We start from the raw sequence: 144,179 nt of genomic DNA, 5'->3' as shown, positions 1-144,179 counted from the left end.
CCTGGCAACGAAGATCGAATTGGAGACAGCTCAGTGTGCATGCCGGATTGGCCATCCTGAGATGGCCGGCAAACTGACATAGGCACTACAACTTCCCCTTGTGACTGACCCCACAATGACCTAACCTCTGAGACATGGTCAGGCGTTTAGAACTGAAAAATGATACAATAATAAAACGGTTTTAATTACCACGTTTTGAGGCAGGTGGGGAGCGACGCTCCTCCGCCATGATGGTTTGCAGGAGGGGAACAGGTGCTAACTGCATGCAGTAGTTGTCCACAGTACTGCAGCAGCCTGGATATGGGATTCCTGTGTTCTGTGTGTTTCCGGCTAATTGGAATGGCCAAGAGAGGCATCGCCCCATGAATATCATTCCGGGTCATTTGTAATAAGGGCATAGCTATCCTTAACTGAGCATGTGCTGTAATGATATTGTTGATGCGGGGACTTGATGACAACATGATTCGAACACAGCCCCAACAAACACTTTGTATATGTTGCCCTATTGGCACCACATTGTCTGCCTCCCAAAGCTCCTGTAAAGCATTGTGTTCATTCATTCCTTGGGTTATGATTTATGAGTTACATATACATACATGCATACATACAATGTACACTGAAGGTTATATGTTCAAATAGTTTGAAGAGAACACGGGGTCGGGCAGCATCAGAATGCTTTGGGTGCCACCATCAAGTGAAATGTTTCAGGGCCAACTAGGTATATCAGTGGACTAACAAGCCTGCGGGACTTAAAGGCAACATGCTCTGTTTCTATTGAAATAGCTTAGAGGGTAAGCTGTGATGTAAAAATGTGTTTGTAGCCTGCAGTTCTCAGGTTGGAATCCCAGGGACATAGATGCCACAGGGCTAAAGGTACAGTCTGCAGAACACATATCCCAAGCCCAGTAACATAACACAGGAGCCTATGAAGCACGGTACGGTGCTAGTAAAGTAACTCATGGCTAATCTGCCTGCTGTTGAGATTTGTGTTAGCATTCCAGGTAAAAGAACCACTCAACTATTCATCTACTTTGGGTTGGGAAAAGTAGAACTTTGAATTATGTACTATTTGCAACTTTTATAGCATGGTGATGGACACCGTTGGAATGGGGGTGTTTAACATCCTTCATATCTCATTTTCTAGCAACAAGAACATAGGAACCCCAGCATCTAAACATTGAAAATAGGGATATTTGAGGCAATAAAGTAGAAAAGATTCCAAATGCAATTGAAATGCTATGAGTAGAACACAATTTTAGGTAGTATAAGGACCTAAAGGCATGCTGATGTTCCTTTTCTAGACCAAAAACATCTAAGCTAAAGAAGGGCAATTGAGAGGTGTGAAGACGTATATAGGGACATGTGGATATGGTACCTACTTCACTTCTACAAGTCTATGTAAATCATCTCGCTTAAATATTAATAATTGTGCCCTCTTAAAACAGAAAAATACCCCAGATCTCTAATTATAATCCCCTTACTCATGATGAATGAGACCTAATGAAAGGACAGAAGAAAATACTTATATCATCACACATCCATCTTACAACCTGTAGACAGGCCAGTCACAAACTTTAGTGAGGAACACGTATAAAACTAGTGGTGAGAGCCAGACCCAAAGAACCTGGGGGCATATTTACAACAACCGGCGATAATTATCGCAAAGCGCACCTAGCGCTAGGATAATTATCGCCGGCTAGCGCGGATTTTTATCGCTGAGATAGCTTGCTATTAGCAACTCTTATCTCAATAGCGATAAAAATCCTCACGCTAACTGGCTAACGTGAGATTATCGCTGGAAACCCAGCGATAATCTCACGTTAGCTTGTTGATAGGGACTGACAAACTTAGCCATGATATCCTCCTCCCATAGGATTTCATGGCTAAGACAGTCCTGAAGCAGGTGTTAGGAAAGTAGCGATAACAGGTGTTATCGCTACTTTTCCTGACGCTATGCTTCATAGCGTGGGGCTTAGCGACACTTCTCCTATCATGTTAGGTCAGGAACGCCCACTTTGCATCTCATTTGAGATGCAAAGCTGGGCGTTAGAAATCCTGACGCTAAAGCAAGGTTTCACGCGTTAGCGTGGCCTTGCTAATTTAGCGATAAAATTATCGCCGCTTTTCGGCCTAAAACGGCCGCAAAAGCAGCGATAATTTTGTATCGCCTGCTTGTAAATATGCCCCCTGATTTCATTACTGTAGGAAAGTGGATTGGTAGTGGGGGTGTAATCACCTACAGCTAATAATAATGCCACATTCATTATAGGCAGTGGCGGCTCCTCTGCAATGGCCAAGGACCGTCACTCCGCTGCCTGGCTCAGAGCCAGCAAATGAAAAATAAATTGATGTTCTAGCATTGTTATATTTTCCATTTGCCAGCTCTGAGCCAGGGAGGAGCTGGGTGGGGCATGGGAGGAAGAGTGCTATGTGCCCTCTCTAAGTGTGCATATGTGTTTGGCCAGCAATCTCAGGCCGACCAAAACACACATGCGCACTTAGTTTTCACCAGATCAGTTGCAATGAACAGCCAGGCAGGGGAAACCCCCATAGACTCATTGGGTGAGCAGAGCATTTTTCAGCCCACTAAGACTAATCTCTGCGCTGGTCTCCTACAAGGAGAGCAGCGCAGGGATTGGATGTGAGTCTGTCCTAGGGGCTGCCGGGACCAGGAAGAGAAGAGGAAGCGCGATGCAAGAGGCGGCCGGTGGCTTCAGGTAATTCTTATATTTTTATATATTCTGCATGCTCTCCCCCCGCACTCCCCCTTCGGCATAACCCTCCACCCACCCCACCATCCTTTGTTTGTGGCGGCGGCCACTGATAATAGGTCCAGTCAAGTCTGAATAAATTAATCCTTGCTCAACCCTTGATAGCTTAGCCAACAAGCAGTTAGGCTTAACATAGAAGACAGGTATGTTTAAAGGAGTAAAGAAGCAACAGATACAACACAATAAAAATCCAACATCAACTTACAAAAATAGAGAATATTTTTATCTTTAAAAAAAATACCAAAACGACAAACATCCAATTTAGAGAACCAAAAATGAATTTTTAAAGATTTAATCAAAAATTATGTGTTCTAACACCAAAAAGCTTAATGTGCCACTTGTGGCTATCTGGTTGCACTGGACAGGGGCAAAGTTATAGTTGTAGGCTGACCGTGATGAAGGGCAAGTTGGATAGTCTGAGGGCTAAGTCCCAGTCAAAAGTTTACCTTCAGACTTTTTCTTGAAGCATTTCTTTTGTTGATGGGTTAGTCGCTGATCCTAGGGCTTTTCGGATTCAAAGTTCGATTCATCAATGGCGGCCTGCTACAGCACGATGCCTCGGTGAGTCTCTGGAAGTCTTTGTCCTCAGCGTTGATGGCGAGGAGCTCCAGAGTCTTCAGCTGGACAAACCAGCATGGTCAAGCCGATTTATGTCAAAAACGGCAGCTTGCTTCTCCAGGTCGAGTCAGTCTCCACCTGGAGCTTTTCTGCAAAACTTTTCAGACAGTTTTATTCTTTGCAGATCTTATTTTTAATTATCTTTATTGAATTTCACAGGACACAAGTGACTATGATACAAGTCAGCAAAGTTACTTTGCAGGTTAGTGCATTCATCAGGACAAAATCATAGGAAAGATCCCAAACTAACCCCCCTCCTTGCTCTTGTACATAATTGCATAGACATTTTTAATGATTCATAGATGCAAGCTGGCAAGACAGGCATTGAGACATCAAGGTACAGTGCCCAGGAGAAATGTTTATCCAACCCTACCGTCCCGTCCTTCCTAACCCCTGTGAGACAGCTGTTGGGGGTCATTTCAGATCAGATAACATGGCCAACCATGTCCTTAAACCATCATGCCATGTGTCATCCCATCGGACATGTTTCATCTGGATTTCCATACCTTGGGGCCTCCACAACCAGCCACTTTATAGCTATCCTATGTTTACGTTTAACAAATTTAGCAAGACAAACTTCTTACTGAGTTTCTTGTTGGAGGGATAGGGAATGAGGCCCAAAAACACTTGTCGTATCTCCAGTTGTATATGCCAACAAGGCGCCCTGTTATCTAACACCATCTGCCAGTAGGAGGTTAGCATTGCACAGGATCACACCACATGTAGAAAGTCTGATGTCAGGGTTCCGCAACAGGGGCAAGCTTCTGACCCGGAAGGGTATATAATGTGTAGGGTGTTTAGGGAGAGATACATTTGGTGAATAAAATAATATTGGATCAATTTGAGTCTAGCACTTGAGCTAGCAGTCAGCACCCCTCGGACAGTCACATGCAGTCCTTCACTGACACTGGTTCAGTCAAACTGCCTGTTAGATCTGGGGGTCTCTAGTTGGCAGAGGTATTCACCTTAGACCAAATAGGGACCCTTGCTTCTAGTCAGGGTACAGGGACACACACAGTAGATAACCCCTGCTCACCCTCTAGGTAGCTTGGCTCGAGCAGACAGGCTTATCCCCAAGGCAATGTGTAAGGTATTTGCACGTAGACACCACAATGATCCCCCCTCCGCACACCACAAACGTAGACCACACAGGTGAGTTATATCAAAAATAATATATCTTTATCTAGTTTCCGTAGTTGAAATCAAGCATCACAGGTTTACACAATAGTCGCTTTCTTAGTTGGTCGGGATCGTCAGACGATAGTCTCTAGTCTCTTGAGTGATTCGATACTCACTGAGAATGAATCAGTTTGTAGGCTCTCGATGTTTAGGCAGCTACGTTGCTCCGGCGGTGTCACTGCGCTCGTTATACAAGCGCTCCTCGGGCTGTTCGGTGCAAGGATTCCACAACTCCCTCGACGAGCCCCCAGTGACGATGTCAACGTCACCGGAGTCAACCACTCACAGCGCGGCTTCGTAGAGCAGGGAAATACGACTCTCGATCTGCTTCAGGCCTCCGGGTCGCGGCAAGGCACGTGCCGATGAGCACGTCGATCTTCTTGATGCGGCAACCGGTGTCGGGCCCGGCTCGGTGCGGTACTCTCTAGCAAGACAGAGAGCAGCCAGCCCACCTCACAGGCAGATGTTGAGAAGCTTGGTAGAACAGTCCACGGTCCCTGCGGCACACAGCAGCGCAGGTGGGACACAGCAGAGTCTTGAGCTCTTGGCAACCTTTCTATCCCTGGGTTGCGAAACAGGAGGCCAGCTCTCCTCAGGCCCTTGGAGATTCAGTTGAAGACACAGCACACAGCAAAGTCTTGTTTGGTCAAGTGGATAGGGTCAGCACACAGCAGGACCCCTTCTTCTCCTTAGCTTCAGTTGTACGCCAGAACAGGTCAGCCTTTAGAGCACACAGCACGGCAATCTTCCTTTAGTTCTTCAGCGGTCCGTCTTTCAGCAGAGGTTCCTCTCGATGGTCGAATCTAAAAATCTGTTGTCAGGGGTCTTGTACTTATACCCCTAGAAGTCTTTGAAGTCTTTGTGCAAGTGGGTCCTGAGCCCGGTCTGATCCAGATCTGGGTGTTGCTGGAGCACTTTGTTTTCCTGGCTCCTACATTCTTTTCAGAGCGAGGGGCAAGGTCGTCAGCCGCCCAGCAGGAGGTGGAGCCAGCGGAGTGGCAGGCAGGCACAGCCCTATTCAATCCCAGGTGCTATCTCCTCCCTCCACTCTCCTTGCGATTGTCGCCATTCAGCAGAGGGCTGACTCAGCCAACCTCCCGGGGGATCCCCAGCCCCTGTCACTCTCAAACCAGACAGTCAATCCACAAGCGCGCCCAGGCACACAGAAGGGTCAGACAAGAGAACAGCTACTCTCTAAAAAGTACTGTTCTCCAACTCAGGATTTAAAAACAATCTCTCCTAAAAGATGTGTTATTAAATGCTGAGCTCAAGGATATCAAACACTCATGTCTTATCTTGTTCGTATGAGAAGATAGGCGGATAGCCATTGGCACCCGCCTCCCTCATGTTAGCCTATGGAACAAGATAACCTTGCAGTAGTGAACACACAAAATGGCCGGTGTTCACTACCAGAACATGTTACCTGCACTAGTATATGCTCTACCTTCTACATACACTGCACCCTGCCCAGGGGGGTACCTTGGGCCTTCCATAGGGATGACTGACGTGTTATGAAAAGGGAAGGGTTAGGCCCGGCCAGTGTGGACACTGGCCAGGGGGACATGGCAGTCCGGGGACTGCAGGCAGGCCTGCGGCGGCAGGCCTGAGACACTGTTTTAGGGCTACACAGGTGGGTGGCGCAATCAGCGCTGCAGACCCACTAGTAGCATCCGTCATCACCAGCCCTGGCACACACAGTGCACTTTACTAGGGACTTCATGGTGATACAGATATGCCAATCAGGTATATCCCATCAATACTATATTTTACACAGGGAGCACTTACACTCTGGCACTGATTAGCAGCGGCAGAGTGTCCAAAGCATCTAAACCAGCAAAACGAAATCCAGCACAGCATCGAAAATCCATGTAGCAGAGGCAAAGGATAGGGGAAAAACCCACGCCAAGGATGTCAGGTCTAACACGTGTCCCCTCCAGCTGAAAGCGGGGAGAACTACCCACCCTCTTGGGAGTTCTCATCGCTAAGGCGGAAAAACCTGGACAGACCATCAGCATTGGCGTGCTCTGTACCGGGACGGTGTTCCACCGTAAAGTCCATTCCCTGTAGGGAGATGGACCACCTCAACAGTTTTGGATTCTCACCCCTCATCTGCATTAACCATCTGAGGGGCCTGTGGTCGGTCTGAACACGGAAGTGAGTCCCAAACGGGTAGGGCCTCAGCTTCTTCAGGGCCCAGACCACAGCAAATGCTTCCCTTTCAATAGCGCTCCACCTCTGTTCCCTGGGAAGTAGCCTCCTACTAATGAAAGCTACGGGTTGGTCCCCGCCCTCGTCGTCCATCTGTGAGAGTACTGCTCCCACGCCTTGCTCTGAAGCGTCTGTCTGCACTACGAACTCACTCGAAAAGTCAGGCGCCTTAAGCACCGGTGCTGTGCACATTGCAGCTTTCAGGGCATCAAAAGCAGTTTGACAGGCCTCGGTCCAATTCACTTTCCTGGGCTGATTTCTAGAGGTTAGTTCCGTCAAGGGGGCAACAATGGTGCCGTATCCCTTGATGAACCGTCTGTAATACCCGGTGAGTCCTAGAAAGGCTCTCACCTCTGTCTGCGTCTTGGGGGGTTCCCAAGCCAGAATGGTATCGATCTTCGCCTGTAGGGGCGCCACCTGGCCGCTCCCCACCTGGTGTCCCAAATACACCACTGATCCCTGCCCTATCTGGCACTTACTAGCCTTGATAGTGAGGCCTGCCTTCTGCAGCGCCCTCAACACTTCACAGAGGTGTTGCAAGTGTTCTTCCCAAGTGGAGCTGAACACAGCAATGTCATCCAGGTACGCGGCGCTGAATTGCTCCAGCCCGGTCAGTACCCGGTTGACCAGTCTCTGGAAGGTGGCAGGGGCATTTTTCAATCCAAAGGGCATGACTCGAAATTGGAAGTGCCCCTCTGGTGTTGAAAATGCCGACCTCTCCTTTGCCCCGTCAGTTAAGGCAATCTGCCAGTACCCCGAAGTCAAATCGAAGGTGCTGAGGTACCGGGCAGCTCCTAACCGATCCACGAGCTCATCAGCTCTGGGGATGGGGTGCGCGTCAGTCTTGGTGACCGCATTGAGCCCGCGTTAGTCCACGCAAAACCGAAGTTCTGACGGGCCACCGGGTGTAGCAGATTTCTTGGGAACGAGGACCACTGGGCTAGCCCAGGGACTGCTAGAGGGCTCAATTACCCCTAACGCCAAAATCTTGGAAACTTCTTCCTTGATGCTGGCACTGACCTTGTCAGCTACTCTGTAAAACTTCTGTTTCACAGGCAGGCTATCTCCACTGTCCACATCATGGACGCACCAATTGGTGACACCTGGTGTCAGGGAGAACAGGGAGGCAAACTGACCCAACACCTGGCGACAGTCTCTCTGCTGCTCGGGGGTCAGGGTGGGCGAGAGGACCACACCATCCACTGACCCGTCTTGCTCCTTGGTTGCCAGGAGGTCAGGGAGAGGATCACTATCCTCTTCCCCACCGTCGTCTGTAGCCATGAGCATCGTCACTTCAGACCTCTCGAAGTGGGGTTTGAGGCGGTTCACATGCAAGACTCTAAGGGGCTGCCTAGGAGTCTTCATGTTGATCAGGTAGGTCACCTCACTCTTGCGCTCTACCACCTCATATGGCCCGGTCCACTTGTCACGGAGCGCACAAGGCTCCACCGGCGCCTTTACCCACACTTTCTGCCCGGGATGAAACTCTACCAGAGTGGTATTCTGGTCGTACCATCTTTTCATCTCCTCCTGGCTGGCTTCTAGGTTCTCCTGAGCGAGCTTCCTGAAGCGCTGTGTTTGGTTGCGGATGGCCAGCACATAGCTGAACACATCCTGGGGGGTTTTCCCACGGGATTTCTCCCACCCCTCCTTCACCAGTGTGAGAGGTCCTCTAACAGGGTGGCCATACAGCAGTTCAAAGGGGCTGAACCCTAAGGACTTCTGAGGCACCTCCCTGTAGGCAAACAACAGGCATGGTAACAAGACGTCCCACTTCCGTCTCATGGGCTCCGCTAGACCCATAATCATACCTTTCAGGGTGCGGTTGAACCTTTCAACCAACCCATTCCCTTGAGGGTGGTAAGGAGTGGTGAACTTATAAGTTACTCCACACTCCTCCCACAGAGACTTCATATACCTAGAGATGAAGTTGGTACTCGGTCGGAGACCACCTCTCGAGGGAACCCCACGCGGGAAAAGATCCCCATCAATGCACGGCCCACCACGGGTGCTGTGATTGTCCTGAGAGGGACTGCTTCCGGGTACCGAGTGGCGTGATCCACCTAGACCAGGATAAACCTGTTGCCTAAGGCGGTCTTGGGATCCAGGGGCCCTACGATATCAATGCCCACCCGCTCGAAAGGGGTGCTCACTACAGGAAACGGCTGGAGGGGCGCCACGCACTTCCCTCCGCTCTTACCACTGGCTTGACAGGTTTGGCAAGACTTACAAAAGGTACCAACGTGCTTCTTCATCTGAGGCCAGTAGAAGTGGGTGACAAGCCGGTGATAGATCTTGTCTTGCCCCAGATGTCCTGCGAGAGGCACGTCGTGAGCCAGACCCAGTAAGAAGCTCCTGAAGCGCTCGGATACCACCAGCACACGGGCTGCACCGGGCTCAGCGAACTTAGGCTCACTATAAAGTAAGTCATCCTCCCAGTAAATCAAATGTTCCTTGGACCCTAGGCCCGCCGCCTGGTCTGCAGCCTGCTGCCGCACACCAATGAGAGAAGGGCACTCCTTCTGAGCCTGGCAGAATTCCTCCCTGGAGGGGCCCCCCTCTTGCTGCCAATGGGTCAGCTCAGGCAACTGCCCCAGTTCGGCCACCTGCTCCCCTGTAGGTTCCAGGGCATCCCCCTCAGGTTCTGCTTCCTCCTGGACCGTGGGAACAGTGGGGGCTGGTTTCCCGCGCCCTCTGCCCCTTCCTCTCCTGGCAGGTTCCTGGGCCATTGTTCCAGGCTCCAGTTCTACTAATCCACCCTTACTGGCTGTCATGGCACGTGTGGATACACAGATCCACGCTGGCAGTCCTAACATTTCCAAGTGAGTTCTGTGCTCTACGTCCTTCCATGGAGAACTCTCCAGGTCGTTACCCAACAGACAATCTACCGGCAAGGCATCACTGACACAGACTTCCAAGGTACCAGAGACTCCCCCCCATGTAAAGGGAACACGCGCCATCTTGCAGAGGCGAACTGAAGTGTCAGCTGCCACTACTGGGCGGAGCACATTGGGAATTACTTGCTCTTCAGACACCCACTGACACCTGACAGATGTCACACTAGCCCCGGTGTCTCTCAGAGCCTCTATCTCCCTCCCATTGATGGTCACCTTTTGCCCGTATTTCTTAGTGTTAGCGGGTATCAAGGTATCCTGGACCATCTCTTGGTCTCCTAACGAGACAAGGGTCATCATAGCTAATCCCTCTTCCCCACTGGAAATCAAATCCCCTCCCAAAGCTACACTAGCTAACCCTGGGACTGGAGCAGCAGCTGGTGCTGGGGGTTTCGTGGGACATTTAGGGGCGATGTGCCCCACTTCCCTACAAGCATAGCAAGTAGGCGGTGGTCTGCTGCCCTTAGGGGGCCAAGACCTCTTCGGCTTGGGGGCTTGGGACTCCTTCTCCTGGGAACTGTTTTGGGGCCCTTTAGAGAACTCCTTACTGTTGCCCTTGTCCTCCCCACCTTTCTGCTGGGGACCCTGTCCACCCTTGGCTGGCATACTTACCACCCCTTTGTTGACCCTGGTGCTAGTCCAGCGGTCTGCCTCTTTAGCAAGTTCACTGGGATCAGTTAACTTGCTGTCTAAAAGATGCTGGCGCAGCTCTGGAACACATAGACTACTCAAGTGCTCCCAACTAATCAAGTGGCACAACCCCACATAATCAGTAACTTTGCTGCCCTTTATCCAACCTTCCAGTGCACGCGTGTACATACTCACACACTCCACCCACGTACTCGAATCAAGTTTCTTGAAGTTCCTAAACTTCTGTCGGTACTGTTCTGGTGTGAGCCCATACCTGAGGCATAAGGCCTCCTTCATAGTGGGGTAGGTTAAGGTCCCTGCTGCTTCTAAGGGTGCTAAAACATCCCTCCCAGAGGCCTCAAAATGCTTCCACAAACCTGCTCCCCAACTTTTCTCAGGCACTTCATTCATCTTCAAGGCAAGCTCATAGGATCTAAACCACGCATAGATATCCTCACCCCTCTGATAATTCTGCACCAAATCTTTCGGTATGTATACTTTACCCGCCTGTACTGGTTGTGCGCTGCCACCATTCGACTGGACGCCACCTGCTTGGCTTTAATGTCCAGCTCCCTCATGCTCAACTCATGAGCCAACTGGAGTTTCTTCTCTTCCAAAGCAAGAGCATTCCTCCTCTCCTCCGCCTCTTTCTCACTGTCAAGGCGCAGTTTCCTTTCTTCCGCTTGAGCTTTGAGCTTAAAAAGTTCAATCTCATGGGCTCTAACCCTCTGGTTTTCCTCCAGCTCCTCTGGAGAGAGGCTCCTACTGGAATGGGTGCTGCCAGCCCTAGACGTTGGCCTATTCACTGGCAGATCATCGGATCCAAATCCGTGCTCCGGTGTGCCATCCCCTTCAGTAGTTTCCTCGGTTGCTCCATTCTTGGCCTCCCACCAGGCCCTTAGAGCTTTCTGTAGCTCCGTCTTGTTGGCGCTGCCCTTCGCTGGGCATCCAAGCTGCTTGCAGAATTGCTTTAGTTGCTCCTTCTTATACTCGAGCAACTTTTTCACCTCGAATTGCAATTCCGGCTCCTCGCCTACTCCGTTCAGAGACATGATGCTTCGTCGATCCTCCAAGAATAGTCTTCGCTAAAACTTTGTGCGATGCAACTGCTTACTAGATTAGTGATGTACGAAGAATCACTGCAGGTCAAGTGCAAATACTGGTTCTAATCCGCACCGCTGACCACCAATGTTAGATCTGGGGGTCTCTAGTTGGCAGAGGTATTCACCTTAGACCAAATAGGGACCCTTGCTTCTAGTCAGGGTACAGGGACACACACGGTAGATAACCCCTGCTCACCCTCTAGGTAGCTTGGCTCGAGCAGACAGGCTTATCCCCAAGGCAATGTGTAAGGTATTTGCACGTAGACACCACAATGATCCCCCCTCCGCACACCACAAACGTAGACCACACAGGTGAGTTATATCAAAAATAATATATCTTTATCTAGTTTCCGTAGTTGAAATCAAGCATCACAGGTTTACACAATAGTCGCTTTCTTAGTTGGTCGGGATCGTCAGACGATAGTCTCTAGTCTCTTGAGTGATTCGATACTCACTGAGAATGAATCAGTTTGTAGGCTCTCGATGTTTAGGCAGCTACGTTGCTCCGGCGGTGTCACTGCGCTCGTTATACAAGCGCTCCTCGGGCTGTTCGGTGCAAGGATTCCACAACTCCCTCGACGAGCCCCCAGTGACGATGTCAACGTCACCGGAGTCAACCACTCACAGCGCGGCTTCGTAGAGCAGGGAAATACGACTCTCGATCTGCTTCAGGCCTCCGGGTCACGGCAAGGCACGTGCCGATGAGCACGTCGATCTTCTTGATGCGGCAACCGGTGTCGGGCCCGGCTCGGTGCGGTACTCTCTAGCAAGACAGAGAGCAGCCAGCCCACCTCACAGGCAGATGTTGAGAAGCTTGGTAGAACAGTCCACGGTCCCTGCGGCACACAGCAGCGCAGGTGGGACACAGCAGAGTCTTGAGCTCTTGGCAACCTTTCTATCCCTGGGTTGCGAAACAGGAGGCCAGCTCTCCTCAGGCCCTTGGAGATTCAGTTGAAGACACAGCACACAGCAAAGTCTTGTTTGGTCAAGTGGATAGGGTCAGCACACAGCAGGACCCCTTCTTCTCCTTAGCTTCAGTTGTACGCCAGAACAGGTCAGCCTTTAGAGCACACAGCACAGCAATCTTCCTTTAGTTCTTCAGCGGTCCGTCTTTCAGCAGAGGTTCCTCTCGATGGTCGAATCTAAAAATCTGTTGTCAGGGGTCTTGTACTTATACCCCTAGAAGTCTTTGAAGTCTTTGTGCAAGTGGGTCCTGAGCCCGGTCTGATCCAGATATGGGTGTTGCTGGAGCACTTTGTTTTCCTGGCTCCTACATTCTTTTCAGAGCGAGGGGCAAGGTCGTCAGCCGCCCAGCAGGAGGTGGAGCCAGCGGAGTGGCAGGCAGGCACAGCCCTATTCAATCCCAGGTGCTATCTCCTCCCTCCAATCTCCTTGCGATTGTCGCCATTCAGCAGAGGGCTGACTCAGCCAACCTCCCGGGGGATCCCCAGCCCCTGTCACTCTCAAACCAGACAGTCAATCCACAAGCACGCCCAGGCACACAGAAGGGTCAGACAAGAGAACAGCTACTCTCTAAAAAGTACTGTTCTCCAACTCAGGATTTAAAAACAATCTCTCCTAAAAGATGTGTTATTAAATGCTGAGCTCAGGGATATCAAACACTCATGTCTTATCTTGTTCGTATGAGAAGATAGGCGGATAGCCATTGGCACCCGCCTCCCTCATGTTAGCCTATGGAACAAGATAACCTTGCAGTAGTGAACACACAAAATGGCCGGTGTTCACTACCAGAACATGTTACCTGCACTAGTACATGCTCTACCTTCTACATACACTGCACCCTGCCCAGGGGGGTACCTTGGGCCTTCCATAGGGATGACTGACGTGTTATGAAAAGGGAAGGGTTAGGCCCGGCCAGTGTGGACACTGGCCAGGGGGACATGGCAGTCCGGGGACTGCAGGCAGGCCTGCGGCGGCAGGCCTGAGACACTGTTTTAGGGCTACACAGGTGGGTGGCGCAATCAGCGCTGCAGACCCACTAGTAGCATCCGTCATCACCAGCCCTGGCACACACAGAGCACTTTACTAGGGACTTCATGGTGATACAGATATGCCAATCAGGTATATCCCATCAATACGATATTTTACACAGGGAGCACTTACACTCTGGCACTGATTAGCAGCGGCAGAGTGTCCAAAGCATCTAAACCAGCAAAACGAAATCCAGCACAGCATCGAAAATCCATGTAGCAGAGGCAAAGGATAGGGGAAAAACCCACGCCAAGGATGTCAGGTCTAACACTGCCCTACCATTTAGCCTGGATGGGGAGGGATGCCATCGAGAGATCACCGTGCAATGCCCGGTAGATATGGGAAGTCAACCACAACCACCTGCTAATCCCAACAATGCTACCAGAGTGCTGGAACTCAAAATGGCCTCTGGGGAGGCTGCCATAGCTCACATGCTGTAGCAGAGATCTTGTCCTAGTCTAGATATTGACCCACTCCAAAGGCAAAGGATTCTACAGCTGCGTCCCGTGTGACAAATTGTCCTTACAAGTATAGGCCACCTAAGGTATTGCAGCCACCATCTGTCCACCTCTGTAACGATTTGGACTCAGCTACCAGTAGGAATGGCTGTAGGGTCCACAACAGCATGTGTGTGTTGGATAAGGTGCCCGATGAAGGACACTCTGATCACCCCCTCCCACACCCCACACCCCAGCCACCTGACGCATGAGATAGGGCGTGTTTGATGGAACCCAATATCCATTCATCAGCAACACCTGCAACGTGTTATCTGCATGTGAGCCCTTCAGAAGGGACTTCCCCCATGTTTACTCTGGGTGAGCCAATGAACAGCATGTTGTAAGTGCGCTGCCATGAAATAGATTTCCAGACAGGGAACCTCCTGTAGTGGAGACGGGGTTCTATGTGCACACATTGCTATGTTAGCATAAGCGCTTTAGATGTAAAATGCCATCTTGCCACTTTGCTGCTTTTGCACACAACACTGCAGGTAGCTGTTATTACAAGAAAAACTGCTTGCTTGCTTTTTCTTCACATGAGAACGGTCTGTTGTTCACATCCCTAGACGTGCACCGTGACCTTAGTCTGAACACTGTGTGCAGAAGCCGTCAAGGTCAAATAACATTGTAAGCTTTTGAATTCAGGTTGATCGGCCCACGCTCTTGCCATAACACGCACACAGCTGCAAATATCTGAAACTCGGGTGCCTTTAATTTTGCATTTGCATGCATGATTCAGACACTTGGAGAAAACCTTTTCCAGACACAGAGCAGAGCTGATCCTGTGATGTGATTCACCTAAGCTGATATTTACTGTATGGGGTTCGCCATTCAAGCCTAGAGACCTTCTATTAGTTTCATAAAACTAGCTTTCTAGCGAAGGGAGGGTGGTTGCTTTCCACTATCATTTGTAATATGAATTCTCCCTTCATTTTCTTTGGTATTGTAACAATGCTGATGGTTTTGTTTTTAATCATTTGTCTGCTTATGTTAGCCAAAGTACTGCACCTTAGGGCACGTAGTTAAAAATAAACATTTTAAACTTTACCGTGTCTCTGATTACTCTTGTTGTGGACTGAAATGAGAATAATAACGAAAAGGTGTTTCTGATTCCCACCATTCCTGAGAGTACTCCAAGTCGCTTGTTCTGGGTTGTCTAATCATTGGTAGCTTCGAGATGATACGGAGAACGAATGAGACACTGATGCTAGTCGGATAGGGGTTCTGGGTTCCGAGGTGAGTTTTTGGTACACCGCAATTCACTGAGGTCCTGGTTTCCTGCACATAGTTCTGTGCAAGAGGAGAATCCCTGCAACATGGCGCACCTAACGTTTGGTCTTATGATTGAGATGCTTCAGTAATGCTTATATTAGTCCACAATACCCTCACTCTTGTTTCCGGTTGACGAGACAGACAGTTTAAACCTACCTAAATAGTTAATATATAGGTTCTCTCAAGCTTGACAATTAAAAAGGTTTTGTTTTATCTTATACCCTTTTTGTGCTACAGTTTATATAGATTGTTTTTCTTCTCTGTGTCCTTATGGCTGAAGTCGCTATTACAGCGCATAGTCGCGCACCTCTCCGGCATCATTTGACGCAGTTCGGGGTGCCTGACGATTTGATGTCTATTTTTTTTGTAGTGAGTGCCGATGCATCGCATCCCTATGAGCCTTTTTACTCTTGGGTTACTTTGCCGGAGGTGAATGTGGATGATAATAGTCCCAGCTAATTACACGCCATAGAGGATGCAGGAAATTCCTATTTCTGCTTGGCAGCATCGTATTTGGTTCAATGGCGCCCACCCCCACACGGTTACACCGGTTCGTTTAGGTCCCTTGTCCATTCCAGGGGCCCCTTGGCCAGTCTTGGCCGGGTTTACACCACATCCAAGTTATTTGCAAGCCCCAGTGGATGAGTTACGTCAACCCCATACCGCCCTAATTACGGTACATAGGGCTTTAGTGCAATACGTTTCACGCAATGTCCAGGTGGGAGCACCTGGGGTTGCGGCGCAACCAGCTGGCCCGGCCGGGATTACTATTAGTCCCGTCATGGTTAATTCGGTAATGGGCAAGCGCCCCCAAAATAAGGAAGATGTGTCTTATTGGCTTGCTGAGAAATTTGACCAGCTGGAAGCAGTTTTTCTGAATTCTACTCCCGTGGAAAAACACAGGATTCTTACCATTAGTTTGCAGAAAGACTTGGTCCCAGAGGTAGCGGATTGTGATAACTGGGGTAAAGTGTTTGCAGCAGTCTACTCGAAGTGCTTCGGCACCCCATCAATGGCTGTACTGCCCTCTATGATCTAGCGCATAGGTCTTCAAACTGTGGGGCGCGCCCCCCTGGGGGGGCGCAGCATCCCCTCAGGGGGGGCGCGCACTCCACCCCACCACTTAACCTTCCATTGTCCTTTCAGGCCCGTTAGGCTTTGCGTGTCTCAGTCCGAGCAGCTGCTGCAGCTCGGGCTGCTGGGGGCTCGTCAGGGCAGTGTCTGGAGTCTTATGTCCGACACGCCCGAGCTTTTCACAGGTCTTTAAAGACCATTTGCAAGCCATGTATATCTTGAAAACGGAGCACAAAGAGCCAAACAAGAGCTCAAAGCAAGCACAAATGAGCACAAACTAGTCCAAAAGGTAAAAGAATCATACAAATAACACAAAAGGGCACAAAAAAGCAGAACATAGCAAAAAGGAAAAAGAAAGGAGCAAAAAATGCACATCCCGAGTGCGACCCGTTTTATGCTGTCTCGATAGGGAATTTCAATATTGTTAATGGATGCTAAACTGTTCAGGTTTTTTTTTAAATATGCTTGGGGGTAGTCTGAACCGAAAACTGACCTATTGATAGCGAACCATTTAAACTTTCCTGTTACATTTGAATGGCATTCATAACTTCCTAAGCTACGGTCATAAAAGGCATGATTGTAGGCTTAACAGAAGAGAAATCCCTTTAGAGAAAAACCGAAAACAATGGAACTTTTTTTCTTTTTATGTAGTGATTTTTGTTCAGGCTTTTGTTTGCCGTTTACTAGTGTTTCGTTGTCGCAGTTAAAGGGGCAGGGCTACATGTTTAGCGCTTTACCCAGGCTCCACTACCTCAGTGAATGGACTTGACCCAGGTGAGCTTGGTGCTTACTTAAATGAACTCTGAACATTGGTGTCCATATTTCACCCATCGCTGTTCCTATGTGTAGCCAGCTATACACCTTGTGTAAACTGGCTACAGAGGCTGTTTGTTTTCTGGTTCCAGTACCTCCTGAGCCCCCACTCTGCCTATTTCTTAAATTTGGATTTTACGTTTTACTGCCTTAGTGTGAGAATGCATTTTATGAATAGGTATATAAAGTTGGGTTACCAAAAGAAAAATGCCAGCCATCTGTTGTTTAAAGAGCCTGCAAAGGCCTTGTCTTGACACTAAATAGGGTTATAAATAGAATAGTATGTGTTTATTTGTAATGTGACTTTTCAATCTTTGTTCCCTTTAATTATCAGTCATGGATCATTCAGGCAGCCCTAGAACACAATTAAAAAGGCTTTCTGTTCAAAGTATGCACAGATACGTGCTGAAAATTGTATGGTCTGGGACATCAATTTAATGAGCTGGCAACCCTAATCCCAAGACTGGAAGTTTGTTGCAGGATGAGCACATTATTTCCTCCACCCTCGATCCCTGGACCCCGAATAATGCCATAAAAGCAAAAGGTGTAACTTATATCTGAAATCCTATGCCAGCCCTCAATAACATGCCGAATAACTTCAACTGTATCTGGGAATGCAACCTGCATTAAGACAACTCACTTCTTATTCTCGCCCTTCACTTTCACACTCACCCTGCACTCACAGGGATCACAATGTACTCACACCGAACACCATGCACTCATACCACCCGCTCACCCTGCACTCAGTGACCAACCTGTACTTATGCCACTCACCATTAACCAACATTGTTCTCCTTCCACTTACCCTGCGGTCACATGAACACACCGCTCACTCTGCACTCACAGTGATCACTCAGCACTCACAAGGCTCTTGCTCTGTTCACCTTGTACCTCACCCTGCAGTCACACAAGCACACTATTCACCCTGCTCATGTGACACTTCACTCACCTGTCCCTCACTGCTCACTCTGCAATCTCACCCAAACAAGCCCATCACTAATCATACATTCATTTGTCCCACTCTGCACTTACATCTGCACCCAAATGGTCACCTCACACACCCTGCAGTCACTCCTCTTACCCTACTCTCACACTGTCGAATCGCTCGCCATGCACTCACATGGGCACTCCTGCCACCCACACAGCGCAGAGGGTTAATGTGCCTGCTACAAAGAACGTGTATCATGCATATCACAGAAATTAGTGTTAGTGAACTACGGTAGCCCTATAAAAAAGTGAAATTTTGGTCAGAAAGGGGTTATAGAGAGATGAGGTGCATTGTTGGCGATTGGTAGTGAGGGAACTCAAGGAAAACGAGGAGAGGGGCTCTCAAAAAGACTGTTGCACCGTGGGCGACAAGTGTTTGGGCCAGCCCTGGCTCGGAGTCTTAGCCCCCTCCCCCCGAAGTCCGGGTCTAGTTGCACCCCTGGTTGCTACCCATGTCAGAAGTATATTTGCTGCCTGTTTTTCATACCCCCCTCTCGAGTTAGGGCTTTCTGATTGGAGTAGTCATCCAGAACCGCCAATCAGCATGTAGTTCCTACAGCTGAGCACTGCTTTGACGTCAGCACTGACGTTCCTCCAATGAACGGGACAGCAGGAGAGATGCCAGGGAGTGCCACAAATTTTGTATACATAAAGTTGCAAAATACTTCAAACTTTGCTAATGAAACAGCACTTCTTCTGTTGCCTTTTGCCTCGTGGTTGCTGAATTTGACATCTGGTTGCTGCTTTTCGCCTCTCTTGAATCCTCCCCCCTCAAGGTTATCCTGGGTTGTACCCTGGCAGCTACTGCATTTTACTGCAAGGCATTTTCAATGGTTGTATCTTTCCTGAAGATTCCGTTCTCTGGCAGGTAACAGTGAAGAGCTTTTTGTTTTATTTTTTTAAAGCTTCGCTCCTTTCCCCTTTGTACCACTACTAGTGGGGACATTGGAGGCTTCAAGGAGGAGCGGATTTGGAGATAATGCCATGGGTGCTGACTTTGGTTCTGGGGACCCAGGTTCGAGTCCTGGCATCGGCTCAACATCATGTGATCCTGGGCAAAATCACTTAATTTACCAGTGACTTACGAAAAATGAATTTGACCTTGATTAATGTCGCTGGTGCTTGTTTGACATGTTCCAATCCCTAGAGCTGAGTACACAAGCCTAATATAACAAATATTGTGAAGTATGCCTACCATCTGTCCTCACTTCTTTCGTAGACCAAATTTAAATGCTTTCTTGAGCACTTATTTCTGAAGCTTTCTAAGGCGATCTTCTTTCTAAGCCAACTATGCTAACAAATTGACTCTTGATGCTGCTAGAGAATAAAGATGTATATATCCTCTTGAATCACTTATATCTCATGTGTATGATGTAGATTTTTGAATTGTGTCAGAAAACATGTTTTGTGGATCCCCTTTTTCTGAAATCTTGTATAGGGACAAGGATGTGGCGCAAGAGCCAGAGCTGAAGACTGTGGGGCTGTGGAACCAGGTTCCATTCTTGGTGTCTGCTCAACATCCTGTGATTCTGGGCAAATCACTTAATCTCCCTGTGCTAACAAAAAATGAATGTGTGCTTGTGTAATGTAAAAGATGCTCCTGTAAGGCGCTCCAATACCTGTGGGTCATGTTCGCACTATATAAAACAGCAAAAATATATTACAAAATGTTGTGAGCACTCCCGTTTCTGGGTACTGCTCAAGACTGGAAGTGGAGCACAACCTAGGGATGGCAGAAGCAAGAGTCCATCCACACATTGACTGTCTCTGTGGAGAAAAACAGGCACACCCCTCACCTGTGTTTTGGGAGTGTTTTTACTAATCTATCCTAAATTTTGTGTTTTATGTGAAAAATAAAGCACCAATGTAATTCTTTTGGGCTATTGTTTTCTTGGAGACTTTTCATTTGAACTTTATAATAAGCACAAGCACTACAAAAACTTCAGTTTACTAAACACTCTTACTTTATTTAATATTATTTGCCCTATATCACCAGAGCTCTGCAGGAGTGAATGGCCATCAATGACGCAGAGTACCAGCTTCCAGAATTTTTTTGTCAGTGGGTGGGGGGGCTCGACGTGTAAAAAGGTTTAGATGGGGGGGCTCAGCCGACAAAAGTTTGAAGACCTCTGATCTAGCGTGTTCAGGTTCAACACGTTGCGGAGGCGGCGGTTGAGTTAGGATAGAGGCTTGTCGGCGTAGTTGCCATGCTCATCCTTGATAACATCAAGGGAGATGCGGTTCACTTTCAAGTGTCGAATGAGCTGCGCCTCGTCCCCAACGTCGATAAACCCCGGCAGTTACCAAGGATTATTGCGGAGGCTTATAAAACCATTAGCCGCAATAGTTTAGGGGTTAAGCCTTTTGTTCAGACAACAACTACGCAACCGCAAATTAAAACAGGGACGTCTTCTAAAGACGACCGTCCAGCTTTTCCTAAACAAAATTGGAAAGCTAAAAAACAGGGGAAGCAGCAATAGAAACAGGGGTATTGTCCCGTGTCGCCGGTCCAAGCGACTACTGAACGCACATATGATTTGCGCGATCGCACTAGGATTAGGTCTCCTGATAGATTTCAGGTTCCTGAACAACGTTCTCCTCGTTCTTCACAGGAAACATCTGTCTCACAGTTCGGTGGTGGAGAACGTGGCAAGGGGCGTGGTGCCCAACAAGGACGTGAGCAGCCTTGCCAGACTGACGGTAAAGGCAAGCAGGACGAACTTGCACGACAACGACCCCCGTTTCAAAAGAAGAAAGTTACTGCACTAACAGCAAGTTATGCCACAGATAGTGAGAACGCAGTTTTGGAACCTGACATGGGCACTAACGCTGCTCGACAGCGCAGCGGAGGTTACAGTAGTGCGGCTAGCAATGCGTCCATATCTAAAGGTGACAGCAACTGACACATTCATTACTGTAGAAACTGCTGATACTAGAGTGGCTCGCCCTGACAGACTATATGACATAGTCCTTTTAATAGAAGGTGACATACAACGTACCATAAAAGGGATTTTTGGGGAAAATCTGACCTCTACATATGACATTCTGTTAGCAGAGGCAGACTGGCCCCCAGCTTTCGCTTTGGCCGCTCCTAGAGGGGAGGAGGTAATCCTCCTATCCTTCACGCACACTGTGCCAAAGGATCAGGCTCAGAACTTTGCAGAAGAGTGGGCCCAGGTACTTGCTACGTCATTGTACCGTACTCAGGTTGGGTGGGATAAGTTGTTGCCAAGCCATGAGATTCCATTACGGTCTATGCCCCAGCCCCAACCCAAATATCCCATGCGCCGCGAAGCTAGATCTCATGTCGCAGAAATCCTTGAACAATTGGAATATCAAGGTGTTATTGAAACTTGCGTGTCACCCATGAATAATCCTCTATTCACTGTAACTAAACCTGATGGGTCGTACCGCCTAGTTTTGGATTACCGGCATTTGAACTCTCATTGTCGGACCTGTGCCATACAGAATACCCACAGTTCTGCCATCGTTGATAGTCTTGTGAGAAAGAGGTTTAAAACCACACTTGACATCTCCAATGGCTTTTATAGCCATAATCTGTCCTCGATTAGTAGTCAATGGACAGCCTTTCCTTCTGGCTGCAAGAAAAAACAGTTTAAATGATTAGCCATGGGCTACAAAAACAGTCTAGGCGTCTTTGCCGCTCGTGTTGTCTCTCTGTTGGAGAGCATTGACCCTGATGCGTACTCGTATGTTGATGATATTTATCTCACTTACGACAAATTATGGCCACATCTGTGTCGTGTTGACTGCCTCATTGTCATGTTTGCGGACTTCGGTTACAAATTTAACTTCGCAAAATCACACATTGCAGAGTATACAGTGTTGTTTTTGGGCTATGAACTCAACAACGAAGGACGAGGTTTAGCGACTCACTTCCTGGAGAATTGCGCATGTTTGGGTGCTCCCACAACACTGAAGAAATTACAATCTTTGCTGGGTTTTTTTAATTTTGGGAGTACCTACATTCCCGATTATGCCCAGCGTATCAAGCCACTATATGCCTTGGTACAACCTACTTTTTCCAAATCGAGCTGGCTGCCAGAACATTCAGCTATCCTGCAATCTTTGCAGGCTGATCTTCTTGCTTCAAAATACTTACTGACGCGTGATAACCACACTAACCTGGTAATAAGAATTGTGCCTGGCGCGGTGGGTTTCACGCACTTAACGTTCAATGAGGGCGACACAGTCCCCATTGCTTACAAATGGCACTTCTACACATCGGCTGAAATGCACTTTTCCACTGTCGAAAAAGTTTTGACTGCAGTGCAGATGGCGATTCTGAAGGAGAGAGCGCTGTTGCAAGGGAAACGCATGTTGGTTGTCACACCATATCCTGCCCTAGAGGCAGTAATGAAAGCCAATGTACCTAATTCTAAAGTTTTGCATCCACGGTGGATACAATGGGCCACTTCTTTGACATCACCGAATGTCACTTGCATCTTTGATGCCTCATTGCAGACTCAGGAGTACTTGCACTATGAATTTGTTCATCCAGCTCCTCTGTCCTTGCGCCCGCTTGAGGATTACCATTGTGTCATTTACACTGACGGTTCTGCGCAACCGGCGACGGAATCTAAGCATGTTTATTCAGCGGCCTGTGCAATAGTGGCTGGTACTTTGGTGAATGGTGAATTTAAATCTGATGTCGTGCACACACAGACGTTGGGTGACTGTACGGCCCAGTTGGCAGAGCTTCATGCTCTGGTGCGTGCACTGGAGTTTGCTGATCCTCGAGTTACTACTCTTATAGTGAGTGACTCTTTTTACTGTGCTCAGTCTTTCAACGACAATTTATTCTTTTGGTCTGAAAATGAGTATCGTGATTCCAAAGTTAGCACAATCAAGCATAAAATGCTTTGGGTTAGAGTCGCAGACCTTAAACAACGTCTGCTGCTCGTGAATGTAATTCATACACTTGGGCACCAGCGAGTAGGTGTCCACGCTGTCGGAAACAGCTTAGCTGATGAAGCAGCGAAAACAGCAGTGGCAACATATCTAGTAGCAGCAGTTACAAGATCAAAAAGTAAGATTTATGATGACATATTGGCAGCTATTGCTGCGACAGTGAAGGGAAGTGCTTACCCTAGAGGTGTCCCTTCTAAATACTCGTATCATTTAAGTCCTGATAAAGTTCCCTATGTGAGAATTAACTACATTGGTGACAGATTGATACCCAACGCGGACTGCAGACTTTCCTTGATAACAGCAGCTCACGAAGGTATGGCTTCTGCCTATACCGGCGTTTCGGCCACTGTTACTCTCTTACAACAATGTTGCTGGTTGCCCAGATTGTATAAACAGACTTATGCTTATGTTCTTAATTGTGACATCTGCCAGCAGATAAAGCCTTCGACTGCTGCGCGCCCACCACAAACACAGTTGTACATATCTAATAAACCACTTGGGTGCATTGATTTAGATCACTGCGGTCCTTTCTCCTCTGATACTGTGTATAAGTACATCTTAGTTGCAGTGGATTTGTGCACACGTTTTCTTTTGGTCTGGCCACAACGGAGTGGTGATGCTCGAACTGTCATCAGGGATTTGCGTGTCTTTGTCGAAATTTTTGCATGTGGTACCCTTCATTCTGACCAAGGTCCTGCGTTCGCCTCTAAGGCGTACAAAGATGCCATGAGATCTTTAGGGGTCCAAGTCAAATTTTCATCTCCATACCGGCCTGAGGGCAATAATGTTGTGGAGCAAATGAACAGTGACTTAAACGAATACCTGACAGCAAGGGTTTTAGGTACTGGCAGGAACTGGTTGGCCCATCAGTATAGCATTCAACGTGCACTTAATAATCTCCCTAGAAGGTCTCTGGGTGGGCGGACACCATGCAAAATGCTCTTTGGCATAAAGATGTTTGTCCCGGACCATGATGGTCTAGACATTGCTGCGTCAGCCGCACCCTTTGACGTAGATGATCACTGTGCTGTATTGCAGAACCTACAAGAGACCAGAGACAGTCTTGCAAAGGAACACTTGCCCTCCACAACTGATGCTGCGCTTCAGATTCCGGTAGTTGGCTGGCTACCTCGAGTTGGTGACCTGGTCCGTGAGAAGGTGGAGAACAAGAAGGAGTTTGGCCCCTCTTATCGTGCTCCAGTACCAGTGCTTGCCATGCGGGGTACAAGAACAGTCATTTTACCTCCACTTCCTGGTCGCAAGGATAACAGGTACATCTCCATTGACAATGTCAAACTACAACGAGTGGCCGATTCTTCTTAGTATGACTCCAGCGGTCTCTTGTCCAGCAAAGCTGAGAAATTCTGTTTTGGCTCCACCAACTACCAACAGTCCTGACATTGCCATCGAGATGCATACAATTACTAATCCTTTATTGCCTCTACCAGCAGGTGGTCCAACTGAAGATACTGAGTATACTTATCCCACAGATGTGTCGTTGCCTGGTTTACATTCAAGTACAGTTGACCAGTCACATCTTTCGTTTGACACTAACTCTGTGACTTCCAATGCCCCATCGAAAATTTCTATTTTTGCTGCTTGGTTTAAAAGACATTTTTTAATTCCCTCTTGGACTTACATTTGGCTGGTGCTAATAACTATGTTTTTGTTTATGTCAATTGGATTGTATTTAGACACGGCTAATTATGGGGAGTTGTTTTGCTACCAACACTATGGCAATCATTTCCTAGATAAAACGAATACATTTCGAAATGTTGTCAATTATACGCAATGGGAACATTGCCCAGCACCCATTGAAGGCAGCTCCAAAACTCTAGTGAACAAATTTACATATTTTACTGATTTCAGTATATCTGAACATGAAGCCTTTTATTTTAAAGTGGCTACTGAGACGGCTTCGAAAGTTAGACTGACCCACACAAAATTATTGTATTCCAAGTCCTTTATGTATAAATTAGCTATAGGGGGCTATGAGCTGTGGAAAGATACTATTGATCTTAAATCAGTTTGGGGTTCAAAAGCATGGCAGGTACAAGGTACAGAAGCTCTGCATCGTGCTTGTCTTATCCCAAATCACATGTTGTTTTTGAATTCTACCATTTTTCAAACCACCTTCTTTGGATTAGCTTCTTCTAAAAAGATGAATTCCCCTACAATTCCTGATCTGGGCACTTATCCAAGACGGGATAATCACACAGATCTGTCCCTTGATGCTTTGCAGTCATCTATTACTAATACATCCTTCAACATTTCCAACTTAGATCCTGAGGGGTGGTTGATTTGGCAGAACAGCTCAGATTCCTGTCAAGATCGTTTCCTGGGTCTATACAATGGCTATACACAGGTTAGAGTGGACCCCCGATTTGAATCTTCCCATTCTGTTACTACCTATTCTGTAGGGAAGTTATGTCAGAACTTGCTGCAACATTCCACCTTGGCATCTGTTAAACTTCATTTATCAAAATTGAATGACAAAGTGGATTTGAATGATTTTGTTAATGGTTCTGTGGGTGGCAGGTCCAAAAGATGGGTGTATGCTGTTTATAACCAAGTTTGAAAATTATCTCAAATTGAAGCTGCATCCAGATTAAGGGCTATTGATCAAGCAAATTTGGAAAAAGTGCTAGCTGTCATCGATAATAGTATTAACACCCTTTCTTCCAGAATTTACACATTAGTTAATATTGTTTCATCGGTTGTGGATATTGTACAGGATGATATGTCTGTTTTATACCATGGTCAAAATCAATTACGTTCTATAATGCAGTTTGCTTGGACTTTACAAACATTGAAGGCTGGGAAAGTTCCCTGGGACTACATGAATACATCATCTTTATTCCTGCCGTTTAATCTGCCTGCAAAACAACAGTTCATGTCCATGAAAAATGTAACATACTCATTATTGCATATTGAAAAGTTGGAACCTTTACCTTTCTCTGTGGCCGAATCGAACTCAGCTGTTTGGCTTATCCACGGTTTAATCACCTTGCTGTTTCCATTGTTTAAGTTCAGTTCATGTATGAAACATTATGCCCAAGGCAGATATGAACCATTGGGTACTGCTTTCCTGCATGAAGTTTGGTCGCTCCCATTTACATACAGGTACATGAGAGAGGGTAAAGAAGTTTATTTAAAAGTAGAAGAATGCACTTCCACACCTGATCACTCAGTAGTCTGTAGGAACATCCAATTGCATGGCGCCTGCAACGTTCAGGCACTGAATTTAGCTTGCATTCTGAAGGGAAATCCTGTGCCAGCGATTACACCTACTTTTACATTGTTAGCTAACGGTAGCTATTTGCTTTTAAATAATGAGGCATGATGCTAGTGGGGATTCCGTACATTGTAACTGTCTCACAACACGTACTCTGCTGTAAAAATGTCCTTTTCCCACCCCCGCCTGAGAGACTGGATGTCTCCATCTGGCTTTCCATCCCAACCTTGAAAGCAGAGTTCAACAAGATGAGCAGAATAAGGGCTCTATTGTCTCAAAAAGAAGTCGCTCTGACTTCCTCTCATGAAACATTCGTCCTTCACGTGACTAACACCCGCACCGAGGTGCATGCGCTTTTAAATACTGATCTCCCCCCTCATTTCGGTGCTCTGAGTCATACTATATTTAATGCCTCATCAACAACTGGCTTGGTGCATTTTTTCAAAGTTGTGGGCTCCTGCCTCGTGACCTCCTTCCAAACAATATTTGGTGTGATACCGGCATTTTTTCATTCTATTTTTTCCAGCGTCTTCGGCGGGCTACCTTTGATTCTTGCCCTGACTGCTGGTGTGCTCCTGTTGTTTGTTTGCTCCGCAATGGCTGCACGATCTGTATCACACGACAGCCCGCTGCGGCTGTTGCAGCTGCGCGACTGGATGCTTAAATACTATGGAACATTATCGCTGGCCACTTGAAGCGTGGCCTATGGATTATCCTTCCGGTTCTCTTACTTTACTTGCGTGCAACCTATTTCCATTGCCTAGATTGTCCATTCGAATGGGCTCTGGATTTGTGCCTCTCGAACACGGTGTCTCCTGCCCCGGATTATGATCGACTAATGAGTCCCTTGGAGGCTCATGAGTTGGACTGTTCTGGCATCTGGATTATGGCCTGTGGAGCGGCACATGGAGTCCTAGAGAATTGGGATACAAATGCAGCAGCATATGACTTCTTGGCGAGAAGTTATCTTGAAGAACACGTAAGTTGTCCTCTGATTGTGCTAGAGGCTCCAGTTATCGAAGAACATGTATGTTCATTTACTTTACTTGATTGGATTGCTGAATCTTTTACAGAACATTATAATGACTTCCTCTTAGAGGCAGTTGCTACCTATTGTGCCTACACGTTTATGGATTCACTTGGAAGTTGTCCATCTTCCGTGAGTCCAAACCCAGATTTAAAAAAAAATCTTTTTACTCCACATTAGGCTTGTTCACGCCTCTTCGAGATGTTTTAACTTTTTACTTTTTATAACAAATTTTACGACTGTCACTACCAATTATATGGATTGGCAATACATGAACTTGGTTTTGTCTCAATCGAACTTTAACTCTGCGTTCCTACTTTGCTTCCCTATTTTGTTCGTGGTCTGATCAAGGGAGGGTGTAGTGTAGACGGGGTTCTATGTGCACAAATTGCTATGATAGCATAAGCGCTTTAGATGTAAAACGCCATCTTGCCACTTTGCTGCTTTTGCACACAACACTGCTTGCTTACTTTTTCTTCACATGAGAACGGTCTGTTGTTCACATCCCTAGACGTGCACCGCAACCTTAGTCTGAACACTGTGTGCAGAAGCCGTCAAGGTAAAATAACAATGTATGCTTTTGAATTCAGGTTGATCGGCCCACGCTCCAGCCATAACACGCACACAGCTGCAAATATCTGAAACTCGGGTGCTTTTAATATTGCATTTGCATGCATGATTCAGACACTTGGAGAAAACCTTTTCCAGACACAGAGCAGAGCTGATCCTGTGATGTGATTCATCTAAGCTGATATTTACTGTATGGGGTTCCCCATTCAAGCCTAGAGACCTTCTATTAGTTTCATTAAACCAGCTTACTAGCGAAGGGAGGGTGGTTGCTTTCCACTATCATTTGTAATATAATTTCTCCCTTCATTTTCTATGGTATTGTAACAATGCTGATGGTTTTGTTTTTAATCATTTGTCTGCTTATGTTAGCCAAAGTACTGCACCTTAGGGCACGTATTTAAAAATAAACATTTTAAACTTTACTGTGTCTCTGATTACTCTTGTTGTGAACTGATATGAGAATAATAACGAAAAGGTGTTTCTGATTCCCACCATTCCTGAGAGTACTCAAAGTCGCTTGTTCTGAGTTGTCTAATCATTGGTAGCTTCGAGATAATACAGAGAACGAATGAGACACTGATGCTAGTCGGATAGGGGTTCTGGGTACTGAGGTGAGTTTTTGCTACACCGCAATTCACTGAGGTCCTGAGGTCCTGGTTTCCTGCGCATAGTTCTGTGCATGAGCAGAATCCCTGCAACACTCAAATGGCTCCAGAATCATTTAAAAGTGGATAACTTTATGCATTTTCATTTATTGACTCACAGGAGATGTACTATGAGGCTACCAAGAGATATAAAATAGTGTTTAGAGGATCGATTAGAGAGTGCATTGGAGCACATAAAGACATCTAGGAAGCATTATCATTTTTTTGATGGCGATTCTACCCATAAGAGACAGAGGGAGTTTCCCTCAAACACCAAACGTAAGTGCCTGTCTCTCCACCACCCTGCTAATATTAAGCTCTAAGAATTATTGTTTTGTGTGTTCTAAATGAAAACCTAGGTAACAGACAACATTGAATTCCCGAGTAGGGGTGGGCGTAGTTGACAGAGTACCACTACATGGAATTCTGCGAAGTTCTGTCTCATGTCAATTAATAAAACATAAACCTCACATACCTTTGATAAGATAGTCATCTCACAAAAGTGAACATGAAAATACAGCAAGCAGTGAGAGAGGTGATGATTTTGGGGTCCTCCCTAACCTAGGGAGAGAACCAAGCAGATGCCTCGGACACAAAGAGCACATCATGCTGAACGATTCGGTGGTGGTCCCATCCTCCAAGGACCACCCCAAGCACAGTTATGGGCACAAATGTAATCCCAACCAAAGGCCCTGCAAAGCAGTATGGGACGAGATTCTAGAGTGCAGTGAATATTATAGTATCCAATATCAAAACATTCCTCAAGGGGTAGGCTCTCCCATCTCAGCTGAGAGCTACTACTATAATATTCACTGCACTCTAGACTCTCGCCCCATGATGCTTTGCTGGGCCTTTGGTTGGCATTGTATTTTTGCCCAATAACTTTGCTCGGGGTCAGTGGCATAACGAAACTTGAGGGGGCCCCCCTGCAAGGTACATGGAGGGGCCCCCTCCAAACTCAATCAGGAGCTCTCCAGCGAGGGCTGCGGGCTCCTATCTTACGCCACTAGACGGGACTTTCAAGGGTTTGGGGCCCCCCTGTGCCGCAGGGGCTGCATTAAGTCCCTGGTCGGGGGCGTGAATTCCAGTGCTTTATAATCTTGATTCCAACCCCATGCCTCTTTAATTCACCCCCAGAAACTCCCTGCACATGTATCTCACTCTATCAGGTTCTTTTTCGTATCTGCTTTCTTTTTTGTCACTGTTTTTTTGGCTTTTTCCTTTCTACTTCTTTCCCCCTTTTGTGTTTTTCTCTCTTTTGCTCTGGATCAAAGTCAGATGGAGAAAAATAAGTGCTGGTCCCCAAAAATTAATACCTGTGGGCCCCATCGGTTCATATTAAAAACTAGAAATACACTTCTATTTTTCTGTCCCTTTTAGGTGACATTTAGGCACTGATATGTCTTATATTTGTACCTAAAATTAGCATTTAGTACTTGTACACTCGCATTGATTTCTTCTATGTATCTTGGAAAATACTTTTATAGGCTTTTCTTCTTCAGGGTCGATTTTTATCTCAGGCTGCGAGAATATAGCAAAATTGCTATCCAGAATAAGTACCTCTTTCAAATTAGATTTCGTTTTTAATATAATTTAGAGAGATCTGATGATTTGTAATGAGAGATATTACATTTATCTTAAAATGTATGTGATGGCTTTATGGACATTTTATTGTTAATATCCAAAATAAAACTTTCTGAACAAACCTCTGTTGCCTTTCAGCTAGGTTAGTAATATACAAACAGCAAATACATACATATATAAATACCAGGTCATCCATAAGGGGGCTGTAGGGATCCTCATCCATTAGGCCACAATTTAGGGGCCCATGATCTTTTGCAACAATTAATTATAAAGTTTAAAGCTAGTCTGCCCTATTTAATGTTGAGGGCGCTAGCATGTGTAACACAACAGGATGGCACCATGTCTATCACCACACGACGGCACCATGTCTATCACCTCAGGATGGAGCCATGTGTAACACCACAGGATGGCACCATATAACACCACAGGATGGCACCCGGTGCTAGATCTGTTGTACTTTATCTTTCCCTGCAGAACATTTTGTTTTAAAGATTGAAACAGATCTTCATACCACTGGGGCCCCATTCCAAGGAGAGGAATGGCACAGCGGCCAGAGCGGCAGACTCCAGAGCAAGGAGATCGCCGGCGCCAGCTCAGCTTATTATCATGTGACTCTGGGCAATAGCTCATTTAATCTCCCCGATGACCCCCATTGCCTTAAAACCCTTAAGGAGATGATAGGTTTGCGCTTTACAAATATGGATTATTTTTATTGTTTTTATTATCCCAGGTCCCGCAGTAGCTCCTGACATGCCTGATATATACATGCAAGAGATTACCATTAAAGCGCACTGTACCAAAAAGGTACCATTAAGGTGCATTGCATTTGATGCCATGGAGGAGTATTTTATTTACATGTGAGCATAACAGGCCAACATGCTGCCAAGATCCACCTGAGTGAAAGGGAGGAACCCGCCCCAACAGAACCTAGGCAAGTTTAAATATTCCTCTCTCTAGTTTTAGAACTCTTTCACGTTATTTCTGTGATGCGACCAGGCAGGCACACATTATAGCTTTGGAAGGCATCACTATATCATTGACAGGAGGAGATTATCTGCTTGAGCTATCTGCTAGTGCTGGCAGAATAAATTGGCTTTTCGGGCGTTCAGTTAAAACCTTCCACTTTTAATCTCACTTGCTTCAGCCAATTGTGGTGAGGTGCACGTGGAAGGTTAGTTTAGCGCTTTCAGGTGTCAAAGGATGAAGCTGGTGAGCAGGGCCAGCCCTAGGACCTTTGCTGCACTAAATGACGTACTGCTTTTAGTCGTTACCCACAGTGGTGGTCCTTTTGGCTGATAGCTCTTTACTGAGGGTGACCTGGTCTGTTACCTTGTCATAGTTTATCAGTGGACCAACCCTGGCTTTCGAGTGCCTTGAAATGTACCCGCAGATCAGGGGCTGCAGTCTAGATCACTCACTGATTGTGACCCGGAGAAAACGAAAATGCAAACAATTTAAAAAAATGTAAACTGTTATTGGACCCTTACTGGCCCTACCGGGTGTTTTCCAGAGAGGGTGGAAAGGTGGGGGCTCGTTTTGATGCTGGGGAGCAGGGCAGCTTCTGCTATGACTACAGCAAGCCCCCCACCCTCTCAGCATCCCCCAGGTGCATGTGTCGACTGGGAACTGGGGTGGCCTGGTGGTGTTGCGTCCCCTGCTTACAGAAGCCCGCATGCTACAGTTAAGCCAGCTGGGAGAGTAAGGCGCTCTGAAGCCTGTCGGCGCTGCGCTACATCACCAGGCAGAGTTCTCGCTGAAGATGCTTTCGGGTGGTGGCTGGGGTGGGGCCTGCCCGTGCTGCAAAGGACGGTGCAGCAGTGATCGGCGCCACCTGCTACTACTGCATTTCTTGCCTGCTGTATGGTCAAACACATGTTTTTAAAGCGAGCACAGTCAGATGGCCAACGCTTTAAACAACATTTGTTTCTTACATTTTGCTTTAAAGTCCCGCAGGAGGAGGGATGACTACCACCCGACTCCCTCAGCGCCCCAGTGTGGCCACGAGAAGTGCAGGCCTCAGTGCATGGATGCCTTCATGAGACAAGCTTGGCACTTGCCAGAGTCCAGCAAACTTTCTCATGTCCTAACCTGGGGCCTGCAGGATACAGACACCCAGATGAAACTTACAGCTTTATTCACAAACCTTGTGAAATAATATTTTTCGTACACACTTTGAAACTGTTGCCCCCACCGTGCAAGTCCCCGTCGGTCCCTATCAGCCACCTCCTCACCTCACACACGCACTTTTAATTGCGCAAAGTGGCATGCGCATGAGAATGACCAGCTCAACCCTAAGGGTGAAGATCACGCATTTATGACGAGGCTGCGCGTGCAACTTCGGCGAGCCAAGGTGTGAGTGCTAGTTATCTAAGAAAAGAAGGCCCCCCCCTTAACTTTACTAAAGGTCCAAGAGGAGGGGGGAAAACACAGGAAAACCAGTAGAAACCTCTATCAAGGCCTATATTGCTTTTAAAGAGACCTCTTCAGGTTTTGTCCTACCAACAAAGAATCTGTAGTTGAAAACACATTAAATACAAAATAATTTTTACAGTCATTTTATTTTTTCAATTCATGAATTCTTCTTCAGTAGTAAACTCAATTACTTTATACACAATAAACATGTATTCCAAAAAATCCACAATTCACAGATATATTATTCAAAATTATAAATAATCCCACCAATCTAAACAGAAGAAAAAAATCTCATCATACTCACTACTCCAAACATGCATCAATCATCCTCATACTCTTAAAATCAAAACAATTCCAAAAAACTATACAAGATCCAACATAATCAAATGGAGAAAAAACAAGCATTAAATGATTGTTTCTGATGGTACTGAGTCTCCTGGGACCACTCCTCTACGGTGATGGTAATTTTAAAGTCTTGGCCTACGCGCGTATCGGTGGAGGACCACCTTCTTCAGGACCAAAGATAGAGGGAATTTGAAACCCATAAAATGAAGGGGGGTTATCTGTAGCAAATTAGATACAATAATATAATTTAGAAATTGGCAGGAAAAAATGATAATACATTTGGTAATACGTTTGACTTCATGTGACCCAGATAAATCACCAGTTCGCATTAATCGATTAGCCAGTGAGATGTAACACACCCAACGTGTTTTTGAAAATTGAAGCAAGTGTGTTTAGAATGTAAAAGAAGAAACCTACACCTTGTGTACAGAAATAGAGTTAGGTCATACTAGATCTCAGAGTTAGTAAAGAACTACTCTTTTGTAATTAGATATAGGCTACCTGGGACAGAACAACAAGTTGTCTCAAATATGGATTTTAGTTGTCTTCTTATTAATAATAACAGGAACACTCTCGTCTATCAGGTTCCCGATTTTCCAATCTGTTACTAAATATGAAGGCATTGTATTAGTGAGAGGAATCTAATTTAGAATCATAATATGATTATAAGCTAAGAATCACAGGGACATGCTTACCCTATTTGTATAGATTGTAGTTATAATTCCAAATCTACAATTAACAGAAATGGCATTTTGTATCAATTTCCAATAGAGAAACCTGATGGACTGTGTGTGGAGCGATTCTTTCACATACAACTATTTGAAAGGAAGAAAAAACAAATGAGGAATACACCTAATATTTATAATGAGAGCTCTACAACAAATTAAGTGTTTGAAAAAAAAAGTACCAAAGTATGGACCTCTAATATGCATACATATATAATAACAACATCAGACTTGAATATGCAGAGTTGAGAAAGTTCCAACCAAGCCTGTTCCGATCACAGCCAAAGTCGGGCAAGGATAAAACCACCTAACATGGCCGGAAAACGCTACCATAACGTTATCTAAAGATAGCAATACAAACACTACGTGCACTATTGTGTGTACTGTGTGTACCCCTGGTTGTCCCCCCGCCCCGCTCCCGCTTCCCGCCGCCGTTCACGCGGCCACGCCCTCTTCCTTTCTGTGCCCTCCCCGCTCCCGCCTACCAGCTGCCCTCCCGCGCTCCGCCCCCCCCACTCTCCACACATGGCAGAGGGGCCAACGCGCAGCGTGCACGCGCAGTGGGCGCGCCGATTGCGCGCCGAAAGTGCGCCAAAGGTAAGCCCGTCTGCGCCCGTCCGCGCCTGGACCGCGCCCAGTGCCAGGACCCCTGGCCCCCGCAGACCCCAGTCCACCCGCCGGACGTACGACGCCGCCACCCTCAACGCACTCAACACCGGCCGAATCCCGGGATGCCACGAGCCACCCCGAGACGGACCCACGGACCCTTCAGCTGCCACGCCTGCAAGTTCACCTGCATCCGGACCTGCCCCGCACCAGCACCCGCCAATCCGAACACCAGCAGCAACCACCTCAAGTGCATCCTACTCAACACCCGCTCCGTCCACAGACACGCCATCGAGCTCTGGAACCTCCTCCACACCACAGCTCCTGACGTCGCCTTCCTCACGGAAACCTGGATGAACGACTCCTCAGCGCCTGACATCGCCATCGCCATCCCAGAGGGCTACAAGATCACCCGAAGAGACCGCGGCAACCAGACTGGAGGAGGGATCGCCATCATCTACAGGGACACCATCCGCATCACGACCAACACCGACGACACCCTGACAACCGCCAAACACCTGCACTTCCAGATCCACACGGACCCCAAAACCAACCTCAGAGGCACCCTCATCTACCGACCCCCGGGACCACGCACACAATTCAGCGAAGACATCGCCGGCTTCATCAGCCCGCACGCCCTCCCCTCCGCTGACTACATCCTCCTGTGGGACATCAACTTCCACCTGGAGAACAACAACGACCGCAACACCACCACCCTGCTCGACAACCTCGGACTCAAGCAGCTGGTGACCACCCCCACCCACCTCGCCGGACACACACTTGACGCTGTCTTCTCATCCAGCAAGGACATCGTCTTCAGCCACGCCACCGGACTCCACTGGACGGACCACAGCTGCGTCCACTTCACCTTCAGAAAATCCACGATCCACCACCACCAGCAACAGGTTGCTCGAAGAAACTGGAACAAGTTCACAGCAGACCAGCTCGCCGCTTCCCTGAGCCAGCACCCTCCCGCCAGCTCAGCGAACCCCAGCCAGGCCGCCGACAACCTCACGAAGTGGATCAGCGACTGCGCAGACGACCTCGCCCCACTGAGGACCCCGCCTAGCAGACCCGGCAGCAAGAAGGCCCCATGGTTCACCGACGAACTCAAGAGCTCCAAGAAGAACTGCCGAGCCCTCGAGAAAGCCTGGAGAAGGGAGCCAACACCGGACAACATGACCACCCTCAAGCTCGCCACCCGGAAGCACCATCAACTGATCCACGCCACCAAGAAAACAGCATTCAAGGACCGGCTGGACAACAACGCGCACAACAGCAAGGAACTCTTCAACATCATGAAAGAGCTCTCCAACCCCAACGCCGGAAACAACGACATCACCCCTTCGCAAGACCTCTGCAACTCCCTCGCCTCCTATTTCCACAACAAGATCGCTGACATACACAACAGCTTCAGCCCACAAAAAACGCTCCCCACGACCGCACCAACGCCCCCCACCACCACCCTCAGCGCCTGGACCCAGATCAACACAGAAGACACCATCTGCACGATGAACTCTATCCACTCCGGATTTCCGACCGACCCCTGCCCCCACCACGTCTTCAACAAGGCCGACGCTGTCATCGCACCCCATCTGCGGGACATCATCAACACCTCCTTCAACACCGCCACCTTCCCGGAGAGCTGGAAGCACGCCGAACTCAGCGCTCTACTAAACAAACCAACAGCGGACCCCACCGAACTCAAGAATTACCGCCCCATCTCGCTCCTCCCGTTTCCAGCCAAAGTCATCGAGAAGACCGTCAACAAGCAGCTGGCCGCCTTCCTCGAGACGAATGGATCCCTCGACCCCTCACAGTCTGGCTTCCGAGCCAACCACAGCACCGAGACCGCCCTCATCGCTGCCACCGATGACATCCGAGCCCTGCTGGACAACGGTGACACAGCGGCTCTCATCCTCCTAGACCTCTCCGCGGCGTTCGACACTGTTTGCCACCGCACCCTAGTGCAGCGCCTCAGCAACATCGGAATCCAGGAGAAGGCACTGGAGTGGATCATCTCCTTCCTCGCTGGAAGGACACAGAGAGTCCGCCTACCACCGTTCAGATCTGCAGCCACGGAAATCTTCTGCGGCGTTCCCCAGGGCTCCTCGCTCAGCCCCACTCTTTTCAACGTCTACATGAGCCCCCTTGCGGCCATCGCACGCCAACACAACCTCAACATCATCTCCTACAACCGACGACACCCAGCTGATCCTCTCCCTAACCAACGACCCTGCCGCCGCCAGAACCAACCTCCACGAAGGGATGAAAGACGTAGCCGAGTGGATGACGACCAGCCGCCTGAAACTGAACTCAGACAAGACGGAAGTCCTCATCCTGGGCTCCTCGCCCTCCGCCTGGGACGACTCCTGGTGGCCCCCCGCCCTGGGCACCGCACCGAAACCGACAGACCACGCACCCAACCTGGGCTTCATCCTGGACTCCTCCCTCTCCATGACCAGACAAGTCAACGCCGTCTCCGCGTCCTGTTTCAACATCCTGCGCATGCTACGGAAGATCTTCCAGTGGATCCCCACCGAGACCAGGAAGACGGTCACCCAGGCACTCGTCACCAGCCGACTGGACTACGGCAACGCCCTTTATGCTGAAACCACCGCCAAGCTCCAGAAGAGACTCCAGCGGATCCAGAACGCCTCAGCCAGACTCATCCTCGACATCCCCCGACGCAGCCACATCTCCCGACATCTGAGAGAACTGCACTGGCTCCCCGTCAACAAGAGAATCACCTTCTGTCTCCTCACCCACGCACACAAAGCCCTACACGACCAAGGCCCGAGCTACCTCATCAACCGCCTCAACTTCTACGCTCCCAAACGCCACCTCCGATCGACCAACCACGCCCTCGCCGCCATCCCCCGCATCCGAAGAGCGACAACAGGAGGAAGGTCCTTCTCCTACCTGGCCGCCAAGACCTGGAACACCCTCCCGACCGACCTTCGTCTGACCCAAGACCACCTCTCCTTCAGGAAGAAGCTCAAGACCTGGCTGTTCGAGCAGTAGCGGCACCCCACCCCTCCCCCCCCCGCGCCTTGAGACCCTCCGGGTGAGTAGTGCGCTGTATAAATGCCTTGATTGATTGATTGATTTAAAGATAAGCCAAGGAAAATAAATCCGCCAAAGGCAGTATCTGTAATTGTAGGTGCAACGTAGTGGCTGAAGATATTGTGTCTGTGCAATTACGATAAGAAGAATATGAAATTTACAATTCAAAGGGTCACAACTACGTCGGTGTGTCAAAAAGCCGGCTTAGCCGGGAACTAGATAAATGGCTACTTCTTATTGTAAGACTCTATCTCTATGGAAACTGATAAAGAGTTAGGAAAGAGCTGCTACCAAAAGGTTACTGCCTAGAGTCTTACCTAATTCCAGCAGTATATCGTCAAAGTCAACACATCGCAGTCGGGAACTTCAGCAAAAGAAGATAGTAAAAGGCGAGCGAACATTGGTTCTTAAGTCCAGAGATGTGTATTGATTGGCCAAAGAGGACTCGCTGGATTTCTGAAGGAGATCGTATATGCGGACACTGTCAGATACTAAATAATTGATGAAAACGTGAGCGCCATGTTGCAATATACATCACTACCTAGATGCTTGATTGAAAAAAGCAAGGTATAAGGGTCTCATGTTAGTTTAGAGACTCTCAAAGGTAAAGAGAAATAAAAGAAATGGCCCGCCTTAAAAAATGGTACAATTGTTCACATAAGTGATTCTCTTCTTTAATTTTGAATAAAAATACTAGTATTTCACGCTTGGTTTTAGATAGGTAACAACTAATTACGTTATAAGGTAATTCCGCAGCATCTCCAAAATATTGCACCGTGAGGCGTGTTGTATCTAAATACAACAGTGCTACGAAATCTCGTGAGACTCATATGTTCAGAGTTAGTTTTGAGGTCCAAACATGAAAATAGAACCGCCATGTTGAAATAGATGGCAGTAAGCTTAAAGTACCTAAGGAGTGGTGTTGACAATAAGGAAAGCCTACTATATATCTCGTACTGTAGACAAACAAACTATCAAGGAAAGCGACAGCTAATTATTCCATTTAATGAGAAATCTGTATGATAACCAATTCCATGCTTGATGCAGTGATTAGCTAGGCATGTGATACATTAAGATAAACGATGTATCTCAAACTGCAGACAGACAAATTATCGAAACAAGCGTAGATTAGTGATCATGTTTTATCAGAGATCTATTAGGTGGATCATTCCATGCCTGCTGAAGAAATTAACCAGGCATAAAATCCATTTAGATAATCAGTGCGTCTGCACACCCATTATAAACAAAGGAGATCCTCTCATAATTACAGGTAATGGATACATCCATAGTCCCCTTTTAAATAAGGGAAAGGAACTGTAATGAATATGTGTGTTGAAGACAACATACAAAAAGCTGTAACAATACTAAAGATATATATTCTACCCAAGGATTAAGTGACTAGCCATACAATTTCTTCGTTGAGACCTCTCCGGACAGTATCACAATGGAAAATCCAAAAGGATTCTCTATCTTTTCTAACTTTGTCTGTATCACGTCCTGCTTTGGGGATGATTTTCTCTAATAGGAGCCATTTAAGCTCTATTTCGCTGTGATGGAAGTCCAAAAAGTGTCCTACCATGGGTGCTTGTCTCTTGCCAGTTCTGATGGCTGATTTATGTTGAGATAATCTAGTTCTGAACTCTCTCCCTGTCTCTCCTATATATCCTAATCCACAAGGACAAAGTATGAGATAAACTATATTGCTGTGTCTACAGTTGGTGTGGCTTTTCAGTTTTCCTGTTTTGGTACCATAGGTCCATGTCTGAGTGTTGATAGCTGTAGAACAAGCATGGCAATTTCCACATCTATGATTACCTAAGATGGGAGGGAGTCCATCGATAGTCATTTGATCTTCTTTCTTATGTACAACTGGTCTACTGTGTACCAATTTGTCTCTCAAATTGGGATTTCTCCTAAATGCTACAATGGGTTGAGTCAGACTATCATCTTCTCCATTAACATTAAGGATTTTCCAATTTCTATGTAGTACTTTCTGAATTTTGTTGTTAAGGCTTGAATGGTTGACTACACAGACAATTTTGTCAAGTGGTTGGTTTTCTCGCCCAGAGATCAGCGCTTCTCTGTTATAATATTTGGCGCGTTTCATGGATTGTCTCACTAATCGTCTGGGATATCCTCTGAGAAGCAGTCTCTTTTTAAGTTCTTCTGCATGAAAGGTGAACTCTTTTAAGTTGGTACAATTACGCCTGATTCTCAGAAATTCCCCAAAGGGAATAGGATCCTTTTGACAACTTGGATGAAAACTGCTATGCTGTAGGATGGTATTTTTAGCCGTAGGTTTTCTAAAAAGACTTACTTCGATATTGCCTTTGCCATTTTTAATCCAAATATCTAGGAACTCTACTTTCTCTGCTGAATATTTGGCAGTGAACTTGAGATTCTCGTCGCTCAAATTGAGCCACTCAATAAATTGCAGAAAATCTTGTTCTTCACCTGACCAAATGAAAAAGATGTCATCTATGCCATACATGTATGTTTTCATAGAAGGGGGCAACTTTATTGAAAATATGTTTTAATTCAAACTCCCCCATATAGATGTTCGCTACACTAGGAGCACATGAAGCGCCCATACTGGTACCTTTAATCTGATCGAAAAGATAATTTCTGAATTCAAAGTAGTTGTTATTTAGCACAATATCAAGGCATTCAAGAATGAATTCATTAGGTCTGTCACCCGGGATTCTAGCTAATAGGGTTGCCACTGCCTCTACTGCTTGATCTTGGGGGATGTTAGTATATAATGATTCTATATCAAGAGTGACCAGATATTGTGTCTCATTATTAAAAGGTAAATCTTCTACAGTCGCTATCATGTGTCCAGTGTCTTTAATGTAAGAGGCATAGAGTTTGGTAAGTGGACAAAGGAAAGAGTCCACATATTGAGAAAGAGGTTCGGTACAGGAGTTGATGGATGAGACAATAGGTCTCATGGGAGGATCTATGGTGTTTTTGTGTGTTTTTGGGACTCCATACAAAGCAGGAACAACTGTATAGTTTTTATTGAGAAAGTCCAACTCTTTCTGACAAATATATCCGTCGCTAAAGGCTTTAGCTGTGCTGTTGTTGATAAGCATTTTTAAGTCTAACAAAGCCGATCTATGCGTACTTTGATAATGTTCTGGTATCGATAGCATGGATTTCATTTTCTCTGTATAGATGTCACTATCCATAATGACTATCCCTCCTGCCTTATCACAGGGTTTGATGGTAATAGAAGAATTGTTTTGTAAATCATTAAGGGCAGTCTTCTCAGAGATTGTCAAGTTCGAGTTGGTTAAAGGAACATGTTTAGTAATTCTTTCAATTTCCTTTAGAACTGATTTCTCAAAGATTGCCACTTCTGGTCCTACCATATCCAAAGATGGAGTAAATTTGGAAGGCGGCTTGCAACCAGAGTATTTAGTCTCTTGTTCTAATGAATTAATGTCAGACATATATTTTTTTTAACTTATTTTCCGGAAGAAAGAAAAAAGATCTTTGTGAAGTTTAAAGATATCAGGCTGTGTACTAGGCACAAATGATAGCCCTTTACTCAAGATATTTATTTCTGCTGAGGAAAGTAAGTGGCTGGACAAGTTAAAGATAGGGATGTTGTCATATTTGGAATTATTCCTATCTAGGATTTCCAATACTGATGGTTTCGTGTTCTCATGTACTGCTGTGGATGTACTGGCTCTGTTTGAGCGTAGTGGTTCCTTTCTTGTCTCTGAAATCTTACTCGTCCTCTGCCCCTCCCTGCCCATAAAAAAGGAGACTGTCCCTGTGGGTGTTGGTTATAGGATTGGCCTGTATGTTGTCTATTATTGTATGGAGTACCATCGCTAGTATTGGGGCCTTCATATTCCGAATCTGACGAATTAGTGTCAGAAAAGTTCACATTTTTTTGTCTTCTATTAATGTATAAATTATATGTCCCATAATCAGAATGCTCTCCCTGATAGAACGAACTTTGCAGATAGGGGTATACTTTTTTTTGAGTAAACCAGCAAATATCTTTCTTCAATTTATCTGTTTTTTTCTTTATCAGGTATTCTTCAAATTCCTGAATCTCTTGATTAATACTGTGTAATTTGTCTTTAGATTCTTCTACACTAGTATTCATTTTCAATCTTTCTTCTAGATCCAAGATTTCTTGGTTAAGAGTCTGTATCATTTCTTTAACTTTCTCAATAATGAGGATCATCCAATCCCTGGAGCAGCGGTTCGAGATCTGCGACTACCGCTCCAGGAACTGGCGTACCCCTCCCGCCGTCTCCCCCTCATTTTTCCTGTTTTTCTGCGCCTTTTTCATTTCTCTACGCCTCCTCGCCTTTGGAGCCTTTTCCCGCCGCCGCTTTTTTGCCGCTTTTTTCCCCTACCCGCCCTCCTCCCGCCTCCCAGCTGACCCCGCCTCCTTGGCTACCCCTTAAATGGCGGCCGCGCCACTGGCGCGCCAAAGGCGCACCTAAGGCAAGCCCGTCTGCGCCCGTCCGCGCCTGGCCCGCGCTCAGCGCCCGAACCCCTGGCCCCCGCGCCCCCCGCCTGACCTACGACTCCGCCACCCTCGTCAACCTCAACCCCGGCCGCACTCCGGGCTGCTACCGCGCCCACCCTAAATGGACCCACGGACCCTTCACCTGCAACAACTGTCACTTCACCTGCCCACGGACCAACACCGCTCCCGTCAAGAACAACTTCCCCGGAAGCAATCTCCACTGCATCCTGGTCAACACCCGATCCATCCACAGGCACGCCATCGAACAGTGGAACCTCATCAACTCTACGAACCCGGACATCGCCTTCCTCACCGAGACCTGGATGAATCCCTCCTCGGCACCCGACATCGCCATAGCCATCCCCGACGGCTACAAAATCATCCGGAAAGACTGCACCAACTGCATCGGAGGAGGCATCGCCATCGCACACAAAAACTCCATCCGCATCTCAACCAACACCGACAACTCACTCCCCGACGCCGAACATCTCCACTTCACGATCCACAGCGACCCCAAGACCACCCTCAGAGGCACCCTCATGTACAGACCACCAGGACCCTGCACCAAGTTCAGCGAAGACATCGCAGACTTCGTCACCCCTCACGCACTCTCGTCCACCGACTACATCCTCTTAGGAGACCTCAACTTTCACCTGGAGAACCTCACCGACAACAACACCACCGCCTTACTGGACAACCTCACCAACCTGGGACTGAATCAGCTAGTCAACACACCCACCCACTACGCCGGACACACGCTCGACCCCATCTTCTCCTCCAGCAAACACATCACCTTCAGCCACACCACCGAACTCACCTGGTCGGACCACAGCTGCGTCCACTTCATCTTCAAGAAGACCACTGTGCACCACCACACCCAGCAACCACCAAGAAGACACTGGACTCGTATCACCACGGATCAGCTCGCATCAACCCTCTCCCAGAACCGACCCACCAGCACCACCGACCCACACGAAGCCGCCAACAACCTCACCAACTGGATCTCCGACTGCGCCGACCTCCTGGCCCCCCTGAAAACTCAAGCCAGCACCAACAACCACAAGAAAAACTCCTGGTTCACCCCCGACCTCAAGGACTCCAAGAAAGAATGCCGTGCCCGCGAGAAGACGTGGCGCCTCAACCAGACCTAAGAGAACATGTCAGTTCTCAAGGACGCCACCCGCCAACACCACCAACACCTCCGCGCCGCACGAAAAACAGCCTACCGGAACAGACTTGACAAAAACGCCCACAACAGCAAGGAACTATTTGGCATCGTCAAAGAGCTCTCCAACCTGGACGCAGAAAACAACTCCATCCCCCCATCACAGGACCTCTGCGACTCCCTCGCGACCTTCTTCCACCACAAGATCACCGACATATACAACAGCTTCGCGACCACCGACACGAACCCCCCCCCCCGGAACCCGATACCGACATCACCACCATCCTCACCTGGAGCCCAACCACCACCGAGGAGACCACCCGCGTCATGAACTCGATCCACTCCGGATCCCCATCGGACCCCTGCCCGCACCACATCTACAACAAAGCCGACGACATCATCGCACCGCACCTCCGAGATGTCATCAACGCCTCCCTCACCACCGCCACCTTCCCGGAGAGCTGGAAACACGCAGAGCTCAACGCCCTCTTAAAGAAACCCACAGCAGACCCCACCGAACCCAAAAACTTCCGGCCCATCTCTCTCCTGCCGTTCCCCGCCAAAGTGATTGAGAAAATTGTCAACACTCAACTCTCCAACGCCCTGGAAACCAACGACTCCCTCGACCCCACACAGTTCGGTTTCAGGACCAACCACAGCACCGAAACCGCCCTCATCGCAGCCACGGACGACATCAGAGCGCTGACCGACAAGGGTGAGACCGTGGCCCTCATACTCCTGGACCTCTCCGCAGCCTTCGACACGGTCTGCCACCGCACCCTGATACGACGCCTCAGCAACGCCGGCATCAGAGGCAAGGCCCTCGAATGGATCATCTCCTTCCTCTCCGGAAGGACTCAGAGAGTCCGCCTGCCCCCCTTCAGATCCACAGCCACGGAGATCATCTGCGGCGTACCTGAAGGATCCTCCCTCAGCCCCACTCTCTTCAACATCTACATGACCCCCCTGGCAAACATCGCACGCAAAGTCGCAAACACGGACTGGACCTTATATCATACGCCGACGACACCCAGCTCATCTTATCACTCACAAACAACCCCACCTCAGCCAGGACCAGACTTCATGAAGGAATGAAGGAAGTGGCGAACTGGATGACAGACAGCCGCCTGAAACTGAACGCTGACAAGACGGAGGTCCTCATCCTCGGCCCCACCCCCACCGCATGGGATGACTGCTGGTGGCCCCCCGCCCTAGGCAGCACTCCCCAACCCACCGACCACGCACGCAACCTCGGCTTCATCCTGGACTCATCCCTCACCATGACCAGACAGGTGAACTCGGTGACCTCAGCATGCTTCAACACCCTCCGCATGCTCCGCAAGATCTTCCGCTGGATCCCCACCGACACCAGAAAGACCGTCACCCACGCCCTCGTCACCAGTCGCTTGGACTACGGGAACACCTTGTAAGCGGGCATCACCACCAAGCTGCTGAGGAAACTCCAACGGATCCAGAACGCTGCCGCAAGACTCATCCTGGACATCCCTCGCCACCACCACATCTCAGGACACCTGAAAAAACTCCATTGGCTCCCCGTCAACAAGAGGATCACCTTCCGACTCCTCACCCACGCACACAAAGCCCTTCACAACCTCGGACCCAAACTCATCAACAACCGCGTCTCCTTCTACACTCCTCCGCGCCCTCTACGATCCGCCGGACAGGCCCTGGCAGCCGTACCCCGCATCCGCAAAGCCACCGCCGGAGGAAGATCCTTCTCTTTCCTGGCAGCGAAGACCTGGAACTCTCTGCCCAGCCACCTTCGCGCCATACCTGAACACCTCTCCTTCAGAAGGCAGCTCAAGACCTGGCTCTTCGAGCACTGACCCCCCCCCCCCTCCCCAGCGCCTTGAGACCCTTTATGGGTGAGTAGCGCGCTTTATAAATGCGAATGATTGATTGATTGAAATAGGGCTGGAATATTTCTAACCCTCAGACCAGAAGGTATAGCCCCAGCTTTCAAATACTCCAACATAAAGTGAGCATGGGATTCCATTCTCTTTGCCTTTTTTCTTAAATTCTGCAGTTTCATCCATTCGCTGTTGTCACTTATTTTCTCTGGTATCTCCATTAGTGCCAGATATGTCCAATAAGAGTGGAAAAGAGTTCATCTGAAAACCCGAAAGTTTTGAAACCTTCCGTATTGATAGTAGTGTAAACGCAGAAGAACTTAAAAAGAGACTGCTTCTCAGAGGATATCCCTGACGATTAGTGAGACAATCCATGAAACGCGCCAAATATAATAACAGAGAAGCGCTGATCTCTGGGCGAGAAAAACAACCACTTGACAAAATTGTCTGTGTAGTCAACCATTCAAGCCTTAACAACAAAATTCAGAAAGTACTACATAGAAATTGGAAAATCCTTAATGTTAATGGAGAAGATGATAGTCTGACTCAACCCATTGTAACATTTAGGAGAAATCCCAATTTTTGAGACAAGTTGGTACACAGTAGACCAGTTGTACATAAGAAAGAAGATCAAATGACTATCGATGGACTCCCTCCCATCTTAGGTAATCATAGATGTGGAAATTGCCATGCTTGTTCTACAGCTATTAACACTCAGACATGGACCTATGGTACCAAAACAGGAAAACTGAAAAGCCACACCAACTGTAGAAGCAGCAATATAGTTTATCTCATACTTTGTCCTTGTGGATTAGGATATATAGGAGAGACAGGGAGAGAGTTCAGAACTAGATTATCTCAACATAAATCAGCCATCAGAACTGGCAAGAGACAAGCACCCATGGTAGGACACTTTTTGGACTTCCATCACAGCGAAATAGAGCTTAAATGGCTCCTATTAGAGAAAATCATCCCCAAAGCAGGACGTGATACAGACAAAGTTAGAAAAGATAGAGAATCCTTTTGGATTTTCCATTGTGATACTGTCCGGAGAGGTCTCAACGAAGAAATTGTATGGCTAGTCACTTAATCCTTGGGTAGAATATATATCTTTAGTATTGTTACAGCTTTTTGTATGTTGTCTTCAACACACACATTCATTACAGTTCCTTTCCCTTATTTAAAAGGGGACTATGGATATATCCCTTACCTGTAATTATGAGAGGATCTCCTTTGTTTATAATGGGTGTGCAGACGCACTGATTATCTAAATGGATTTTATGCCTGGTTAATTTCTTCAGCAGGCATGGAATGATCCACCTAATAGATCTCTGATAAAACATGATCACTAATCTACGCTTGTTTCGATAATTTGTCTGTCTGCAGTTTGAGATACATCGTTTATCTTAATGTATCTCATGCCTAGCTAATCTCTGCATCAAGCATGGAATTGGTTATCATACAGATTTCTCATTAAATGGAATTATTAGCTGTCGCTTTCCTTGAGACTTTGTTTGTCTACAGTACGAGATATATAGTAGGCTTTCCTTATTGTCAACACCACTCCTTAGGTACTTTAAGCTTACTGCCATCTATTTCAACATGGCGGTTCTATTTTCATGTTTGGACCTCAAAACCAACTCTGAACATATGAGTCTCGCGAGATTTCATAGCACTGTTGTATTTAGATACAACACGCCTCACGGTGCAATATTTTGGAGATGCTGCGGAATTACCTTATAACGTAATTAGTTGTTACCTATCTAAAACCAAGCATGAAATACTAGTATTTTTATTCAAAATTAAACAAGAGAATCACTTATGTGAACAATTGTACCATTTTTTAAGGCGGGCCATTTCTTTTATTTATCTTTACCTTTGAGAGTCTCTAAACTAACATGAGACCCTTATACCTTGCGTTTTTTCAATCAAGCACCTAGGTAGTGATGTATATTGCAACATGGCGCTCACGTTTTCATCAATTATTTAGTATCCTACAGCGTCCGCATATACGATCTCCTTCAGAAATCCCGCGAGTCCTCTTTGGCCAATCAATACACATCTCTGGACTTACGAACCAACGTTTGCTCGCCTTTTACAATCTTCTTTTGCTGAAGTTCCCTACTGCGATGTGTTGACTTTGCCGATATACTGCTGGAATTAGGTAAGACTCTAGGCAGTAATCTTGTGGAAGCAGCTCTTTCCTAACTCTTTATCAGTTTCCATAGAGATAGAGTCTTACAATAAGAAGTAGCCATTTATCTAGTTCCCGGCTAAGCCGGCTTTTTGACACACCAACGTAGTTGTGACCCTTTGAATTGTAAATTTCATATTCTTCTTATCGTAATTGCACAGACACAATATCTTCAGCCACTACGTTGCACCTACAATTACAGATACTCCCTTTGGCGGATTTATTTTCCTTTGCTTATCTTTAGTTGTAATTGCACGTAGTGTTTGTATTGCTATCTTTAGATAACGTTATGGTAGCGTTTTTCGGCCATGTTAGGTGGTTTTATCCTTGCCCCACTTTGGCTGTGATCAGAACAGGCTTGGTTGGAACTTTCTCAACTCGGCATATTCAAGTCTGATGTTGTTGTTATATGTGTAGGCATATTAGAGGTCCATACTTCGGTACTTTTTTTCTCAAACACTTAATTTGTTGTAGAGCTCTCATTATAAATATTAGGTGTATTCCTCATTTGATTTTTCTTCCTTTCAAATAGTTGTATGTGAAAGAATCGCTCCACACACAGTCCATCAGGTTACTCTATTGGAAATTGATACAAGATGCCATTTCTGTTAATTGTAGATTTGGAATTATAACTACAACCTATACAAATAGGGTAAGCATGTCCCTGTGAGTCTTAGCTTATAATCATATTATGATTCTAAATTGGATTCCTCTCACTAATACAATGCCTTCATATTTAGTAACAGATTGGAAAATCTGGAACCTGATAGACGAGAGTGTTCCTGTTATTATTAATATGAAGACGACTAAAATCCATATTTGAGACAACTTGTTGTTCTGTCCCAGGTAGCCTATATCTAATTACAAAAGAGTAGTTCTTTACTAACTCTGAGATCTAGTATGACCTAACTCTATTTCTATACACAAGGTGTAGGTTTCTTCTTTTACATTCTAAACACACTTGCTTCAATTTTCAAAAACACGTTGGGTGTGTTACGTCTCACTGGCTAATCGATTAATGCGAACTGGTGATTTATCTGGGTCACATGAAGTCAAACGTATTACCAAATGTATTATCATTTTTTCCTGCCAATTTCTAAATTATATTATTGTATCTAATTTTCTTCAGATAACCCCCCTTCATTTTATGGGTTTCCAATTCCCTCTATCTTTGGTCCTGAAGAAGGTGGTCCTCCACCGAAACGCGCGTAGGCCAAAACTTTAAAATTACCATCACCATAGAGGAGTGGTCCCAGGAGACTCAGAACCATCAGAAACAATCATTTAATGCTTGTTTTTCTCCATTTGGTTATGTTGGATCTTGTATAGTTTTCTGGAATTGTTTTGATTTTAAGAGTATGAGGATGATTGATGTATGTTTGGAGTAGTGAGTATGATGAGAATTTTTTCCTGTGTTTAGAGTGGTGGGGTTATTTATAATTTTGAATAATATATCTGTGAATTGTGGATTTTTTGGAATATATGTTTATTGTGTATAAAGTAATTGAGTTTACTACTGAAGAAGAATTCAAGAATTGAAAAAATAAAATGACTGTAAAAATTATTTTGTATTTAATGTGTTTTCAACTACAGATTCTTTGTTGGTAGGACAGAACCTGAAGAGGTCTCTTTAAAAGCAATATAGGTCTTGATAGAGGTTTCTACTGGATTTCGTGAGTGTTAGTTATCTGCAAACTATGAATGAAGAATTAGAGAAGCTTTAGAAAATTTGAGACCTAACACCTTTGATGATAGCAAGAATGAATCTTTTCCTGGTACTGTCTTTTTTGTGTGAAAACGGTCACCCAAGACCAGTATGCCTCCCGTCTGTCCCCGGGCCGACGTGTTGATTAAAAGGGATATTTTTCAGTTAGCAAGGAGCATCGGGTGACACGCATGAGAAGAGCTGCCTCGACACAAGCGTCTCCTGTAATACGAGGTAGCAAGTGAGTGTTTCACTCTCATTCAGGCCTATATGCTTGAAAGCAACTGGTTTGGCTTCATTGCTGGAGGTACATTCATTATTATTGAAATGTCCCTTTGTGGAGCATACTGAAGTGCCCGTAGACGTCATCCGCCTCTATTTACACTTTAATGGGTTGGCTGGTTCAATCATACTAAAATGGAGCAAACGTTTTTGACACAACAGAAAACACAAAACTTTCACAGCTAACGTAAAATAATATATATATATATTTTCGCAAACCATAAAACCTTTTGAATGTTTAAAACCCCTTTCGTTGGTATGACAAGAGCACAAGGCAAATAAATCATGGCAGCCCCCAAAGTATTGTTTAGACAAATCACGCATTCAAAAAAAAATTGAAAATTGTTAATTAGCATCAAACGCATGCGCGACGTATTAAAGAATTTGGGGTAGATTTACAATAACTGCCGCATCCCTGCATATCAGCAGGGATGCGCCAGTTATTGTGCGTCACGGCTCCACCACCATGGATGCGCCGCATTTACAATGCGGCGCACCATGGAGCAAAAACGGACAGATGCGTGACGCATCTGTGCCGTAAAGGCAGCGCATTGCTAGAGTTGCGTCGCAAGCGTGACACAGCTCCAGAAAGGCTCTGGGGTGCCCTGTCTTTTCAATGCTGCATCAATCCTTACGCCTGCTTCAAGCAGGCACAGGGTTTTGACGCAGCATGGGCTCAAAAGTGGCTGAGTGAAATCTTGTAGATTTCACTCAGCCACTTTTAGGAGGCGTTCCTGCGACGGAACGCCCCCCCCTGCACAGAAACGCCTACTTCTGGTGCAAGGCTTTACAACGTGATGCATCTCCCAGATGCGTCACGTTGTAAATACCCCGCAGCTTGGAGCTGGTTTTGCGCCGCCGCTGCGTCACAAAAGAGATGCAACGGCGGCGTAAAAGAGGCACAAGGGGCTTGTAAATCTGCCCCTTTGAATGAATGAAAAAGTACTGTGAACTTGCCATTCATATTGTACTTGCCTTTCTGTGGAGCAAGTTGCTTGCCTTGAACTTGAAGCGCTGTCAGCAGCCGGCTGGTCTGCAATGTATCTGTGGCGTAGTTTAGTTTCTGTCGCAGAGCGCCGGTGCTAAGCTCTTGACTGAGAGATAAAAGAGCGGGCAAGCAGTCCTCTACCTTTCCCTTGCTCTTAAGATCTGGGGTCTCCAAATATTCATTAACCACCTGGTGTTTCTGCCATAGCTGTTCCAGAACCTGATTGAGTTTGTCAGTGCTGCTGCTGTATGTTGAATCTGCGTGCACTGCTTCCATCGCGACCTTAAAAAGAAATATCTGTTTGTGTACCAAACGGCCCTCTAAGTCAAGTGTTATCCACCTCAGACGTCGACCGAAGAAAGCATAGTCTGGCCCAAATAGGCCTCGGCAAACTTTTATTTTCACGTTAACAAGAATAATAAAATACCTACCTAGCTGCGACTATTGGGGTTGCTAGTGAGGGTGCAAGTCCCCGTCTGTCCCTCTCAGCCGCCTCCTCACCTCACACGCACCTGTAATTGCGCAAAGTGGCATGCGTATGAGAATGACTAGCTCCATCTTAAGGGTGAATGAAGATCGTGCATTTATGATGAGGCTGCACGTGCAACTACGACAAGCGTTACATAAGTTACATAACTGCCATACTAGACGGATCGGATATGTGTAGTTCTAAGTGGTTGCTGGCTGCGCAGCCACGGAGGGGGCCCCTGGAGCGTGGGGCCCCCCTGCACCGCCGGGGCTGCAGGGGCCTGAGTTACACCCCTGCTCGTGGTGGTCCTAGGAGGATGGGCCCACCACAATCGTTGAGCATAATATGCTCTTTGTGTTCAAGGCATCTGCTTGGTCCTCCTCCTAGGTTAGGTGGGGACCCCAAAATCAATCAAACAATTTAGATTTTGCTGGGTTCACGTGCAGCCTAGAAATGTCCCTGAACTCCTGCATCACTTTCAGAAGTAAGGTAACAGAAAACCTTGTCCATGGCTAATATATCAGGGCATCATCTACGTAGAGGGAGACCACATGAGTGGTTCCCCCACTGTAATACCTGTGCGCAATCTCTCTGCCATCGCCTCTATCGCGAGCATGAACAGGAGCAGTGACAGAGGACACCCCTGCCTGGTTCCTCTATGTAGCCTGAATAGGTCTGAAACTTCACCCTCCAAGTGCACCCTGGTATAGGGGGCTGCGTAAAGCAGCCGTGCCCATTGTATACATTTTGGACCCATTAGAGCCTTTCTCAAGACATGCCTAAGGTAACTCCAGTCTAAGGAGTCAAATGCTTGTTTGATATCTAACAATGCGACGACATGTGCATCCTCAAGCAGGTGTGTGGAATGAAATACATGCAACAGCCTCCACAGAATATGCAGAGTACTTCTCTTCAGGATCAATGATTGGTATATATGAATGAGGGGAGACAGGGGAGGAGATGCATCACTAGTATGCTACAAAGGAGCTTGACATCTATATTTAGGAGGAAGATAGGTCTGTACACCAAGGCCACCATTGGGTCCTTGCCCGGATTTTGTACCATCACTATCAGGGCTCATGCAGTGTGGATGGGAGGCAACCCATCCGGAAAGGCTCCTCGTACACTTCCAGAAGCCTACCAGCCACTTCATTTGCATACATCCATGGGAAGAACATCGCTTGTGTTTTTGCTGGGTTTAACCTGCGGATCGTAGAGAGAATCTCCTCACATGTAATTGAACCATTCAACATCATGCAGTCATCCAGCTTGAGGCGTGGGAGTGGGATTCCGTCTAAGTAGTCCTGAACACCATCCACCGGACAGGTCACCTGCCTAGCATAGGTGTTATGTAATGGGAGGAAAACACACCATTAATGACCTGCTGTGTGCAGACAAGGCAACCCGTTTGGTCGTACAATTTGAGGATGTGAGCATCAGTGGTCGGGGACTTTTCTGCCTGACCAGGTGGGCAAGAATCGCTCCGGTTTTATCACCTTCAGCATGTAGCCGTTGGCGATCTGCAGTGTAGGTATGTTTCTCGAGCCAAGGCCAGTCATCTAGTAACAGTTTACAGGTCTCACGCCCGTCCACTAACCGATCAGGACATTGCTTAAACACTGCCTCTATGACCTCAAGGTCTTTCTCTTGTACTCGAATATCCCTTTCCAGTTGATGTCTAACCCCATAGGTCGTCTTGAGGTAAATCCTCGGAGAACTGTCCTCATTGCCTCCCAATCCATGGCCCTTCTCAATGTATCCCAGTTCTCGGCAAAGTATTGTATCAATGTGACACTAACTGTTGCTTCAAATGGGGGGGTCTGTCACTGCCTCCTTTCATAGGTACCAAAGGGGTATCACTGGAAATATGTTCTCCCTTACAAAACCCATAAAAACAGGAGAGTAGTCAGATAGATAACAGGCTAAGTAAATGATATCTGTCACCATTTGTGCCATATCCCTGGAGATCATGCAATAGTCCAACAGGCTATGGGTCCACGCTGCAGGGGTGTAGCAGAAAAACACCCTGTCCCCTGGATGTCTTTTCCTCCACATGTTGAGCATGTGACATTTGTGCATCATATCAGGCAATGCACTGGTCAGACGATGTTTATTATGAAGTTTGTGTGGATCTCGGTCAAAGGTAACGATTGAAACATAGTTACAGTCTCCCGCCACAATAGTGTCTGCAGAGAGGTAGGGCAAGGCAGCAGCTGTGACCCCAGCAAAAAAAGTCAGTCAGTAGTTATTTGGTACGTAGACATTTACCACACAGATTTATCATCCGTCTAGGGTACCATAAAATATGACAAACCTACACCTCAGGTCTAGGACGTCCCCACTGTGGAGAAATGGGACACCCGGGGCAAACCATATCATCACAGTCTGCCACCTTTCGCAGATCTGTCCGGCTTAAGTTGACATCAATTGTGAGAGTCAATTTTAGTGATCATCTCATCCCGGGAGTTCTGGATTGCTGCCAGAAAATCCACTCACAGCCTCCCCAGTTCAGTCCTCCAGGCCACTCACCACCCCATCTCCAAACAGACAGCAGGGGTGTAATAGGTGATTGTAGTAGACAATTTTATTTGATTGTGCTGGCTTTGGCCTTTTGTCCTTCACCAAGGTTGTGGGGCATCTAGGCAGGCTACAGGATGCAAAGAACGGTTGTGTCTGGTTTATACCCGGGGGCCCGAACACTTCAAAAGGCCTGCACTAGCTTCGGAGCTAGTGAGGAGTCTTAGCTCACCGTCAAGGCATAGCCAAACAGCGTTGGAGGCCTCTGTGTAAGGTCTACATCAGCCTTTATATATATCAACACATAACCCCCCAGAGATATATGGGGGAGGGAACTAGAGGCTACGGGGTCTCTAGGATGAGCTGGCCTCCAAATTACAATATACACACAAAAATAGCTACCCTAAAGTTGTATTATGTTACTGTGTCCCTAGTATCACTACTCAATAGGAGGGCTGGGCATGTCAAAAAATATAAAGGGTTGTCCTCACACACCACCAGGTTTCATGCTTCATCAAAGGCAGCACTCCATTGGGGAGAAGGAGCGGTAACATCTAGGTGCACGGCGAGTGATGCACCTTGAGGCAAGTGTGACTACAGGGGTCCCTAAACCCTTCTCCCGTGGGGCAATAAAAACCCTATGTCAGGGTATGTAAGATTCACATGGTTGGTTAGAGGTAGACACAGGTCGTCCTAACAACAAAACAATATTTAGTATTACATTGCTATATCAGGAGCTCGTCTTTCATCTTGAAGAATGCCGCAGTCTCATTAAAGCCATGGGCAGAAACATGTCGATGACGGTAACAGAGGTGATGGGGTAATAGGTCTCCTATTCCCCACATTCCAGATTTTAATACTAAGTAACACACCCCACAATTAAATGCAATTTGGGTGATTACATTGGATTTTAACTCACTACTCATGCAGGCCCTCACTGAAATAATTGGAAGTGCCTCCCTGTCTTCAGGTGCAGGCCTACTCTCTATCAAACCAAGTTTTTAAAGTGCGATGGCTGCCTTTGATGAAGCATGACACCTGGTGGTGTGTGAGAACATCCTTTCACATTTTTTTACATGCCCAGCACTCCTATTGAGTAGTACTACTAGGGACACGTAACGTAATACAACTTCAGGGTAGCTGATTTTGTGTGTATAACTGCGTCAACCTTTGCCATAAACTGCAGGTGAGCCAAGCAACCCCTCTTCTCCTCCATTTTTCACATGGCTCCAGGGGCCCCCTCAAACACACAGGGCCCTGAATTACTCACAAAGGCCACAGCACCACCAGACAGTCTTCTCTCACAGTGCTCCTGAATCATATGTCTCCCATCCAGTTTCCTCAGGGCATCAGCAGTCCCTCGCTGCAGGAGCCGTCTTGGTCAATAAAGGCATCAGTAAGGGAATCCAGGCCCTATGACCAGTCTAATGCGGGGCACACCAGACAGCTGTGCACTGGCCCACTCCTAGGCTGTATCTCTTTGTGTCAGCTCCCCAGAAGTCACTCCAGGCACAGCGCGACCCCTTGCTTCAGGGATCAGGGCCCGCCTCCACCTCTCAACAACCTGAGAGCTGCCTCAGCGCTCCTCTCAGCAGTCTCAGGAACGACACAGGATCCCAGCACGAAATAGGCTCCATAGCTGCAATGCACCACCTTAGCCTCGGGCAGCAACATGCCTTCACTGGAGGGCTCACCATTGGCCCCCAGTCACTACCACCAGCCAATCCCCAGTCCCGGCAGGAACTCACCAGCATAGAGGGTGGCTCAAGATGGAAGAGCAACGCCGCTCCTCATCACACTGCCAAGCACCTTCCCAGCAACCAGGGGTCGGACAACATCAGGGAACGACTCGGTAATTTACCTTGAGGCTCAAGGCATAATGCACACACACAACTAGGACAAGACACCACCGCTGCTCCATGTCACCCTCACTCACACTAGACAGTTCCTGTCCCAAACAGGATTGACCCATAACGAGAGAATAATAGATGGGAGTAGCGCTGATCCCAGCTCGCCGTCAGGCTCCTTCCCCACGATCGGGAGCCTGCTACCTCTCTCAGGCCCAAACATAGGGAGGCCCCACGCAACCAAGCCCAAGGCCGTTCACCTCCGACACCAAAAACAGTCCCCGGGGCCCACAGGGGTCCTCACCCAGCCTCCAAACAATGTGGGAAGCAGTATGACCACACCAAGGATGGTGCGGCATCAGATTCTGCAGGATTTAGGCAGGATAGTTCTGTTGCCGGCAGGAATTCCAGTCAGAAGCGTCTTATTGGCAATCTTGGTTGGCCCCACCCCCTCTTTGTCAATCTTATGGTTTCTTGGTTCCTTTGGGAAAACTAGGTGTCCACTAGCTCAGTTTAACAGTTACGAGACTGTGGATTGCCTCTTGGGGGCTAGGACTCAATTTTCCACAATGCACCTGCACAATTCCAGGAAAAATCCAGTTTCAACTGGTCAGCTGGTGTGGTCCACTGTTTGGGCTTGCAGGTGACTTCTTCCAGCTCTGTTATACCTTTTGCTGATCAGGGAGTCCACTGATTTGTCTTTGAGTCAGGCACACTCATTTCTTTATGGAGCCTTGAGAGTGCAGCAGGTACAGTTCTTTTGAGTGCAAGCCTTCTGTGGTGCATTCCAAGGGAGCAGCAGAGTAGTCCTTCTTCTGTTTTTTATTCCAGGCAGTGTTCTGAGGAGCTCCTGCAGCTCTTTCATATTTATCCTACATTCTTGGCTGGCAAGAATGGGGCACCCTAGGTAAAAAGGGTTAAGCTGCATACCTCTGCTATGACCACTTCCTGCGAACTGTGGCATATGTTTGAGCCAAAATACATTGTTTTCACACAAATCAAGATGGAGACAGTCTCTCCTTGGTGTTTATGTATGTGTAACCTAACCCAGAGGCGTGGCTATCATCTGACTACACTTCCCTTCCAACCCATCTCATAATCTAATTAGGTGGGGGCTCCCATCTGGCTGACAATCAAGAAAGTGGGGTCTGCCATAATTCTCCTGCCTTTGAAGTACAGCTTATCTCCCCTGCTCCCTGTCTCAGGATTGCCATTGCAATCTATGTGTGCAGTTTAAACTGCCGTTTCTACCTCACAAAATAAAGCTTTAATAAGTGACTACTTTCATACAGGAGCAAGTAGAAAAGTCGAGCTTGGTCTCTAAAGAACTGTAATTTAAGACCCTCTTTAATGATAACGTTTGATCTTAAGGCAAAATTCTGAAAATTTCACTTTTAGGATATTGGTATTTTCTTGTCCTAACCATTTGGTGCCTGCAACCTGTATTCTGGGTCACAGGACTAGATGTAGCTGGCTGGTGGTCTTTGTGTTTTACTCCCAGACAGTGAGACAAAGGGGGAATAGATTTTGGCAGGATGGGTCAACTCTTTCAGGACGAGCAGGAGGAGCTGTCGCCTACCACACTTGCACCTCACAAAGACTCTGCGTCAGCACACTCGCGTAGGGTTTCACACTAGTCTTTTGTGCCACGAGCCAAGCTGGGGGCAGGGAGGAAGAAAATTCGAGACATTTCTGCATGAGGAGGGCTCTGAAAGCTTTTCCCACTTAGTCGACCCTCAGACCCAAGTCTTCAGATCACCTCTGGACCCATGGACTCTTCCAGGAGGAGGGACTGCTCATTTGTGAGGTCTGCAATATTGACCTGCTTACTGACTAAGGACTGCTTTTCTGTCCAAGGCCTGCTGTTGCTGCACCAGTACTCTTCTGCTGCTGTAAGTTGCCCTGCAGAGCCCAGCCTATTGTGTGGTCCCAGGACTCCAAAGAATCTCCAAGGGTCAGTCGTCTGGCCTCCTATTGAAGTCATAGGGCCTTAACAGGCTATGTCAAAGTGCCTCCATGCATCTCAACACAGTGCAAAGCAGCCCGCCATCGACCTCGGCCCAGCGTGATGCAGCTTGTCCTTAATGCCAACTCATCGCAGAGCAAGTCCTTGCAAAGTCCCGGTGGCTTCTCCGACACAGCACGGTGCCCACACTAGTACAGTGCAATGCATCTTGTCCCCTGCAAATACACCTCGCAGCGCAAGTCTTCACAAGCCCCACCAGCTTCTACCACAAGGACGCAGGACTTCGCATCTCAGCTCTTCATCAACGGTCATCGACTCTGCCTCTGTGCAATGCATCTCAATGCCAGGCCTCGCATTGAAGCTCCTTGTCAATGATTCAATGCCGGCCTACGATGCTCAACGAAAGAATTTTGAATCTCGAATCCCAGGCCACAAGATACTTTTTAGTGGGCAAAACTCACTCCTGTATTCGACCCGCACTCCATCATGGTCAGTCTGAACTTGTGACTTGGACCAGGTCTACCACAACCAGATAGTCTTGTTTAGCGTTGTTTTACTTCTTAGAGCTTGATTTCTACAAAACCCTTACAATTGCACATCTCCAGTTCTACTAATTTGATTTTTGTCACTTTTGTAATTTTGGGGTCAAATAATTCATAATATGTTTCTCTATTTTTCTAAATTAGTGTTGGATTTTTCTTGTGTTGTGTTTTCACTTTATTACTGTTTGTGTGCTGCATAAATAGTTTGCACATTGCCTCTAAGTTTAGCCTGACTGCTTTTGTGCTAAGCTAACAGACACGTTAGCACGTGTTAATTTGGAGCTTGCTTGTGTTTCATCCTGACAACAATTGTGGTTTTTGCTTGCCCCTCAACCAGTAACCCAATTTCCTACAATTCGTTTTGTGTCCCTCTCCATTATGTGATAGAGTAGTTACACAAGTGTAGAGTTGTATTTTCTTGCTATTGTAAGAGTTGTGACATTTCCACCTGAGCGTCATGGTAGAGTCTCCCCTCCCCCTTTTAGTTCGGAGTAAAGTTTAGAGGGACGGATTTTACATAGATTTACAGGTCACACTGCTACAGTGCAGAGATTTTAGGACTGTGACTAGCCTGATTTGTGTACCTTACTAGATGATGAGTTGAGTTTGTCAGTGTGGTCTTCGATCCCAGTGGAGTGTTGTCTTCACGTGCAGGTTCCCTTTAGGAGAATTGAGGCCCCTGTGTTGTGTGATACTGTAAACGTGGTGTGATGTGATCATGGCCGGACTGGCCGTAGTGGGCACCGGACTTTTCCCTGGTGGGCCACCAGGGTAGGGTCCAGATTTGGGCCTCTAGGGGCCATTTTCATTACCGGGGTCTGGCAATATCGGCCTCCTGTAACAATATCGGCCGAAAAAGACCGTAGCAAACAGCTTGGCCGCACCCCCCCTGCTCCCCAGGGGGGGCTGGCTGAGCAGTTTGCCAGGGGCAGTTTCGATTCCCAGTCCGGCCCTGGATGGGATGTGCTTTTGCCTGTGCATAGTTTCATGGGGAGTGGAAGTGCTCCTCCAGATGTGTTACTCTGTGGAGCTGTGTGCATCAAGTGGGAAGTTATGTACTTCATGAGTGCCCCCTTGGCTTTGTTGTATTTTAAAAGGGGCCCTTCTTAACCACCGTGATCCTCTTCCTTGCGCCACTCTTTAGCTAACTAGCACTTGTCCCCTCTCTTCCTGTATCCCCCTGTGACATTTCCAACGTGTTCCATCTTTGGTTGGCCCCACATGTCCTGCTGTGCCCTTCCTCCTTTGGCTGCCTTGCATGTTGCCCTGTTGTTTTTCTACATCCAGGAGGACATCTTCTTCTTGCTTTCCTTGAAACCCTGGTACTCCTTCTTTCGTCCCTTCTACTTCCCATATTTCATGGTACCTTCTGTTGCAAACTCCTTACCACGTCAGGTCAGCTTGCCAGATACAGGAGAGCACAGAGTTATTGGACAATCCTTGCAAAATGTAATTCCAGTTATCTCTGAACCCCAGGGCTGGGTACCACTGTGCAACTCACTGAAATGCCAAGAACTTCCTATTTGGGTTTTGACTCTCAGGGGGTACGGTGTTCAAGAAATAATAGCTTACTCTTGGGCGGGAGAAGATAGAAACCTCAGATACAGTTAACACTTGGATAATATATAATAATTGTAAGGTGTAGTCAGTACTACTTTCCTTAGTTAGAGTTTGGGGCTGCAGGGCATCCAGCAAAAGGTGTGTAGAGTGCCATTGACATCTATGCATCTGTAATTAGGCGGGCAGGACATATGCCGGATGTCCTGAACTCATGCAACTCAGGGCCTATATCTTTAAAAAACAGAATGGAACTTGTATTTCTGTAATGCAGGAGTTTCCAATCTGTGCGACGCAGCACCCCTGTGCACCATCAAAAGCAGCCACTGGCACCGCAAAAAGAACCCAAGAAGTTTCTCTGCAGGCCTCTGGTGCTGCTGTGAATGTCTACCGCAGCCCAAGGTCTTTTCCTGGCTGTGTTTTTGCAGGCACTCTGGCTGTGACGCTGCAGAATATAGGGGCTTATTTACAAGCCCCTTGCGCCACCAGTGCATCACTTTTAACATGGGAAAAAATTACACATGGCGGCAGAAGGGGCTTGTAAATAAGCCCCATAGTTCAGCTTTGGGTCCTTTTTGTGTGTTTGTGATGCTGTCTCCGCTTTGAGGTGCATCAACAGATGTCAGTAGCGGCCTGTGTTAGCCATGCTCCCGGTGGGGGGTGGGGGGGGGGGGGGGTGGAGGTCTTGTCCTTTTTGTGCTACGTGCTACGTTCTGCACCTTGCAAAAACAACATTTGATGGACAAAATGATTCACCCCAGTACAGAGATCGGGGCTTAAATCCATCGTTTTTTGGCTCACCATGCCATTCCAGTTTGGATCCAGCCATATGCAAATCAGTTTTGACCCTGCGCCCAATGGGAACAGCCCAGCCCGAACTGCCAGGCCAGGTCCTCCCTGGACTGGAAACAAGCATCCTAGGACCAGTTTAGGGCTTTCAGGCCTCGTCAGCCAGGATAGCCTGACTCCAGTGGCATGGACAGCACGGCACCTTGGCTCTGGGCTCGTGCAGATCCCTTTGGTGCAGAATGCAAGCTGTGCGCCCCTGTCCTTGTTAAGAAGCTTCCTTTCGGTTCTGTCTGTGCTGCTGCCCACTGTCTCTCAGCAGCTCAGACTCGAACGTACAGGCACTACTTCTGACCTGAACTACAAGTCTTATCCTGGCACTAGCCTGTAAACTGGTATCCAGTGAGATAGTTCAGTGACTCAGTGCACCCGATGCAGCGATCCCTAGAAGTACCAGGTCAAACTCCTGGAAGGCAATAACATTAGTACTTTGGTTCTAGGTAATACCACTGATTATTTAAGCATTTGGGATACCCAGCTTGGGTTCACGCGGTGTATATGAAATAATGAAAGACAGGTGTTAAAGTATACGATTGTAATTTGGATATAGGCATGAACATCGCAAGGAGCGGGAAGCACTGTCTGTGGCACAATTATGAGAATTATGCAGAGGAAGGGTCAGAAATCTACAATTACCTGATAGAACAACCCCTTCACTCAAAAACCTCATCTCTGTCCCTTCAATCCTTTGTCTACCTCTGTCTGGAGGAAATGCTCTTTTTTTTTTAGTTTTTACTATATGCACACTTGGTTTCACTGCTATAGAGGAGGTTTGATTAATTGCAGCACCTCTCTCTCCCATTCACTTCGTGGCCTCTCTGTGTAGGAATCGCCACTCCTGCTCTGCCTGAACCTGCAGGGCCTTGAACTTGCCCGGCCTGTTTTCTCTGGGTGTCGCTGCCTGTAATTTGCGACGCCAATAACAATAAGTCACCGTGCCTCCCCTGTCGACCTCCATCCCCACAATGCATCACAAGCTGCTGATTGCGAGAGGGCAGGTGGGGGTTATAAAGATACCTCTCACAATACAATTGCTTCCGTGTCTAACTTGTTTGTGATACTACATATTACTATTATGTATATATAGAGTGCATGTGATAGTCTGTTTCTGAAAAAGCAGTGCGCGCGTGCGCCTGTGTATGCAGATAGCTCAAGGGGGTAGGCCCCTGCTGCAGAGCCCTGCTTGTGGAATCGAGAGTGACACATTTCAGTTATGTCAAGCTTACGAGGTAGGTTTCTGTTGCAATGTGTGTATGTAGATGCAAAACTTGTCATTAGGAAGCATTTCTGCGTATATCGTGGATTCTAGAATAGGTGTGGCCCATTGTCTTTCTAAATAAAATGTAACTCAAAAGTGTCGTCTAAACAACTTTTTTTAAATGATCAATATCTTCAGCATTTTTTCACCGCATCATGTAGAAAAATATCTACGGTGGCACTTCCAGGACTATGGAAACTCGTGTTTCAGGAAATGACAACCCTTTTTATTGGAGACATTAGGACTAGTGTATTAATCACAAATGAGCAGTTCAAACTCGATTGCAAAATGATTGCTCTTCTGAAAATTCCAAGCTACTCTGCTTTACAGATTGAGTCTTTTGCTGACAGACCCTTTCCCCAAGGCAAAGTTACTTATTTCCATCTAAGTTGGCTTCCACTCTATGCCACTTCCACTAAGTTCATAAAAACAGAAGCACTTCATCCTCTTGTCCTATTTTTTGTTTTCTCTGAGAGTCAGCCAAAATATTGATTGTTTAATAAGAAGTTTTAAACTTTTGCTATTAGTGGTGTAAGTGTACAGCAGATAGTCTGCTGCGGAGAGTCCATTAACAAGTGAGCACAGGGTAAGAGGCCTCGCTGCAGGTGACCCAGCTGTTGCTGCGCGCAGCGTTGGACAGTCATGTTGGAAATCGCCGAGCGCTGGATCAGCAGTGGAACAAGATCTGGGCGCATTGAAATGCTGGGGTTCTGTGGACCACACGATGCTGGCTCTGCTCGGGTGCATTTATACTCGTGTTCACGTCCATTTCGACTGCCGCCTAACTCCAAGGTGGCAGCATTCTCGGAAGATGCGCTTGTAGGGTGTATTTAAAGTAAACTTGCATTAAGTTCCGATGCTGCAGACAGACACACAGTGTTAGCAATGAAGATGGACCAGGAAAAGAACATGGCGGCTGATGCCTCTCCCGATGAATCCTTAATGTCCTACTATGAATGAATCGTTAATGTCCTACTATGAGTGACATACAGACGATGAACGAACAGGCAGTTTCAGCTGCCTGGAGGGCCAGAGAAGGCTTGTTGCCTCCTAAATGCCATCGTGTGGAGTGCTCTGACCAGGACCCGCAGAAAGAGGGTTTTAGGAGTAGATTCATACAGGGCGGTGAACTCAAGGCTACATTTACTGTACCTGAACAGTCTGGGCATACCTGGCACACTTAGGGCGAGAAAGTAAAAGCAAAAGACACACAATTGATGGACAGAATGCAGAACAAATCAAAACATTCACCCCAGTCAAGAGATCTGGGTTAAATCCATCATCATCATTCTTTTGCTCACCATTTCTGATCAGCTTCCTGGCAGGAGGTAGAGACAGCATTGTCTAAGAGCAGACCTGGCCCAGGTAGCCCAAAGGAAATCTCCTGCCCCTACTCTCTATTCTATGAGGGGTCAGGTCAGTGAAAGGAAATTTCCGCCCCATACTCTCTATTCAATGCAGGTCCTATTCAGCCCAGCCCTGACTGCTGGACCCAAGGCCCTCTGCAGCCCATGTCCCTCACAAACCAGACATAGAATACACAAACCTAGCAGAGGCATGCTGGATAGTTAGGCAAGAAAATATCTACTTTCTAAAAGTGGTATTTCCAAACACAGAATGTAAAAATAATCTTCACTAAAAGATGTATTTTAACATTCTGAGTTCAGGCATACTAAACTCGAATTTCTACCTTGTTCCCTGGGTCAGTTAGGATTGTAAGATGTTATAATCAAATTGCCCATTCCGGCCTATGGGAGCAGGTAGCCTTGCAATGGTGAAAAACGAAATTGGCTGTAATTAACTATCAGGACATGCCACACACCTCAGGGCATGTCCTACCTTTTACATACAATGCACCCTGCCCATGGGGGTACCTTGGGCCTACCTTAGGGGTGACTAACATGTAGAAAAGCATCTTGACCTGCAAAAACATAGTAAAACACAGGAGGCAACAGCAAAAAAATAGAAGGGAGACCCACGCCCATGGTGCCAGGTCTAACAGGGGCATTATGCATACTTCATAATTACATCAGGCCCACCTTAGGCCTAAACCTCATCAGCAGCAGAAACCTATGATAGTGCTCCTGCGCCCGTTTTACATATAACTTGGGGCCCCTCACACTGGGATCAGGCACCACAGTATCTGTGTTCCCCCAACTGGGATTACCATGTTCCCAGTGATGTTGTCCCTAAAATCTGCAGTCCTAGCGCTTCAGCACTTACGGTGTGGGCTGCATAGCAATGGCAGGAACAGGACCTACGTCGAGGGTTGCTAACCTGTCCTGATCTTGTGTGCCCTCAAGTCAGTGATATCTCAAGCGGGGGCCCTGTCCTGGGCTCGCCCCACAGTGCCACCTATGAACAAATTGCACCAATATCTGGCAGCGCACAGCTGTCCGTGACCATGCAGCGCAGCTGCAGTGTGGACGAAATGCAGGAATTACGTTGGGCTATGAAGGCAATTCAGCGAGGTTACCCATAGGCCCCGTGGGCGTGGGAAACAAGAGCGTGGCCCGGGACAAGGGACGCTACCTCGGTCTTCTCCGGGACTGTCTCACAGGGCCGGTGAGGCTCTTTGCTTCCCCTATGCCTTTGGCCTCGTACTCTGAGCGGCCAGACTTTCCTTGCTGGGGAGATGGGCTCGGAGCAAAGTCTCTGTTTGCTCTTCTTCTCTCTCTGACACGACTGGGCTTCCCAGATTAAAGCACCACCCACCTCCTGACTCGGCCCGGAGCACGTTACACTTGCTTGGCTTCCGGCTCCTCCACACTGAGGGCTGGTTGCCAAGCAACGAACGGCCACTCCAGGGCAGGCCATTTCTCTCAATCCTGGCATCTGCCTCTTTGTCGCTGGCGGCTGCGCCGGGGTCGGGCGCTTTCCAAATAGGTGTCCCGGGCCGGCTCCTCCGCCCTCACTCGCAACTGTCAGGAAAACACATGGGTCTCTCCTCTTCTTTACGGGAGCCTCGCCCACAGTCAGGCAACAGCCGCCTGACTTCAGGTTTGCGGTGAAGTGATCACAATGTGCTTGAAAGCAGGAGCCCCCCTCCTCGAGCTCAACGAGGCAAAAAGGTGAAGGGCTCACGATGTGCTTCTAGTGGGCAGAATGCAGCATTCCCCGTTCGTCTGTTCCTGGGTCAGGCCAAAGCGCCCACCACACCTTGATCAGTGAGTGGAGCCAGACAGCACAGTGCTCCACTAGTGTTATCTCTTTCCAGCCCATGGGCAGGAAACTTAAGCAGGGAAACAAATCAGGCCAGCTCACAGGGCCCTCCAGCAGAGGGGAAGTCCCAATATTTATAGTACAACATGTTTCTGTTCTGCCCTGGCACAGGGCACTGGACCTAGTCTAAACCAGTTCAGGGGGGCACTTAATAAGTGCACAGCAGTCCCCATTGTTAGTGTAGGCTCTGGCCCCAGACACACCACAGGGGGGCGGAGCCAGCATTGTGGAAGGCAGGCACAGTCCTATTCAGGGTCAGGTGCTATTCCTCCCACTACTCCACATGCAGATCGGCCTATTCAGCCTAGCACTGACCTACCCAGCCCTCTGGAGCCACAGCACCTCCCCAGACCCTGTCATCCAGATTCCAGAGCCAGACATGCAATACACAACAGGCAGGCACAAATTCACATAGCACACAGAAATGCCCACTTCTAAAAGTGGCATTTCTAAAATAGTAATAATAATTCTGTGAACATCAGTACGCAGCATTTATCACCACTATTCCAAACATACAAAACTTGATCACGCCGCCCCTCTCATATCAGGAATTACCACTGAACCACGTATCAGGGAATCTTCAATGCATTCCTATGAGAGGGCAGCCTCACAGCAGTGAGAAACCAAATAGGCTGTTTGTCACTACCAGGACATGCCACACAGTTAAGGCACACGTCCTATCTTTTACGTAGTCATACCTTACCCATAGGGCTAGCTAATGCCTACCTTAGGGGTGTCTGATATGTAGTAAAACTGGAGTCACAGACGTGGCAATCACTTTATGTGCCACATCACAGCGGCAGTAAACTGCGCGTGTATGCCCTGCAATGGCAGAGGCCTGAGACAGGTGTAAAAGGCTTCTTTGGTGGGTGGCGCAAGCAGCGCTGCAAACCCACCAGTAGCATTTAATTTACTGACCATGGGAATATGAGATACCACTTTACAAGGGAGTGATAGGTAAATTAAATACGCCGAACAGGTGTAGACCTATCTTACCAAGTTTACCATGGAGAGCACAGCAGTGATAAAGTGCCCAGAGTCCTAAAACCACCAACACCAGGTCAGAAAAAATACCCGGAGGAAGGCAAAAGGTTCTGAGATGACCCTGCAAAAAGGGCCAAGCCTAACACAGTTGTATTGTAAGTTTAAAATAAAAGAGAAAAAAAATGTATCCATTCAGTGTTAAATGCCCAATTTATTACCAGCAAACCTCAGCTCAAATCCCAATTTTAGTCCTAGTCAGGAGGGTTTATTACATAATGTCTTTTCCTGCTTTATGTTTTTTTCTGTGTCAGAGTTTGTGCAGTAGGAATGCTAAGTTGCGGTTTCCTTTATACTGATCCTCGCCGTCCACGGTTATCAGGCTGTTTGAGTTCTTCTTACTGACAAGAAATCTGATAGTGGGATCTAATGGTTCCCTATCATTATTACCTGTGTGAATATTACCGCTCCTATATTGGCGACCTATTCTGTACCGTATTCCCCTTTCATCAAGGGATCATCGTATGTCATAGATACATCTGCCTCTTTTGACTATTAGGAACGTTTTCTCGATATGAGCTGACTATTTCCTTCCACTGGTTTATTCTCCAGGAACACTTGGATTGGTTGAATTGGACTATCCATAGTAGTGTTTTCATATGCCATAAGCTCTGAAATTGAATTTTGACGCACATTCTGAAAGTGTTCTGATATATTTAGTAAGCCCTGACGAAGTTCCCGTGGCACTAGGGAACGAAACGCGTTGGCTGTGTGCCGTTTTTAGTAAAACAACTGCGAATAAAAGAAGAATCGTTTTGGACTTCAAGTGTACCTTCTATTTTTGACCTCCATTAGAGTGCACCTTCCATTTTTTGTTTGGACTGTTCTATTGATTGGCATCTCCCAACAGCGGATGCGGGGAGTTGTTGCACTTGATCTTTGATATACACTATTATTGGAATTGAGGTGCTTGACCTTGGTCAGCTGTTGTCTTCTTATTTGCAGAGTTTGTGCAGCTGCTCGCTATGTGTGGATGTGGAAAGCAAGGTGGGAAGGCTTGCTCCGAGGTAGGTGCCTAGGCCCAACCCCCACTCACTTACCGTGACCTCTCTCTATCTCTCACTCCCAACCGATTCCTAACTTCTTCATCCAGTTGTGTAACAATAGCCTCCGCGGAGCAGGGAAGGAGGCGGTGGAGGGAGGGGAACTCCAGGGTCTCCCAGGCACTGTGCATGGGTGGCAGGCCCCTGGCCTAAGATCTCCAGTCTGGGTCTGGGTCTGGGTAGTTGGAGACCCCCCTCCATGTACTTTGCAGGAAGGCACCCTCAAATGTCTTACGCTACTGCTTCCATCTTGCCTTCTGCTCTTTCTCTCCCTCCTTCCTCTCATGTGATTGCATTATATCCTGTCTCTTTTCAACCTTTTTCTCCTGCTTTTGGACCCTGAGCCTCTTTTCACTCTTTCGCCCTCACCTCATTTGCTCTCTGCTCACGTTTTTTCGGCTCTTTTCATCATCTTTTCACTCTCTCTCTTGCTCTTTGGTTCCACTTTTTCTGCCCCCACTGAGCTTCCTCACACTCTTTCTCTCTTGCCTTCATCCTCTCATCACTCTTGCTTTTTTCTGCTCTCTGCTCCTATTTTTCTGCACTTTTCACTCTTTAACTCTTGTCTTTACCTCTTCCTCACCCTTCTGGGCCACTGCTCCCTCTCGCTTGCTCTATGAACTGTAATATTTGGTTCTTCTGTTTTGTGCCTCTCTTCCCCGTCTACCTTCTATTGTGCCCTTGCAGCTGCCCTTCCATGCATTTTGCTGCTACCTACCTCCCTACTCCTTACCTGCTCCTCCCACATCATCTTCCCGCATCTTCTTTTCGTGGGCAGCCTCTTCATGCTCCTCCCACCTCCACCTCCTAGGATCTAATTTATGGTGGCGTTGCGTGACCGCACAGCTGGTGCTCACGGGCAGCCCACCAGTGGCACACCAAAAGCAAGCCCATCAGGACCAGTGTGCGCCTGGCCTGTGCCTATCGCCTGGAACCCTGGTCCAATCTCCCTGCTGATAATACTCCACAGCGTTCCTAATGTCTCTTGACCCGGGGCATCAATTCCCCACTGCAGATGCACCACAGCCACAGAAACACCAGTAACGCCAACTAAACCCCCACCAAACACTGCACACCAATGCAAACTCACCCAACAACAACACCCACTTGCATTACTGTTACTTAACACATGATCGCTTAGCAAACATGCAACATAATTCTCGCACCGGACCTCCTTTTTATTACAGAAACCTGGCTCAACCCTTCATTGACTCCTGACATCCTTGTGGCTATACTAACGGGCTACACGATCACTCCACTGGACTGCCTTCACAATCCAGAAGGAGGACTCACAATCATCTACAAGGAGTCCATCAAATTCTAAACATCTATGGAAAACGCCAGCACAGTCATGGAGCATCTGCACTTCAACCTGCAAATCTCCTCAAACTTCACCCTGAATGAAACTCTCGCCTACCAACCACCAGGACCACAAATCAACTTCACCAACCTCATGACCGACTTCTTCACCCCACTCACCATCGACTCCAGAGCCCACATACTCCTCAGTGACCTCAACCTCTACCTGGAAGACAGGACCAAACCCTGCTCCATAGAGCTCCTCGAAAGCCTGGGCAATGCTGGACTCACCTAGTTCATTTCAGGGCCAACACACATCGCAGGACATACAGTGAACCCATCTTTACCACCAGCGACAGCATCAAATACAACTCAATCTCACCGATCACATAGTCTGACCACTCCTTCACCCACTTCCAAACCAACACTCTGCAAGTGAATACCCCTACCAGCACAAGCCTTCCTAGCCAAAGCTGGGACAATATCACGGAAGCAGACTGGCTGTGCTCCCTCAGCACCGAACAACCCAACCTCGCAGACACCTGTAAGGAAATCTCAAAATGTCAAAACTCTACCTACGGCAACTTTGAACACCAATCTGACCCTAATAAGCTGACTGCCAAACTTCCCTCCACCAACCAAGAATGGTACCTGACTGAATTGATAACCCTCACCAAAGATAACCCAGCAACAATCATGCATACTATCCCACAGGGGCCCCAGAGGATCCATGCCCCCACCACACCTATAACCTGAGATCATCATCGATCAGCAATACCGATACCCACATCATCAATGACTGCATTAACTTCACCACATTCTCAGATAACAGGAAACATGCAGAAGTCAAAGCCATCTTCAAGAAACCATCAGCTGAACAGAACTAATTCAGCATCTTCTGACCCATCGCCCTGATCCCCTACCCAGTCAAAGTGAATGGGAATGCCATCAACAAACAACTCTCAACCCACCTCGAGCTTCATCAACTGCTAGACAACACATAATCAGAAAGAACCACAGCACCAAAACAGTGTTCTTCGTGGCCTAAGACGACATGCGAACTGAGGTGAAACAGATGGCCTCATCCTTCTCAACCTCACCGCTGCTTTTGACACTGTTTCCCACAACACTCTCATCAGAAATCTCCACAGCATTGGCATTTTTACACTCCTGCCAGAAGCCTCAGGTCCTTGTATTTGGGTTTTGCTAGAGTGCTGAGAGTGAGGATGACAAGGATTGGCAGACACTCTTTTTCCTTTTGAGGGCCGTCAGCATGGAATTCTCTGCTGCTGAACCTGAGGCAGGAAAGGCCAGAACTTGCTTTTAGGAAAGGGTTAAAAACTTGGAGATTCACTCTGTAATCTTCTCCTTTCTGTTAGACTAGCACCTGGATACTCCCAGGAGTACCTGTTCAATTAATAAATATGTGTCCATCATCTCTGCTATCTCATGGAAAGAACCCAAAGGCCACCCTTCACATCAACAACCATGAACATGTTCTGTGGAGTCCCCAAAAGATTGCCCTTGACCCCACCCTTTTCAACGTCTACATGACACTGCTCACCAACATCATCTTATCCCAAGGCATCACCTTCATCACCTATGCTGATGACACCCAGCTCATCCTCTCCCTGATGGACAGAACAACCACAACCAGAACCAATTTCACTAACTGCACGACCATGGTAGCAGACTGGATGCATACGAACTACCTGAAGCTCAACACAGACAAGACAGAAGTGCTGATCTTCAGAAACAAGACCTCCCAGGGGACTCCACCTGGTGGGCATTGATACTAGGACAACACAAACACCAGCAGACCACGCAAGAAACCTGGAGATCCTCCTCAATGATAAGCTCAATATGATGGCACAAGTCAACACTGTAGAATCGAGCGCTAGGACCAGATGGGAAAAGGAACTTGCCACTAGGAAGAAAAAAAGACCAAAAAGGGTCAGCGTCAGGGGAGAGCAGAGATAGTTAAAGAGTTTTACAGTTTTCCCCTATTCCGTGTGCATGTCGTATGTCCCAACCTGGGAGTAAGACACCACAGCTGGTGACAAGTTACCACTGACCACCCAGCACCAGCGCCTGAGTTTTATGCAGCATTGCAGTGCGGAGTTGGAGCACCTTGAGCTCCCATCATCAGTGTGGCCCTGATTGCCTGTCAGCACCAAATGGTGGTGTCACCTTCGCTGCAACTTTCAGTGGCCTACAGCTGCCAGGAGGTGCCCCAAGGGGCTTAACGGTGCTGAACGGTTAGTGGGATCGCAAGTGCAGCCATCCTCTCAGGATCCCACATTTTAGAGGCTTCCGCACCCAAGAAGGCCTAGCAGTACTCTGAGGATGGAGCGGCCTGCAACGGACTGTCAAGTCTCCTGGAAGTGCCCCAGAAGGCTCAGCAAAGCTCTGCAGGGACGTAAATAAACAGGAATGAAATAATCTGCTGGGAGCTACATAGGACAAGCAGACAGGCGCTCCTAAATTGAAGGGAAGTTTCACACTACTCACAGCTTTCAAGGTGCAGCCATTTTGAATTGGGAAGCTGATACCACCACAAAGGAGTCCGAAAGCCATTTTAAATTGGGCAAGGAGAGGTGCCTAGATTTGCCAGCCCGCTGCAGAAGTTAACAGGGCACCAAAAGTTTTCTACTCTAAGAGCGTCCCTGGCACATTTTGGGCACCAATCGCCTGCACTCCCTTGTGGAAAATCATTCCAGGAACTGTTACAACATATCACAGGACCCAGCAGGTCATCATTAGGCTCACTATGATGTGACAGTCTTCTTGAAACCCCCCCTTTCATCTGACACTGCAAAAAAGCTGAACATTGGCACCACATGACCTGAATGGATTGAAAATGTTGATGATTTCATTGAGGCACTTGAAGGAACGGATGATGCAAAGATACTGAAATACCTCAATGATCTCACAGGAGATGGAGTCAAAGAAGCCATAAAGAAACTACTGGATCACGACACTAACACATATTAGAAACTTGAGGATGTTCTCGGTAAAATGTTTGACCTGTTCACAACATCAACTATGAGAGATTTTTCACAAAGACCGTCACGTATCATGAAAGACAATGGTAAAATTTGTAGAACTGGAAACTCTTCTCAAGCGCTGAAAATTCAATGACTTAAATGATGAAGAAGGCTCATTGATGGGTGCCTGTCTGACTAATTTTGCAGACAAAACGCATTTCCCAGACAAGATGCTGGTGGCAGCAAGAGCGGAAGAGCATGCAGAAACAAACAATGACCATGGAAGCTGGCTCTAACCACAAAGAGATGGTGCTGACCATGAAGAGTAGTCACAGGACCAATCACAACCATCACAATTCCTCCTCCTGCCAACAAAAAAACGTCTTGTAGATGCGGGCTGTCATTCCCCGTGAAGGAACATGCCCAACACTTGGAAAACCCTGCAGAGGATGTGGGAAGGAAAATGACTTCACAGCAGTCTGCCAAGCAAAAGAGATGAAAGGGAAGTATGACCAGTATAAAGGGAAAGTCCCTCCTGTGGACACCAGGCAACACCATTGCATGTCAGGAGACCAAAGGAGACATCATCTGAGAAACACTGTGTCCATCCACAAACGGGGACCTTCCCAGTCGTTGTCCAACTGGTCATTGGTCTCGATTTCCAGTAACAGTGAAGAAGACAGATAGCTCATGATGATGGCCGTGGATGTATTTGAGAGTCCAGCGGGGACAGTTCAGGTAAAAGTGGGGAACCACCTGATCCCATTCGAGGTACACAGTTGGACATCGGGAAATGCTTTGGGAAAGCAAGAACTTTCCCGAGTTGCACACCAGGTGACATTACAGGAATGCCATTGGAAAATCTACATGGGGGCAGTGGATGAACTCCTGAGGAGAGCTGGAAAATTCGAGATCACCCTACAACTTGGGGGTCGAGCGACAGTCACAACCATGTATGGGGCCAAAGTACAAAAGGCCTACCACCAACATGCTGTGGCTTATTACGGCAGAAAAGCTTGGCATAGCTGAGATTCACTCTGGGAGTGAAGAGGGCCAGCATTTGAAAGCAACAAGGACTGTAGGCAAGTTCCCAGTAATTCCTCTAAACGTCAACGGGCACCCAATATCATTTGTTATTGACAGCGGAGCATCCATACATTTCATGTCACTTGAAAGGTACAAGACCTCACATCAACCCCAAACCTTTACTCGTCAGATGTGCAAGTACACACCTGGGCAGCGGATAGGACGCTACACATCCGAGGCTTCTTCAAGGCCAGGGACAACACAGAACAACATCCATACAAAACATGGTAGACAAGTATCAAGGGAAGGAGTCAGGGGCCTGCCTTCTCAGTTTTGCAATAGCAGCAGAAATGGGACTATTCTCCATCAACTACCATGTACATGACAATCAAGGGATAGCTGAGATGTTTCCCACATTGTTTCATGGCCTTGCCAAACTGAAATATGTCAAGGTCCAGCTGCGCATAAATGATGACACCGGTCCACCTGCACAGAAGCATTTAAGGGTTGCATTTCATCTCCAGGAGACTGTGGCGAAAGAAGGCATATACCTGCTGAAGTTGAACATCATTGAACCCTCCAAACGCTCTACACTGTGGGTATTGGCCATTGTAGTTGTACCAGAAAAGGACAAAATGGATGATATGGATATGTATTGACCACAGCGCAGGGCCGTAGCCAGGAGCATAGATTTTGGGGAGCCTGGCCCCGTGATGTAAACAACATGAAAGTAGTAAACAAAGGGTTTACGAGCAACCTGGATTTGGCTCATATGTATGGAGACTTCAACATGCAGGGATATTTTTTAAGATATACTGCAGAGCATTTCATTTTTTTTTTATATTTCAACTGTGGGATTATTCTCCTGAGGACATTATTTAAAGTGTGCGTGATTTGTGACTATCATTAATTATTTTCTATTATATTTATAGATTTGGATGTGTTTCTCCATCAGATTATTTAATAAATGTATGTAAATTGTTGCATTTTCAGCACTTTCATCAAATATGCATGCAATGCATCTTAAAGAGAAAGGAGAGATGGAGTCGTTTTGGGTTTCTTGATTCTCAGCTTGACCAGCAGGCTGTTTATTTCTGGGAAATTAACTTTTTCTTCCAGTAATTTATATTCTTTACATATACAAATGGATATTGGAAAATGTGAAAATGAGAGTTGCACATGATACTTCAAATCACAACGCCCCCCTTCCTCTCCCATTCACAACCTTCTGGTCTCTGTGATATGGTCTCTGTTGGAATGAAAATGTTTTTCTTGCCTTTGCTTGCGCATTATTCTATGTAAATTAGCATTTGCGGCGCCATTTTATGTTTGGCCGCCATTTTTAATCACAATCAAAACTAATGTCTGTCTCTCTGAATAACGGTTTCTGGTGATGTTCGTTAGTTCAAGACCTTGCTCTGCTAATGAATACACTATTCTTATTAGCTCATTCCTTTCCCACTAGATAGAGGCCTTCTCCCACCAGTCTAGAGGCGGGCACGGACAAAGTGACCTTGGGTAAAAGATACTGTGTGTCCGGCCTCAGAGCCGAAACCCATCCTACTGTACTTCTTGGTTTAGCTACATCCACTTGGAAAATTCCATTATGGGCGTGCCTTCCTTGGTTCTAAAATGTACATAATGTATCTCTATGTTTGCTGATGTCAGTCCCTCTGCAGCTCTCCTAAGAGACTTGGCAGATCCGGCTCCGCTTGAGTGTATCTGAATAAACATATATGGGTTTGTATTCGCTACTGTATGACCAACCCTTCATTTGGTATGGAAGGCTGATAGGTGGTCGCGAGTGACCCGGGTGACCCTAAACAGCCCATTTCCTTCCTCTCCTCTTGACCTCCATCCCATTAGTTTACATACAGGACCTCACTTTTGAGATGCAACTCCCATATAAAAACAACACTACAGCTATGTCTAGGCTCCATCAAATAGCTACAGTAAATATATTAATTTTGTTACCTCCCTCTTTGAATTCACCTTCCCTTGAAGCAACTCACTGAGCAAATACAGGGACATATTATCAAGCCAGGCGATAAAATTATCGATACTTTATCGGCAGAAAACAGCCGCTAAAATGGCGATAATGGGCTTGATAATATTCTCTATGAAATTCCAATTGAGCCCATGTTAGCTGTCCTTCACATCTAACATGGGCTTCAATTGGAATTCCATAGAGCATATTATCAAGCCCATTATCGCCGTTTTAGAGGCAGTTTTCTGCCACTAAAACGGCGATAATTTTATCACCTGGCTTGATAATATGCCCCACAGTTCTCACCCTTTCCCACATTTGAGATTTCCAAAACGACATAGTTTTTATCTGCTAAATGTTTGGTCATTGAGGGCTTCAGACAGCATAAGGGTACTCTGGGTACAGAAGTGACAGTGTTGCCGTCATTGGATAATTATCAAGCTGTAACTTCGTCAGCCTGTACAATATGTGCACTCTACACAGTCAGATATGCAATAATGCAATACATTCAATACATTGGTGGAATTTTGGCCACTCTGGTGCACACTTGTAATGCAGAGTTGTGGCCAAATTTCACCAAGCACTGCATGGCGGAGTCTTCTCTTGCAAGTAGCTTGACAACGGTAAGTTGGCGAGCACTAGCGTGTCTCCTAGCATGATTTTCGGGTGCTAAGATGGCACCTGACGAGATTTTCTCACTGCGAACAGTAGTGGCCAGTCATGATCCTAAGTCTCTGTTTACTTAACTGTAATGACCGTCACAGATGGTGGCACTCAGAAATATGTGAATCTACATATAAGGCATTGCAAATTGACAAACTATAGACAGGCAAATAGATACTGCCAAAGTTGTTTGATGTCCAAGACTTCCACAGTCCACTGCATGACCGAGCCCTGTTGATATGCACAGGTTTGGTAGATCTGTGAAGGGATTTATCTACTGGTTGCTGAAGATGCTCAGCTAAATTCAACACATGGGCTGTGTTCCTGATTCTAGAAACATACTTCAATACTTTCAAAGACAAATTACAATTTAAAGCTTGAAAAGTTTAAAGTTTGAAACTATAATTTTACCTGAAAATTCATGAAAACTATGGAATTGAGTTGTTTTTTTTGAAGGCATGTATTTCAGTTTTCCAAACGCACACATAACAAAGGGTAAATAGAGTACGCCAGCAGGCCAGGTAAAACAAAAAGAGAAATTTAGGTATAGCATTTTTGACTTCACATCAAACATTAAAACACGTTGCTTGTTCACAAAAGGAATCTGCTTGTCTGAATGAATATTAATGAGATAAAGCAGTCCAAAAACATTAATAGTCGTCAATGCAAATTTAGACCCCAACAGATCGACTCAAGAGGGAAATTCATTATGACATGGTGCAGAGCGAATGGGCAGTAGCATCCCAGTTCAAATGAACCTATAGAACTCAGTTTTGAAGAGAATCATACAATAGAAGGAAAGATGATGCACGGGTGACAAACATATACTAGTGTGGGAGAATAAGTAGAACCAGTGCAAAGCATTCCTGTCAGCGAAGCTCACCCAGCCGTAATCAATTGTCAAAATGACTGAGTGTCTGAAGCAACAGAATGAACAGTCCCTATTTCTTTCTATTCTAGACCACTTAGACATGATATCATATTATAACTGAAATTAACATTCTGACTTTTTTGGGACTTAAAGACTTTAAAAAACTTTTATGGTTTTAAACTAAAAGATTCTCAAATTTAAAATATGATGTCTTTCAAGGTATCACAGTAAAAAAGTATTATAAAGTATTATATTTTGCTGAATCTAATAAACCCTTGGCAACATGATTACGCATCAAAATTATAAGACACAAATTAGTAATTACTTTTATTATCAAAAATGGCTGTGGCCTAGGGGACACTCAAGATTAAGAACTGAAACTGTGGTGACTTTTCACAAACAATGGTTACATGCAACAACAACAAAATAAACTGAGCAAACATTTCAATGGGTAACCTCAGGCCATGAACACAACTTGGCCCCACTGGATGTGTATCTATTCTGGCACTGTTCTGTGGCATTCTCCCCGGTCCACCACAAGACTAGCTTGATTGTTGTTGTGGAGGGAGTCTGGACCAGGATCCACTTCTGGATACGAGGGAGGTTGGCCCTCTAGTGCTCCAGCCCCCTCTACTTAACTGGATGTTCTTTCCGTTATGCAGCGGACGCACGCAGCGGGTGCACTGGCAGCACGCCAAAGGCAAGCTCGTCGGCGCCTGTCCGCGCCCTGACGTCGCCAGGAGCCATGGACCCTGATCCTTTCACTCCCAAACAGGACCCTACTCCGTGTATGACATACTCTGTTAAGGAGCTGTTGGAGATGAGGACAGTTTCATACCCCCTTGCTGCCTTGAGACTTGGCCAAACCCAGAAGGCCCGTTCACATGTCGAGTCTGTCGGTTCCAAAGTACCCCTTTTGAAATGGACTTGATCCATGTAGAACCCTGACGTGTCTCCGTTAATACTCACTGCCCTGGTCCAAATCTTGCCCCATCCACCAGATTTGATACAGGTAAACCCCTCAAAATTCCTCAGCGGGAGTGGAAAAGTCTGTTGTGCAATATTAGATCCCTGCCTAAGCATTCTATCAAGGTTTGGGACCTTCTTTCCTCAGTACTGCCTGAGCTTGGGTTTTTTACCGAAACATGCCTTAAACCTCACTCACTTCCATCCATCCCCCTCGCCCTGCCTGAAGGCTACAGGCTTAACCGGCTGGATAGACAACTAAAAGTAGGGGGTGGAATTGCTATTGTACATAGAGACAGGGTTAAAGTTACCGCACTAGAACAACATTGCAACACCATCATGGAATTCATGGTATTTCAAATAGACTTCTCCTCTCAACTTAGATGGAAGGGGGCCTTAGTCTACAGACCTCCAGGCCCCTTAGCTGAATTCTCACTGTTACTTACCGAATGAATAGCTCCCCATGTGATCTCGACTAGCAATGTTCTGTTGCTGGGTGATTTCAATATTCATAGTGAATGCACTTCTAATGTTGACGCACTTACACTTCTGTCAGATCTTGCCCTCCTGGGCCTATCTAAACTCAATAAAGGCCCTACCCGTATAGCAGGCCACACATTGGACATTATATTCTCCAACTCTCCTAGTGTTCTCTGTGCGCCTCCGCAGCAACTAACCTGGTCAGACCATGCGTCCATTGAATTCTCCGATCAAGGCCCAAGGGAGATGAGGGGTCCTAACCAGTCACCTATCACACTCGTAGACAGTGGAAGAAAGACACCCTGGAGTGCTTTCAAGCCTCCTTTTCAGTGCCTTGGAACACCATACCAGACAATATAGAGGAGGCTCTCACCAAATACAATGCTGCGGTCTTCGGCGCTATTAATCAACTAGCACCATTAAAATCACTCCCCAACCTCTCTAAACATCCTCAGACTGCCTGGTGTTCTCCCCAGCTTTGTGCTCAGAAACAACTCTGTAGAAAACAGGAAAGACGTTGGCGCAGTACACATAATAAGAAGGATAAAGATCGGTTCTTGGCCACTTTGTCTAGCTACCAAAGAAATATAAAGGCTGCGCGTAAAGCCCACATTGCATCTCAACTAGCCCAGGCTGGCAACGCTCCAAAAATTTTATACTGTATCCTCCAATCATTTATTAATCCAAAGGCCTGCAAGAATATACGCAACTACGCAAACTCTCTGCAACGATATGGCCCAATACTTCTCACATAAAATAGAGCTCATCTACAAACAAATAGGCCCATCAGAGAGCCAGCATGAGGACTGTATGTCTTCCGATCTGCCAGTACAGACAACCTCTCGGTTGCTAAAAAAATTTCCTCCTGTGACACTGACAGACGTAGTTACTCTTCTTCGCATGGTGAACTCAGGTTCCCCCCTAGATACCATTCTGGACAAAGTTGTCACCTCTCTGGTCTGCCATCTGTCTCCTCTCATTCAGGGACTTCTCAATCTCTCCCTGAGAGAGGGTCATGTTCTGTCAGAATGGAAAGCAGCACAGGTCCACTAACGAACCTCTCTAATCTCCGCCCCATTTTGCTCCTTCCTTTCCTGACCAAGCTTTTGGAGAAGCACATAAATAAACACCTCTCCAACCATGTCGAACAGGCTGGTTGCCTAGACTCCTCTCAGTCAGACTTCATGCCCAAATACCATTGCAAAGAACGGGGTAACCCAAATTAGTCAAGGACCTGGGTAATATATGATACAAAAAACAATTTATGTGTTTATAGTTAGAGGACCATAATCTCTCCCTGAAAGCACACTAGGGATCTAGTGTGCTACACCACTAGGTTAAGTTGTATATGGACCTCGTAAATGTTGTAACAATGTAAAAGTTTTGTTGATCAAATTGTTTAATTGTGTGTGTATTTATTATGCTCACGGGCATTATGTATGTAGAGTACTGTCGATGTTAAGTGGTCTCACTATGTTTTTCATAATGTAATTAACTGTCGTTTTGTAAAATATTTTTGTATAGATTTTCTTCATTTCGGCATTCTTGCCTTAACCCCCTTTTCTTCTTCTTACTTTGGCATACAACGGGAGAGTCTTTCCTCCCTTTCGTTCCCCGTACACCGATCACGTACTGTTTCACGTTGTCGGTAACGTTTTATTGCGCGCGAGCGCCGACCGCCTCTCACTAGGCCTTGTTGACTTACCTGGAGACGGCCACGTACTGGAAGGCGTGTTCTGTCATATACAAATATACCCCCGGAGCCCGTTTTGAAATTATGACTTATACTAGTAAATTATTTTATCCATTGGTCTAACTTGATAATCCGTATATAATTAATTATGACATCAGGTCAATTGTATACGCGGGGTTTTCCTTGACTTTTTCCCTGACTTAATCCCTCAGTATTATATTACCATACTAGCGGCCGCGTAACGCAGGCAATTGTTCTTTCAACCCGCCCGCCTCCGTTTTAACCACTGAAGCGAGCTATAATAAACCTCCTTATAGCAAATTCTGGGACTAAGATAATTACAACACTCCTTATTTGGCGAGAACAGCAGCCCCACAATGCCGAATATAGTGGTTTCATCGTGATATAATTCGATATGGTGTAATGTGGTAATTGAACGTTTACCCCTCATTCATGCAAGCAGTATTCATGTGCATAACTCGTGGGTGAATCAAGCTCTTTCTTCTTTATGCAGCGGGGTTGGAATCATTACCATCACCTTGAAGCCTCCGGGTTGCATTCATTGGACATTAAGTGTCAAGGTAATCTCTCTCTATTGATACCAGCTCGCACATTTCAGCCAAATAATCTTTTTGGCAACTACAAGACTCAATAACCTTACTCCCTTTTATTTTATTCCCTTTTTAAGATTAACTTGGAGAAAAACCCTCTCCCCCCCCCAATGGATTCATTAAAGGAACCATGGACCTCATTGCTCATCCCTAATTGATAGGTGAGACCACTTGGTTATCTATACCAATTGTGTTTTATTTCTTTAATGCAACGACCTGATGTTTGGCGCCACTTGCTTTTTAGGTTGCCCAGTTCAGTCCTGATGAAGATCCGCAAGGCAGAGGAAATCAAAAACCCTAATTGGCCATATGTCGGATCGAAACGTCGACGCCCAATCTATTCAGTCTGGACCTCTAACTTTGTTCATGTGCCATACTAGAATTGATTTCTAGTGAGAACCGATATACACGTTTATGTGAATATATTTGGGCCAGACTACCAAGGACGGTAAACTACAACCGTTTTTCCTTTGCCTTGACATATTAATTTCTCTATATATATTCTGTTGAAGTATTCTCTTTCCTCACTTTACACCTGAGCACCCCTTTTTCACTGCACGCCCTCTTCTGGAGCAACCTTTCTTAAATTGTTCATGATATTAACTGTCTGGCTCTCACCAAATTACTTTAAATAAATATATGGTGATCCATTTCATGGTCGGTTGTTGCATTCTTATGATTGTTTGCTTCATTCAATGATATGGTTAATCGAAACATATACAAAACAAAAATATATTTTTTTGATTAATTCATTCTAAATATAGGTCTAGGACCAATGTTTTTTGTATCATGCCCAAATACAGCACAGAATTAGCTCTGCTTGCAGTCACAGATAACATCAGGATGGCCCTAGATAGGGGCCAATCTATGATTCTGGTGCTGGTGGACCTATCATCCGCATTCAACATGGTTTCACACCAGATATTGCTCAGGAGACTGAAGGTGGCTGGACTTGGAGATTCGGCTCTGCAGTGGATGACGGGTTTTCTATCTTCTCGTTCTCAGACCATCATCCTTGGCCCTCCTTAGACTGTGCGGGTTCATTCACATCTCTTACGCCAATGACACACAACTGCTTTTCCCATTTCACAAATCCACTCCAACAGTACAGGCGACCTTCTCCTCTGGTATGAGAGCTATCTCTAACTGGATGAAGAGTAATTTCCTCCAATGTAATGTTGGGAAGACGGAGATTCTGCTCTTTGGAGAGGCTCCCCTATTATTGACTCTGGATTGGTAGCCGGCTGACCTTGGGGTTCCCCCTAATCCAAAATCCCTTGTCAAAGACTTAGGCATTCATCTTGATCGGGCTCTTACCTTAAAGGAGCATGCCGCTCAGACAGCGGTTACTGTTTTCACACAATGGGCCTACTACGCCGAGTCTTTCCTTTGCTTCCTGACTCAACGAGGAAGACCTTGACTCAGGCACTTAAATTAAGCCGTCTGGACTACTGCAATGGCTTGTTGATTTCTGCTAATGAGGTCTCGCTTAGCAGACTGCAGGTAGTCCAGAACACTGCAGCACGATTGGTCCTCAATGCCCCTCCCAGGACTGCCTCCCGCCCCCTTCTTTGCCAGCTGCACTGGCTTCCTATACGTGAGTGGGTCGAGTTCAAAGTCTGTTGTACTATCAACAAGGCTTTATTTAACCTTGGCCCCGCCTATCTCTCTGAGAAATTCACACGTTATCTGCCTTCTAGGTCCCTCCGCTCAGGTTCCAAATCTCTTCTTGTGGTCCCTCGAGTCAAGAAAGCCAGATTGAGTGGGAAGGCTCTTTCCCATCGCGGACCCCTATACTGGAACAAACTCCCTCTGCATCTAAGACAATGTTCAGACCACCTAGAATTTAGACAGCAGCTTAAAACCGCTCTTTTCCATCTGTGATGTTGCAATTCAGCCTCATGTTCTGCCGCCCGTCCAAAGTGCAGAGATACCCCTTTGGGGGTCGATTCAGGTGCTATATAAACAAATGAATAAATAAAATAAATGGGCCCCTGGCAGGTATGAACAATCAAACAGATGTGGGCACAAGATTGCAACATGAGGGAAAAGAAGTTCAGGAACAGTGCTGCTTTGTCCACGGTATGTCCTGGGCAATCTCTCTCTACTCCACAACAGAATTATCAAGTGTTACACGTAATACACCTAACAAACCGAATTCACAGCTTAACACTGAGCCAACCAAAGGAAAAAGTGAGGCACTCCTACAACACAGCATTAATGACATTCATGTCTGCAGCTGGGCTTTAAAAGCCCATTCCTTTTTTCTGGTATTGTATTGTGGACCTGGTAGTAGTATATTTTATTGTGTTGAGATGACACATATTTTAAACACAATGCATGTACAAATAAATACCTAGAAATATTTTTCAAAAGGTGCTTTTGACAAGCCTTGCACTCAAAGTTAAGTGGGCCAACAATGCTTCCCCACAGGTCACTGACATCAAAATCATGATCCTGCTTGATCATAGACCTAGAAGTAATTAAATACTGACTCTGATACGGGTCCCTTTCATGTCCTTAACTTTACAGCAAAATAAACACTGATTGATTTCTCAATAAAGACTGTAAAAACCTTTAAGGTAATTCACATCAGTGATGCAGTCCCTATTTATGTTTGCCACATTTTAATTATGTTATATTCCCTAAGAGTACTTTGTTTTTGCAGATGTTGTGTTTCAAGTGTAATTATTTTTTTCTTATCAACAACATATAACTTTTGTATAGTGCATACTGTGAACGGAGTCACCTGCAGGTGTCAGGGTGAGTTCTGGTTGCAGGTGGGTGTTTATGCTAAAGCTGCAAGCAATGTGATTTTTTAGGTCTCGCGTGCGGCAGCGCATGCGCTGCATGCGCTGTCTCAGCGAGACTTAAAGTAATTTATATATTGGCTTCACCTCCGTGTAATTTCTCCTGCCCCTCGTGATTGGTTTAAGTTTAGCATTGCTGTTGTTTTCTTGATTTCTGTTGGCTGTTGGCCCTATTGTCACTTCCGTGTAGTCCCGAGGCAGCGGCGCCTAACTACAGTTTTCTTCCGCTTCTGCTTGCACTTAATTGCCTGCAGTGTGTCATCTGGTTGGGGGAGGGGTGCCTACTCTCCCTCGTTCCGGCCGCTTGTCTTTGCAGCCTACTGTTTCTTTGTATCAGAAGATACTTCACTTCCATTCAGGCTGCCTTAGATTCTTACCTCGTGGATGCGTGTTTCCTTTCACTTTGTCCTACCTTTTAACTTATATTGGGCAAACTGCAGGTTTGTTCTTTGCTTCCTGCCGCAATTACATATTCACTGCTGAAGCCACACAGGAGGCTGCTCAGAGGATTTACAGTGCAAAACCTCTCGTATTATTCAAAATAGCCAGCTATTTACATTGCAAATGCAAATTTTTATTTCATTTCAAAGTATGCCAGTATTAGCATAAACAAAGAAATTATTTTCACGAAGAAAAGGGTGCAGTACCACAGGCTGTCCCTAGGTGTCCCTGGTCCTGCACCCTTTTCTTCGTGAAGACATTTCTTTGCGTACTGGTGGCATACTTTGAAATGGAAACCAGCTATTGACATTGCAAATGCTAATTTTTATTTCATTTCAAAGTATGCCAGGATTAGCATAAACAAAGAAATTATTTTCACGAAGAAAAGGGTGCCATACCACAGGCTGTCCCTAGGTGTCCCTGGTCCTGCACCCTTTCCTTCGCCAAAGAAATTTCATTGCGTACTGCTGGCATACTTTGAAATGGAAACCAGCTATTGACATTGCAAATGCTAATTTTTATTTCATTTCAAAGTATGCCAGTATTAGCATAAACAAAGAAATTATTTTCACGAAGAAAAGGGTGCAGTACCACAGGCTGTCCCTAGGTGTCCCTGGTCCTGCACCCTTTCCTTCGTGAAAGAAATGTCTTTGCGTACTGCTGGCATACTTTGAAATGGAAAACAACTCATTAGCATCTGCAACGCCAATCGCTCACATTTACACAATGCTTTCATTTAGGATTCATCTCCACCGAGGGAGCATGTATTTCTCTCCACTAATTAACCTCTGGAGTTCCATTTTTTTACGATTATTTCCCGTTGTCTGCATGTAGGGATCTCTGATCACACAAGCCATCCATCTGCTCCCTATGTTTGCGGTTTCCTTTTCTTCCCTGGATTATCTAAACGTATTTGATCATAACCGCTAATTCTAAAAAAAAAAATAATAATACGCAAAGAAATTCCTTTCACGAAGAAATGGGCGCAGTACCACAGGCTGTTACTAGGTGTCCCTGGTCCTGCACCCTTCCTTCGTGAAAGAAATATCTTTGTGTATTATGCTACTGCTGGCATAATTTGAAACGGAAACAAGCATTTGCAATGCAAAAGGTCTCGCAATTACCCTAGTTTGAGCTATTGGCATTGTAAATCACAATGCCTTTTATTTATGTTTTGGTTTTTGAAACATAAATGAAACACAATGCCATTTACAATACCAATAGCTTAAACTTGCATAAATGCGAGACCTATTGCATTGCAAATGCTTGTTCTCAGTGGCTGTCAGTACATCATAGAGGTGTGCTACCCTAAAGGCACATCCAGTCTTTGGCCTCTCTGTAGAGCACACATAGCGATGGTCATATACACATCAACTGCATTTGGGATTTTAGGGTAAAGCGAACGAAGAGGTGCTTCACTGTGGAAATATTGACAACAATAAAAGAAAAGAAAAAGCTGTCCTTAGAGGTGAGTTGGTTTTTCACATGTGTGAGAGAGATTGTGAAGTGGGAAAGATAAAAGGTATAACGTGTAGGAGAGAGAGAAAATAGTGCTGAAGATGAAAGAGATGGCTTGTTAGATATGTGGGATTTCAGAGAGATGGAGACGAGAAAAAGGACATTACTGTCTAATAGAATGAGAGCCTGCAGAGACTGCAGAGCCAAGTAAAGGGGAGAAAAGTAGTGATGGAGACACTCTAAAGACCACTAACCTTTCCGCGGAACTTGGAAATCATTAATTCAAAGTCTCACTTTGTTATTCTACTTATTCGGAACAAATCATTGATGTTGTCAATTTATTTGACATTCCTAACAGGCACTTGGAAAGGTAAGAGGTGTGGATTGCCCATTGATTTGATCTATATGTCTAGACTGAATAACAGAAGACTCACAAGGAGACATCTACATATTCGTTAGGTGGTATGATGTGTGAAGCACAGACTTTTGGATTACATGTTTTAAGCCACAAGCTTGATTGCACAGGAAAGCAATCTTAGTTACATTTTGGTGGGCAAGCTAATTTTAGAGACCCTCCCAACCCCATTTTTATTCCACTTAAAAAATATAAATAAGATCATTAAATAGTAGGAATAGGTTATTTAACAATGGAAGCCAGTTATTTCACCCAAGCAGTTTGGCCTAAATGTTAGAAAAGCTTTTGTTGTTTCAGTCTCTGTAGCTGCAAATACATCAAACATATATGTGTGGATTCACTGCCATGATCCTCAAACATTTGCACATTCACCTTTATTATACTGGGGCCCGGAATACGAGCGGCCTGTAAAAGTGATTGGTATTTTCTGACCATAACAGATGTTTATTGTTACCCATCTCAATGGTACTTATGGTACCATCTTTGGCTGCTTTGTGGGTGAAAGTAAACGGGTACACAGAGTTACCACGAGCTTCTAATTACTGCAGGTGGCCAGTCACCTAAGGCCAGATCCTAATAATCCTGTCAAGGCTCTACTGAATGCATGTTGGGCTCGCCTGGCTCCCCTCTGCTTAGATGTAGGGGTCGGCTAAACCGCTGGTGCAGACTTTTCTCTAAAAAATGCTTAATTGCCCCCAGATCGGTGATTTTTCCCCAATTTCTTTAGAAATGCCCTGCAGATTTTGTAAATTTCGAAAATTAGCCAAAGATTTTGTGTTTCTTAATTTCTAAGAGAACCTCCCCATTATGCAAAAATCTGAAACAAATTTCCAAAGATTTTCTCTGTCTCAATTCATGGCAATGAAGTTGCCTACCTGCCTCTTGCCTTAATAAAGTGGCTGGTAGTGAAGGGAAACTCATGACACTTTTCATTTCTATCCCACTTAGTTTAGTTTGGAGGTGGTGCACTGCCAACTTGGGGTCCTTTCCATTCATGTCTCTAGCCCACATTATGCTACATCGTGGTAGTGTTTCAGGAAGTTCAAGCTCTCTCAATATTGGCTGGATATAGTAGTGCGTCTGAATCTAAAGGTCATGACCCCGACTTTCATCCTTCACATGTTGATAACGAGTGCCGTTGTTATTTATAAAAGTCACAGTCTGACATTAGTATTCGAAGTGGGCAATTAGAGATAATTCATGGGAAGAGCAGAGTCAAGAGTCGGCTTGGCTCTATGAGCCTAAACAGGAATCGAACCAACAAAAAAAACTGAACATTTTACAAGATGTAGGACTACCATCTCTAATCATGCCCTGAGTTCTTATGTTATGTAATGTTGATTTGTATAGCGAAGTAATCACCCGAGAGTTTAACCAAGTGATTGGGCAAGGTCTGTGGTCCCAAGGTGCCCATATGACGCACCAGGTCTTTAACTTCCTTATCCACAGTCCCACGCTTTACCTCTTTAGGCACATACACACTTTCATCTACTCTTTCACCCACTCGAACTCTCTCACACGCATGTGTATGTTCTCTCACTTACTCATTTTGTCTCACTCCCAGTCTCTCAATATCACATACACACTCTCTCCATTTCAGTCTTCATATCTTTTTCCTTTCTCTATCATACAGTCATTTTCTATTCTGAGGCCCTCACTGTAACTCTTTGTGGCTCTGTCACTTTGCATCTCTCTCACTTTCTCTCACCCCATCCCTCTACTGTATCTCTGTCACTTCTCTTTGCTTCTCTTTCTTCTCCTCCTGCATGCGAACCAGTGCTAGCAGTGGAAGTAGAGTCTACAGATGTCAACAAAACAACTCGGGAAAGGCCGCGGGAGAAGCAGAGCATGCCCTGCCTTGCTTCTTCCTGTGTTATGCATGGCCTCAAGGCGTTGGCCGCAGCTCACAGGGCTGAAAGCGCCTTGGTTGCAGCAGAGTAGGGGCTGGCCAGTACTACACGAGTAACCCATTTTGAGTGCCTGTGTGTTATCTCAGTCTGCTCCAGTTAAGATACATAATGTTGAGGAGACGCGCGAGCGAGCGATCCAAGATGGCCGCCGCGTGAAAGTCTACGCGCGTTTTCGGCCCGTTTTTGCCGATTTTAACGCCGATTCCTGTCAGTAAACTGCCCTGGAGGAGGTCGCTGTGATTATACAGCTCTTACCTGCACTGTGGAGCAAATTCAAGCTTTTCTACACGGCGGAAGTGGGTTTTTTCGCTGCCTGGTTCCTGCTCCCTGCACAGCTTTCAGGTACAGCCAGGCTTTCAGTCAAGGGGGCGGAGCAAGCTTCTAGGAAAGGGCCTGGCTTGGGCCTAACCACTCCCCCAGCCCATTTTAGCTGCTGCACCAGTCATTCCTTGGTGTTTTCCACAGCTCTCATTTCCTCCTTCGTCATTTTGTGTCTGCATTTATATTTTTGACTCTTTTTACCTTAAAATGGAGAATAAGAGTTCTGTTAATAAAAGGAGGCAGCAAATTTCACCTCCTCCTGCTAAATCAAAGGTAGTGGAGTCTTCTGAACCTTCGCTGTCTTTAATATTGGAGGAAATTCAGGCACTTCGAGTCAATACAGATACCATTGCCTCTGAAGTAAAAAATGTGCGTAAAGATATGGCCAGCCTTTCAATGAAAATATCAGATAATTCCATCAAAATAAATGATAATAAGGTCAAACTTGACTCATTTACCCCACTGGTGGCAAAAATGTCTCCTATGTGCTCAACATTATTGGATTTGGAGAATCGTAAAAGACAATATAATTTACGCATATTTAATCTTCCTGAAAATGTTGAGGGGGATAACTGTAGATTATATTTGGAGAATTTATTACCTGGTCTTCTACAAATTAAATTCTCCGAAAAGTTTGAAATTGATAAAGCCCACAGGACTCCCTCACACAGGAATCCTCAACATACAAAACCGCGACAAATGATTTTCAAAGTTCTTCGACACCACCATTTGGTTTTAATCAGAAAAGCAGCTAGAGAAATCCCTTCTTTGATGGTTAATGGGAATAAAATATTTATTCATCAAGACTATGCCAAAGAAACTGTTTCAATTCGCAAAGAATTCACGGCTCTTCGCCCGCTACTTCGCAGTTTAGGCTATAAATATGGTCTTTTTGATCCATCGACGATGCGCATTTGGAAGGATAATTTTTCGAAATCTTTTAAACGTCCAGAAGATTTGAAGCATTTTTTGGATCAGCAGTCTCTGCACTCTATGGATACCAATGACTCTGCTACTTGATTTTTGCCAGTTATGTTTTTTCTTCTGACACAGTTATGAAGTTTCTCTTTATTGGGCTCCAGCGGTTTCGGTCATGCTTGTACAGCGTGTGTGCGTTTCACATTTCACATTTATGTCTCCTGTTTGTCGTTTTTTCTATGTTTTTTCATTTTTTCCTTTCCTTCTTCTGTCTATGGAGCTACCTGTTTCTCATTTTCTTGATCCTCTTTTATCCTTCACTTCTTGTATTCCTTTCTCTTTTCTTCTGTTATGGCTAATATCCATGATATTAAAGTAATTTCATTAAATGTTAAAGGATTGTGCCATCCAGTTAAGCGTGCAAAAATTTTAGATCACCTTGGTTGTTGCAAAGCTGATGTTTGTTTTATACAAGAGACTCATATAGATGATAAAATTTTAGATTATATGCAGAAAACATGGGTTGATGCTATTGTCTCTTCTCCTGCCAATGGTAAAAAAAATGGTGTCGCTATTCTCTTTGCAAAAAAATTACACTGTCAAATTTTGAGTAAATCATCTGATAAGGATGGTAGATATATACTCGTTAAAATTAAAGTTCATGACTCAGTTCTAAATTTACTAAATGTTTATGGTCCTACCGCAGATGATCATATTTTTTGGTCTAATCTTACAACAGAGGTTCTAAAGATTGGTAATGTTCCTTTAATTGTCGGAGGTGATTTTAATGTTATCTTTGACCCCTTGTTAGATAGATCATCTCTTACCAAGTTTCGCCCTTCTAAGGTATATTTTGCTTTCAAATCATTTATTCAAACCACTAAATTAGTTGACATTTGGAGGTTACATTTTCCTACAGAAAAATGTTACACATTCTTTTCAAACCCTCATAATTCCCATTCTAGAATTGATTGTTTATTGGTTTCCAGGCACCTAATTGGTTCAATAACTGCTCCTCATATTGGTAACATTGATATTTCAGACAATGGGATGATTTCTTTGGTTTTGAACTTGGAGTCAACTTTTACTAAACAATCTAGATGGCGAATGAACACCGGTGTAATTTTGAATGAGTATAACAAGCCCAAGCTTTTAGCTGCTATTCAAGAATATTTTATACTTAATCCTGAAGGGTCTACTTCTATGATAAATAGATGGGATGCTTTCAAAGCTTATATTAGGGGCGTCACCATATCTATTATGGCCCATGAAAATAAAACCTTTCATGCTACTGTGAAAAACCTACAAAAACAAATTGCGAAATTTGAACGACTTTTTATTACATCCAACAATCCACAATATAAATTTAAACTACAAAAATTGCGCTATGAATTTAATTCAATCCTCAGTAAAAGGGCAGGTATTCAAATTTCTAATGCTAAAGCTAGATTTAGTTTTAATGCCAATAGATCCGGTAAACTATTAGCTAATTTTTTGCGCATAAAAAAAGATAAAACTCAAATCAACTCAATTCTTGGTCCTCATGGTAATATTGCTCTCTCTCACAATGAAATTGTTAATGAATTTATGAATTTCTACTCGGCATTATATAATAAACCAGATTTTCTGGAGGTTTCCTTATTGGACTCCTTTTTAAAATCATGTAAATTACCCAAGATTTCACAATCTAATCAAACTAGACTTGATGCTCCTATTACCAAAGATGAAATCCTATCAGCTATAAAATCTCTTAAGAAGAACAAATCTTCGGGTCCTGATGGGATCCCTGCGGAATTCTACAAAGAATTTCAGTTACACCTTTTACCATTTTTGCATCAACTTTTTACGTTTTTTGGATCCACTGGAACTACTTATGGTTCTTTTACAGAAGCTTTAATTATAGTACTTCCAAAACCAGATAAAGATCCCACCAGAGTGTCTAATTATCGTCCCATATCTTTAATTAACCAAGACTGTAAATTATATGCTAAAATTCTTGCTACTAGATTGGGCCCCATATTAGATTCTATTATACACCCTGACCAATCTGGTTTTATGAAGAATAGATACTCTGCTAATAACACGAGAACTTTGCTACATATTATTGAACACAGTCCCACGTTATCGATGCCATCTGGAATTTTAGCCTTAGATGCTGAAAAAGCATTCGATAAACTTCATTGGCAGTTTTTATTCCATACGTTGTCCTCATTTAATTTTGGAGATACCTTTATTCGTATGATTTCTGCTTTATATTCTGCCCCTACTGCTCGTCTATTTATTAATGGCCAAATTTCAACTCAATTTTCACTTTTTAGAGGTACAAGACAAGGTTGTCCTCTTTCTCCCCTCTTATTTTTAATTGGCATTGAACCTTTTCTTAACCTAATCAGAAATTGTGACCGTATCAAAGGAATCACTATTAAGGATGTTACTGTTAAAACCCTTGCCTATGCGGATGATGTGCTTTTATTTGTTAGTGACCCTATATCTTCTTTTCCCTCATTAATGGATATTATTACAAGGTATTCTGCAGTTTCTGGATACACTTTAAATACTAATAAAACTGAATTTTTCCCCTTAAATGTTTATTGCACTCCTGATATGCTCCCCATGCAGGAAATTATTTGGCAAAAGAATAAGATAAAATATCTTGGAATTTTATTTTCCTCTTCCATAAAATCAACAATCAATCTAAATTGTGATTTCATCCTAAACTATATTAAAGACAAAACGTCTAAATGGTCAGCATTACATCTTTCATGGTGGGGTAGGATGGATTCTCTTAAAATGACTATAGCTCCTAAAATATTCTATACCCTTGCCATGGTTCCTACTCAATTTCCATTAAAGTTTTATAAAGATGTTGATAAACTTTTGTCAAAGTTTTTATGGAACAACAAACCTCCTCGTATTGCGTATAAAAAATTAAAAGTTCCTAAACATAATGCTGGATTTGGTATACCGGACTTTTTTCTTTATCATAAAGCTTTTATCTTAAAACAAAGTTCATTATGGTTTAATTGCTCCTTTTTAAATAATTCTCCTACGTGGCTCCGTATTGAGAAATCAATTACGAATCCATTTCCTTTACCTTCTTTGGTGTCCATGCATAATAATGCCCCATTTATTCAAAAGTCAGTTATTATCAAATCCACTAAAATGTTATTTAATGATCTTGACTTAATTTTTCTTGTTCCCATGAATAACACTGTTGAATTATCTTTATGGTATAGTAATGTTATTAAATTGAATAGGAATGTTAATTTCTGTTTTTCATGGATTAAGGCTGGCATTTTTTATCTTAAAGATGTCTATTCTAATAATACGTTTATTTCTTTTGAAACGTGCAAACAAGTTTTGGTTTATTTAAATCTGATCTTATTAAGTATCAATATTTGTGCAATTCAATTTTAGACTCTTTTCCTAATGCCATCCCCTCTACTGTTACAGTTGACTTAGCAATTTATATTCAAACAGTTTCAAAATCATCTCATGGGGTGTCTATTTTATATAAAAAATTATCTGATACTCTAGGTAGCAATATAGAGATGATTTCCACGTTTTGGAATAATGAACTTTCACTTTCCTTGTCCACTGACACATGGAAAGATATTTGGCTTAATAGTATATCTGGGTGGTTGCCTGTTTCAATCTACCAAACTAATTCTTATATCCTGTATAATCGTATATGGACTCCATCACGTTTGTTCCAAGCTAAACTTCTACCCTCTCCTGATTGTTGGCATTGTAAATCACACCCTGGCTCATTACAACACATGGTTTTTGATTGTCCTTTGGTTTTTAAATTTTGGTCTGAAGTCTGGGATATCATTAAGAAGATTTTTAAATTTCAACTTGATCTTTCCTATCAGTTAATAATCTGTAAATCTGCCATTCTTCCACAAAACATACATGATTTAGAGAGTAAACTTTTTGATTTTCTTATTTCGGCTGCTTTAAAATCCATTACTTTTTGTTGGAAAGATGTCTCTGTATTATCTGTTCATGCTTGGTGGTCATGGGTTATTCTTTCCAGAAGAGGTGCTCAATTATCTATGAAGGGGATCACTCATAATTTTTTTTCTTATCAATCTTTTTGGTTACCTGTTGATGAATATTTATCCATTTAATGCTGTATGAATAATTTTATTTCAAATTTCTACTTAATTTGATCAGTTTTATAATGGCATATAGTAGCTCTGTTTGCATTTTCTACGTCAATTGGTATATTTGTACCTTCCCTTCCCCTCCTTCTATTCTCCCTTTTGGTATTTTTTGATTATGTATTTTCTCATTACCTAAGATAACTTTTTCTGTGATTTTGCTTACGATATATAATGTTATTTAGGTATTATTGCTTAATCATAATATTTTATGTGCTGTCTATCTTTTTAGTTGTATTTGAACAAAATTCAATAAAATATTTTGAACACAAGATACATAATGTTGAATTAGCAGATATTAAAACTACTTTACTGGATGCTGCTACCTGCCTCTGCCACACTTTCTCCTTCGTCTCCGGGGCCTTAGCTTCCTGTAAGGACTCATTTAAGCACATTTAAAACACTGCCCTCTTGCACGGTGAGGGAAGAGACATTGTATTATGATAAACCAGCACTACTGGCCCAGCCCACTGGTCTATCTGATGATCCACTTACCATTGCTGCTGCTGTTCCATCTGCACCATGTAAGGCACATCAACACAGTATGCAGAAGGAAGGAAAAGCCTGCTAAGATGGTCCCGTCATCCATAGCAGCATGAACAAGCTCTCCTGCAGCTGGGCACCACACCCAGCCTGACTGGAGGTGTGGCACCACAGAATCTATACAGGTCAAGCCAAGCAGTCTGTGGCACGTATGTGCAGATCTTCTGTTCGGGCCACAATCACAAAAGCCACACCATAAAAACGAACAGCTACAAAATGGGGAAAAAATAATAATATTAATCACATTTTAAAAGTGCCGGTAATACGGAGGCCTCAGATTTAGGGGGACCAGACACAAATGCGGAAACCATTTAGACTCATGCAGGAGGACTTCCTATGGGCCATGGAATATTTGCAAATCAACAATACAGTGGACCAGATTACATGTCGGGTTGTTGGTGCTGAGTTATAGAATCGGTGATAACTGTGGCCATTTTTATGAACATTACGGGTCAGAAGTACAACCGGAAGGGAAGGAGAATTGACACTTTTATCTGGACAGCCGTGATGAAGTGATAGGGTCACGTCCGCATATGACGAAACACGTGTTGGCTAAAAAGAAGGGGCCAGGGGGCGGAAAATAAAACGACCAAAGCTATATTGTTGTTGATGAATATATGTTGTGCTATCACTTGAACTGTTGGTGTGTGCTTAAGGCTTTAAGAACATTGCATCTCACTCTTTGAATTGAATTTGGGGGTAGTAGGGTGAATATCCCTCTATGGTTTAAAAGCACTATGGTTGAGAGACCAGACCTATTGAGATATTATGCAATTCTCTCGTGAGAACCAGACTCCTATCAAATCTCCTTTCTGCAGGGATATGCGTTGACATTTGGCTTCCAAACAAAGCCATAGAGAATAAAAGACATCCTGGGCCCCAAAAAGCAGACATGATCATCCAGCTGAATAGAGCCAAAGTCTTTTCCAAACTTGATCTCAGGAATATTACCAGATAGATCTATAAGAAGGTTGCGTGTACACTACAACATATTCCACACATTTATGACTTTTCAAGTACAAAAGGATACGTTTTGAAATATCATCAGTTGCTTAGATCTTTCAGGTGATCTTTTGAAGAGTCATCCAACCGGTGCCAAATGCCTTCAACCACATAGATGATATACTAATATTATGAAACAACCCGAGATGCAAACGAAAAAGCTCTTCACAAAGTGTGCTGGCTACTAGAAAAGGCAGAACTCACACTCAATACAGAGAACTGTGAATTCCAAAAAACCAAACTAAAGATTTTAAACACATATTTTCAGAAAAAGACACAACCCGAGATCCGGAAAAGATGAAAGCTCTCACCAACACACATTTTCCTTTGGTCAACCTGCGGTCTTCCATCAGGGCTCAGAAAGTAATACGAGCACTTGATGATATTTTTGCAACGTGGGGGCTACCTAAAACACTGAAATCAGACAGTGAGAAACCGTTCACCAGTAATGAATTCAAAGTCTTTCTAAAACATTTAGACATGGCACACCGTTGGATCACCTGACTGTAGCCCCAAGCCAATGGATTTGTTGAACATTTCATGACACCCTGAAAGAAAGTGACAAGAGGGGGCCACAGCTGAAGGACTGACTACTGACCAGGTCCTCTGCCAAGTCCTGTATACTTATAGAATCATACTTTACTCGACCACGGGTGAAAGCCCTGCCGCTTTCATGTTTGGAAATGCACTCAGAACCATACTCTATGAATGGACTAACCAGCAAGAAATAGATGCCCTCTGGCTTCACTCCACTGATAAAGAGAAGAAGGAAAAGATGAAGATGTATGCCGAGACCAAACGTAAGTACAGCAGGCCGTGCCCAAACTGGTTAAGAGGACGGTGGTGAGATAATGACATCAACGAAAGGCAGACACCCCATATGACCTTGAGTTATTGCAGGTGGCTCACCAAAAAGGATACATGGTCACTGCAATCAAAGTGGAAAGTCCATCACCCGGAATGTGTCTCATCTCAAGCCACTTAGGGAGCCTACTCAAAGGCTGAATGGCCATACCGAACCCCATGCCATACTGTGCCACACCGAAGTCTTGCGCTGATAAACTCACTGCTGAAGGAAATCCCAATTGGCCCATACGTCGAATGGGTGATGAAGAACCAGAACCTTTTGGGCCTGGCGGCGCAGGGTACTCCTTAATCTCCTGGATTCACCTGCTCAGCTACACAGAGACACGGGACACTCTGTCAGCGTTAGAAGATCAGATTTATTAGCTGCAGCTAGTACAGTTATCCCAGAAGTACACAAGGTAGGTTCTCAGGAGACTGCCACTTCACTCTGTGGCGCACACACTTATATACCCTATAGGTAACATATACATTAACCAAATACACACCCAGAACACATAAGAAAGAGCCAATAAGGAAAGTTGGAAAACAGGACAGAACCAATAGGAGAGATTGGAAAACAAAAGTGTCAGATGACTCGAAGAAATATCTCCTCCAACTATGTTTGTCACCCCTCCCTCAATCTAATTTATTAACGGATTTGTAACTAACTTGCAGGTGGCGAGATACGTTTGTGTGTTGGAGGACAGTTGTGAAACGAGAGAATGCTAGCAGAGGACAGTGAAGGCCAGACGATAAGATAAAGTCAGAAAAGAATAGTGTGAACCAACAGATAGTTGAGACGGGGATTAGAAAACCAGACGGGGATTAGTGGACTCGGCCAGTCCTAACACCAGCTTTGCAAATAGAGGCAGAAGGTCTGTTTTAACACGAAAGTGCAGAAAAAGAAGAATAGACTTTGTTCGCCGTGCTGCCTGAGTGATGGCAACACAAAATGGCGGCAGAGCACAAAATGGCAGATCGATTCGATCGTGATCGAAAATCGAAGTTCCTCAGACCCTCCTTTTGCCAGAACTCAGGCAAGATGGACTCATGTTAATCTGAGTCAATGTCGATCGCCATGAGGTCATCGAGCTGTTGCTGTAACATCATTCTTATGTTTTCTGTTACTTGTGGTTTGGGTTTAGGGATGCACATAGTAGCACATAGGTCACAGATGGCGGGACCACAGTGTATACAAAGGCAACAAGAAAAGATAATGGTCAGAATTATTCCAAGGAATGTCAATACTTTCCAACCCCATTTGGACAGTAGTTCCCAAAACCACTCCGTAAAAGACCAATCTCCTTCGTCCTGATGAATCGACTCAGAGATTATGTGCAACTTTAAGATAGCTTGGTATACTGTCGGAGCGTCATTAGATATGAAAATACCGCAACTTGACCCGATCAATTTGCACACTCCACCACGATCTGCAAGAACAAAATCTAAGGCAACTCGATTCTGTAAGGTCATAAGACGATCCGCCTTTAGTTCTGCTGTGATGTTACTTAAGGCTCCTACAGTTATGTCTATTGTAGTTTCTACAACACAAACCGGTTGCCTTATATTTCTGCTGTGAGCCATTGGACCCCAAAAAGGAAGAAATTATTTTAGGAAATCTCCTCCCTCTAGTCCTGCTGTGTCCTTCGAATCAATAATCCCTCTGCCGTATCTGTTTCGATGATGATTTGCGGAAGCGGTGTAAGTAGGGGGAAGAAGGAAAGCTATATAGCAAGTACCATAGAAACCCGTTGGCAACCACGTATAAGCCCTATTATAACAAAAGAAATATGTGCCTTGAGACGGTACTAGAGGAGATGAGTTTTGAGAGGAGTAGACATATGTGTTGGAACAGCTATTCCTTTGTATGGTGTCAGAAGAGCGATCGTTAATTTGCAGACAGAAATTTCCCTGATGAGGAATCGTCCAAATTGGAGGAGATTTTCTTTGTTTGACCTTATCACTAAGACTAGTGACGTAATGGGTGACGTTCCAGTTTGTATATGCTTTCCTTTCATCAACGGAAATTTTACTATTTTCCATGATTTTAGCCATAGCTACCATTCCCTTAATTAATGAGCTATGACTAAAATCTGGACCACCAATATACGAATTAATGGATCGTTTGAACTTGCTTTGGTAGGCATTGGAGAAGATGACAAAATAAGCCCAAGCAGAACCCTCATAAGAAAACGGAAGAACTAAATATGGCATTCCGTTCTCTGTGGTATGTGGCATAAGTCCACACACCCAACAGTCAGTCGTATTGACCACTAACTGGTGTTGGTGTAATAATTGGACAAAGGAATTGTTATAATATTCAGTTCTTCTAATGAGTTCATGTTGAGGAAGGGTATGAAAGAGATGTGGAGAGACAGTAGAAGAAGACGAAGAGGAAGAAGGAGAGACAACTTTTTGCTGCAGAGCATAAATAATCCAACCTATAAATGCCAAAGCAATACACAATAATATAATAATACATAAGGTTATATTAAAATGACTGTACATTAATTTACAGGATTCTTTCTTGATGTTATCCTTTCTCTCTCTTTTGCCTAGTATACTTTCCATCTTTCTAATGGATGCTCACGGCAATCTTCCTCGATCACTCAATCACGATTGTCTGCCGTCCTATGACACTGCAAGTCCTGTAGACCTATTGCCACTACTTAGGTCGCAATTAAGACTCCTACCGTGACCCTGCAACCGGGATAGAATACTACACAAGAGAGAAAAATCCTAAATGTTCTTTGTTCTAGGTCTTAGATTGTAGTGTTCTTTTCCAGGTGTGGTCTGATCTTGGAACAATGTTTGTGGATTAGTCGTAACCAAGCGACAATGTGATGGTATTGCTTCTGGCAGAATGTCGTCGTCCTCTTTCTCAGACAGTGTCCCATTCAGGCGTGCATCACTAAAGGGCACGAATCGTGGAACCTTTTCACTTTCAGAGTCACCAATGCCCCTGAGCACCCATTGATCATAAGGTAAAGGCAAAGGCACTTTCTTACAATGCACGCCATGAATCCAATTTTTCTTTCCTTCGACTTTAACTGGTGTTCTCGTGGTGAGCCAAACCATACGGGGCTCTCTCCATCTGGGTTCCAAATTTCTCGTCCTTTGGAAATTCTTGGTACAGACCCAGTCACCTGGTCGAATGGAATGACCTGGGTCGGTGGAAGCCTCCGGTAAAGCACTCTGAACCTGTTGATGGAGAACACGCAATTTAGTCGTAAGATCATGCAAGTAGTCAATCAACATTGGATATGGCAAGTCTGAGTATTTCTTAGGGCGAGGGACTTCCCATACGTTAGCCGGGCGTCCAAAAACCACTTCGTAAGGGCTAAGTCCTAAACAAGAGTGTACTGCAGTTCTGGTGGACAGCAGAGCTAATGGCAAAGCATCGGGCCAATTGAGTCCTGTACTAGCCTGCACCTTCGCTAGTTTTAACTTTAAGGTTCCGTTGTAGCATTCTACTAAACCCGCTGACTGTGGATGATTTGCCGCATGGAACTTTTGCTTGATACCAAGACCTGCACAAACTTTTTGCATGACTTGGCCAACAAATTCGCTCCCATTGTCACTCCAGACAATGCGCGGCAAACCAAACCTGGGGAAGAACTCTTTTAATAGAACTTTAGCTGTGGATAAGGCTGTGTTGTCTTTTAAAGGGTATGCTTCTATCCATCTTGAAAAGGCACATTCTACCACCAGAACGTATTTAAGGTTGTTGCATCGCTCCATATGAATATAATCGATCTGCAACACCTCAAACAGATATGTTGGAGGAGCAAAGTGACCTGCTGGAGTTGGGGTTCCCTTTCCTGGATTGTACATTAAACAAACAATACAATGTTTCACTATATTGTCTGCGCATTTTGGGATTTGTTCATTTTTCAACACTGGAGCCAGGAGTTTGCATATACCTTTTGCACTTAAGTGGGCTTGACCATGCGCCATAGTAACCACTGGCAGTACATAGGCATCTTGTAATAGCCATTGTTGGTGTTCAGATAATTCCACCCAACAACCCATCTCATCCAAAATTCCTGTACTTTCTCTCCACTTGCTCAACTCCTTCTCTGAAGCCTCTTTCTGAATCGCTCTTACACTTTCCACTGTGTCCTCATACATTCCTCTCTCTCTAACCCAATTTGCAGGACCCCCCACATACATTCGACTTGTTGCATCTCTCGCTGTCTTTTTCGCTATTTCATCTGCAAATGCATTTTCTCGGCCAACATCATCTGTAATCCTTTTGTGTGCACTACACTTCACAATCGCTATTTGGGTGGGTAAGGCAAGTGATTCAAGAAGATCAGTCACTAACTGACCATGTTGTATTTTTCTGCCATGTGAAGTGAGAAAACCCCTTTCCTTCCAAAGACGCCCAAAATTAAACGCTACACAGAAGGCATACCGACTGTCGGTATACACGTTCACTCTCTTCCCTTTCGACAATACACAGGCTCTCGTTAAGGCTATCAATTCTGCTGCTTGAGCTGAATGGTGTTTGATGCGTGCTGTTTCCACAATTGTATTCAAAGTAGTTACAGCATAGGCTGAAACTGTATCTCCATTAGGCATTTTAAAGCAAGAACCGTCTACCCATAGAGTTCCATCCGGATTCTCTAGCGGCGTATCTTTTAAGTCAATTCTTCCTTTTGTCTCTTCCTCAGTATGAAAGAAACAATCATTTTGCTGCTCAACACTTTTCTCATCTGGAAGGGGCAACAGAGTAGCTGGATTCAGGGTATTACATCGTTTGATGTGTGCGTGACTAGCCCAAAGCGTCAGCTCGTATCCAGTTAGACGAGCACTCGTAAGATGCTGCGTTTTCGTTCTGTTTAGTAAGGTATCCACTGCATGTGGTACCATGACAATGAGAACGTTATCCAACACCACTCCAGCAGACTATCAAATAGAAATTGCTGCTGCCGCTGTCGCTTTGAGGCAACTAGGCAATGCTTTAGCTACAGGATCTAATGTAGCCGAAAAATAGGCACATGGCCGCTGTTTGTCCCCAAATTGCTGTGTTAAAACTGACAATGCACAACCTTCTCTCTCGTGAACATAGAGCGTAAAAGGCTTACTGTAATCAGGAGTACCCAATGCAGGAGCAGAACACAGAGCAGTACGTAAGTCCATAAAACTCTTTTGGCACTCATCAGTCCAAGGAAGGGGCTGAGGCGTATCTTTCAAAGTGAGTGCCAACAAAGGCTTGGCCAACAAAGAGAAGTTAGGGATCCACTGCCTACAGTAAGAGGTGATTCCCAGAAAGGCACGTACCTCCCTTTGTGTGGATGGCACAGACATTGGCGTAATCGCCTGAATTCGTTCTGGTGTTAATCGCCGTCCCTCCTTTGATAGGAGATGACCCAAGTAGGTAACCTCTCGACAGACATATTGTAATTTGGAAGGTGAAACCTTATGATTCAGATTAAACAAATGGCGTAGTAATGCAACAGTGACATTTTTGCAAATATCTTCTGAATCAGCAGCGCCTAACAAGTCATGCATGTATTGGATAAGAGCTGCACCAGACGGCAAATGAAAAGTATCAAGATGACATTTTAAAGCTTGGCTGTAAATAGAGGGACTTTCACAATAGCCCTGAGGTGCGCGCTTAAACCGGAAGCTTCGGCCTCCAAGAGAGAAGCCAAAAATGTCTCTACTCTCTTCTGCAATGGGAATACTAAAGAAGGCATTCTTTAGATCGATAACAGAGAACCAAGTCGCTGTAGAAGGTATCATCGTCAACAGCGCAGTGATATCTGGAACAACAGGAAATTGTGGCACAACAATTTTGTTTACCTCCCGCAGATCAATTACGAAACGATATACAGGTGGCTGAGAAGGATCAGTGCGTTTAAGAACAGGAAGAAGAGGACTATTGCATGTGTTACCTCTTGTTTCCTCAACCACACCCTTCTGGATCAAATCATGAATGATTTCTAAAAGCTCTTTTTCACCTTCAGTAGAAATTCTATACTGCGGGATGCGCGGTAATTCAACATTGGGCTTGAGAGTGACAACATCAATCAATCAATCAATAATTGGCAGTTGTAAAGCGCGCTACTCACCCGGAAGGGTCTCAAGGCGCTAGGGGGGGGGGGCTAATGCTCGAACAGCAAGGTCTTGAGCTGCCTTCTGAAGGAGAGGTGGTCCTGTGTAGAGCGAAGATTGCTGGGAAGAGAGTTCCAGGTCTTTGCTGCAAGGTAGGAGAATGACTTGCCTCCGGCGGTGGCTCTGCGGATGCGGGGGACGGCTGCCAGGGTTTGTCCGGTCGATCATAGGTTGTGAGTGGGTACGTAGAAGGAGATGCGGTGGTTGATGAGCTTGGGGCCTTGGTTGTGAAGGGCTTTGTGTGCGTGGGCGCGGAGTCTGAATGTGATTCTTTTGCTTACTGGGAGCCAATGAAGCTTTTTCAGATGGCCGGAGATGTGGTGGTGGCGCGGGACGTCCAGGATGAGGCGTGCGGCTGCGTTCTGGATACGTTGGAGTTTCTTCTGTATTTTTATCGTGGTGCCTGCGTAGAGGGTGTTGCCGTAGTCCAGGCGGCTGGTGACGAGGGCGTTGGTGACGATTTTCCTGGTGTTGGTGGGGATCCAGCGGAAGATCTTGCGGAGCATGCGTAGGGTGTTGAAGCATGACGAGGTGACTGCGCTGACTTGTCTGGTCATGGAGAGGGAGGAGTCCAGGATGAAGCCGAGGTTGCGGGCGTGGTCGGTGGGTTGGGGAGTGCTGCCTAGGGCGGGGGGCCACCAGGAGTCGTCCCATGAGGTTGGAGTCGGGCCTAGGATGAGGACCTCCGTCTTGTCGGTGTTGAGCTTAAGCCGGCTGTCCGTCATCCAGTCAGTGACTTCCTTCATTCCTTCGTGCAGTCTGGTTCTAGCGGAGGATGGGTTGTTGGTGAGAGAGAGGATGAGTTGTGTGTCGTCTGTGTAGGAGATGAGGCTGAGTCCGTGTTTGCGTGCGATGTTTGCCAGGGGGGTCATGTAGATATTGAAGAGGGTGGGGCTGAGGGAGGATCCTTGTTGGACGCCGCAGATGACCTCGGTAGCCGCTGATCTGAAGGGGGGGAGGCGGACTCTCTGAGTTCTTCCGGAGAGGAACGAGATGATCCAGTCCAAGGTGGAATCTCAAGACAGCCCACATAATTCGGACCCGTGGCCCAAAGCGTTGCTGGAAGAGAAAGCAATTCAGGTGGGAACTGATCTTTGAACAAATACATTGGGGAAATCAATTTCTATCCTAAAGTAAGATGTACACCAGAAGGAGAACAATATATCGTAGCATGCATTCTTTTCAATAGGTCTAGACCCAACAGATTCTCACCGCAACCATTCGTTAACAGAAGTGGAGCTTCCAAATCGTAAGGGCCAATTGAAATAGGCAAGGTGCAAGAAACCGGATTACGAACAGGGGCGCCAGAAAATCCTACAGAAACATTTGTTAAGCCAGACAAAGGTGCCCCAGGGAGTTTAGAATGAATGATACAACTTCTCATCGCCCCAGTATCTAGAAGAAATGGCTCTGAAACACCCATTGTAGTGACGTTAACATAAGGTCCATTCTGATGTACTGGAATCGACATAACTCCCTTACTTTGTCCATGGTTGTCCTAGTTGGCATGAAGACTTTCATTTCCGTCTTCAATATAATGGTCTTCACTGTAAAACTGAGTAGACCTAACATTCTGCTGATCGAAGTAGTTCATGGAATTGGGAGAAGGAAGGGCACGCTGTTCTTGAGTCAACACACCTCGACCTCTACCTCTGTTTGCTGACTGGAGGCCAGCACGACCTCGTGGAGCAGATAATGCTCCATTGCGCTGTAATAAAACCGGACAACTATTCTTAAAATGACCTTCCTCTCTACAATAGGCACATTGATTAGGTCCTAACAAATGTCGCGGAATGTATGGCTCAGGCTTTTGATACCTCTGAAACTGCGGAGGCTGTTGAGACTGAGGCTGGACATAACGAGGAGGATAAGCTTGTTGCAAGAGAACCTTTGTTTTTAGTTCTTTCGTCTTTTTCTCTTGCTTCTCTTTTTCTTCTTTATCTCTGTTTTCATAATACTGTGCAGTAGCCAATATCTGGGCAGAATGTGGAAATATGGATTTTTCTGATCAGTTATGTCCCCTATCTTGGACCCCAACGGTTCTATATGCATGTTACAAATACATGTATGTTCCCTCCAGTTCCAGTTTCGAAGACGCAAACACATGTGCGTCCACCGTCAACATGTCCTCTGTCAGATCCGCCATGAATGGGCTGGATATTCGATTCCTAAGTATGAAAGGCCACCGACTTTATATGGCTCAGTTACTCCATTTTTACAGTTCAGGCGAGTAGGCCCGATTCTGCCATCAAGCCTTTCCCTGCTCTCTGCCTCTGACAGCTTCAGCTTGAGCTCGCATCTGTATCCATGAACTTTGTCCTACTCCCTGTGCGGCTAACGGTGCCTGCCTCGGCCGGTTTGCCTGTCTGCCAAGAACTGTATTTCACCTTCGAGTTATCTGCTTCGCTCCTCAGCCGATGCATTCCTGTCTAGTAGTTTAGGTAAACATTTCCTTCAGCTACCGAGCAAAGGGCCCGGCCTCTCTGTCCTCATGCAAGTAATTCATAGCCCTGTTACCATGGAAGGTTTCTGCCCCTTGCATCTCATATAGACACTTAGACGCTTGTACACGCACACACACTCAGTATAGAATAGATTCTGTCCGAGAGCCCTTCCCTTGTGGATAACATAGTTCTTTAAACATAGGATGTTAGATATGATTTGGGATTAGGTTGACTTGACCCCCCAGACTTTTTGTCTCCACATGTAGAGCTAAATGTCAAGTCCCCTTCACCCTCTAGTTGCGCGTCAATCACACGTCATGCTGCTGCGCGCGCATCTCTGCCAAGTATTTCTGCTGACATTGCGAAATCATCTCCAGGTATCCACCCACACATGACAAATTACCCATTATCATCAAGTGGACGCCCACATGGACGCCCACCTTCACGCCTACTTACACGCCCACATGCTCTTATCTCATTCTCTCTTGCTCTTTTGCTTACGTACAATTGAGAAATGTATATATACTGTACTCTGTGAATAATGTTTTGAGAATATTGAGAATACTTTTCAGCCCCGTCCAGATCCTTTTTGGTGATGGAAATATTCTCCCTTTGACTCGAGTTATTGGAATAAAGCCCTTTATGAATCTGATACCACAGACTCAGCCTCTTGCTTTATGCATGATCTTATTGATATTATGAAATTATGAGAGCGTGATATTTTATTTACCACATAATGGCGCCCGAACAGTTTAATCTCTTTCCCCACACGCCGGAGATGAAGGTCCAGTTTTGCCCCCTTCCATAGCCGTGATGGACTTCAAGCGCGCACGTCGCGGGTCTTCCCGCCAACTCCCTCAGGCCAATGAAGGGGACAGACTGCGACCAGGCATCCATACGAGGCGGTGAGGAACGCAGATTGTCCTACCCAGAGCCCACCTGCGAGAGAGCTGTGTCCGAGGTATGCAGAGGCCCACCAGGTTTTCGAAGTCCCGACGTCCAGAGGGTCCGATGTCCACAGTTTTCTGAAGTTGTCGAGTCAAGTCCAGTTCAGCTCCGTTTCGAGGCCTTCCGTTCCGAGCTACCCGGTGAGTACCATTGCTGGGGAGGCATTCTGACGTGCACATAGGTTGTGCCGGTCAAGACGGATTTGGGTACACAAATCCGGTCTGCACTGTTTTAGCAGTGTATATGTACTGTTTAGCAGTATATCAAGTATTCCGAAGTATCTAGTTATTGTCAAGAATTATGCTTGGTGATTAGTTGTGCAGACGATCATCATTGTTGGTCATTTTAAAGGTTAAAATGTTTAATGTTTAATGTTTAATGTGTTGAAACGTCCTGCATATTGTGGTATGAATGACTGTTCATTATTGTGTTTTTTGTATTAGGTGTGTTCAAGATTAAGTATCAGATCAGTTGTCAATATGCCGCTCTTTTCGAAATTAAGACAGATCACAACTAGAAAAGGGGTACTCGAAGAAGCTGTTCCTATTCCTCCTAGGGACACTCCAGGGCACTTCATGTATCACAAACATGGCTTAGACGCCATACTATTTCTTGATTTATGGGTGGACTACACCAAAGAATTACCAGACAGTCAGAGGTGGCCCGTAGCTGGGACCTGGGATGCAGAGTGCATTATGAAAGTAGAAGAAGAGTTGTGGAAGAGAAAAGCTAGACAGTAACAGAAATATGACATTGAATTATGGCGTAAAGAATTGCATAGACGCACAGAGAAAGCGCTCAGAAAAGAAGAGAGAAGTAGGGAGGATTCAGACAAAGCCCGAGAAAACGTATTAGTTGAGGAAGGTATCCGAGTAAAAGCAGAACAAGTAGACAGACAACGAAACACTCTTATGAAAGAGGAAATGTAGACCAGCTTGGAAGGATGCCATTGAGTTTTGGCGCAAAGAGTGTCATAGAAGGACAGAGTAAGTGTTTCACGAAGCAGAGAGAAGTGGACTGGAGTCTGGAAAAGCCAAGGATGAGATGTTACAGGTGGAATTTGAGCTGGTAAAATGAGCGTAGGCTGACAGAAAAAGAAATACTGACGTTGCTGGTATTTATCCCGTCCTTTCAGAGGACCTAGCAAGAGTGGCCCCAGTAGAAAGACCAGTTAGAGTGCCACCGCAAGTACCACGATACATATAATAATGATATAGTAGCCCAAAGGTTCTTGAGCCACCCACCAAATGAACAGCGCATAGCTGGTGTTTACATGGTCCAACATTTGACTACGTTGTCAATAGGAAATTGAGAGGGGTGCAGCTAGAGAAGGAGCAACTCCTGTGATTTGATGACACCCCTAATGTACAAAGTGTTAACGAAAAATAATTCGTGAAAAGTTTAGCTTGAAAAAAGAATTGTGGGTATTTCGAATTTGCAAATTGTTCAAGAATACAGGTTTGTGTTCTTGGTGGTCCAGTGAGCCAATGTGCTGGGTCAAGTCGGTAAGATTATGACCCCCTGAGTGCAAATTGTATGTAAAAATAATTTTTTTAATTCGGCGAATTATTGCAGTTTTTATGGAATTGAGTAGTCTTTTTGTCTTTGACAGCTTCAGAGTGAGGAGAAGGTGGGGGCTGTGTAGAGCAGAATGTGATACAGAAATCGGAGACAGATTCTGACCTTGTAGCCAGTGTAGGTGGGGGCCGGTGAGAGGAGCAGAACAGAGGCACTGCTTAGAAAGCTTCTCTGACATCGCATCTGTGTAATGCCTGCAGCCGGAGAGCCTTGAGGGCCAGGAGTAGGAAAAACAAAAAAAGATGGCTGGCAGCCCAGGCTCAGGCCGCGCTGAGGGGCTATTTTTAGCTTCTCTGATAAGACAGGGCAGCTGAGAAATGTAAGTCGAGAAAGATTCCCTTGTTCTATTCTGTGCAAAACAAGTGTCCCGAGGAAATGTCTATGGAGAAGATTTGTTTTATTTTTTAGCAATTGTTATATTGCTTCTGGCCGGAAAGTAAAATGTTGCTCTTGCTTGGAATTTTAAGGGCTATGTGCCTATATAAAAACGATTTTCAAATTCAGACATTTTTGAATTGTGGCCACAAGCTGCCACCAGTTGCATTGGATAAATGATCCAGTGGTTACGGGTCTGTGAGGAAAGATGTGAGATGCATCTTCGACTAGGACATGAGGGTACATTGTGTACAAAGATGCATAGCTCATTTTTATAAAAAAAAAAAAAAAAAAAAAAGAGACAGGTTCGTGTGTTCGTCATTTTTTGATTATTGTTGCTGATCCTGTGTGTCAGACTTGACGCGGTCGTCATTGGGATGACCCACTGACAGATGGGGTTGTATAGGGCAGGTAAATAAGTTATTGATTATAAGCCTGACAAATTAAGCAGGCCAGAATGTTCGCATCTGAGCTGTAGGTACTGTAATTGCGCATCGCTGCTCATTTATATATGTTAGTGTAATTGTCTATGCTTTCTGTGCTTGGTATACTGATGGCTTGGCATATGTATTTTATATATGTTTTGTTTTTGTGTTGTATTGACCAGTCTGTTTAGCGTTTAATACAAAGTTCTCCTGTGCAAGTACAGATATAGTCGTGACGACGGCGATCTTTGCACAGTGCTTGGCTGGAACTTGATCACGATTACTAAATTTCACAGACATGCTATTACCTTTATCATGCTGTCAAAATAGCAGACAACACGTTATCAGTGTATGTCTAATTGGTATTGGAGATGAATAAAAGAAGGAAAAGTTATGCAAGACTAAAATATGTATCACATGACTGCCTTTCTCTTATAGACAGGCAGCCTCGGTCATATGTTTCCAGATTGGACATTAAGGAACAATTATGATCTGTGCACTCGCATTTTAACTCTGGAAAGGCCTGTTTTAAATAAGGACTGCCACCACAGAGTGACAAATGAGGCTCGGTATTTAGGGTAATGAGAAAATATCTGACAGGATTTCCTTTTTAAAGTTTGCTTTAGTGAGCTCATTCTTGTAAGTGGTGGCCCCAAAAGTTGACTTGTTTTTAAATTAGGCTGTTTATTGTATAGGTGGAAATTATTGCAAAATGACTGATTTCTTTAGCAGATGAATTATTATTTATCAACATTAACAACTGTTCTTAAACGTGGTTTTCCGAATATTTAGGAAGTTTAGCATTCCTATTAGGGCCTCCTAGCATTAATATTGACTTCAGGTTGGTGTAGGTTCACATAATAGGGACATTTGCATATGAGATGTCATTTGGCCAGCTTATGAGCTAACACAATGAGGTTTGTACATTAATTTGAGGGATTTCTCGCCGTTTCAATTACGCTGTGTATCTCCTATAATTTTGCTTACGCCCAGTAGCTACACACAGGGATTAATAGTATTGACAAGACACAGGGTTTGATAGTGTTTGACAGCAGTGAAATCTGTTTCAGATTTCCTCCTGTCAAAAAGGGGGGGAAGGAGGAGAATATTGGCTTTCTGCTGGCCCCTGAGGAGGTTCGCTTCCCGCTAGCCCCTTAAGAAATTAAGTCCCTTAGAAATTAGCCCCCTTAGAAATTAAGCCGAGGAAATAGGTATGGTGCTTTCCCCTTTTTCTCATGTTTTATTGTGATCTTTCAGGGGAATTAGTTGTGGGCACCGGAACGTATTCAATTGATTTCTGGTTTTTCACAGCCCAAGACACAAAAAGACTAAAGTCCTCAAGAACACACTGTGGCATTTGAAGAATTAAAGAGAGCTTTATGTCAAGCACCAGTTTTAGCAAACCCTGATTACAACAAATCGTTTATGCTTTTTGTGACAGAGCGGGATGGAACAGCACTATCTGTCCTAACACAAGATCATGCAGGAAAACACGAGCCCTGTGCTTATTTTTCTAGTACATTAGACCCAGTAGCACAGGCTTTGCCTGCGTGCCTAAAATCAGTTGCAGCAACGGCCTTAGCCATAAGACAAAGTGACTCGATAGTGCTGGGCCACCCTCTGACAGTACAAGTACCACACGCAGTAGAGGTTCTCTTGAACCGGACACAAACACAACACCTGACTGTAGCTAGACTGACAGATTATGAGCTGACGTTATTTCAACCAAAACATAGAGATCAGACGATGCAACATACTGAATCCCGCTACCCTTTTGCCCTCCAGTACAGAAAGCGTTTCACCACACGACTGTGTTGAAGTAATACATACCGTGACTAAACCCAGACAAGACTTGACAGACATTGCACTCCCAGACCCCGACCTAACACTATATGTTGACGGCTCATGCATGAGGACAGGGGCGGGAGAATTAGTGGCAGCATATGCAGTGACTACTGATACTGTAATAATAGAGACTAAAAGAATAGACATATTGTCAGCACAAGCAGCAGAGCTCATCGCCCTGACACAAGCGTGCATAAGAGCTAAGCACCTGAGAGTAAACATTTACACCGATTCTGTGGAGAGAAAGAGGTTTCTTGACCTCTCATGGGGCCAAGATACAGCATGGCCCCATATTCAAGCCCTTCTGGAAGCGATACATTCACTAACAGCCATAGCTATTCTAAAATGTAAAGCACATACTAGAGCCACAGATCCCATTTCCCAAGGAGACATGACAAAGTTACAGATACTATCACTGTCCAAAGCCATGACAGTTAGGGATCCTTCCAGGGATGTACAAGACATTCAGACATTCAGACACATGCTACTATGGACGAATTAAAGAAATGGTCGGAACAAGGAGGGCTGATCAGGGTTGGATGAATAAGGGCAAATCCACATGGCTTCTTCCTGATCCGATGGTACAAGTGATTATAAATACCGCACATAGTCCTGCACACTTAGGAGAGAAAGGAATGATAGATAGCTTACAGAATATATGGTTCAACAAGCACCTGCGTGCAGCAGCGAAACAAAAGGTCAGAACATGTATGATCTGTTGCCAATTCAATGCAGGTAAAGGCATTCCGATGGAACAAGGTGGATTCCATCCACCTGACCACCCTTTTGAAGTGCTCCAAATGGATTATATCCAAATAAACAGATGTAGAGGTTAAAAGATTACTGATGCTGACAGATTACCTGGCTTCCTTGATGTCTGCACTACTCTCTTGTTGTTCGCAGGTTGCTGCCGCCTTCCCTGACAACACCCAGGTCAAAGAATACTCCATCGCTCCTGGATGGAAGGCGCCAAAGTCAGTGCTCTGGACCACGGGGACGGCCGTTAAAGTCAAAGTGCACCTTCACCACTCTTTTACAAAGGAAAAAGACTTTGAACTTGGATTTTGGATTTTGAACACCATTTTCTAGAGGAGACTCCCTAGAAGTTTCCACAAAGCTAAACTTTGATCTAAAGAAGTCAGAACCCGTTTGATCAATTAAGTCCACTAGGTGGTGAAGCGGTTGAACATGTATTCTGGCTTGCATAAGATCTTGGACAATAACATTGATAAAAAAGAAAAAAAAAAGAGCAAGATGTGCATCACGATAATATGTATCAGCTTAATACTACATGCTATTTTTCCTCCTATTGCCTCACTTTTACACTCCTCCCCTAATGAAACCATAAAGCACACATTTAGTGATCTGCCATCCTAGGAGCTATCATATCGACTTGCCTTACGCAACAATACCTTTATTCAGATGCTGCACCATTCATATCAGACTAGCAATGCTACAGACTGCTGGGTCTGTGGCCGACTCCCCCCCTATCAGAACTATAAGGGAGTTTTGCCCCTCTTTCTCTATCCGTTCACACACAATGGCTCCTGTGGAGCATGGTTTAGTTTGATTAATTCCCTAGATTCGAATTCCGCAGTTTATCAAGATAACTGGGTATGGGGAAACCTGAACTTAGTTTTGCTTAAAGTCTGCTACCCTAACAAGGAGGGACTTCCCAAAAGAACAGGAACTGATCTAAGAAATGAAGTATATGGATTAGGTAATTTTACACTTAACCTCATGATCCTGAACATTGAATCTGAAGCTACACCAATCTTGCCCGCCATGTCCGTATTCCCAGTAAAAGGGGAATTATGTATAAGAAAGAATGGCTCCATACACATGGGCCATAGTAAATGCACCACTGTAATAAAATTCAGTGATCAAGGCAAGTCTACATTTAGAGCTTCTCGTCATTCCTACTTTATATGTGGCCAGACCGCATATATACGCTTACCTCTAGATTGGGATGGTACCTGTTACATAGCATTCCTCCTACCACCTGTTTTCCTAGCTCCTCCTGATTATCATAGAAATACTCATTTAGTACACAATAGACAGCAGAGAGATCTCCCAATTGTCGATTACACTGAAGCAGCATGGGAAAAATACACAGATTTCAATAAAGGTTTCTTTCCCTATATAGGTACAGTTACCAATAGTAAGCTGATACGTAGATTAACCAGAACCCTTGAAGCAGTAGTGAACGAAACTATTTTCGCCTTAGGCAATTTAACAGAAGAGCAGTCTGCTATGCGGATTGTTGTGCTTCAAAATAGTCTTGTCCTTGACGTTATCCTGGCCGATAGGGGCGGAGCTTGTAGGGTCATCAAATCAAGCTGTTGCATTTTTCATACCAGAAAATTCGCCATCTGTATATAAAGCCATAACTCGCCTTCATAAGATTGTAAGCCAGATACACCAGAATCCAGGCACCTGGATTTGGTCCGGTTGGTTTTGGAGTGTGATATCAGCCTGGGGATGGAGAGTTCTATCCTTCCTAGGTATTGGCCTTCTTATACTATTCAGTTGCTGCTTATGCCTGCAATGTGGACCAGCGATTTGTGGTCTGTGTGCCACATCATGTATTCCACATCAAGGTTTTCACTCAAGATCCCGGAAGAAGAAAGAAGAAGAAATGATGCTCCATGAACAGATCGATGGATTAATGAAGATTGATATTTCTTGATGGGCAAGTAGGGGACAAGGAGGGAATGTGGAAATATGGATTTTTCTGATCAGTTATGTCCCCTATCTTGGACCCCAACGGTTCTATATGCATGTTACAAATACATGTATGTTCCCTCCAGTTCCAGTTTCGAAGACGCAAACACATGTGCGTCCACCGTCAACATGTCCTCTGTCAGATCCGCCATGAATGGGCTGGATATTCGATTCCTAAGTATGAAAGGCCACCGACTTTATATGGCTCAGTTACTCCATTTTTACAGTTCAGGCGAGTAGGCCCGATTCTGCCATCAAGCCTTTCCCTGCTCTCTGCCTCTGACAGCTTCAGCTTGAGCTCGCATCTGTATCCATGAACTTTGTCCTACTCCCTGTGCGGCTAACGGTGCCTGCCTCGGCCGGTTTGCCTGTCTGCCAAGAACTGTATTTCACCTTCGAGTTATCTGCTTCGCTCCTCAGCCGATGCATTCCTGTCTAGTAGTTTAGGTAAACATTTCCTTCAGCTACCGAGCAAAGGGCCCGGCCTCTCTGTCCTCATGCAAGTAATTCATAGCCCTGTTACCATGGAAGGTTTCTGCCCCTTGCATCTCATATAGACACTTAGACGCTTGTACACGCACACACACTCAGTATAGAATAGATTCTGTCCGAGAGCCCTTCCCTTGTGGATAACATAGTTCTTTAAACATAGGATGTTAGATATGATTTGGGATTAGGTTGACTTGACCCCCCAGACTTTTTGTCTCCACATGTAGAGCTAAATGTCAAGTCCCCTTCACCCTCTAGTTGCGCGTCAATCACACGTCATGCTGCTGCGCGCGCATCTCTGCCAAGTATTTCTGCTGACATTGCGAAATCATCTCCAGGTATCCACCCACACATGACAAATTACCCATTATCATCAAGTGGACGCCCACATGGACGCCCACCTTCACGCCTACTTACACGCCCACATGCTCTTATCTCATTCTCTCTTGCTCTTTTGCTTACGTACAATTGAGAAATGTATATATACTGTACTCTGTGAATAATGTTTTGAGAATATTGAGAATACTTTTCAGCCCCGTCCAGATCCTTTTTGGTGATGGAAATATTCTCCCTTTGACTCGAGTTATTGGAATAAAGCCCTTTATGAATCTGATACCACAGACTCAGCCTCTTGCTTTATGCATGATCTTATTGATATTATGAAATTATGAGAGCGTGATATTTTATTTACCACAAGAAGAAGAAACAGCCCATGAACTTTCAGAATCTTTCAATTTGTGTGACAGCTCGGGAAGCAAATTAAATATGAATTTGTCCACAAATAATCGCTGTCCACCCTCTGTAGCCATGTCTTGACCACTGTGATCAATGAAGGTCTCCTCGAAATGAGTGAAGAAATCAGAGACACTTTCATCTTTCTTTTGTTTGCATGCTGCTAGTTTATCCCAATTAACTCTCAATGCAGGCATCGTAGTTTTCATTAATGTAATAATCCTACCAGGGAGTTCTGAAATCAAAACGTCAGGCTTTGCACCACCCACTTGGTCTCTATCTGTGGCAGTTATACCATTCCAAGTGGTACCTAGTTCGTGGGCGTGATAATCTTTACGAATCTTAGCCCATATTGTCTGTGGAACTACATTTCCCATTAACATTAACATATCAATATCAGCTAGGTTCATGATGCAAGCGTCAACTGTCTGTGATAATTCTTTATAATAACCTGCAGGGTTTTTACGAGGCTCCGGTAGAGTTTGCTTAAGGGCCAAAAACTTCAGATCTCTTCCAAGGGACATGTACCCATATACGTTGAAAATGAGCAGGAATAAGTGGTACGTTACCTGCTGCTGGAACCTCTTCCTTCCATACTGGAGGAACCTCTCTCATGGGATAATTTTTCAATGTCAGTTTAACCGATGGATCAGAATCAAGGAAAGCCTGAGAGAACAATAAGATACGAAGATACTTAACTAAGGACGTCTTCTCACACCATCAGAGGCCCGTCTATCATCTCGCCTTACCATACATCATCAAAGGAAGTGCCAAGGCAGGGCGGCAGTCAGGGCAGCGGTTGTTAGTAGCCGTCAGGAAGGAGTAACCGCACTGCAAAAGACCTTCAGACCACTTTCGACATACAGGGGTCGCTTAACGTTTCTTGCGGGGTTCCTCACGACCTTCGGGCAGAGCCGGTACCACTGAAGCCGCCCCACGTGGGCGCCAGTTGAAGAACCAGAACCTTTTGGGCCTGGCGGCGCAGGGTACGCCTTAATCTCCTGGATTCACCTGCTCTGCTACACAGAGACACAGGACACTCTGTCAGCATTAGAAGATCAGATTTATTAGCTGCAGCTAGTACAGTTATCCCAGAAGTACACAAGGTAGGTTCTCAGGAGACTGCCACTTCACTCTGTGGTGCACAAACTTATATACCTTATAGGTAACATATATACATTAACCAAATTCACACCCAGAACACATAAGAAAGAGCCAATAAGGAAAGTTGGAAAACAGGACAGAACCAATAGGAGAGATTGGAAAACAAAAGTGTCAGATGACTCGAAGAAACCTCTCCTCCAACTATGTTTGTCACCCCTCCCTCAATCTAATTTATTAACGGATTCGCAACTAACTTGCAGGTGGCGAGATACGTTTGTGTGTTGGAGGACAGTTGTGAAACGAGAGAATGCTAGCAGAGGACAGTGAAGGCCAGACGATAAGATAAAGTCAGAAAAGAATAGTGTGAACCAACAGATAGTTGAGACGGGGATTAGAAAACCAGACGGGGATTAGTGGACTCGGCCAGTCCTAACACCAGCTTTGCAAATAGAGGTAGAAGGGCTGTTTTAACACGAAACTGCAGACAAAGCAGAATAGGATTTGTTCGCCGTGCTGCCTGAGTGATGGCAACACAAAATGGCGGCGGAGCACAAAATGGCAGGTCGATTCGATCGTGATCGAAAATCGAAGTTCCTCAGTGAGATCCCTCGGTCGGGCGACAGGCTGACTGAGAAGCCTGATTTAAGAAACGTAAGTACTGGAGCATAGACTGAGATTGTGCTTAAAAAGGGGGAGATGTAGAATCTGGCACTAGGACCCAACACCACAAATGCTGTGAACTCCTCCTGCTTCCACATCCTATGCATGGTACAAAAGATACTCAAGTGGCTGCCACAGAACACCAGAAGGACCATCACGCAGGCATTCATTACATGCAGGCTGGACTAGGGCAATGCTCTCTATGCAGGAATCTCCAAACAACACTTACACAGACTCTAGACTATGCAGGACATCGCCCCAAGACTCATACTTGATCTCCCATGCCACACACATCACACCACACAAGAAGCTCCACTGGCTCCCCATTCACAAGTGCAGCCAATTCAAACTCCTCACACACACATACAAAGCATTACACAAAACAGGACCAGCAAACCTCAACAGCCGCATACACTTTCACCAGTCTACCAGATACCTAAGCTCTGTCTCACTCTTACTGTCACAGATCCCCCAAGTCCACAAAACCAGAACAGGAGAAAGAGGTTGTTTATTCTACTTCAATGCACGCAAAGCCTGGAAAAACCTTCTTCAACACATCAGAGCCTCCTCACCTGTTCTCGAGTTCCGCAAGAAGCTGAAGGCCTGGCTCTTCGAATAACACTGTGGGGAACAATACCTAAACACCTGGCTCTTCGTATAACACTGTGGGAACAATACCTAAACACCTGGCTCTTCGAATAACACTGTGGGGAACAATACCTAAACAACTGGCTCTTCGGATAACACTGTGGGGAACAATACCTACATACCTGCTCAAGCATCTGGATATCCTTACTGGTGATTAGTGCACTATACAAATAAACAAAACATAACATATTTATACAGTGCACTCAAAGAAACACTATGTCTCCTACAATCCTGCATCTTCAAACAGGAAACATTAACATGAACACAATATAACCAACACTATAAATACGTGCTGCCACAAACAAACTTCCACTTTCTTTATCCTTTCAAGTTAATTCACTGTTGAATCTCTGTCCTTTGCATTTATAATATTACTACTCTGTGCTTAAATTGCATACTTACTTTGGAGTTTATTTCTGTTCTGTAGAGTCCTACTCCCTGCTGACGAGAGGCAACTACCTTGAAACACGTGTCCAGGGATGGCTAATGCGACACATACTTTTTTTCAAACACTGTGGCATAGGCGTACTCGCAGTCGCCACTACATCTACCAGAGTTCCTTGGGGAAACTTGCTGGTGTGACGAGCAGTGTGCGGCCAACTGGATTTGTTATATAAAGGCTCCCTTGAGCCATTTGGGCTGATGAGCTCTGGACCAGCACCTGCGCGCCATGAGAGGTACTCTACCTGTTTTACGTTATTGGCAGTCCACGCGGCACTCCTTTACACTTACCTACTCCCTGCTGACGAGAGGCAACTACCTCGAAACACGTGTCCAGGGATGGCTAATGCGACACATACTTTTTTTCAAACACTGTGGCATAGGCGTACTAGCCGTCGCCACTATATCTACCAGAGTTCCTTGGGGCAACTTGCTGGTGTGACGAGCAGTGTGCGGCCAACTGGATTTGTTATATAAAGGCTCCCTTGAGCCATTTGGGCTGACGAGCTCTGGACCAGCACCTGCGCGCCATGAGAGGTACTCTACCTGTTTTTACGTTATTGGCAGTCCACGCGGCACTCCTTAACACTTACCTACTCCCTGCTGACGAGAGGCAACTACCTCGAAACACGTGTCCATGGATGGCTAATGCGACACATACTTTTTTTCAAACACTGTGGCATAGGCGTACTCGCCGTCGCCACTACATCTACCAGAGTTCCTTGGGGCAACTTGCTGGTGTGACAAGCAGTGTGCGGCCAACTGGATTTGTTATATAAAGGCTCCCTTGAGCCATTTGGGCTGATGAGCTCTGGACCAGCACCTGCGCGCCATGAGAGGTACTCTACCTTTTTTTACGTTATTGGCAGTCCACGCGGCACTCCTTTACACTTACCTACTCCCTGCTGACGAGAGGCAACTACCTCGAAACACGTGTCCAGGGATGGCTAATGCGACACATACTTTTTTTCAAACACTGTGGCATAGGCGTACTCGCCGTCGCCACTACATCTACCAGAGTTCCTTGGGGCAACTTGCTGGTGTGACGAGCAGTGTGCGGCCAACTGGATTTGTTATATAAAGGCTCCCTGGAGCCATTTGGGCTGACGAGCTCCGGACCAGCACCTGCGCACCATGAGAGGTACTCTACCTGTTTTTACGTTATTGGCAGTCCACGCGGCACTCCTTTACACTTACCTACTCCCTGCTGACGAGAGGCAACTACCTCGAAACACGTGTCCAGGGATGGCTAATGCGACACATACTTTTTTTCAAACACTGTGGCATAGGCGTACTCGCCGTCACCACTACATCTACCAGAGTTCCTTAGGGCAACTTGCTGGTGTGACGAGCAGTGTGCGGCCATCTGGATTTGGTATATAAAGGCTCCCTTGAGCCATTTGGGCTGACGAGCTCTGGACCAGCACCTGCGCGCCATGAGAGGTACTCTACCTGTTTTAACGTTATTGGCAGTCCACGCGGCACTCCTTTACACTTGCCTACTCCCTGCTGACGAGAGGCAACTACCTCGAAACACGTGTCCAGGGATGGCTAATGCGACACATACTTTTTTTCAAACACTGTGGCATAGGCGTACTCGCCGTCGTCACTACATCTACCACAGTTCCTTGGGGCAACTTGCTGGTGTGACGAGCAGTGTGCGGCCAACTGGATTTATTATATAAGGCTCCCTTGAGCCATTTGGGCTGACGAGCTCTGGACCAGAACCTGCGCGCCATGAGAGGTACTCTACCTGTTTTTACGTTATTGGCAGTCCACGTGGCACTCCTTTACACTTACCTACTCCCTGCTGACGAGAGGCAACTACCTTGAAACACGTGTTGAGGGATGGCTAATGCGACACATACTTTTTTTCAAACACTGTGGCATAGGCGTACTCGCCGTCGCCACTACATCTACCAGAGTTCCTTGGGGCAACTTGCTGGTGTGACGAGCAGTGTTTGCGGCCAACTGGATTTGTTATATAAAGGCTCCCTTGAGCCATTTGGGCTGATGAGCTCTGGACCAGCACCTGCGCGCCATGAGAGGTACTCTACCTGTTTTTACGTTATTGGCAGTCCACGTGGCAATCCTTTACACTTACCTACTCCCTGCTGACGAGAGGCAACTACCTTGAAACACGTGTTGAGGGATGGCTAATGCGACACATACTTTTTTTCAAACACTGTGGCATAGGCGTACTCGCCGTCGCCACTACATCTACCAGAGTTCCTTGGGGCAACTTGCTGGTGTGACGAGCAGTGTGCGGCCAACTGGATTTGTTATATAAAGGCTCCCTTGAGCCATTTGGGCTGATGAGCTCTGGACCAGCACCTGCGCGCCATGAGAGGTACTCTACCTGTTTTTACGTTATTGGCAGTCCACGCGGCACTCCTTTACACTTACCTACTCCCTGCTGATGAGAGGCAACTACCTCAAAACACGTGTCCAGGGATGGCTAATGCGACACATACTTTTTTTCAAACACTGTGGCATAGGCGTACTCGCCGTCGCCACTACATCTACCAGAGTTCCTTGGGGCAACTTGCTGGTGTGACGAGCAGTGTGCGGCCAACTGGATTTGTTATATAAAGGCTCCCTTGAGCCATTTGGGCTGACGAGCTCTGGACCAGCACCTGCGCGCCATGAGAGGTACTCTACCTGTTTTTACGTTATTGGCAGTCCACGCGGCACTCCTTTACACTTACCTACTCCCTGCTGATGAGAGGCAACTACTTTGAAACACGTGTCCAGGGATGGCTAATGCGACACATGCTTTTTTTCAAACACTGTGGCATAGGCGTACTCGCCGTCGCCACTGAATCTACCAGAGTTCCTTGGGGCAACTTGCTGATGTGAAGAGCAGTGTGCGGCCAACTGGATTTGTTGTATAAAGGCTCCCTTGAGCCATTTGGGCTGATGAGCTCTGGACCAGCACCTGCGCGCCATGAGAGGTACTCTACCTGTTTTTACGTTATTGGCAGTCCACGCAGCACTCCTTTACACTTACCTACTCCCTGCTGATGAGAGGCAACTACCTCGAAACACGTGTCCAGGGATGGCTAATGCGACACATACTTTTTTTCAAACACTGTGGCATAGGCGTACTCGCTGTCGCCACTACATCTACCAGAGTTCCTTGGGGCAACTTGCTGGTGTGACGAGCAGTGTGCGGCCAACTGGATTTGTTATATAAAGGCTCCCTTGAGCCATTTGGGCTGACGAGCTCTGGACCAGCACCTGCGTGCCAATAGAGGTAATCTACCTGTTTTGACGTTATTGGCAGTCCACGCGGCACTCGTTTACACTTACCTACTCCCTGCTGACGAGAGGCAACTACCTCGAAAAACGTGTCTGGGGATGGCTAATGCGACACATACTTTTTTTCAAACACTGTGGCATAGGCGTACTCGCCGTCGCCACTACATCTACCAGAATTCCTTGGGGCAACTTGCTGGTGTGAGGAGCAGTGTGCGGCCAACTGGATTTGTTATATAAAGGCTCCCTTGAGCCATCTGGGCTGACGAGCTCTGGACCAGCACCTGCGCACCATGAGAGGTACTCTACCTGTTTTTACGTTATTGGCAGTCCACGCGGCACTCCTTTACACTTACCTACTCCCTGCTGACGAGAGGCAACTACCTCGAAACACGTGTCCAGGGATGGCTAATGCGACACATACTTTTTTTCAAACACTGTGGCATAGGCGTACTCGCCGTCGCCACTACATCTACCAGAGTTCCTTGGGGCAACTTGCTGGTGTGACGAGCAGTGTGCGGCCAACTGGATTTGTTATATAAAGGCTCCCTTGAACCATTTGGGCTGACGAGCTCTGGACCAGCACCTGCGCGCCATGAGAGGTACTCTACCTGTTTTTACGTTATTGGCAGTCCACGCGGCACTCCTTTACATTTACCTACTCCCTGCTGACGAGAGGCAACTATCTCGAAACACGTGTCCAGGGATGGCTAATGCGACACATACTTTTTTTCAAACACTGTGGCATAGACGTACTCGCCGTCGCCACTACATCTACCAGAGTTCCTTGGGGCAACTTGCTGGTGTGACGAGCAGTGTGCGGCCAACTGGATTTGTTATATAAAGGCTCCCTTGAGCCATTTGGGCTGACGAGCTCTGGACCAGCACCTGCGCGCCATGAGAGGTACTCTACCTGTTTTTACGTTATTGGCAGTCCATGCGGCACTCCTTTACACTTACCTACTCCCTGCTGACGAGAGGCAACTACCTCGAAACACGTGTCCAGGGATGGCTAATGCGACACATACTTTTTTTCAAACACTGTGGCATAGGCGTACTCGCCGTCGCCACTACATCTACCAAAGTTCCTTGGGGCAACTTGCTGGTGTGACGAGCAGTGTGCGGCCAACTGGATTTGTTATATAAAGGCTCCCTTGAGCCATTTGGGCTGATGAGCTCTGGACCAGCACCTGCGCACCATGAGAGGTACTCTACCTGTTTTTACGTTATTGGCAGTCCATGTGGCACTCCTTTACACTTACCTACTCCCTGCTGATGAGAGGCAACTACCTCGAAACACGTGTCCAGGGATGGCTAATGCGACACATACTTTTTTTCAAACACTGTGGCATAGGCGTACTCGCCGTCGCCACTACATCTACCAGAGTTCCTTGGGGCAACTTGCTGGTGTGACGAGCAGTGTGCGGCCAACTGGATTTGTTATATAAAGGCTCCCTTGAGCCATTTGGGCTGACGAGCTCTGGACCAGCACCTGCGCGCTATGAGAAGTACTCTACCTGTTTTTAGGTTATTGGCAGTCCACGCGGCACTCCTTTACACTTACCTACTCCCTGCTGATGAGAGGCAACTACTTTGAAACACGTGTCCAGGGATGGCTAATGCGACACATGCTTTTTTTCAAACACTGTGGCATAGGCGTACTCGCAGTCGCCACTACATCTACCAGAGTTCCTTGGGGAAACTTGCTGGTGTGACGAGCAGTGTGCGGCCAACTGGATTTGTTATATAAAGGCTCCCTTGAGCCATTTGGGCTGACGAGCTCTGGACCAGCACCTGCGCGCCATGAGAGGTACTCTACCTGTTTTTACGTTATTGGCAGTCCATGCGGCACTCCTTTACACTTACCTACTCCCTGCTGACGAGAGGCAACTACCTCGAAACACGTGTCCAGGGATGGCTAATGCGACACATACTTTTTTTCAAACACTGTGGCATAGGCGTACTCGCCGTCGCCACTACATCTACCAAAGTTCCTTGGGGCAACTTGCTGGTGTGACGAGCAGTGTGCGGCCAACTGGATTTGTTATATAAAGGCTCCCTTGAGCCATTTGGGCTGATGAGCTCTGGACCAGCACCTGCGCACCATGAGAGGTACTCTACCTGTTTTTACGTTATTGGCAGTCCATGTGGCACTCCTTTACACTTACCTACTCCCTGCTGATGAGAGGCAACTACCTCGAAACACGTGTCCAGGGATGGCTAATGCGACACATACTTTTTTTCAAACACTGTGGCATAGGCGTACTCGCCGTCGCCACTACATCTACCAGAGTTCCTTGGGGCAACTTGCTGGTGTGACGAGCAGTGTGCGGCCAACTGGATTTGTTATATAAAGGCTCCCTTGAGCCATTTGGGCTGACGAGCTCTGGACCAGCACCTGCGCGCTATGAGAAGTACTCTACCTGTTTTTAGGTTATTGGCAGTCCACGCGGCACTCCTTTACACTTACCTACTCCCTGCTGATGAGAGGCAACTACTTTGAAACACGTGTCCAGGGATGGCTAATGCGACACATGCTTTTTTTCAAACACTGTGGCATAGGCGTACTCGCCGTCGCCACTACATCTACCAGAGTTCCTTGGGGCAACTTGCTGGTGTGAAGAGCAGTGTGCGGCCAACTGGATTTGTTATATAAAGGCTCCCTTGAGCCATTTGGGCTGATGAGCTCTGGACCAGCACCTGCGCGCCATGAGAGGTACTCTACCTGTTTTTACGTTATTGGCAGTCCACGCGGCACTCCTTTACACTTACCTACTCCCTGCTGATGAGAGGCAACTACCTCGAAACACGTGTCCAGGGATGGCTAATGCGACACATACTTTTTTTCAAACACTGTGGCATAGGCGTACTCGCTGTCGCCACTACATCTACCAGAGTTCCTTGGGGCAACTTGCTGGTGTGACGAGCAGTGTGCGGCCAACTGGATTTGTTAAATAAAGGCTCCCTTGAGCCATTTGGGCTGAGGAGCTTTGGACCAGCACCTGCGTGCCATTAGAGGTACTCTACCTGTTTTTACGTTATTGGCAGTCCACGCGGCACTCCTTTACACTTACCTACTCCCTGCTGACGAGAGGCAACTACCTCGAAACACGTGTCCGGGGATGGCTAATGCGACACATACTTTTTTTCAAACACTGTGGCATAGGCGTACTCGCCGTCGCCACTACATCTACCAGAACTCCTTGGGGCAACTTGCTGGTGTGAGGAGCAGTGTGCGGCCAACTGGATTTGTTATATAAAGGCTCCCTTGAGCCATCTGGACTGACGAGCTCTGGACCAGCACCTGCGCACCATGAGAGGTACTCTACCTGTTTTTACGTTATTGGCAGTCCACGCGGCACTCCTTTACACTTACCTACTCCCTGCTGACGAGAGGCAACTACCTCGAAACACGTGTCCAGGGATGGCTAATGCGACACATACTTTTTTTCAAACACTGTGGCATAGGCGTACTCGCCGTCGCCACTACATCTACCAGAGTTCCTTGGGGCAACTTGCTGGTGTGACGAGCAGTGTGCGGCCAACTGGATTTGTTATATAAAGGCTCCCTTGAGCCATTTGGGCTGACGAGCTCTGGACCAGCACCTGCGCGCCATGAGAGGTACTCTACCTGTTTTTACGTTATTGGCAGTCCACGCAGCACTCCTTTACATTTACCTACTCCCTGCTGACGAGAGGCAACTATCTCGAAACACGTGTCCAGGGATGGCTAATGCGACACATACTTTTTTTCAAACACTGTGGCATAGGCGTACTCGCCGTCGCCACTACATCTACCAGAGTTCCTTGGGGCAACTTGCTGGTGTGAAGAGCAGTGTGCGGCCAACTGGATTTGTTATATAAAGGCTCCCTTGAGCCATTTGGGCTGACGAGCTCTGGACCAGCACCTGCGCGCCATGAGAGGTACTCTACCTGTTTTTACGTTATTGGCAGTCCATGCGGCACTCCTTTACACTTACCTACTCCCTGCTGACGAGAGGCAACTACCTCGAAACACGTGTCCAGGGATGGCTAATGCGACACATACTTTTTTTCAAACACTGTGGCATAGGCGTACTCGCCGTCACCACTACATCTACCAGAGTTCCTTGGGGCAACTTGCTGGTGTGACGAGCAGTGTGCGACCAACTGGATTTGTTATATAAAGGCTCACTTGAGCCATTTGGGCTGACGAGCTCTGTACCAGCACCTGCGTGCCATGAGAGGTACTCTACCTGTTTTTACGTTATTGGCAGTCCATGCAGCACTCCTTTACACTTACCTACTCCCTGCTGACGAGAGGCAACTACCTCGAAACACGTGTCCAGGGATGGCTAATGCGACACATACTTTTTTTTCAAACACTGTGGCATAGGCGTACTCGCCGTCGCCACTACATCTACCAGAGTTCCTTGGGGCAACTTGCTGGTGTGACGAGCAGTGTGCGGCCAACTGGATTTATTATATAAAGGCTCCCTTGAGCCATTTGGGCTGACGAGCTCTGGACCAGCACCTGCGCGCCATGAGATGTACTCTACCTGTTTTTACGTTATTGGCAGTCCACGCGGCACTCCTTTACACTTACCTACTCCCTGCTGACGAGAGGCAACTACCTCGAAACACGTGTCCAGGGATGGCTAATGCGACACATACTTTTTTTCAAACACTGTGGCATAGGCGTACTCGCCGTCGCCACTACATCTACCAGAGTTCCTTGGGGCAACTTGCTTGTGTGACGAGCAGTGTGCGGCCAACTGGATTTGTTATATAAAGGCTCCCTTGAGCCATTTGGGCTGACGAGCTCTGGACCAGCACCTGCGCACTATGAGAGGTAATCTACCTGTTTTTACGTTATTGGCAGTCCACGCAGCACTCCTTTACACTTACCTACTCCCTGCTGACGATAGGCAACTACCTCGAAACACATGTCCAGGGATGGCTAATGCGACACATACTTTTTTTCAAACACTGTGGCATAGGCGTACTCGCCGTCGCCACTACATCTACCAGAGTTCCTTGGGGCAACTTGCTGGTGTGACGAGCAGTGTGCGGCCAACTGGAATTGTTATATAAAGGCTCCCTTGAGCCATTTGGGCTGACGAGCTCTGGACCAGCACCTGCGCGCCATGAGAGGTACTCTACCTGTTTTTACGTTATTGGCAGTCCACGCAGCACTCCTTTACACTTACCTACTCCCTGCTGACGAAAGGCAACTACCTCGAAACACGTGTCCAGGGATGGCTAATGCGACACATACTTTTTTTCAAACACTGTGGCATAGGCGTACTCGCCGTCGCCACTACATCTACCAGAGTTCCTTGGGGCAACTTGCTGGTGTGACGAGCAGTGTGCGGCCAACTGGATTTGTTATATAAAGGCTCCCTGGAGCCATTTGGGCTGACGAGCTCCGGACCAGCACCTGCGCACCATGAGAGGTACTCTACCTGTTTTTACGTTATTGGCAGTCCACGCGGCACTCCTTTACACTTACCTACTCCCTGTTGACGAGAGGCAACTACCTCGAAACACGTGTCCAGGGATGGCTAATGCGACACATACTTTTTTTCAAACACTGTGGCATAGGCGTACTCGCCGTCACCACTACATCTACCAGAGTTCCTTAGGGCAACTTGCTGGTGTGACGAGCAGTGTGCGGCCATCTGGATTTGGTATATAAAGGCTCCCTTGAGCCATTTGGGCTGACGAGCTCTGGACCAGCACCTGCGCGCCATGAGAGGTACTCTACCTGTTTTAACGTTATTGGCAGTCCACGCGGCACTCCTTTACACTTGCCTACTCCCTGCTGACGAGAGGCAACTACCTCGAAACACGTGTCCAGGGATGGCTAATGCGACACATACTTTTTTTCAAACACTGTGGCATAGGCGTACTCGCCGTCGTCACTACATCTACCACAGTTCCTTGGGGCAACTTGCTGGTGTGACGAGCAGTGTGCGGCCAACTGGATTTATTATATAAGGCTCCCTTGAGCCATTTGGGCTGACGAGCTCTGGACCAGAACCTGCGCGCCATGAGAGGTACTCTACCTGTTTTTACGTTATTGGCAGTCCACGTGGCACTCCTTTACACTTACCTACTCCCTGCTGACGAGAGGCAACTACCTTGAAACACGTGTTGAGGGATGGCTAATGCGACACATACTTTTTTTCAAACACTGTGGCATAGGCGTACTCGCCGTCGCCACTACATCTACCAGAGTTCCTTGGGGCAACTTGCTGGTGTGACGAGCAGTGTTTGCGGCCAACTGGATTTGTTATATAAAGGCTCCCTTGAGCCATTTGGGCTGATGAGCTCTGGACCAGCACCTGCGCGCCATGAGAGGTACTCTACCTGTTTTTACGTTATTGGCAGTCCACGTGGCAATCCTTTACACTTACCTACTCCCTGCTGACGAGAGGCAACTACCTTGAAACACGTGTTGAGGGATGGCTAATGCGACACATACTTTTTTTCAAACACTGTGGCATAGGCGTACTCGCCGTCGCCACTACATCTACCAGAGTTCCTTGGGGCAACTTGCTGGTGTGACGAGCAGTGTGCGGCCAACTGGATTTGTTATATAAAGGCTCCCTTGAGCCATTTGGGCTGATGAGCTCTGGACCAGCACCTGCGCGCCATGAGAGGTACTCTACCTGTTTTTACGTTATTGGCAGTCCACGCGGCACTCCTTTACACTTACCTACTCCCTGCTGATGAGAGGCAACTACCTCAAAACACGTGTCCAGGGATGGCTAATGCGACACATACTTTTTTTCAAACACTGTGGCATAGGCGTACTCGCCGTCGCCACTACATCTACCAGAGTTCCTTGGGGCAACTTGCTGGTGTGACGAGCAGTGTGCGGCCAACTGGATTTGTTATATAAAGGCTCCCTTGAGCCATTTGGGCTGACGAGCTCTGGACCAGCACCTGCGCGCCATGAGAGGTACTCTACCTGTTTTTACGTTATTGGCAGTCCACGCGGCACTCCTTTACACTTACCTACTCCCTGCTGATGAGAGGCAACTACTTTGAAACACGTGTCCAGGGATGGCTAATGCGACACATGCTTTTTTTCAAACACTGTGGCATAGGCGTAGTCGCCGTCGCCACTGAATCTACCAGAGTTCCTTGGGGCAACTTGCTGATGTGAAGAGCAGTGTGCGGCCAACTGGATTTGTTGTATAAAGGCTCCCTTGAGCCATTTGGGCTGATGAGCTCTGGACCAGCACCTGCGCGCCATGAGAGGTACTCTACCTGTTTTTACGTTATTGGCAGTCCACGCAGCACTCCTTTACACTTACCTACTCCCTGCTGATGAGAGGCAACTACCTCGAAACACGTGTCCAGGGATGGCTAATGCGACACATACTTTTTTTCAAACACTGTGGCATAGGCGTACTCGCTGTCGCCACTACATCTACCAGAGTTCCTTGGGGCAACTTGCTGGTGTGACGAGCAGTGTGCGGCCAACTGGATTTGTTATATAAAGGCTCCCTTGAGCCATTTGGGCTGACGAGCTCTGGACCAGCACCTGCGTGCCATTAGAGGTACTCTACCTGTTTTTACGTTATTGGCAGTCCACGCGGCACTCCTTTACACTTACCTACTCCCTGCTGACGAGAGGCAACTACCTCGAAACACGTGTCTGGGGATGGCTAATGCGACACATACTTTTTTTCAAACACTGTGGCATAGGCGTACTCGCCGTCGCCACTACATCTACCAGAATTCCTTGGGGCAACTTGCTGGTGTGAGGAGCAGTGTGAGGCCAACTGGATTTGTTATATAAAGGCTCCCTTGAGCCATCTGGGCTGACGAGCTCTGGACCAGCACCTGCGCACCATGAGAGGTACTCTACCTGTTTTTACGTTATTGGCAGTCCACGCGGCACTCCTTTACACTTACCTACTCCCTGCTGACGAGAGGCAACTACCTCGAAACACGTGTCCAGGGATGGCTAATGCGACACATACTTTTTTTCAAACACTGTGGCATAGGCGTACTCGCCGTCGCCACTACATCTACCAGAGTTCCTTGGGGCAACTTGCTGGTGTGACGAGCAGTGTGCGGCCAACTGGATTTGTTATATAAAGGCTCCCTTGAACCATTTGGGCTGACGAGCTCTGGACCAGCACCTGCGCGCCATGAGAGGTACTCTACCTGTTTTTACGTTATTGGCAGTCCACGCGGCACTCCTTTACATTTACCTACTCCCTGCTGACGAGAGGCAACTATCTCGAAACACGTGTCCAGGGATTGCTAATGCGACACATACTTTTTTTCAAACACAGTGGCATAGACGTACTCGCCGTCGCCACTACATCTACCAGAGTTCCTTGGGGCAACTTGCTGGTGTGACGAGCAGTGTGCGGCCAACTGGATTTGTTATATAAAGGCTCCCTTGAGCCATTTGGGCTGACGAGCTCTGGACCAGCACCTGCGCGCCATGAGAGGTACTCTACCTGTTTTTACGTTATTGGCAGTCCATGCGGCACTCCTTTACACTTACCTACTCCCTGCTGACGAGAGGCAACTACCTCGAAACACGTGTCCAGGGATGGCTAATGCGACACATACTTTTTTTCAAACACTGTGGCATAGGCGTACTCGCCGTCGCCACTACATCTACCAAAGTTCCTTGGGGCAACTTGCTGGTGTGACGAGCAGTGTGCGGCCAACTGGATTTGTTATATAAAGGCTCCCTTGAGCCATTTGGGCTGATGAGCTCTGGACCAGCACCTGCGCACCATGAGAGGTACTCTACCTGTTTTTACGTTATTGGCAGTCCATGTGGCACTCCTTTACACTTACCTACTCCCTGCTGATGAGAGGCAACTACCTCGAAACACGTGTCCAGGGATGGCTAATGCGACACATACTTTTTTTCAAACACTGTGGCATAGGCGTACTCGCCGTCGCCACTACATCTACCAGAGTTCCTTGGGGCAACTTGCTGGTGTGACGAGCAGTGTGCGGCCAACTGGATTTGTTATATAAAGGCTCCCTTGAGCCATTTGGGCTGACGAGCTCTGGACCAGCACCTGCGCGCCATGAGAAGTACTCTACCTGTTTTTAGGTTATTGGCAGTCCTCGCGGCACTCCTTTACACTTACCTACTCCCTGCTGATGAGAGGCAACTACTTTGAAACACGTGTCCAGGGATGGCTAATGCGACACATGCTTTTTTTCAAACACTGTGGCATAGGCGTACTCGCCGTCGCCACTACATCTACCAGAGTTCCTTGGGGCAACTTGCTGGTGTGAAGAGCAGTGTGCGGCCAACTGGATTTGTTATATAAAGGCTCCCTTGAGCCATTTGGGCTGATGAGCTCTGGACCAGCACCTGCGCGCCATGAGAGGTACTCTACCTGTTTTTACGTTATTGGCAGTCCACGCGGCACTCCTTTACACTTACCTACTCCCTGCTGATGAGAGGCAACTACCTCGAAACACGTGTCCAGGGATGGCTAATGCGACACATACTTTTTTTCAAACACTGTGGCATAGGCGTACTCGCTGTCGCCACTACATCTACCAGAGTTCCTTGGGGCAACTTGCTGGTGTGACGAGCAGTGTGCGGCCAACTGGATTTGTTAAATAAAGGCTCCCTTGAGCCATTTGGGCTGAGGAGCTCTGGACCAGCACCTGCGTGCCATTAGAGGTACTCTACCTGTTTTTACGTTATTGGCAGTCCACGCGGCACTCCTTTACACTTACCTACTCCCTGCTGACGAGAGGCAACTACCTCGAAACACGTGTCCGGGGATGGCTAATGCGACACATACTTTTTTTCAAACACTGTGGCATAGGCGTACTCGCCGTCGCCACTACATCTACCAGAACTCCTTGGGGCAACTTGCTGGTGTGAGGAGCAGTGTGCGGCCAACTGGATTTGTTATATAAAGGCTCCCTTGAGCCATCTGGACTGACGAGCTCTGGACCAGCACCTGCGCACCATGAGAGGTACTCTACCTGTTTTTACGTTATTGGCAGTCCACGCGGCACTCCTTTACACTTACCTACTCCCTGCTGACGAGAGGCAACTACCTCGAAACACGTGTCCAGGGATGGCTAATGCGACACATACTTTTTTTCAAACACTGTGGCATAGGCGTACTCGCCGTCGCCACTACATCTACCAGAGTTCCTTGGGGCAACTTGCTGGTGTGACGAGCAGTGTGCGGCCAACTGGATTTGTTATATAAAGGCTCCCTTGAGCCATTTGGGCTGACGAGCTCTGGACCAGCACCTGCGCGCCATGAGAGGTACTCTACCTGTTTTTACGTTATTGGCAGTCCACGCAGCACTCCTTTACATTTACCTACTCCCTGCTGACGAGAGGCAACTATCTCGAAACACGTGTCCAGGGATGGCTAATGCGACACATACTTTTTTTCAAACACTGTGGCATAGGCGTACTCGCCGTCGCCACTACATCTACCAGAGTTCCTTGGGGCAACTTGCTGGTGTGAAGAGCAGTGTGCGGCCAACTGGATTTGTTATATAAAGGCTCCCTTGAGCCATTTGGGCTGACGAGCTCTGGACCAGCACCTGCGCGCCATGAGAGGTACTCTACCTGTTTTTACGTTATTGGCAGTCCATGCGGCACTCCTTTACACTTACCTACTCCCTGCTGACGAGAGGCAACTACCTCGAAACACGTGTCCAGGGATGGCTAATGCGACACATACTTTTTTTCAAACACTGTGGCATAGGCGTACTCGCCGTCACCACTACATCTACCAGAGTTCCTTGGGGCAACTTGCCGGTGTGACGAGCAGTGTGCGACCAACTGGATTTGTTATATAAAGGCTCACTTGAGCCATTTGGGCTGACGAGCTCTGTACCAGCACCTGCGTGCCATGAGAGGTACTCTACCTGTTTTTACGTTATTGGCAGTCCATGCAGCACTCCTTTACACTTACCTACTCCCTGCTGACGAGAGGCAACTACCTCGAAACACGTGTCCAGGGATGGCTAATGCGACACATACTTTTTTTTCAAACACTGTGGCATAGGCGTACTCGCCGTCGCCACTACATCTACCAGAGTTCCTTGGGGCAACTTGCTGGTGTGACGAGCAGTGTGCGGCCAACTGGATTTATTATATAAAGGCTCCCTTGAGCCATTTGGGCTGACGAGCTCTGGACCAGCACCTGCGCGCCATGAGATGTACTCTACCTGTTTTTACGTTATTGGCAGTCCACGCGGCACTCCTTTACACTTACCTACTCCCTGCTGACGAGAGGCAACTACCTCGAAACACGTGTCCAGGGATGGCTAATGCGACACATACTTTTTTTCAAACACTGTGGCATAGGCGTACTCGCCGTCGCCACTACATCTACCAGAGTTCCTTGGGGCAACTTGCTTGTGTGACGAGCAGTGTGCGGCCAACTGGATTTGTTATATAAAGGCTCCCTTGAGCCATTTGGGCTGACGAGCTCTGGACCAGCACCTGCGCACTATGAGAGGTAATCTACCTGTTTTTACGTTATTGGCAGTCCACGCAGCACTCCTTTACACTTACCTACTCCCTGCTGACGATAGGCAACTACCTCGAAACACATGTCCAGGGATGGCTAATGCGACACATACTTTTTTTCAAACACTGTGGCATAGGCGTACTCGCCGTCGCCACTACATCTACCAGAGTTCCTTGGGGCAACTTGCTGGTGTGACGAGCAGTGTGCGGCCAACTGGAATTGTTATATAAAGGCTCCCTTGAGCCATTTGGGCTGACGAGCTCTGGACCAGCACCTGCGCGCCATGAGAGGTACTCTACCTGTTTTTACGTTATTGGCAGTCCACGCAGCACTCCTTTACACTTACCTACTCCCTGCTGGCGAAAGGCAACTACCTCGAAACACGTGTCCAGGGATGGCTAATGCGACACATACTTTTTTTCAAACACTGTGGCATAGGCGTACTCGCCGTCGCCACTACATCTACCAGAGTTCCTTGGGGCAACTTGCTGGTGTGACGAGCAGTGTGCGGCCAACTGGATTTGTTATAAACCTAGGATAGTTATTATTAATGGGGGCATCTCTCCTATAGTGGAGCCGGGGCTTATCCAACATTCAAATTCTTCAGAATGGTAACCCATTCCATACTTGGATGAATGCATTAAGACAAAGATTAAGGCCTTGGATGAGAGGGATGAAACGACAAAATGGGGGCAGAGTGTCCTAGGCCAGTAATCTCAGATAATACAGCTATAGTGTCAGTTATATATCTCAAGACTGTGATCTTCCTTGGTAGAGGAGTATGGATTCCAGAAAATGAGTAACTGAGGCATGGGCCTCACGCCAGTACAAGGTACTGGATGTGACGTGTAAAGTTGCCAAAATGCTGTGTTGTACAAACAACACGGGAAAAGAGACTGCATGATACTTGCCTCCTTTGTCTTTAGTAAAATCGGGATCTATTTCACTATTGGGTAGTAGAGGCTGCAATAATCCACGTGGGTTTACCATCCAATCCTATGCAAATATACAGTTTTATTTCAAGTTTAGTGAAGTGGGAGTACTGCCATAAATTGCTTGTCTTACTTCCCTGTCAAACGTGTGGTTCTGCTACTCAGATTGGGGGAAACATCAGGTTTAAATGTGTGGAGTCTTTGCTTGGTCAGTGAGGGTAAACTCTTGAGCAAGGAAAACAGAAAGGCCAGGCACTCTCATCAGTTCGGAGAGCATGGCCCTTAGAATTGGAAGGATATAACCTAGCTGATAAAAAGCCATGGTAAAGCAGAAATGGAACAAACATAAGAAGAGGTAAGGCATTGAATCAGAAGCTCAGGATTTTAATGGTTAGTAAAGCAATTCAATCATGTGCAAGGCGGCAGACTCGAAGCCCATTCTAAGTGCATGTTAAAGTGATGGTTACAATGCTGTCGAAAGCAATACTGCAAATATAGCCAGTGTTTCTTCTATGTCTAGAGGGTCTTTCTACCTACACACACCTTTACAAAAGACTGACTACAGACTCCACCCAGTTACATAGTTTTACCTTGAATGAAAATCCTTTATTGCAAAAAGGCTAATTGCCTAATGGATCAAGATGAGCCTGAATATTTGCTCATATTGACCACCCTCCCCAGCCCCGGAAAGAAACCTGAGTGGAACTAGAAATTTAGGGGCAGATGAACAAAGCATTTGTTTGATCACAAACTGCCTGATTCGCAGCATCAGTACATTTGCGACCAAAAAATGCTTTTTTCAAATGTACAAACACAAAACTGCGATTAGAGTTTGGATTTGCAACAAAAATCAGAATCACTATTTGGAAGGGGTGTAGACAGGATGTCACTTTCAAATAGGGAATCTGAAGGGTATTTGCTAATGTTTTGAGAATGAAATGCAGTCGCAAAACATTTGTACTTTACCACCAACTCAAAGTTGGTGGTAACCCATTCAAAAATGGGAAGGGGTCCACTTTGGACAACTTTTCCTTTGAGAATATTTAAAAATTATTTTTTAAGAGCAGGCAGTGGTACCACAGATGTTTAATTTTTATTTTAAATGCATCCTATTTTTATTTAAGGAAAACTGGTTGCATTTCAGAAAAAGATTGCTTTATCTAAAAGCAATCACAGACATTGTGGTCTGCTGAACGCAGCAAGTCACCATCCCTGTGATGAAAGCAAATCCTAGTGGGTCACAAATTGCTACCTTACTTCATTAATATTCATAAGATAGGTGTATTTGTGACCCACTACGAATCACTAATTAGGAATCAAGAGCCAAATGTAGCTTCAGTACATTAGTAATAGTGATTATCAAATAACAGTTTGCAAAAAATGTGCTATTTGGTAATCGCTCTTACTAATGTTAGTACATCTGGCCCTTAATGAAGAAATGCACAGTCCGAAGAAAGCATACTATGAACAAACATCTTGAGCTTGATAACTAGAAATAATAATTTACATGCATTTCCCTCGCCTGTCCTTTTAGGGGAAACGTGCCTTGAGCTACAGTGAACATTGTGGCGAGGGCTTTGTATTTTGGATTTACCATCAGGAGCAGGGACAGTACTGAAGCAGGAGGCCTCTGTCTAGAGTGACAACATGGGAGAAAAGAATGGGTTGGATTGATACCCAGAATGATTGCTAGGGGTTTAGAATAATTTCCAAAGCCACTTCTTGTGGCTTTGTATTTGAATCACCACAAAATAAATTTGTTAATATCAATGAAGACTTCAATATGCAAGTAACCTCCAAGCAAACCACGAGCTGCAAAAAATGTTTAATCACAGTCATTTCACACCCAGTAAAACAGTGTGTCCACAAGAGTGCCTTAATAGATTGATGACACCATGGAGAGTGAATTTTCAATTAAATTGTGTGAGGAAATCCATGCTCTGCTCTGGAAAGCTGATGTTGTGGCTTCTGTGTTGGCTGCATCCTGCTGATAAGGCCTGGCCTGTACTTTGTTAATAATGATAGGCCTTTTTATTTCCAAATTGCCATAACTGTCATTTGCTGAGACAGTTTTTTGCATGCACAGTACAGCTATGATCAGAAGAAATGAAGGATATATTTGCCCCACCTGCTTCAGGATATATATCCTCCTATTTAATGCATATTGTGACATCCAATAGGTAGGTTTTCATTGGAGAGTGCTAAAAGATCAATGTTTCCATAGTGTACGAAATCAGAGCTGAAAAGTCCACTGGTGAAGTGATATAGCTATTAAGTGTTATCATTATAACAGTTATGATATATGAAACATACTTATTCAGAGCTCAGCTGAACTGCGTTTCAAGAAGAATACATGTTTCTTCGATTGAACTCCATTTACATCTTCTGCTGAAATTTGTTGTAATCATTTAAAGTTAAGTGCAGGTGCCTGCCGGTTCTATCTCTATGGTAGCGTGCTGCTTCAACAGTTGTATTCTGGAGAACCGGCAGGCTGGCAGCAGGAGTTGGTGGCTCTACTTTGTAAGCAAATAAAGACTTAAAAACTTACAGGTGTGTCTCCTTTCAACAAAATTCCTCAATAGATGCCACTTAAAATGACAGACCCCACAATGCCCAGAATAGGACAGAAGAAGCCATACATTCCTGACAAGGGAGCGGGACTTTAATAGCCGGTATAGCCCAGCTACGAAGGGCTATTAGAACATTCTGCCACTAGAGGGCAGAATGTTCTAACAAATTAAACAAAGGCCTCTCAAAGTTCGAGGGGTTTTAAATCCCCTCAGGCTCATAGAGGCTTTTGTGAAAACAACACTGGAATGTTGCTTTGCGAGCCTTTACTGGCCCGTAGAAGCACGGAACACTCCATTGTCTTCAATGGAGTGCTCCACATTCCAATGCTCTAATAAACAATCGCATAAGCCAAATTAGGAGGTGGGCCAAAGAGCAGTAAAGCGAGCCCGTATTAGAGTGAACAACAGAAGTGCTAATACTGCTACTGTTTAAACCTCAAATAGACTTGTGAGGAAACATTTTGAAAAATTACAAAATGCCTGGAATAATTTCTTTTTCCGATTTAATCAATGAATTTCATAATATCAAAAACACTTTAACGTCCTTCCAAAAGACAGACAACAACAACATTTCTTATATACATCACATAAATGAGACAACATACGTGGGATGGACAGCAAACCTTTCAGATACACGTTTCAAACATTCTGGGAAAAACACTCATCTTTATGCCAAACATACTGGTACCTATAAAACATTCGCTCACTCAATCAAACTCGTGAAAAAACAAAAGATGACAATAACACTTAGTTCTCTTATTTTAGAAAACCTCAGAAAATCACAATGCAAGATTTCAATAGCACTATTCAATCAATTTGAAACCAATTTCAATTTCTTGTGGTAGTAGAACAAGGTCTACGCGTTTCAAGAACCCTGAGTTTGGGGTTCTCTCATCAGGACCTGAAAATCAAAATAAAAGCCAACATTGAGAATGGCAGGGGGAAACGACCTCTGATTGCATACTACAAAGCTCAGTGTTACCATAGTTACCTCTGACAAATGCAAGAAGATCAGCCGATCTAATAAAGAAGGCTCTGAAAAAAGAAGAAAGAAATGGGGCACTAAATCGGTGGGACAGATGGTGCTAATTATGATGGTGAAACCCAAAAAAAGTGTCAAAGGAACGTCTATAATCGTCATGTGCTTACATGAAAAGTAGCGCGTCAATGGAGTCTCGATGTAGAGAAAGATTTGTTCGGGTATAAAGTAGCTGTGGAGCGAGACAATCGTGAACTGTGGGATGGAAAAAATTCGGATTAGGTTCGGAAGTAATGGTGGCTGTGGATTAATCGTTCCATATCGTTCTAGAATTTAGTACCTTAAATACCTCAGGGAGGTGTGTAGTACTTCACAACGGCGTGGTGCTGCGTATGATCAGCAAGAGAGGAAGTGGTATGGAGCTAACGTCGCCAGTATATTGGAGAAGTCAATTGCGATAAGGTTCTGCAAAGATAAAAAGGAATGCAGCTGAGGAGACTCGTAATGCTAAATAAAGGCGATGTTTCTTAAAGAAAGAAAGGGCGAGCCCGGGCATGGGCTTACCTGCATGCATCTCTGTTCGTGTCCTCAATCGATTTGCAACGCCGAGCTGGTCACGTGAGGGGTAAGTTCACGCGAGGTTGTTTATCAAGTGCATAACATCGAAGAAGGACTGATAATGTCTGGGAAGCCCAATTCAAGATGGCAGTGATGGAAATTTTTAATGTGAACAGTATGTATGGGAATTGAGCCACGTTCGTGATACGATATGCACATTTATGACTTGATACAACCTAGGCAATGAGTGTCTCCGAGACAAGTTGGTGGTAAGAGAGTTCCACATGCGGCAGCGGGAAGGTTACCGTAAGAGCAAAATTAGCTCAGTTTATAAAGTTCAGAGATCTCATTCAATCCATTAGACGCTGTGTTGAATTTTAATATCAAAAAAGCCTCTCTGTGAGACAATTTTATTTCTAAGTCACCTCCCCTTGGATCTCGTTCTATCTTAGAGATAACTGTCCATTTTAGATCATTAGTTTGATGGTTTTTGGCTTTCCAGTGGGTGACCAGTGGAGCTGATTCAACATTTTTATTGATCCGCGATTTATGTTGTATTATCCTTCTACGAATCTCTTGGGTAGTTTTCCCTATATATAATAGATTGCAGGGACAGCGGAAAGGAAAGGAAAGGAAAGGAGGAAGGGGAGACAGAGAGGGGGAGGGGAAGAGAGAGGGAGAGGGAGATGGAGAGGAGAGGAAAGGAAGGGAGAAAGGGAAAAGGGAAAAAGGGAAAGTAGCCCTCCACTTTAATAGACCACTAAGGATGTCTCTGTTGTGGGATGTGTTTTTTCCTCATTGCTCCCCATACACAAAGACACCTCTGGTTGCCAATCACTGTAAAACAGCCTACTCCTGAATGCCGGTGCTACAGGAGCAATAATTAAAGCAATTAGCACATTCATTGAAATATTAAGAGTGGGGTAGTCAATCATATTCCTCAGACTGTAGACAGTGGATGTTAGTCCTGGCTCTAAGCCCCATCTACCACAACAGACAAGTAACTTTTTAGAAGGGACGAGAGAAAGCGGCGATAACCATATTGGCAATGAAATGTTAAGTATTAACCGATACCCAGTCCAATAGAATTATGTGATTATGTGGCTGCTGTGTCTTTTTCCATAATTATGGATTTGCCACTTTTGCCACAAAATCCATTATCTGCTGCCTAATACAGATTTTAGAAAAAAAATGCTTCTAGCGCAAACGGATCCAAAGTTACTAAAAGTGTGGCAACACGCTTACCGCATGGTGGAAAGCCTTTGCAGAGGTTGACTGGTCATTTGTCAATGGCTTAGTTCTATATTTGTGTGTTACATTTTTAGTAACAGGGTGAAATCTTTGCCCAGGCAGTGTTACCATGTGCAAAATTGACAAGCTAAGTAATGCTATCACAAAATGCACTGCATTGTGCCGCATAATTTAACTTTTCTTGCTGCATAATTTATGCAATCCTGCCACATAATTTGGTCCTGCTCTGCCACATAATTCCAATTACCCTGCCTATACCTCCCAAAATGCCCTCTGAGGTGTGGGGCCATTAGGCAGACAAGGGCTAATAACTAGTTTTATTGACTGACTTTGTGTTGAGCAATTTAAAATTATCTCACTTTCCGAACTATTCAATCTGAGAGACTACAATCCACATTCGAGGTTAGTTTTCAGTAATATTTCTTCCCCTTCTTACTGATTTGACCCTTGTTTTAGATGCCTCCATAAAATCCCGTCCGGGAATGAACGGTGGTACGAAAATAAGGAGTTTCCCCCAAAAAATAAAGCCCATTCAGTTTTACTAAAAATTGAATAAACTTCAAAACCTTATTTTTTCATAAAAGTTCACAAGAGCCACATGCGTGTCTTCCGCTTGAGTGCTTCGCTTTAGCAGTTACTGCTTGAATTTAGGGTGACCAATTTGCATGGGTGCAAATTCAGGAAGGAAAGTGTAAAAATTCAGGACATAGGGTCAACATTCAGGACAAAAATTCAGGACAGAAGGTCAAAAATCAGGACATAAATTCACAACAAAAGGTATGTTTTACAGACACATCAGAGGAGGTTGTGCAATGGTATATAAGTAAGTAAATAGACAACCAACATAAGTACAAGTCAAAATAAGTTTATATTAGTTTGAGACAATCATGTATTTCACGGTTTTCTGGTTTGCACGCAGTTTTGAGCAACTGGGATCTGTGAAATTAATATGTAAGGGTAGGGGAAGCACCTGATGAAATCATTACAGCTCACCACACAATAGATTTCACAATAGCAGGAGTGCAGAGAAACAATTTGCGGAGCACGTATAAGCTGTTGTCATAATTCAGAAGGATGACATTAGGATAGAAATAGTATCATTGAGGCATGTCTACATAGATGTGCAGAAGGTGTATGACATGAAAGCTTGACAAGGGAGTTGCCTGATCAAAGTTAACCTTGAGATATTGAAATGTCCACAGTGTAGGAAAGTAGTATCTGCGTCTTATGGTTACCCCCACTTTTTGCTGATGTCACACTGTTGTTGGCCTAGTCTGACTGGGATCCTGCTATCCAGGACCACAGTCTATCTGCTTTCTCCCTTAAATTGCTGTGCATGTACTTTAGGTAGCACCAAATGGACACTGCCAGCCACAGACACAATTCTGCTCTCCTGCTGCTGAGCCAAGCTCGAGCAGAGGAAGGCATGACAATAGGCATCCTGTCACAGGGAGGTGTGACCACCTCCCAGACAGGGTTTTAGTGTATTGGGGCTTGGTGGGTGCACTCTGAGAGTGCCAGAAAATCTGCACTGGGGGCACATTTGGTGTTCCCGTGCATAGTTCAGCTCAAACCAGTTCTAGGAGCCATTTGCTCCTGATCTGGTACGAAACTGGAAAAAGGACACCAGTGTACCCACCCCTCTGTCCTGCCCCTCTCCTAGAAGGGTCCACATAATCTTTCCAATCACTTCCCATAGGTATAAAGTGGGTAACCTGGATACAGGACTTTAGATTTTACCTGGACAAGATTCAGCTAAGAAGAATCTCCCGTGGAGTAAAGGAGTTACTCCCCTGAAAAAACAGGCACCTAAACGCATCTGACCAGTTTGTTTCTCCCAAGCTTCTGAGGACTCCAAAGATTTCAGAAACACAGGAGGTGAGTTCTTTAAGGTCCCTGAGGTTGATCTGCCCGATCAGCGATTCTGAGACCAGTGTCCCTTGTGGGGACTGTGCAACCCAAACCCCTGTGCACATCATAGATTTGCATATGCTTAGTGACAATTCCCAAGCTTGTGCATTGGACTCCGTGTAGTTCTGACCCCGAGCAGTATTTGCTCTGAAGATTTCCAGCCTCCACTCCATGAGTGTCCTGTGGGCTGGTACTTTGCAAACTTGCTTGAGGTCTCCTCGCGATCCCTGGTCTGTTGGCCTGTGGGTCCTGACGAGGGTTACCCTGTTAATTCTTGGGCTTACCTGATTGCTCCTGACTTGCCCTGACTCTCCATTGCTTGGCAAGTCCCCTGGACCTTGCTGGTCCACACTGTAACCTGTTTCCTCTGATCCTGTAGGTTGCATTTTCCAAGGCTTGTTGGTGCTCCAGCAAGACATCAACCCCTCAGCACTCGACAGCCTTTGTGGGATAGCTCACCTCCAGACTCTGGTCATCGTCGACATCTCTTGGTCCCCGTGGCTGCAGAGTCAAACAACACTTTTTCACTCCTGAAGCACTCGACATCGGTGTGCATTGGACGACTGAGACCCTGGTCACCTGAAGTGCCCAGACTCTGTCTCCTCTGCTTTCAGGTTCTTCTCACCTCGAATCCAGGCTTGGATTCCACCGGACTTCTTTGCATCTCTCCATTGAAAACAACACAGGTTTCCAGCACCATTTCACCCCTATGCACCCGGCTCCGCTGGGATAGGTAAGACAGGTACTTTCGTACTCACTGGTAGGTTGGCCTTAGAACCTCCTATGTTCCAAAGGGTTTGTTTTAATCCCTCTTAGAAGTGTCCTTAACTTGTAATTTTCCAACCGCGACTTTCCCATAGAGTTGTACAGAGCATGCGTCCTCCGTGGGCTCCCTTTGTCACTCCTCTGGGTGGTTCCTTGGGGTCCCAGCTATTCTACGTGTCCTAGGCACTGTGTCTAGTGAAGTCGTTGTTGTTATACCATTTTTTAGTATATGGTTCGGTCTCCCCCTGGAGCCCGCTGTGTATTTTGCTATTTACAAATGTTCTACTGATTCAGTATTGTGTGCTTTGTGCCCTAGTCTCGTATAGAGACTAGTAGAGAGTGTTATATTAATAAATACATATTTTTATATAAACACTGTGTGGTTCTCCTTTCATTTAATCATTTAGGAGGTGATATTCTGGTAAAACAAGCTGCTTTACATTCCTTCAAGATTAAGCCTGAAGGCTGCTCTCCATAGCTACCACTAGGATAGCTTTCAATAAGGTTATCTTTGACCACATGCATCATAAGGGTTGTGTGGACTGGTACAAGGTGCCCACTTTAATTAGTGGACAGCATATACCAGGCCACCTTCTCACACACAGTATAAATAAAATCCAGTCTAAACAGATGTCAGTGGGATATAAACTAGTAAATCTGAGCGGTAAGGAAGAAGAGTGGGGGAAAGTAGGGTAAAGGTAGGAGAGCAGTATAGTTATACCAAGAAGCTGAGGATCACAGGTGGGGCAGTATTGCCTAAAGTGTCATGCCCCTCCCTTGTAGCTTGGTTTATATTGCAGCAGATGCATTAAGATGATATCATGCAAACCCCCAAGGTTTACGTCTCGAATGACTGTAACGTGCAGGACACAAATTACTTCAAATGGTGCTTGGTATGTTTCTGGTGACTGCTGTAGTAAAATGATGGGGAAGAGCTACTGGAGAGCCATATGTCCAGTACCTAGTAAAGCATTCTGAAAAATTAAGGATCCGCGCACACACTATCACGTCCCATCTGTGATTTATTTTGATGTTAGTTGCTAAGTGACATTGAAATATGCATATTTACTGCAGCTAATATACTACCACTGTCCGAAGCCTGCATTTCCATTGCAAAAAGTGCAAGAAAAAAAAAAGCTGTTTAATGCATGAAAAATACCGACTGGTCAATCCACAAGGGTCGCCTGTCCTAAAGGTTTTTATTTTAGTTGAATGAATCACGCTTCCGACAGCAAAACACCATTTTAGAATGTACAGAACATGTTTTAAGAGCGAGGAAAGTGTTTCTGACCTGTGAAAGGGGTTTTGCGACACCTTCCAATTGTAAACAATGGTCGGCATGAAAGAGCTATTCGCATCCTTCTTGTGAGTCCCAATGTAATGTAACAGTGGTTTGTGACCTCACTTGTAGTTTCTAAGCACACGATTCACAGCTCAGCTTGGAAAACCCCAACAATATATAAGAAAAAGAAGAAATCTTTCTCTCAAGCCAACTTATGGTCAATTAACACCCATTGAGCATTCAAGCAGCCTTAACATGCCCAGATTAACCAGTCCCCACATTTACATTTATTTGAAGCGCCCCTCCAGCTGAATCACTGCACAGGAGACCCCCTCCCTACTGCTTCAACTGAGCCATCTCAACTGCTGAACATTTGTCCCTTAGCACCAAGGCTAAAACTACGGACATATTTTGTCTGTGGAGACTTCCCTCACGGACAACAGACATGACCGTAAATTCACGGACAGCCCTTGAAAATTACGGACGGTTGGTCACCCTACTTCAATTGCCACAGATATGTAAATGAAAAACAGACCCGGATTAATGCAGAACGTTGATTCTCTCGAGAAAACTGTTTCTCAAGAAGATGAGCTGGGAGTGCAAGGGAAGCCACAACTCGCACAGTTTTCATCTGTGTGTGGTCTGTTTTCTGCACGGAGTGTGAAAATTAAAAAATAAAAATTCATTTTGTCAGCGTAGATGTGTTTTTTACTAACCCTGGGCGTAGTTCGCGAAGTAGCACAACGCGAAGCTGCGCAAAGTGCACTTCGCACTACGCGAGCTACGCGTAGCACTTTGCGAACTGCGTAATACCCTGTTCGCACTGTGCAAGATGTCGTTTTCAATGATTGCACAGTGCGGACAAGCAACCGGCACTGTGCAATCATTGAAAACGGCATCTTGCACAGTGCGAGCTGTAGTTTTCTGCTGCTCGAGTAGATTTTTACTCGAGCAGCAGCTTTCTCAACGCGGAATGGTAGTTTCTCATCGCGAGCGGTCGCGACCACTCGCAATGAGAAACATGACCTCCTCGCGTTGAGAATCTCGCCGGGAGGTTTATTTTCCACGCTCGCGATCGCCAACTTGATGTTGCTGATCGCGAACGAGGAAAAAGTCTCGCCGGGATGTCATTTTGCTTGCTCGCGGTCGCCAACTTGACGTTGAGGACCGCGAGCAAGCAAAAAATGACCGCTGCACTACGCAACACTACGCTACGCGTGTTTGCACTGTGCTACGTGCAATTCGCGTAGTGCGAAGTAGCACAAACTTTGCAAACTACGCAAGCGTAGTGTAGTGCTTTGCCCAGGCTTATTTTTTACACTTGAGCCTTCACCTTTTCTGTAAATACGGTAATTTTGAAGCAGGATAGCAAGTTGAAGGGCATGCGTTTGAAGGTGGGCGGGTCTCTCTTGATGCAAGCAGGCTGCTTGTAGAATCTGTGCTGGCACCGATAACCTTATTGAAAGCTATTCTAGTGGTAGCTATGGAGAGCAGCCTTCAGGCTAAATCTTGAAGAAATGTAAAGCAGCTTGTTTTACCAGAATATCACCTCCTAAATGATTAAATGAAAGGAGAACCACACAGTGTTTATATAAAAATATGTATTTATGAATATAACACTCTCTACTAGTCTCTATACGAGACTGGGGCACAAAGCACACAATACTGAATCAATAGAACATTAGTAAATAGCAAAATACACAGCGGGGTCCAGGGGAGACCAAACCATATACTAAAGAAATGGTATAACAACAACGACTTCACTAGACACAGTGCCTCGGGCATGAAGTAACGCTGGGACCCCAAGGAAACACCCAGAGGAGTGACACAGGGAGCCCACAGAGGACGGGTGCAGTGAGGAAACACAGACAAGTGCAACTCTATGGGAAAGTCGCAGTTGGAAATATACAAGTTAAAGACACTTCTAAGAGGGCTTCGAGAAAACCCTTTGGAACATAGGAGGTTCTAAGGCCAACTCACCAGTGAGTATCAAAGTACCCGTGTTGCCTATCCTAGAGGAGCCGGGTGCATAGGGGTGAAGTGGTGTCAGAAACCTTCATTGTTTTCAATGGAGAGCTGCAAAAAAGTCCTGCTGCCAGGATGGCGAAGAATGTCCGGTGGAATCCAAGCCTGGATTTGAGGTGAGAAGAACCTGAAAGCAGAGGGGACAGAGTACCAGCCCACAGGACACTCGTGGAGCGGAGGCCGGAAATCTTCAGTGCAAATACTGCTCGGGGTCGGGACTACACATAGTCCAATGCATGGGAATTGTTACTAAGCATATGGAACTACAAATGTACACAGTGCACAGAGGTTCAGGTTGAACGGTCCCCACAAGGGACACTGGTCTCAGAATCGCTGAGAGGGCAGATCGACTTCAGGGACCTATGGGATCCCTCCTCCTGTGTTTCTGAAATCTTCCGAGTCCTCAGGAGCTCGGAAGAAGCCAACTGGTCAGATGCGTTTAGCTGCCTGCTTTTGCAGGGGAATAACTCCTTTACTCCAATGGTGATTCTTCAGTCATCCAGCGGCGTGCAGGCAGTTGAAGTACTTGGTTTCTTCTTAGCAGAATCTTGTCCAGGTAAAATCTAAAGTCCTGTAGCCAGGTTACCTACTTTACCCATGGGAAGGGGTTGGAAAAATTCTGTGGACCCTCCTAGGGGAGGGACAGAAATGAGGGGTGGCTACACCCATGTCCTTTCTCCAGTTTCGCACCGAAGCAGTAACAAATGGCTCCTAGAACTGGTTTGAGTTGGACTATGCACGGGGACACCAAATGTGCCCCCAGTGCAGACTTTCTGGCACTCTCAGAGTGCTCCCACCCAGCCCCAATACACTAAACCCTGTCTGGGAGGTGGTCACACCTCCCTGTGACAGGATGCCTATTTTCATGCCTTCCTCTGTTCGAGTGTGGCTCAGCAGCAGGAGAGCAGAATCCTGGCTGTGGCTGGTAGCGGCCATTTTTTCCTGCCCAGGTCGAGAAAGCTGGTACCAGGTAGACCGGTGACCCACGGATGTCCCTCTAGGAGGGTGGAATCATACCTCCCACACTATGATTCCAAGGTGTTTGACACCAAACGCAACATGTTTCTAAGCAGACGTTTTAAAGTTAGCATTTACCACGAGGTTATAATGCTCTTAAACATATATGTCTGGCTGCATCACAGACAACCCCGTAGAATGGTCTCCGAAGCCTGCATAGGGGCTCTCCTCATTCAGGTGAACCCTCTCACATAAAACCCAGCACCCTGCCTTCACAATTGTGAAGGCCTGCTCTAGGGGTGACTGGTAGGTATTAAAGTGTAGTGATTTAGATAGATATAGTGAACGTATATCTTAAGTAAGTGGTGCAAGCACCAGCTTACACAGTCTGCTGTAGCGGGCTTGTTGTGTCAATTTGAATGGCCTCTCAGGCATAGCATATTACATGTTTCAGCCCATGGGAGGCCCCTGGGGTACCTATGCCCTGGGCACATGGTGTACCATATACTAGGGACTGATAAGAGTACCCCAGTATCCAATCTGGAGTGTGCCTAAAGTACATGCATAGCAATTTAAGGGAGAAAGCAGATAGACTGGGGTCCTCAATAGCAGGATCCCAGTCAGACTAGGCCAAAAACATTGTGACATCAGCAAAAAGTGGGGGTAACCATAAGAAGCAGATACTACTTTCCTACACAACCCCCGCCCCCAAATGTAAGGCCATTAAACTAACCTTGACTAGTTGAGTCTTCATGTTCTAAGTGGAAATATCTGGAGAGTCCATCTGCATTGGCATGGTTACTCCCAGGTCTATGTTCCACTGTACAGTCCATCCCCTGTAGGGAAATGGACCACCTCAAACGTTTGGGGTTTTCACCCTTCATCTGTTTTAGCCATAAGATGGGCTTATGGTCTGTCTGAACAATGAAGTGAGTGTCAAACAAGAATGGCCTCAACTTCTTCAGAGCCCAAACCACAGCAAAGGCTTTCCTCTCAATAGCTGACCAACGTTTCTCTCTGGAGTTCAGCCTTCTGCTTATAAAAGTTACTGGCTGATCCTGACCCTCTTCATTCAATTGTGATAACACAGCCCCTACCCCCAACTCAGATGCATCAATTTGAACAATGAATTGTTTGGAATAGTCAGGACTTTGCAGAATGGGAGCAGTGCACATGGCCTGCTTCAGGTCATCAAATGCCTTTTGAAAGCTAACTGTCCACTGATCTTTCTTAGGCATTCTTTTGGAAGTTAGATCATTCAAAGGGGTCACTGTGGAGCCATAACCTTTGACAAACCTCATGCAGTACCCAGTCAGGCCCAATAAAACTTTGACCTGAGTCAGGGTGGTTGGAGCAACCCAATCCATGATGGTTTGGATGTTGCTCTGCAGTGATTGAACTTGTCCTCCACCCTTTTGCAGGACCTCCAGAAATTTTCTCAGGTGGACCAGGTGATCCTCCCAGGTTGAGCTAAAGACAGCAATATCATCTAGATAAGCTGCACTATAGGCTTCCAGACCTGTGAGAACTTTATTCACCTGTCTTTGAAATGTGGCAGGTGCATTCTTCAAGCCAAAAGGCATCACCACAAATTGGTAGTGCCCACTAGGGGTTGAAAATGCTGTTTTTGGTTTTGCATCCTCAGCTAATCTGATTTGCCAGTAAACAGCTGTCAGGTCAAATGTACTTAAGAACTTGGCTGAGGTCAAAGTATCAATTAGTTCATCTGCCCTTGGAATTGGATGAGCATCAGTCCTAGTGACTGCATTGAGTCCCCTGTAGTCAACACAGAACCTCATCTCTCTCTCACCAACCTGGGTGTGAGGTTTTGGTACCAAGACTACTGGACTAGCCCAAGGGCTATCTAAGGGCTCAATCACTCCTGGTTCCAAATCTTCTGGATTTCAGTCCTGATACAGTCCCTGACATGATCAGGTTGCCTGTAAATCTTATTTTTAACAGGCAGACTTTCACCTGTGTCCACCTCATGTGTACACCAGGTAGTCTGACTCGGAGTCAGTGAAAACATATCTCTGTCCTGATTGAGGACTTTCCTACAAT

This window comes from Triturus cristatus, chromosome 7 (assembly GCF_964204655.1).
Source record: "Triturus cristatus chromosome 7, aTriCri1.1, whole genome shotgun sequence".
In the NCBI taxonomy this organism is placed as follows: domain Eukaryota; kingdom Metazoa; phylum Chordata; class Amphibia; order Caudata; family Salamandridae; genus Triturus; species Triturus cristatus.
This window is presented reverse-complemented; position numbering follows the sequence as displayed.